Source organism: Hemiscyllium ocellatum, chromosome 1 (genome assembly GCF_020745735.1).
Source record: "Hemiscyllium ocellatum isolate sHemOce1 chromosome 1, sHemOce1.pat.X.cur, whole genome shotgun sequence".
NCBI lineage: Eukaryota > Metazoa > Chordata > Chondrichthyes > Orectolobiformes > Hemiscylliidae > Hemiscyllium > Hemiscyllium ocellatum.
The window spans coordinates 77,747,699-77,891,877 of record NC_083401.1 but is presented as its reverse complement, the minus strand read 5'-3'; positions in this window follow the sequence as shown (position 1 = coordinate 77,891,877).

Genomic DNA, 144,179 nt, shown 5'->3' with positions numbered 1-144,179 from the left:
TCCCACAATTCACATCCCATTTCTGGGTTACCTGACTAACCAGAGTGGCTGGGTGGGAGCAAAAGCCACAACTGATCACAGAAGCTTCAATGTTTAAAGGGACTCCAACAAGAGACAATTTCAAAGCAGGCAAGTGGGAAATGGCAACTTGAGCCAAGGAATTTCAACAACAGAAGAAAGTTCTCTGAGCTATGTGTAGGTATCATGCAACCGGCTATGAAGGCTCACAGAGCATTAAAGTCCCCAGCAGATAGAAGAAAGAAGTCTATCTCTGTTACAAAGCAGGTACTGCTGGAAGCAACTGAGGTGGTGAACAGGAGAACCTGAACCCTCTCAGTCATTCTTTGCAAACATTATTATTCCATTCTCTCCACACAGTCCAATTCTAACACTTGCAGTTCCTCTTTCTCTGCTTCTACAAAGTGTTTGCAATACCAAAGGAACACCAGCAAAACATAAGTGCATGAGCTCTGATCTCCTGTGTATAGTTTCTCTTTTGCAGTTGTGCAAAAGGCTGTTTGTGACAATTGAGGAGGACTGGTTTGCCATAGTCACAGTCACAGTATGTCATATGAACTGAGCTAACCATCCCCCACAGTTTAGAATTCTGGATAATATCTCTGATAAATATTGACCTTCCAAATGTGACAGTAGTGATGGCTGCATTCATGCATGGGGTAGGAATGGTCTCAAATTACTAAGCACCTAAGCTGACATTTTGGATCATAATATATTTGAGAGTGACAGAAATGTTGATTTTTTAAATATAAATTCTGTAAAATACCAAAGCAAATCAAGATATAAGTTGCATAATTTTAAAGAAAACAAACATTTCTATTGATAATGGAAGCTTTCACACTCTGGGTTTCAGCACACTGTCTGATACCTTTGCATGCACAAAAACAAAAGAAATTCTGTTTCAGCATTTATATTCTAATTGGCGTAATTACTCTTGGCTCCCTAGGCTTGATAGAAGATTTGATACTGCATTTGGCTTTTACAAATGAAAGTAATTATATAGTTCAGATTTGGAAAAAAAGTTAAGCAATTTTCTGAAAGAAGCAACTCCCATAATTAGACCACCCTCCATAGACTGCATTTTCACTTATCTTGGTTTGCACCACACTTTAATCACTCAGATGGATTTATTAATGGTACTATGCCTTTAGTAGTATTCCTGCAAGAGTGTATGTATTATGTGAAGAAATAAAGGTGTAAAGGTGAGCAATGAAAATGATCCTGCTAAAATTAAGACATCCAAATGTGACAGTATCTTGTTACATGTTAGAGCAATTACGTAAATAAAGTTACAGTAATCTGAGACATTTGTTTAAATGTGGTTGTTTACTTTATTCAATAACCAACTAGAACTACAGGGAGATGTAATAGAGATTGTTAAGTACAGCCCGAAAATAGCTTTTGGATAATTTCTGAAATTTGTGAACTTCTCTGACATCATTTTTGGCAGAATGAGACCCACGGATGTTCCTTTGCTGATGGGTAGACTGAAACGGATAAACTGCTTGTATAACTGACTCTTAGCTGTATCATTACCACCCCCTATTCAGATGTTCTATACAAAAAAACCTGAATTTAGCAAGCAGGTGCAAATTAATTACATCAATCGCATTGCAAAAAGCAAGATAATCTTTAACATTGCTATTGTGCATTATATTATGTGTTACAAGCATGAGGTTGAGATATTGCAACATTACTCTACTCTCAATCTTAACTCTAGAGATGAGGAGAGAGCAATTGCCCTTGATAATGCCACATTCGAGGAAGTGTGCCATCAAAGAGTCAAAATTAGAGTTAATCAGAGGCAAACTCTCCACTAGTTGCAGTCATCCCAGCACAATGGAAGATAGTTGTGGCTGTTGGAAGTCAGTCATCTCAGATTCCAGGACATGTCTGCAGAAGTTCCTCAAGGTAGTGTTGTAGGCCTAACCATCTTCAGCTGCTTCATCAATGACGTCCCCTCCATCATATTGCCAGAAGTGGGACTGTTTGCTGATGGTTGCACAATGTTCAGCATCATTCACGATTCCGCAGATACTGAAGCAGTCCATTTCTGAATGCAGCAAGATCTGCACAATATCCAGTTTTGTGCTGACAAGTGTCAAGTTACCTTTATGCCAAACAAATGCCAGGCAATTACCATCTCCAACAAAAGAGATTCTAATCATTTCTCCTTGACATTCAATTGTGTTACTATTACTAAATCCCACATGATCAACACTCTGGGTATTACCATCAAACGTAAACTCAACTGGACTAGCTGTATAAGTACTGTGGCTATGAGAGTAGGTGAGAGGTTAGGAATTCTGCAGCGTGTAACTCACCTTCTGTCTCCCCAAAACATGTTTACTCTCTACAAGGTGCAAGTTGGGAATGTGATTGGAATACTCCCCAGTTGCCTGGGTGAGTGCTGCTTCAATAACACTCGAGAAGCTTGACACCATCCAGGGCAAAGCGGCCCATTTGATAGGCACCACATCTACAGGCATTCATTCCCTCTACACTGACACTCAGTGATGGTCATGGGAATTAAGTACAAGCTGAGATGGCACATTTTGTTATAAAACCTGAAGTTATCTTGAGAATGTGACTTAAAGTAAGTTCTGGGATTTACGTATTAAAGAATTGAAACTAGCAAACCCCTTCTGAAAGATGAAAGACTTAACCTAGGTTGGTTCAATATATCATTACAGCTGCATGACACTGTTATCTTTTGCTATATATTCTGTGACTTATGATCCTGCTTCACAACCACCTGATGAAGAAGCAGCATTTTGAAAGCTATTGCCTCCAAATAAACCTGCTGGACTATAACCTTCTGTGGTTAAGAAAATATTGAGAACTACAAAGTTTTTTTTAAAAATGGCCCTCCTCATGCTTAAACTTTGCTTTTAGTCTGGGCTAGGTGAGAAAGTTTTGAGGTCATTAATATATAGCAAGAGTCCCAATACTAACCCCTAAGAAGCTCCACTACAAACCTTCCACCAGCCTGAAAAATATCCAATCACCATTACTCTCTCTTTCCTCATTGACCTATGACTTTCCTCACAAGTTAACTGAAAGACAATATCTATTACATCAACGGTATTACCCTTCTCAATCCTTTCTGTTACCTCCTCAAAAACGCTCCAGCAAGTTAGATAGACATGATTTTTCCCTGAGAAATCCATGCTGACTTTTCCTAATCAACACACTTGTTCCTTGTGACTACTAAGACTATCTTGAATAATTGTTTTTAGAAGCTTGCTGACTGCTCAGGTTACACTGCATCAGTCTTCATGGGGGAAGACATCAATAGCAGTCCAGGCATACTAAATTGTCAAGGGACTAAATTCAGGTATCTGTCATTAGAAAAAAATGTACTAGTCAACTAATGAAGCTAAAGACTAATTAAAGTCCCCTAGACTTGTTGAGTTGTAGTCTAGGATTTTAAAGGAAGTAGCTACAGCAATGGTGGATGTATTGGTCATAGTCTTTCAAGAATTCTTCAATTCTGGAAAAGTCCCAGAGGATTAGAAAACTGCCAATCTAACACCCTTAATCAAAAAGTAGGGAGGCAAAGAAAACATTTAATTATGTGCCAGTCATCTTAAGTCTTTAAGGGAAATTGTTAGAGTCTCTTATAATGGATGTAATAGATGAGTATATAGAAATGCATAATATAATCAAGCAGAGTCAGATGATCAGATTTGCCATGATCTCATTGAGAGGTGAATTGGATACAATGGGCTGAATGGTCTATTTATGTTCCTATATCTTATGGTTTTGTGGGTTTTTAAAATCTTAAATATAACAAGGTCAAATAAATGCTGTATCCCAAGTGCTGTCTGCCATCTACAAGGCACAAGTTAGGACTCTAATTGCATACTGCCCCCTTGCCTGGATGATTGTAGCTCCACCAAAACACAAAAAACCTGACATGACACAAGATAAAGTAGCTTCTCAGTTTGACACCCCATCCACCAGCTTTAACATTCAGATTCCCCCACCACCAATGTACAGCAGCAGCCACAACAGTTCATTGAGGCTTTTTAACCTGCACCTTCCAAACCTGTGACCTTTACAATCTAGAAGGACGACAACACCTAATGCATGGGAACCTCATCAGCTCTAAATTGCCCTCCATGGAATCATAGAGTCATAGAATCATACAGGATGTAAAAGACCCTTCAGTCCATGCCGAACATAATCCTAAACTAAACTAGTCCCATCTGCCTATTCCTGGCTGACATTCCTCCAAACCTTTCCTATTCATGTACTTATTCAAATATCTTTTAAACAGTTCCCATCCATCCTGACTTGGAAGAATGTTACCATTCCTTTCTCTCACTGGGAAAAATCTAGGACCTCCAACTCTAAAAATATTGTGGATGCAGATATAAAAGTTATTTTAAAAAGGCTCGCAACATCCTCCCTGAAGGGCAATTAGGGATGGGGAATAAATGCTGGTCTTGTCTGTAATGCTCTAACTCCAAGAGTAAACACAAAAGGAATTCACACCACAGGAGGCATGAATTGGAAGAGTACAGAGAACCTGGACAGTTGTTAGGTTTGAGGAGGTAACAGGGGAAGGTCAGCACAAATTAGAATGAGAAGCAGCAACAGTGAGTGAGAGATTTCTTGAGCTTGAACCACAGTAATGAAGCTTAACATCTGTGTAATGATATGCTCAAAACAGAAATATCATTTTGTGAAATTTCAGTAAACATTAGACACAATTAAGATGGTAAGATGGCTGCTCTGAGTTATGTGACCTCAGGCATTTGAGTACAGACAGTATCAGTGTCCAGGAAATACCTAATAATATGGATACGGATGAGGTTACCTCATAGCCACTTGTGTTATTCATGCATCTCATTGTTTAAGAAAGAACCAGCTGAAAAGACAGAGGAGGTTCCCTCCAGAATCATAAAATTGTTAGCATTCATACAACCTGTCTCAATTTTTCAAACTGAATAAAAATGATCAAAAGACAATTTGAGACAGATGTATGTGGCCATTCACCTTCCCAATGTGTCATGATGGTATTTCCCATCAAAATTAGACTGGATGATTCTCAGAAGTGTTTAATGGTGCCACTGGTGTGGAGTCTACATAAACACAACATCTTATTTGGAAAAGAGCTGGAACTTCTGAAATGTCACATGGTGAGACAATCGCCAGGAGCAGATTACAAACAAATTCTGCAGAACTATTAGAACCAGCAGTCATCAGTTTGCCTCAGAGTCAGACATGGAAACCAGCTACAATTTATAAGCAGCAAAAGTACTTAACTTGTTCCAGGATTCAAAGTTCCCCTGAAAACTAATCTCCTTGGTGTTTGAGCAGAATTCAAAAACCTTTTGCTTTACAAGGACTTCACTTCAGCTTGCAATGTGGGAGGCCAGAGATCAGAAATCAGAAGCTGAATTAACTGTAATCTATAAAGTGTTCTATCTTAAACTGTATCCAGTTTTTGTCTGTATGCATGTGTGAGACATTTATGTGTAACCTTACATTAATCTGGAATAATACTGTGAGAGTAAATTGACTTCTTTATTTAAACTCATGACATCTTTTCTGCTGAATTGGTTAATCAGAATACAACTCCAAAAGCAATGAAAAGACACACCAATTTCCATACACAACATGCACCTTATGGGCAGGAAGAGAGTGCATATGTTCTATCTGAGATAGAACTGTAAACACCATGAAGCTTTGATGTTCTTCTTAACTCTCTTACACATGTTTTTCTATGTGATGCTCATCCTTCTCTGCCAGCAGTTAGATCAGAGCATAATGTAAATGCTAAGTTACATATTGATGAAATTGAATCTGTACGTAGGGACCGCTGGTGTTACTGGCAGAGGGGCTGTGGAGCCCTTGTCCTCATCAGGAACATCCGGAAATGAGCTTTCAAAAGTAGAAGCCAGCTCCAGGTTTGGGAATTGGTCCTGTTCTGGAGTACACTCACAAGTCGATTTGTATATAATGCAGGATAATGTGAAGGAGCCCCTCATACGTACAGGGAGTATTAATATGTCGGTTCTCTAAAATTACATCCTTGTATGGGATTATGTTTGTAAGCACGAGTGTTTGTAAATCAGACGGTCATAAATTGAGAACCACCTGGAACGTCCTGATAACCTGAGGAGGACGAGGAGCTGACAGAGAGTTCATCCTGTCACCTTGATACAGCTGCATATAACACATGGATAAAGTGATGTTCACGTCACTCAATGTTCAGTATTTCCTATTTAAACAAATGTAAACGACTCGCTGCAACATGTTGAGCAATTCTAAATTTGCAGCCGATTGCCCAGGGTTTGGTTTTGTGTTTTGAAGTGCAATTCAATGGTGTTGCTTCAAAATGTGTGGCCATCTGATGAGACAAGATTGAGCTGTGTAATAACATTCTGGGCTGGAGTGTTATCACTAGGGAAGGAGTTGGCCTGCCCACTTGTTCCAAATTGCAGTGGACTGGCCTTTAAAAGAACAATAACTCATCTGTTTTTCCTTACAGCTTTGATATTTTTCTCCTCAATCAGGCCTAAAGAATGGAAGGATTATCTTGAGAAATGGGAATAAATGTGTTGGCAGTTTCTTAGAGCTTCAAACAGCTAAACTTAAGCTTGAGGAATCCAAATGGCTTGCTCAGTGTGTCATCAACTTCAGACTGCACATAGTTACAAAATTTTAATCTGTGTTGGCTTTGTGATAAGACATTTGTGGAAACCAAATAGCATTGCTGGTCTTGTCCATGTAATGCACAGGGTACAGAAATTAGGACAATGCTGCTGTTTTAACATAATTCATATGTATTTTCCACTGGCAGAACAGAGGGGATAGGCCTCCCAGCACTATTTTATTGGGTATCGTGCTCCAAAATTGGCTGTGACTCAAAGGGAAAGCCAAACCCAAGTCTAATTTCCTTACTTAAGGCAGTTAGAAGACAGATAATTCCCAAGAATGAATTAAAAAGGCAGTCAGAATATCTTCTCAATATAGAGCAGCTAGGATCTGAGGAACTAAAAAGCAGATTCTGTATCCATGCACATGAAATACTAAAAGCTAATGCACTTATGTACACAAACACATTGAAACTGTTTATTATGTGTTTGCACTCAATTATAACGGGATCGAAATTATATTTCAACCGTACAGAGTCTTGGTCAGACCCATCTGATGCTTTCATTTCAATTTTAGATGCTGAAGTTCAGGAAAAGTTAACCTTGTCATCAATACAGCACCAATTCACCAGCCTGATGTCACGGCATAATGGGTTTACTGGTATGTATTCACTTGATAATAAGAGGTGGAGTCATGATCAAATTGTCATGTTTAAAGGGGTTAGATATGAATAATATGTTTCATTTGTTGAGAAAATCCATACATAGGGCAAAAGAACTAAGCCATCTGGAGTGAAATCAGAAAGTACTTTGTTCGCAGAATGTAGAGAAATCTGGAATCCTCTCCCCAAAAGGCTAAACATGCCAAGTCACTTAAAACTTTCAAGACAGATTGATAGATTCTTATTAGGATTGGCTCACAAGGGGCTTGGATCAAAGAAGCTTAGATGGAATTGGGATACAGATGAATTATGACCTAATTAGACAGAAGTAAGAGACTGAATGGTCTGGTCTGTTTCTATGTTCCTGAGTTTTTTTATGGTTGACGGCTGGAAGTCTGTGTTTTGCTAGATAAGAATGCAGCTACAGGTCATGATGCAAATTGAAAAAATCATTCATTAAAAGAGCTGCTTCGACAGATATCATTTCAATGATTTCAAAAATAACAAACGTGAAATTCACAAATCTATCATCCTGGTAATTATATATTTTATTTAGTGGGTACTACAATAAGGGGAAACATTTGAGTGTTAGATTTTCTGAGAATATTGCTGGCAGGAGACTCACTACCACCCACTGAGTGAACAGCCCATAGTGTGTGGTATAAGGTTAGCTGAATCTTACATCTCCACTAGTGCATTACATAAATCTTCAAAACATTAAAGCAACTTATCTGTGATAAGGCTCAAAATCATTATCTTGTTCTTTTTGAACTATTATATAATAATTAGTCAGAGGGACCATTGGCTAATCACACTTTCTTAAATCTTGAGGACTTGCACTTGCATTTACATCTATCTGAAAAGATGTCAGCCTTGTCTGACAGCTGCGAGGAGTCTGTATCAAGTCAAGTCTAATGTGTTTGCATTTTAACCCTCCTTGCCCAGCAGGAACTAAATGGCTGGATTGTTAAAATGTTCCCAGTTACCCTGGAAACCCCATCTGATTTCAACATGTTGTCCTGAGCTGACAGGAAGATTGGTGGTCCAAATTCAGCTGGATCTTTTACAACTGCAGCAGGATCATGGTGACATTGCATGAGGCAATGGAATAGTGTTAATGTCATTGGACTAGTAATCCAGAGACTCTGAGTAATGCTCAGGGAATAGTTCAAATCATCTAAGAAAAATGGAGAAGTTTGAATTTTATTAATAAATCTGGAGTTAAAAATTAGTCTAATGGTGACCACTGCTGATTCTTTAAAAACAACCCATCGATTCACTAATGCCCTTTAGAGAAGGAAAATCTGCACCTCACTTGGTCTGGCCTCCATGTGACTTCACATTTACAGCAAACATGTTTTACTCTTAACTTGTTGTGTTTAAACATGACAAAACCTAATAAAAGAAATTAAACCAGATGGACTACATGCCATCAGCCAAGGAACCAGAAAGATCAATAGTGTACATAACCCTGCTGTCTTTATAAACTCCTCCTTATTAACATCTAGGGCCTTGTGTCAAAATTAGGAGAGCTGTCTCACAGACTAGACAAATGACTTGAAATCATATTATAAAGACAATGTCCAAGACATCACCAACCTTATCCCTGTTCTATCAACGGGATGTGACATACCCGCCATCGGGGATGTCACAGAGGGTATACAATCAGGAGACAGTTGCCCTGAGAGCATTCAGTATTGATTCTGGACTTGATGATTTTTATAGCAACTGATCGAACATGGGCACCAAAGCATTCTGTTGCTTATGACCTACAGTCTCCCCTCAGGTAAGGAATCAATTTTCCTCACATTCAACATCACTTGGCATGGGATGCAGTCCAGGTGGTGGATTTTATTATCATCCCCACTCACATTTTCTTTCTCTTTTTTCCATCCATTCATGGAATGAGAGCATCACTGGCTAAGCCAACATTTATAACCCATCCCTAATTGCCCAGTTAAGAGTCAACCAAATTGCTGTGGGTCTGGAGTTGCATGTAGGCCAGATCAGGTAAGGATGGTAGTTTCCTTCCCAAATAGGCGTTAGTGAAGGGTTTTTCTGAAAACTGGCAATAGATTTGTGGTCATCATTAGATTCTTAATTCCAGATTTTTATTGTACTCAAATTCTACAGTTTGCCATTGTAGGGTTCAAGCCTGGGTCTCGAGAACATTATTTGGGTCTCTGCATTAACAATCCAGTGATAATACCATTAGGCCACCACCTCCCCTTAAGCTGATTGAGAGAACATAGCTGTTAGACTGGGTCAGCAGCAGAGGGTGAAGGAACCAATGAGAGGAAAATCACACTTGACCTCCTCCTAATAAATCTACCTATAATAGATGCAACCTGAAGGTCACCATTGACCAGAAACTGAAATAAACTAGCCATATAAATGCTGTGGCTACAAGGGCAGGTCAGGGACTAGGAATCCTGCAGTGAGTAACTCATCTCCTAACTCCTCAAAGCCTATCCATGGCACAATACTCCCACTTCCCTGGATGAGTCCAACAACACTTGAGAGTGACACCCACCAGAACAAACAACCTGTGCTATTGGCAGCCCATTTAACAGCTTCATTAGTCATTCCTCCATCACCAAAGTACAGTGCAGCAGTACCTACAATGCTCCTTGCCACTTTTCAAATTCACATCTACCATCCAGAAGCTCAAGGAGTTACAGGGGAGGGGATAGGGTGTGTGGGGTGAGGAATATAGTTTAGGGCCTTATCAATGCTCAGCAATCATAACTCATACAGCTGCCTGCATGACAGACACACCACACATTTATTCAACCAAATGTTCATGTCAGAAACTCAGTGGGGCTAGTCCTCAGTCCAGTGACAGTGGGTGAGAGCTGTCTGTCACAGTCCGCAAACAATCCTCAGGCTTGGCCACAGTTAATCATCTACTTATTACACTCAAAACGTTCTGTCCAACCACTGCCTTGCAAGTGAGCAATGGTCAGTTTTGCTGTGCCAGCTTCAGCAGTGAGGGGAATCAGATATTGTCAATGAGGTTAAAGGAGAAATGGCAGCTCTGGATGCATTCCTGGATACAAGATGGAGCCCAGTGCCAATGGTGAGCATCACTGCAGTTCTCTAGATGTGAAATGCAACTGAAAAATTACTGGGACGATGCCCATTGGTGCATGGAAATCTAGCATTGTCATCTCAGTCGATGATAAAGCTGTTGAATGTGAGGTTCCACTGCTTGATCAATCTGAAGTGGGGGCAGGTAGTCCATTACAGACCAGACAGACTCTGCTGCGTCACTTTGACGTGCTGTGCTCTGCACAATTGGAGCAGACATTCACAGACTGAAAATGCCAGATCAAGAAATGAACTGGTCGAAAGATGAACTACTTGAAAGACCACTTTATTTTTGCCGAAAATGGTATCTTCAAAATAAAATTTCAAGTAAAATATTGGAAATAGATAAAAATAAAAGTTATTTCCATAATCAGCATTAAAAATACTATAAAAAATGCAATTAAAAAATTCGTCTGAAAATGAAACGTTTTCTCCACAAAAACTCACCAGAGAAGGGGTTAAAATCAAAGCTTTCCTGTCCTTAGCATCAAACTACCAAAATATCAAGGCGACTTGGAAATTGTCCATCTCTGTCAGGATGACCATACAAATGACTAATCTTGGACAGAAAATATCATATACAAGCATGAGAGTAATTGATATTTTAAATCAAACTGTTCAGACATTGTCAGAGGCAGGTGGGACTTGAATACCTACCTCAATATCCTAGGCTTGAATGAAGGTAATTTGTTTCAGCGGAAAAGAGAAAACTTGCTTCTGATTCTGATTCTGATCAGTGCTGAAACTGACCTCTGCTTAACCTAGTTCTTTGGAAGATAGGAGAGGTACATGAAGTTGAAAATGATGATAGTGGTAATTTTAACCACTCTGATATAAATTATATCTCTCAAATGACCTGGAATCTGAGCCAATAAATGCAATTCTGAGTGTTAGGCAAGTTACTGGAGGTAAATCAGGTGAAAATATACTAACTGAAAATGTGTTGCTGGTTAAAGTACAGCAGGTTAGGCATCATCCAAGGAACAGGAAATTCGACGTTTCGGGCCAGAGCCCTTCATCAGGAAATGAACTGGTCGAAAGATGAACTACTTGAAAGACCACTTTATTTTTGCCGAAAATGGTATCTTCAAAATAAAATTTCAAGTAAAATATTGGAAATAGATAAAAATAAAAGTTATTTCCATAATCAGCATTAAAAATACTCCAGCATCTGCAGACCTCACTTTTTACTCGAAAATATACTAACGTCAAGTTGCCCAAAAAACATATTAAAAGCATAAATCATGCTTAGATGCAATACATTTAAATTTATGATGCTAGAATTATTTGTGACACAATTAAATAAGCAAAAGTAAGATATGTATTGCAATGTTATGAAATAATTTATAAAGGATTGAGGAAGTAAGGGCAAGGAAAAATAAACCTCAGTAGAGGACAAATGGAACAGTTTTAAGGGCTCACTGCTGCGTATGAATCAATACATGTCAAGAACTTATGAATACTGACAAAAATTCTGTCTCTAGATCAATGTATGTGACAAGACAAAATAAAATAAGACAGAAAACTAAACTGTCCAAATGTAGGGAGCCTAGGAGAAATCATTCTGAAGAACACAGGAAAATTACTCCTATGATATTTACTGTAAAGAGGACCAGGTAGCAAGTTCATAAATTGCCTTGAAAAATAGGACATATTCACAATTAAACTATAATTCTCCAATCTGAGAGATTGGAAGTGGGACCCCTGCATGACTTATCATCACCCTAGCCTGCAAAACTGTGTTGCCTCTATCATTCTCTCACTTGAGATCATTTAACTTAGTACTGAGCAGAAGTCAAATATGGGATCTTCATAGTCTTTACAGCTTGGTATCATATTGTAACCAGCATTGATCACCTGAATCATAGAGGCAGTGCCAAGAAAAGCTCTTCACAGGCCACGTAAACTTGGAAGCTCCAAGAACAATGAAAGAGGAGCAGAGAGTGGCAGGTAGGTGTTATCTATCCAATGGGATGATTTGTTTTATTAATATGTACTCCTAGGCATAGCCTATTTTTATTCTTACAGAACAATGTATCACTGAGAAGGTGTTGCTTACAGTATTGCCAGCAGAAAATACCAGGGGCTTTGTTACGATGGTAATAGGCAGCTGATTTTTTCGGGCCAGCTGCCAGACCACCCACATCTACTACAATCCCCAAATCATGAACTGTAAGTCTTGCTTTACGCCTCTATGCCCTTCTTGCATCTCACAAAAATTGCCCACTCAACAGCTGCGTGACTCACAAACTGCACTATTCACACCAATTAAATGGCTGTTGGGTTAATTTAGCAAGACTCTGCAGGTGCTTATTGATTGGCCACTCATTTTTGCATCAGTTTTAGTGCAAATTAATGAACCTGAACTTGCAGGGAGCCCATGAGGCAAAGTTTTATATAATGTACACACAAAAGCAAAACAAACTCTTTTTGAACACAATGTCCATGTGTTAAATGGTATTTCCTCAAGAATGGGTTATAAGAAGTCCAATGAATCATTGGAATATATTTTATCTAGACTTCCAAAAGGCCTTTTCAAAAGGTCAATCTAATAGTCTAATGACTAAGGAGAGAATATGGAGTGTCAGGTGACAGGTAACATAATGGATAGTTAGCTGACTGCAAGACAAAAGGCAGAATGGGCAGATTAAGGATTCAGACTGACAAAAAGTGAACAGAAAGATCAATGTTGGGATTGTTGTTGTTCCCACATTATTTTAATATTTCAGACTTTAGAATAAAAAGCACAATTTCTAAATTTGTTGATGACACCAAATTTGAAGAGCACGTAGTCAATGCTGAGGAAAACTTTCAATAAATAACAGGAAGGTACTATTAGAATGGTAGAATGGGCATTTAATTTGCCACATGATTCTTAATATAAAAGTGTGAGGTAATTCATTTTGCTAAGAAAAGTAGTGACAGTATATTACTTGGATATGATAAATCTAAATACTGTGAAGGATGGGATCTGTGGATACAAATCATTATAAGTAGAAGTACGAATTAACAAGATCAAAAAAAAATGTAGTAGAATTATTTTGAGAGAATTAAGAAGTAGTGAATTTCTGGACTGAATTTTCACAAAATTCAGCTAATTGTCAATTTCAAGGAGTTTCATGGAGTGTTTCCCACCTTGTGCTTGAGCAAATATTTTTCATGTATTTGTACAATGCTCACTTCATTAAGCATGCAATTTACCCCACTGCACTGTGCTTGCACTATTTTGCACTCACCAGGGTTGCGCATGCTTGCTGCTGCTGAGACTATATGCACTCATGCTGCCAGCACCCCACTTTTACTCCAGCTACTCACCAGTTCAAACACTGCAAGCTAGTGCAGAACTATCCCACCAATGCCCAGGTCATCGAGGGGCTGGGAAAATTCCACCTACAGGTTAAACCATGCCAATGGAATATTCTGTTCATAACAAGGATATTGAGTCAATGGAGAAAGTGAAGAAGATTTATAAAGATAATTCCAGAACTGTTTGGTTATACCTTTCAGCAAAGATAATCAAAGATAATCTTTTCTCTTTTGAAGACCAAACAGATGTCTTGAAAATCTTGGGAAATTTTGCAGAGTAGACACAGAATGGATGTCTATATATATGGGCGGCACGGTGGCACAGTGCCAGAGATCCAGGTTCAATTCCTGCCTCAGGCAACTGTCTGTGAAGTTTGCAATTCTCCTCTGCATGGGTTTCCTCCGGGTGCTCTGGTTTCCTCCCACAGTCCAAAACACTACAGGTTAGGTGAATTGGCTATGCTAAATTGCCTGTGTTAGGTGAAGGGGTAAATGTAGGGGAATGGGTCTGGATGGGTTGCTCTTCGGAGGGTCAGTATGGACGTGTTGGGCCGAAGGGCCTGTTTCCACACTGTAAGTAATCTAATCTAATGTGGGGAAAAGCAAATCTAATGGTCATCAGTATAAGCTGATCAAGTAAGATGAGGATATATGGGAACAACAGAAGTGAAGTATCACAAACACTATCACAAACTGGTTGGGCCAGATGGCACCTGTTTGTGTCATTTATCTTTTAATTTCATGTCATGAGATCAAACCATCAGGATACATCAGGAACACCCACCTGCCAAAGGAGCTGAAAAATTCTTTCTGATACAACACCATTCAATGAAAAAGCTTAACTTCACCAGCATAGTACACTGAGTTACACAACATGAGGCTGTTCAAGGATTGAGAGTCGCTGAGGATTCTCAGGGGAGGCTGTGAAGATACTTTCATTTGGCAGATGTGATCATGGGATAAGAATTACAAGGATGCTGAAAAGAAGGGTAACCATTTGGAGATAATCTTGCTATGGTTTGGAAAGGCGAAGGAATTATGCTGCAGTCCATTGACCTCATATGGCAGCAATTTCAAGGAACATTCATCCTCATAACAGACAGTTGAGACTTCGATTGGAGTATGTGACCTTTTACCACCTGCATCAATGTTCCAGGATATTGGTGCTTTCTCCTTAGCAGATAGATTTGAAAGATCCCCACATTAGATGCTTTGTGTACAGAATAGCCATGAACATTTCTGGAGACAACCGGATGAATTGTTTGCCAAGCATGTTTTATGGATGGTGCAGAAGTCTAGGCTCCAACAAAGTTAAGACTAAACCAGCAGCACAGTGGTTAGCACTGCTGCCTCTAAGCATCATGGACCTAGCTTTGACTCTAGCCTTGGGCATATGTCTATGTGGAGTTTACACATTCTCCCTGTGAACATTTTATTCATTCATGAGATGAGGGTATTGCTGGCCAAGCTGGAATTTATTGCCCATCCTTAATTACCCAGAGGGCAGTTAAGAGTCAACCACATTGCTGTGGGTCTGGAGTCACATGTAAGCCAGACCAGGTAAGGATGGTAGATTTCTTCCCTAAGGGACATTAGTGAACCAGATGGATGCTCTGGTTTCCTCCCACAGTCCGAAGATGTGCAGGTTAAGTGGACTGCCATGCTTAAACATTGCTCACAGTGTACAGGGATGTGCTAGCTAGACAGATTTACAGCGATAGTGTGGGATGCCCTTTGGAGAGTTAGTGCAGACTCACATGGCTTCTATCTGCACTGCAAAAATTCTATTTTAAAACTACAAGGTTCATCTGAAAGCCTGACATTGTCTCAGTGCTTTGGGCCAGGATTCCATTCGATGTAGTGTAATCAGGTGGGAAGGGGTGAATCAGAACTCCACTGCTCAATTTCTTTGGTTGGTCATGACAAATGTGCAAATGTACTCAATTCCAGATTTTGGTGAACATGGTGGCAATATCATTGGATGAGAAATCGCGAGGCCTAGTCGAAATGCCTGACGCCATGGCTCGAAATTCTGGCAGATCAGCTGACAAAATCCAGAATTAGAAGCTAATATCAGTAATAGTGAATCTTCTAGGGGTCTGAGTGACACAGGCAATGGTGATATTTATGGCTGAATCATGCGAGAAGTATAGTGAAGCCTGTCTTGATGTTAGGAGCAACTTACTGCATCTTTGAAGTTGTTGCTGAGCAGCAAGAAAAGATTCTCACTACGTAGCAGTGAGTTTTCAATTAATTTGGTAAACACTTTATTAGTGCCATCAGTCACCTCGTTAATATTCAGCCTCTGATCTTTCCACAGGTCCGAACAAGTTAGACATTGAGAAATCTCGAAATGGAACTCCGAGTTGACACTGGGACTTCAGCTCACTACAGGCTGCACATGTTCCAGTGGCGCCAGCTGCACACACCCCTGGTCCACGGTCATTGGGATCTGACATTTGTCAACCCCTCATGACAATCATGATCATCACGCACCTCTCCAATCCACTTGCTAGGCCTGTTAGTGCATTGGCACTAATCCACAGTCAAAGTCTGTCAGTGCTTCTATATTGACGCATTGTTTTGTGCAGACATATATACAGGCCCCTTGTCATTCGCGATTTGGCTGGGTTTGAGGGGGGAGATTTTCATCCATGATCAACAATCAAGACATCAATTTAACAGTAAGTGTTAGTTACACACGCAAACACACTGCATATTTATTTAACCAAATGGCTATGCCAGAAACTCAGTAAGGTCTAGTCCTCAGCCCAATTGAGGCAAGGACAGGGTGCTGTCTGTTGAATCCACACACAGTCCAGGGGTTTGGTGATGGTTAGTTATGCATGTGGAATGTCCAAAGTCATGTGAAATATTCATACTGATGACAGGGTGGGAGTGGAAATGATTAGAGTACATAGAGATGGAGCCCCAAGTGAGACAAATAAAGGATAGCCAACCAGAGAGTTAGCTGTTGATCAAAAGCTTTAGATTAGATTCCATACAACAGCCCAACAAGTCCGCACCAACCGTCTGAAGAGTAACCCACCCAGACCCACCTCCCTCTGACTAATGCACCTAACACTATGGGCAACTTATCATGGCCAATTCACCTAACCTGCACATCTTTGGACTGTGGGAGGAAACCGGAGCACCCGGAGGAAACCTATGCAGACACGCAGAGAAAGTGCAAACTCCACACAGACAGTCGCCCAAGGCAGGAATTGAACCCAGGTCCCTGGCGCTGTGAGGCAGCAGTGCTAACCACCGAGTCACCGTGCCACCCCTGAGCCACTGTGCTGCCCGCTGTTGAGGTTTAGTTCCTCAAGCTTGTGTTGAGCCTTGTTGGAGCACTGTGGCAAGACTGAGACAGAAATGTTGGCCAGGGACCAGGGTGGTGTGTTGGAGTGGCACAAAACTGGAAGCTTGGAGTCATAATTATGGACTGAGCAAGGGGTTCTGCAAAGTGATCACCCAATCTGTGTTTTATCTCTTCAGTGTAGAGGAGACCAGATTGTGAGCAGCAATTACAATAGACTAGATTGAAGGACGTGCAGGCAAATCCCTGCTTTGCCTGGAAGGGTGTGTCTGGGACCTTGGATGCTGAGGATGGAGGAGGTAAATGGGCAAGAGGTGCACCTATTGTTATTGTAAGGGAGGTGCTGTGGGAGTGTGGAGAGATGTTGGGAATGGAGGAGGAGTGAATTAGGCTGTACCAGAGAGAACAATCTCAGCAGAAGACTGACAAAGGAATGTCTTGTAGTGGCATCCCACTGGAGTTGGAAGAATTTGAGGCGTATAATCCTTTGGAGGCTGGTGAGGACCAGGAGAACCCCATTGGTGATGTGGAGGGGAGGGAAGGGGTGAGGGCAGATGTGTGGCAAATGGGTCAGACACAGCTGAGGGCCCTGACAACCACAGTAGCAGGAAATTCTCAGTTGAGGAAAAAGTAGACATTCTTGAGAACTCCTCTAAAAGGTGGCATCATCAGAACAGATGCAACGGCAATAGAGAAACTGGAGGAAAGGATTGGACTGGACAGTGACAGTATGTGGTCCTTCAGAGTGTTTTGGGGACAGAGTTGTGATGACTTAGAGAGGGTGATTCGGTGAAATGCAGCTAAGGATGAGTCAACTGACATGGTGGTTAAACATTGACCAGGGTGACAGATTGAGATATACGTGCAAGGAGGTATCAGTCATGTCAGCTATTTGCTTTGAGTGGCGTAGCTTTGTTGTCTGCATTGCCATTACACTGTTGTTGAGGGGCAATGCCAGACTGCCAATGCTTGTCTGGTGTATAGTGACCTTGTAAAGATGGCATGGGCACAAGGCATGCTGGTCTTTGGTGGATGTCTGGAAAGTGGATTCAGGAATGGCATGTGATAAGATAGAATTGCAGGAGAGGGACACCCAGGCTAGTTATGGAAGAGATGAGCTTAATAAAAATGGCCAAAAGTCTTGTTACATCTTGCGCTGGGAAATCCTTCAAAAATCTCAAAACAACTTGCAATGAGCCAAACCAATATAAGATTCAGCTCCATGAAACTAACATCAATTTTTATAAAAACTTATTTGGTTCATTTGTCTTTTACAGAAAGAAATCTTCCCTGGTCTGGCCCATATGTAACTTCAGATACACAGAATGTAGTTGACTCTGAGCTATGCTTTGAACTGGCCTTGTAAGGCATCTAACTCAATGGCAATTGGGCTTCAGATGGATAGCAATGGTTCAAGAAGATAGCTCACCACTACCTTCTCAAGAGCAACTATGGACAGCCATTGATATCCATCTCCCTTGAATGAATATAGAATAAGAATGGGCAACAATGCTGGTTTGCGCCAACATCCACATCTTACAAAAGTACAAAAAATAAAGTTTAGAGTCCTTCATTGTTTTTGAGGGGTAAGGCTTTAATCTGAGGCCAATGTTCATTTAATTTAATTCTTGGGGAGTTACCAGGCTAGAATGGTGCCCATGTTCAAAAAGAACAATGAAACAGATTCAAGCAAATAATGGACTCATTTAATGTCCCATCCATTCAAAGTAAAATAAATTGTTCATCAAAAAACAATTTGATGATAATCTTTAGAATAATAAATCAATAAACAAAATCTAGCATGGATTTAGAAGGGGAAGTTTCTGCCTAACCAGCCTCCATAACTTTATGCAAGTGACAGGTGGATTATGGGACATGCTATGACATAATGTACTTTTATTTCCAAAGCAGCATTTGACAAAGTTTTGTATGAAAGGCCATTAATTAAAATCAAAGTCATGGAAATTTAGTATTAGCAGTGGGAATAAAGAAACTGGCTGAAAAGGAAAAAGAATTAAAAGAACATATTAAAGTTGTTATGTGAAGCTGAGGGAAATATTGGGTGCCTTAGGTCTCAGTACAGAGTTTGCAACTGTTCCTAATTCATAATTGACTTGCTTTCAGAAACGCAGTGCAAAATAGCCACATTTGCAATTAGGATTAGAGGAGGCAGCTCAAAAATGATAGAATGTGGTGGTCAAAACATGTTTATGGATCCAATGGTACTAATGTATGTGATAATAAAATTAAAAGGGATTCAGGAGTTTTATGAGACACAGAACTAAACATGCCTTTACAATGAAGAGTAGCAATTAACAAAACCAAAGAAATGTTAAACTGTGCAGTCAAAACCATAGAATACAAGTCAGAGAAAATCATGATCAGATTTTAGAATGCTCTGGTGAGACCACAGCTTAAGTACTGTCTATCTCTGATTGCTGAGATACAATCTATACTGGAGACTGTACAGTGAAGGGTTTGGATATGTCAAAGATCTGAAGTATTTACGAAAACTGCTTAATTTGAGATATTCAATCCAGAAAGGAAGAGAAATGAGAAATTATCTTAGAGTTATGTAATGATTCAATACAGAGGAAGCCATTCAGTTCATTTTACCTGCGGTAGCTCTTTGAAAGAGCCATCCAATTAGTCTCACACCCCTGCTCTTGTCCTTATATTTCTGTAAATGTTTCCACTTTGAGTATTAATCCAATTCTCTTTGAAAATCACTCCATATTTTTATAGAGCTTATAATTTTGGGATAGAAAAGTTAAAGTTGTAATAAGTTGAATTGTGAGGAGGCCAAGGAGAGTTGGTTAAAACTTCAAACTAAAAGTCACATTTTAGAATAATAACAGGAGCATATTCTTCATTCAGTCACCAATATGTGAAATATGTTTTCAGAGAGCATTGGATGTTACATCTTTGGATTCACAAGGACATGAAAATGTAAGTGCAGGAGAGAGAGAGAGAACCTGCACAGTTACCACCTTTGCTGTTTGAATTCGTGTATCGCTGGACATCGGAATGCATCTGGGAAAACTAACAAACACTGAATTTCACAACTAATCTTGGAGGAACTGTTGGGTGAAGTTCACAGCACAGAATCAGATAAGTTAATTGTTGTTTTAAGTCTGTCCAAGAGAAAGGCTGCAGTAGTGAGTATGGTGGATTCTTTCTTGATTATATGTTTTTGGAGATAAGTCCCTTAATTAAACTTAAAATATAAGCCATAGCTATTAATTTAACCTGGTACAGTGTTTGTAGAGGAATAAGACGGTGTTATTTTCTGGGTCTGTAGATTGTGAAGGAGCAAAAATGGCCTTTAAAAGAGTGATATGTACTTCTTATCAGATGTGAGAGTTTAAAGAGAGTTTAAGGGTTACTGCGGATTATATCTGCCATAAATGCTGTTGGATGCGAATCTTATCAGATCGAGTGGATCGGTTGGAGAGACAGATAGAAGAAATGAGGAATTTGCAACAGCAACAGTGTGTGATGGATGGCAGTTATAGGAAGGGAGGAAAGTCTCAGATACAGTCACATAGATGGGTTAACTCTAGGAAGGGTAAGAGAGGTAGGTAGCTAGTGCAGGAGTCTTTTGTAGATATACCCATTTCAAACAGGTATGCTGTTTTGGAAAAAGTAGTGGGTGATAGATTCTTAGGGGAACATAGCACGAACCGCCAAGTTTCTGGTATTGAGACTGGCCCTAATACAATGTGGGGTATGTTGGCTTCCAAGAGATCAATTGTGTTAGGGGATTCTGTAGTCAGAGGTACATACAGACATTTCTGTGGCCAGCAGAGAAAAAGCAGAATGGTGTGTTGTTTCCCTGGTGCCAGGATCAAGGATGTCTCAGAGAGGGTGCAGAATGTTCTCACGGGGGAGAGGGGCCAGCAGGAAGTCATTGTCCACATTGGACCCAACGACATTGGAAGGGAAAAGGATGAGACTCTGAAGGGAGATTACAGAGGGTTCAGCAGGAATTTAAAAAGGAGGTCCTCAAGTGTAGTAATATCTGGATTACTCGTGGTGCTACGAGCTATTGAGGGCAGGAATAGGAGGATAGAGCAGATGAATGCATGGCTGAGGAGCTGGTTTATGGGAGAAGGATTCACATTTTTGGACCATTGGAATCTCTTTTGGGGTAGAAGTGACCTATACAAGAAGGATGGATTGCACCTAAATTGGAAGGGGACTAATATACTGGCAGAGAAATGTGCTAGAACTGCTTGGGAGGATTTAAACTAGGAAGGTGGGAGGGGTGGGACCCAGGGAAATAGTGAGGAAAGAGATCGATCTGAGATGGGTACAGCTGAGAACAGAAGTGAGTCAAACAGTCAGGACAGGCAGGGACAAGGTAGGACTAATAAATTAAACTGCATTTATTTCAATGCAAGGGGCCTAACAGGGAAGGCAGATGAACTCTGGGCATGGTTAGCCACATGGGACTCGGATATCATAGTAATTACGGAAACATGGCTCAGGAATCGGCAGGACTGGCAGATTAATGTTCCAGGATACAAATACTACAGGAAGGATAGAAAGGGAGGCAAGAGAGGAGGGGGAGTGGTGTTTTTGATAAGGGATAGCATTACAGCTGTGCTGAGGGAGGATACTCCAGGAAATACATCCAGGGAAGTTATTTGGGTGGAACTGAGAAATAAGAAAGGGATGATCACCTTATTGGGATTGTATTATAGACCCCCAATAGTCAGAGGGAAATTGAGAAACAAAATTGTAAGGAGATCTCAGTTATCTGTAAGAATAATAGGGTAGTTATGGTAGGGGATTTTAACTTTCCAAACATTGACTGGGACTGCCATAGTGTTAAAGGTTTAGATGGAGAGGAAGTGTGTACAAGACAATTTTCTGATTCAGTATGTGGATGTACCTACTAGAGAAGGTGCAAAACTTGACCTACTCTTGGGAAATAAGGCAGGGCAGGTGACTGAGATGTCAGTGGGGGAGCACTTTGGGGCCAGCGACCATAATTCTATTGGTTTTAAAATCATGATGAAAAAGGATAGATCAGATCTAAAAGTTGAAGTTCTAAATTAGAGAAAGGCCAATTTTGATGGTATTAGGCAAGAACTTTCAAAAGTTGACTGGGGGCAGATGTTCGTAGGTAAAGGGATAGCTGGAAAATGGGAACCCTTCAGAAATGAGATAACAAGAATCCAGAGAAAGTATATTCCTGTCAGGGTGAAAGGGAAGGCTGGTAGGTATAGGGAATGCTGGATGACTAAAGAAATTGAGGATTTGGTTAAGAAAAAGAAGGAAGCATATGTCAGGTATAGACAGGATAGATCGAGTGAATACTTAAAAGAGTATAAAGGCAGTAGGAGTATACTTAAGAGGAAGTCAGGAGGGCAAAAGAGGGACATGAGGTAGCTTTGGCAAATAGAATTAAGGAGAATCCAAAGAGATTTTACAAATATATTAAGGACAAAAGAGTAACTAGGGAGAGAATAGGGCCTCTCCAAGATCAGCAAGGCGGCCTTTGTGTGGAGCCACAGAAAATGGGGGAGATACTAAATGAATATTTTGCATCAGTATTTACTGTGGAAAAGGATATGAAAGATATAGACTGTAGTGAAATAGATGGTGAAATCTTGCAAAATGTCCAGATGAGAGAGGAGGAAGTGCTGGATGTCTTGAAATGGTTAAAAGTGGATAAAGCCCCAGGATCTGATCAGGTGTACCCGAGAACTCTGTGGGAATCTCGGCCTATTGCTGAGATATTTGTATCATCAATAGTCACAGGTGAGGTGCGGGAGGACTGAAGGTTGGCAAACGTGGTGCCAATGTTTAAGAAGGGTGGTAAGGACAAGCCAGGAAACTATAAACAAGTGAGCCTGATTCGGTGGTGGGCAAGCTGTTGGAGGGAATCCTGAGGGACAGGATGTACATGTATTTGGAAAGGCAAGACTGATTAGGGATAGTCAACATGGCTTTGCGCGTGGGAAATCTTGTCTCACAAACTTCATTGAGTTTTTTGAAGAAGTAACAAAGAAGATTTATGAGGGCAGAGCAGTAGATGTCATCTATATGGACTTCAGTAAAGCGTTCGACAAGGTTCCCCATGGGAGACTAATTAGCAAGGTTAGATCTCATGGAATACAGGGAGAACTAGCCATTTGGATACTGAACTGGCTCAAAGGTAGAAGACAGAGGGTGGTGGTGGAGGGTTGTTTTTCAGACTGGAGGCCTGTGACGAATGGAGGATCGATGCTGGGTCCATTTTTTTTTCATTTACATAAATGATTTGGATGCGAGCATAAGAGGTACTGTTAGTAAGTTTGCAGATGACACTAAAATTGGAGGTGTATTGGACAGCAAAGAGGGTTACCTCAGATTACCACAGGATCTGGATCAGATGGACCAATAGGCTGAGAAGTGGCAGATGGAGCTTAATTCAGATAAATGCAAGGTGCTGCATTTTGGGAAAGCAAATCTTAGCAGGACTTATACCCTTAATGGTAAGGTCCTAGGGAGTGTTGCTGAACAAAGAGACCTTAGAGTGCAGGTTCATAGCTCCTTGAAAGTGGAGTCGCAGGTTGATAGGAGAGTGAAGAAGGCGTTTGGTATGCTTTCCTTTATTGGTCAGAGTATTGAGTACAGGAGTTGGGAGGTCATGTTGCGGCTGTACAGGACATTGGTTAGGCCACTGTTGGAATATTGCATGCAATTCTGGTCTCCTTCCTATCAGAAAGATGTTGTGAAATGTGAAAGGGTTCAGAAAAGATTTACAAGGACGTTGCCTTGTACAAGGGTTGGAGGATCTGAGCTACAGGGAGAGGCTAAACAGGCTGGGGCTGTTTTCTCTGGAACGTTGGAGGCTGAGGGGTGACCTTATAGAGATTTACAAAATTATGAGGGGCATGGATAGGATAAATGGACAAAGTCTTTTCCCTGGGGTCGGCGAGTCCAGAACTAGAGGGCATAGGTTTAGGGTGAGAAGGGAAAGATATAAAAGGGACCCAAGGTGCAACTTTTTCACGCAGATGGTGGTACATGTATGGAATGAGCTGCCAGAGGATGTGGTGGAGTCTGGTACAATTGCAACATTTAAGAGGCATTTAGATGGGTAAATGAATAGGAGGGGTTTGGAGGGATATGGGCCGGGTGCTGGCAGGTGGGACTAGATTGGGATGGGATATCTGGTCAGCATGGATGGGTTGGACCAAAGGGTCTGTTTCCATGCTGACCATGTATATCTCTATGACTCTATGACTCTATGACATAGAGCATAATATATAGGAGACAATGTAACCCCTTCATTCTACACCATAATTCTATAAGATCATGGATGAGTTGTCCCAGGCCTCAACTTTGCTTTTATGCCACGTCAGCATAGCTGGCAACTTCCAGATATTTCAATATCAATCTACATCTTCTTTAGATACTTTCTTGCCTCCTGGGTGCTCTGGAGTAGAGAATTCTGGAAGTCCACTCATGCTGGGAGTAAAATTCATTGCCACCTCAGTTTTAAATGACCGGTCCCTTATTCTGTAACCATGTCCCCTAGTTTGGGATTAGTGAAAATATCTTTTCAACATCTACCGCATCAAACCTTTTCAACATCTTCTATAGTTAAATAAGATCGCCTCTCATTCTTCTAAACTCTAATGAATAATGAATGGAGTCAATTAAAAAATAATTAGATTCCATAATGGGGAGAGATTAGAATTTTTTTGGGTCGATGAATTTCGCTGGCTTTTTGAGCTCAGTCATGTGTATCTGTCTTGTGATCTTGTGTCATTAGATCAGGCTATCGAACCTAAATTGGCTTCTGAAATTGTGGTGTGCTAAGGCAGAAAATAAAATAAAATGTTCCTGCATTCACTATTGACATAATTGACATTCTGAATTGAAATGGTGGAACTGGATTTTCGAAAATAATTTCATTTTAAATCAATTTAGGATCTGAGCCTGCATTCAGTATGGAATCCATTTTGAGTTTTTCTTTTATACCAATTAGCTTTTGTTCAGAGTCATCAGTTTGATTAATTCGGTGAATCATTACGATTTTCTTAAACACAGCTACAATAAATGATTAATTGAAAATAAATATTAATTCAATTGAGGCACCTTTCATTAGGCCTCACATATTCACTTACCTTTGTAATTAAACACAAACTATTCAAAAACTTCCAGCCTAAAGTGCCAATTAATGCAGTAAGTTGAATAAAATAGAATCATAGGGCCTGCAGAGACTTGCTGACTTGATGTGAGTAAGATCAGGAAAATCGCACAGAGCTCCTCCTCAGCACAGAAACAAAATCACTCTACAGCTCATACAACTGTCTCCATTCTCTGACCTCTTCCCTTCTTTCTCAGCCAAATATATTGAAATAAGTATTTTAGTTGTGAAAGCAACCAACCATTGATATCTGTCAGGCAGCTCAAAATTAATGGCTGTAAACAATGGTGTACTCATGAAAATATGCTTGAGCTAAACATTGAATGTGATTGTTTTCACAATCGCTGTACTGTACATTTGCCATCTCAATCTGCTATTTAGCATTTTATCGGAGCACTATTTAAAATATTAGTTAGGTATTATGATGCACATTTGAATTGTACTATTTGCAGACAATATTTATTTTTGCCAATTTGACGATATAATGTAATTTATAGTTACTTTAATTGATTCAATAAAATATTCTGATCAGTGTAGAGCTATACTCATAAGGATTGCAGATCAAAATTCTTTGATTCTTCAGGGTTGAAGGATTCTAAAATAGCCCAATGCATTGATATTCTGGCTCCTAACCTGCTCTTGTTGTTGTGATATAGAAGAGATCGGGATTGATTCACTTTTTTTGACTACGTTGGAATATATTTATGTATTAAAGGTGCTATATATATGCAAGTTAATGTTAGTGCTCCTAATACTGTCATTCCTGATGGAGTATAAATAGGTTGCCCATTCATCTCCCTCGATACACCTATGCATGTAGGCCAACAGAAGACCATAAGAAATAGTAGTAGTAGGTGACCAGATAGTCCCTCGAGCCTGCTCCATCATTCAATATGATTGCAGCTGATCTTCTGCCTCAACTTATTTTTCCTGCCTATTTCTCTGCATTTCTCGACTTCTTGAGGGTCTGTGGATTTCCTGAGAGTCAAAGTCCTCCACTTGTTGAAAATTTCCGTGATCTTTTCCCAGAAGGAGCTGAGCTAATTATCCTAGTGGGAACAAAAGACTTGGTAGCAATAATCACTTTGGAATCTTAAGCTGTGATATTGGTCTAGGTACCTGCAGAATAAAATAATCCAACATTTCTATTTTTTATTGTTTGAACTCTACAAAGGGGAGAGCTGCAGCGAGCCAATTCTCCATGTTTATGTGGAAGACCCCAGCCCCTGCTTCAGCATCAAATTTTCATAGTGCAGTAAATTTGGGAATAATAAAGTTGTGTCCATAGTGACATGCATCATCTATTGCCCGCATACAGTAACCTCCATACCTCCTGTAAAAATTAACAAGCAATGAATATGATAATTTAACATAAATATGGGTGGGGCGGGGGGTTTCATTCTACAATCACACTCCACTTTAATTCCTGGCTTTCTTAGTGTCCTCATCCTTGGTAGCAAACACACATCAGCATGATCTACTTCCCCCAGCACCAGGCTGGTGAGTTGGAAATAAATGGTGAATGATGTTGTATGAAAGCAGATGGTGGGATTTGGTAGATAGCTATGCCACATTCATCAGCATTTCCTTTAGCAGCATTTCTGTCCCTCCACCATCCCCCACTTCACCTCCAATACAACCCCAAACCTCCCCAATCCAGCAACACTTTCACCTGATTAAGGCAAACATATTACATGAACTTCTACTTTGAGGCACCTCTCCCATTGCAAAGTAATTCATTGAAAACCTGGGTTTTCTCTGCAGTACTCTTCTTAAAAAGAAAATGGTAAAAATTGCACCATTAATGTCAACTGTAAGTAAGGTGTCAATGTTTATAATTATATTCCTTCCAATTCTGCCTTTGCTTGATTTAGTACATAATAGGTTGTGTTTCTGTCATAATGACAACTGGACATACCTCACTTGGTCAGATGTGACCAGGTATGAAAGTAAGTGCAGGTTATTCAACTGTTACAGGCTTCACAGCTGAACTGAATCACATCATCACCCAACATCACAAACTCTTCCAGTTCTGTGTTTCTCCATTGTATAAAGGCGAGATATATAATTATTATCATTATCCAATTAATATTAGCCAATTATGCACAGACTAGGAGTCAAAATGAATTAGTCTGTTGGGTTGGGGCAGCACGTTGGCTCGGTGGTTAGCACTGCTGCCTCACAGCACCAAGGTCCCAGGTTTGATTCCACCCTCGGGTGAATGTCTGTGTGGAGTTTGCACATTCTCCCTGAGTCTGCGTGGGTTTGCTCCAGTGTCCTCCCACAGTCCAAAGATGTGCAGGTCAGGTGAAGTTGGCCATGCTAAATTGCCCATAGTGTTAGGTGCATTAGTCGAAGGGAAATGGGTCTTGGAGGGTCAGTGTGGACTTGTTGGGCTGAAGGGCCTGTTTCCACACTGGAGGGAATCTAATCTAATTTGCTATTTATATTTATACGAAAACACAATTGTGATTAATTCTACTTTTTTCTGTTTCTTCTTGTACTGAATACACAGAGGGCAAATGATGAAGATCCCTGGAATATCATTCACTGTACACTCCATAAATGAACTAAACTAATGGAGAACAGCAGTGTCGCAAGTGTGGCATCACTATACCTAATGGTTCTTCTTGTATTCTGCCTCAACGACATGCAGATAGGCAACTAAAATGTTCAGAAATGGAGACAAATAATTTTATGTCTAAATTGCAATGGTGCATCAAATGAGCAATAACAGGCATATTCAGCACAAAGCACTTCCCTCAGTGTCCCCCACTCTCAGTTTATGTATATATTTTGCAATAATTAAAAACTTCCATAATTGTGACATTTTTGTGCATGATAATATTTCCGTTGGTGCAATATTGTTCACAGGAAGTGATTTTATCAGGGGAAAATTTAAGACTGAAGTAACTGAACAAACATTATCAAGGGGCCAACTAAACTAGCAAACATTGTTGAAACAAACCCAGTACTGAAGAATATAGAATTAATAGTTATATCCATTGATGTTATTTTACACTTTGCATTTTTGGAATCATTAATTCTTAGCTGGCATTTGCTTTAGTGATACCATTGGCATACATCGAATAAGCCAAGATATTTTTATACCCTTTAAAATGGGTAAGGAAAATGAAGGGATGCTAAAATTAATCTTGAAATTTCAAATTAATTTCTGAAAGAAGTAATGCATAATTTTCTTTAGTTTATTACATTAACCACCTGAATCGTGATGTTCCTTAGAAATAAAAGAATCAGAGCAAGTGGTAATCATTAAACAGTCTTTTCAACATGAGTACAGGTTTCTATGGTACTGCATATCAGTCTTGCCATAAACATTTGAACACTGAAGCTCTATTAAACTGTACCTAATGATTAATGTGACCTTCTAATGCATGGATCGGGGGAAACAAAAAGACTGAAGATTGTATCGTCGTGAAGCCCAAGTTCTTAACTAGGAATGTAAATCAGAGAATCAATCTTCCCAGTGATCTAAAATCCTTTTGGACATTTTTTAAAAAAGATTCATTCATGGGATGTGAGCATTACCGACATTTCTTACCTATATGGCAGTTAAGAGTCAACCACGTTACTTTGTCACACACAGGCTAAGCAAGGACGGCAGATTATGGCTCACTATGTCAACTAACATTGTCACCATTGGTCTATCGTTTTATGGAATTCAAATTATACATCTCGCACAGTGCCAGGTCTCCGAACATTAATCTGTGGCTCGGAATTACTAACCCATGTGATAGTGCCAATACACCACCACCTCCACTCTGCAGTGTAGGGTCAACAATTATAATTTAGATTCATGTAGCATATTAAAATTAATAAAACCTTCCAAGGCAATTAACTGGAGAATTAAGAAAATGCAAGACTCAGAGTCACAGAAATCATGTCAGGAAACAAAATATGGTCAAATCTATGGATTTTAAAGAACTAGTAAGTGTCTGTAAAGATCTGTGAGTGATCAAAAATAAGCAGTCAAAGGCTTCAGCATTTACAGCACTGTGCAGAACTTCCTAGCTGACACCACACTGTGTGTCTACATTCTAACACTTTTCCAAAAGATATTCCTCTTAACTAGATAAGAAAGCTAAGGCCTCTTCAGTTCTGAACTGCTCTCCACTCTCTCCCTACTCTATTCAGGAAGCTTCTTCCACATTCCTCCCCTTATAATTTACAGCCAGCGGTCGATCCTGTGAGACACAGGGGGCATCTTTTGACCAGGCCAGCAGCTCTGACATAGAGAAAAATCCATGAACTTTGGATGTTGGAAATCAGAAACAAAAACAGATATTGCTGGAAAAGCTCAGCTGATCTGGCAACATCTGTTGGGAGAAAGGAGATTTAATGTTTTAGGTCCAGTGAACTTTTGTCAGAACTGGTTCTGAAGATCCACAGTGTTCCTCTATCAGACTGGTCTACCTCATGTGAACATGTGCATCATTTCAATCTCCAAAACCAGTCAAACTTTTAGCAATAGGGTCATTAAATTTATTTTTGGTTTGTTTCCCAACTCAAAGGGCATCTTTCAGTACTGAAAGGGAGACTGGCTCTGTAGCTGACTGGTTTTAGCAGTAACTCTGAAAGAATTTTGAAATGTTTGATTGATATAAAGTCCTGCAAAATCAATTATTCTGCGATAGCTTCCAAAGGCCTTCCTGATTTTGGAGATAAATACCTCAATATGCTTTGCTGTAGTGACAATGCATGGAACAGGGACAAGTGTCAGAAATAAATCCCTGTTTATTGCTGTTCATATCAGAATTTGACACGGATAGGACAAAGGATCTGGACTGTAATAACTGTAACTCTCAAGTCCTAATTTGAATTCTGGGTAAGTGGGTTGTGGTGTGAGCTAGGAACTTGCTGACTGCTCTAGAAATGAGGTTAGGGTGATATTTAACTCTCAAAACCCATTAAACTTTGTCAGTCAATTTTCACCCTTTGCATATTGGTGTACCAGTGATCCACATGGAAACAATAGCCTTTGAGTGCTAAAAACAAACTTAATAATAAGGAATTAAGCTCAATAATTAGGAAATTCTGCTGTTAGCCATTGCAAGACCTCATCAATTGCAACAAAAACAGGAACTGTTGGAAGAACTGAGCAGCTCTGGCAGCATCTGTGGAGAGAAAGCAGAGTTCATGTTGCAAGTACAGTTACCCTTTCTCAGCACATGTTGTTCAGAACACCTTCTTCAGAACATCATCAACTGCCTTTCTTTTTTACCCTTGGCCAAAGGAAGCTAGTCTTGCTTGATTCCTGTGAAACACAAGTTGTCTCAATATTGCACCAACATCAGCACTCTCCAAATCAGGCTTGTTGTATCAACTTGTTATGATCTTACTCCATGGTGGCTTAATTAAACATATGGATTTTCTGCATGAGGTCATGATCCAATTTTCTAATCTTTTAGATTCTAACATATTCTTGTAATGCTTGCCATTGGCTTAGTTGGTAGCACACTTATTTCTACAGGAGAAGATTGTGGATTCAAATCTTACTCAAGCCCAAAGCTTTGAACTGGGAGTAAGCTGAACTATTAGAGGGGCTGTCTTTTGGCTGAGATGACTATCCTCTTAACTGACTATAATAGACTCTGTGACACTATTTTGAAGAAGAAAAGAGGGGGAGTTATCTCAGTGTCATGTCCAACTCTCAGCAGCATCACATAAATGGATTTTCTGGTGATTATCACACTTCGTTTTCAGGTGCTTGCTATCTGCAGTTCAGCTACCATGTTCCCTTTCTTGCAACAGTGACCGCACCTTCTAAAATACTTCTGTGGCTGTAAGTTTCTTTGAGAAGTCTGATGGATGTAAATGGGGTATATGCAAAGCAACTTCTTTTGTAGAGTGAAAATAAATGCATTCAGCAGACAGTTTTCATAAAACATAGTTCTAATGAATTAAATGTACTAGATTTTGTTGCAAATAAGAGTAATTCTTCCTTTGAAAATGATAGAAACCTCAGACCCTGGTTTCTTGGAATGCCTCAGGCAATTTTTTTCTCTATATTTAATTGTTGGTCTCATACAATTGTTTGACTTTAATATTGTCATGAGGAATATGAGTACGGATAATTGAATGGATTTCTGAGTATCTTTGATTTACTTTTTCTGTCTCAGCCTGTCAATTGCTAACAGCCCCTTAGGACTTTTCTTTGTTCAAAGGAATAATGCCATTAACATCAGACCTGCTTTTTTCAATGGGATCTGACACTCATAGGATTGTGAATGTGAAGCAAGCTGGATTGTACCACCACTTTATAGAATATAGTTAGCCTGCAAAATTGCACAAACTTTGTCGCCTCTGGTCATATAGGAATACATATAATGTTTCATTTCCCATAAAAGAAAAACACAGAGGTAGAGTCACTGCTTATAAAGAATCACATAAAATATAATCTATTCTAATTTGGAAAATCAAATGAGACCATGTTCTACCTGTCATGTTTATCCTTAGCTAAAGTTTTCAAAGCCAGATGCATGCATCAATATCAGTGAGAAGAACAAACCCAGTTGCAAACAGATAAGCCCAATATTTAAGCTGGGGCATGAGTTGGACATGTGTGCAAGGGAAACAAGTTCCCATGGCACTGTTAGCATAACTCCACCTTCCAACGAAATTTTAACCATTTCTAATACACTAACAATTTGTTCTCCTAAGCCTATTGCAAATCTAAGAGACCCCACATATGATATGTACAAGTTCCAGTGTGACCCAAGAGGATCTACTTAATTGCACATATTACACAAAAGTTGAAAATCACACAACACCAGGTTATAGTCCAACAGATTTATTTGCAAGTACTAGCCTTTGGAGTACTGCTCCTTCACCAGGTGGTTTTGCAATATAAGATCATAGGACACAGAATTTATAGCAAAAGTTTACAGTGTGATAAAACTGAAATTATATATTGATTAAGACCTGGTCTTTTTAAGAAAAAAAAACGCTTAAATCCATGCAAAATTCTGTAAATCGCTTTTTTAGATGACAATCAGTCTGAACACTGGGGCACAGACAGCCTCACAACGGGGCCCTCACACCTTCAGTGCATTATCTGGGCCAACATGACACCTATTGTTAAAGGTTAGCTTGAGAATGTAAATTTAAGAAAGTTGTGGAATGTATATATGAAAGAACTGAAACCAACATGCCCATTCTAAAAGATCATAATTTGGAGATGCTGGTGTTGGACTGGGGTGTACAAAGTTAAAAATCACACAACACCAGGTTATAGTCCAACAGGTTTAATGGGAAGCACTAGCTTTCAGAGCGCTGCTCCTTCATCAGGTGGTTGTGGATTTTTAGCAGAATAAAAGATGAGACACTTAACAAACAATCCAGGTCTTTTTCAATATGTAATTTCAGTTACATCACACTGTGAACTTTAGCTATAAATTCTTTGTCCTACGATCTTAAACTCCACAACCACCTGATGAAGGAGCTGCGCTTCGAAAGCTAGTACTTCCAAATAAACCTGTTGGACTATAACCTGGTGTTGTGTGATTATTAACTTTGTATGCCCCTGTCTAACACTGACTTCTCCAGATCATGTCTAACAAAGTTTTCATAGAGTCATAGAGACATAGATGTACAGCATGGAAACAGATCCTTCGGTCAACCCGTCCATGCTGACCAGATATCCCAACCCAATCTAGCCTCACCTGCCAGCACCCGGCCCATATACCTCTAAACCCTCCCTATTCAAATACCCATCCAAATGCCTCTTAAATGTTGCAATTGTACCAGCCTCCACCACTTCCTCTGGCAGCTCATTTCATACATGTACCACCCACTGTGTGAAAATGTTGCCTCGTAGGTCTCTTTTATATCTTTCCCCTCTCACCCTAAACCTATGTCCTCTAGTTCTTGACTCCTCCACCCAGGGAAAAGACTTTGCCTATTTATCCTATCCATACCCCTCATAATTTGGTAAACCCCTATAAGGTCTCCCCTCAGCCTCTGACACTCCAGGGAAAACAGCCCCAGCTTGTTCAGCCTCTCCCTGTAGCTCAAATCCTCCAACCCTGGCAACATTCTTATAAATCTTTTCTGAACCCTTTCAAGTTTCACAACATCTTTCCAATAGGCAGGAGACCAGAATTGCATGCAATATACCAAAAGTGGCCAACCAATGTCCTGAACAGCCGCAACATGACCTCCCAACCCCTGTACTCAATACTCTGACAGATATAGGAAAGCCTACCAAACACCTTCTTCACTGTCCTATCTAACTGTGACTCCAATTTCAAGGAGCTATGAACCTGCACTCTAAGGTCTCTTTATTCAACAACACTACCTAGAACCTTACCATTAAGTGTATAAGTCCTGCAAAGATTTGCTTTCCCAAAATGCAGCACCTCGCATTTATTGGAATTAAACTCTATCTGCCACTTCTCAGCCCATTGGCCCATCTGGTCCAGATCCTGTGGTAATCTGAGGTAACCCTCTTTGCTGTCCACTACGCCTCCAATTTTGGCGTCACCTGCAAACTTACTAACTGTACCTCTTATGCTCACATCCAAATCATTTATATAAGTGATAAAAAGTAGAGGACCCAGCACCAATCCTTGTGGCACTCCACTGGTCACAGGTCTCCAGTCTGAGAAACAATCCCTCACCACCACCCTCTGTCTTCTACCTTTGAGCCAGTTCTGTATCCAAATGGCTAGTTCTCCCTGTATTTCGTGAGATCTAATCTTGCTAATCAGTCTCCCATGGGGAACCTTGTCGAACACCTTACTGAAGCCCATATAGATCACATCTACTGCTCTGCCCTCATCAATCTTCTTTGTTACTTCTTCAAAAAACTCAGTCAAGTTTGTGAGACATGATTTCCCACGCACAAAGCCATGTTGACGATCCCGAAACAGGCCTTGCCTTTCCAAATACATGTACACCCTGTCCCTCAGGATTCCCTCCAACAACTTGCCCACCACCGAGGTCAGGCTCACTAGTCTATAGTTCCCTGGTTTGTCTTTACCACCCTTCTTAAACAGTGGCACCACGTTTGCCAACCTCCACTCTTGCGGCACCTCACCTGTGACTATCGATGATACAAACATCTCAGCAAGAGGCCCAGAAATCACTTCTCTAGCTTCTCACAGAGTTCTTGGGTACACCTGATCTGGGGATTTATCCACCTCAACCCGTTTCAAAACATCCAGCACTTCCTCCTCTGTAATCTGGCCACTTTGCAAGATGTCACCATTTATTTCCCTACAGTCTATATCTTCCATATCCTTTTCCACAGTAAATACTGATGTAAAATTCTCATTTAGTATCTGCCCCATTTTCTGCGGCTCCACACAAAGGCCGCCTTGCTGATCTTGGAGGGGCCCTATTCTCTCCCTAGTTACTCTTTTGCCCTTAATGTATTTGTAAAAACTCTTTGGATTCTCCTTAACTCTATTTGCCAAAGCTATCTCATGTCCCATTTTTGCCCTCCAGATTTTCCTCTTAAGTATACTCCTTCTTCCTTTATACTCTTCTAAGGATTCACTCAATCTATCCCAGGTAAAAACAATGACTGCAGATGCAGGAAACCAGATTCTGGATTAATGGCGCTGGAAGAGCACAGCAGTTCAGGCAGCACCCGAGGAGGAGTAAAATCGACATTTCGGGCAAAAACCCTTCATCAGGAATAAAAGCAGGGAGCCTGAAGCGTGGAGAGATAAGCAAGAGGAGGGTTGGTGGGGGGGAGGGGAGAAAGTAGCATAGAGTACAATAGGTGAGTGGGGGAGGGAGCATGAAGGTGATAGGTCAGAGAGGAGGGTGGTGTGGATAGGTGGAAAAGAAGATAGGCAGGTAGGACAAGTCATGGGGACAGTGCTGAGCTGGAAGTTTGGAACTAGGGTGAGGTGGGGGATAGGGAAATGAGGAAACTGTTGAAGTTCACATTGATGCCCTGGGGTTGAAGTGTTCCGAGCAGAAGATGAGGCGTTCTTCCTCCAGGCATCTGGTGGTGAGCGAGCGGCGGTGAGGGAGGCCCAGGACCTCCATGTCCTTGGCAGAGTGGGAGGGGGAGTTGAAATCTTGGGCCACAGGGCGGTGTGGTTAATTGGTACGGGTGTCCCAGAGATGTTCCCTAATGCACTCTGCTAGGAGGCATCTAGTCTCCCCAATGTAGAGGAGACTGATTGGGAGCAACGGTTGTAATAAATGATATTAGTGGATGTGCAGGTAAAACTTTGATGGATGTGGAAGGCTCCTTTAGGGCCGTGGATAGAGGTGAGGGAGGAGGTGTGGGCACAGGTTTTACAGTTCCTGCGGTGGCAGGGGAAGGTGCCAGGATGGGAGGGTGGGTTGTAGGGGGCTTGGACCTGACCAGGTAGCCATGGAGAGAACGGTCTTTGCGGAAGGCGGAAAGGGGTGGGGAGGGAATTATATCCCTGGTGGTGGGGACTTTTTGGAGGTGGCAGAAATGTTGGTGGATGACTTGGTTTATGCGAAGGTTGGTGGGGTGGAAGGTGAGCACCAGGGGCGTTCTGTCCTTGTTACGGTTGGAGGGGTGGAGTCTGAGGGCGGAGGTGCGGGATGTGGACGAGATGCGTTGGAGGGCATCTTTAACAACGTGGAAAGGGAAATTGCGGTCTCTAAAGAAGGAGGCCATCTGGTGTGTTCTGTGGTGGAACTGGTCCTCCTGGGAGCAGATACGGTGGAGGCGGAGGAATTGGGAATACGGGATGGCATTTTTGCAAGAGGTAGGGTGGGAAGAGATGTAATTCAGGTAGCTTTGGGAGTCGGTGGGTTTGTAAAAAATGTCAGTGTCAAGTCAATCGTCATTAATGGAGATGGAGAGGTCCAGGAAGGGGAGGGAGGTGTCAGAGATGATCCAGGTAAATTTAAGGTCAGGGTGGAATGTGTTGGTGAAGTTGATGAATTGCTCAACCTCCTCGCGGGAGCACGAGGTGGAGCCAATGCAGTTATCAATGTAGCGGAGGAAGAGATAGGGAGTGGTGTCAGTGTAATTATGGAAGATTGACTGTTCTACGTAGCCAACAAAGAGACAGGCATAGCTGGGGCCCATATGAGTGCCCATGGCTAGCCCTTTGGTCTGGAGGAAAAGTGAGGATTCGAAGGAGAAATTGTTAAGGGTGAGGACCAGTTTGGCCAAATGAATGAGAGTGTCGGTGGAAGGGTACTATTGGGGATGTCGGGAGAGGAAAAAATGGAGGGCTTGGAGGCCCTGGTCATGGCGGATGGAGGTGTAGAGGGATTGGATATCCATGGTGAAGACGAGGCATTGGGGGCCAGGGAAACGGAAGTCTTGGAGGAATTGGAGGGCATGGGTGGTGTCTCGAATGTATGTGGGGAGTTCCTGCACTAGGGGAGATAGGACAGTGACAGGTAGGTAGAGATGAGTTCAGTGGGGCAGGAGCATGCTGAGACAATGGGTCGACCAGGGTGGTCAGGCTTGTGGATCTTGGGAAGGAGGTAGAACCGGGCAGTGCGGGGTTCCCGGACTGAGTTTGAAAGCTGTGGGTGGGAGATCTCCTGTGGTGATGAGGTTTTGTATGGTCTGGGAGATGATGGTTTGGTGATGGGGGGTGGAGTCATAGTCAAGGGGGCGGTAGGAAGAGGTGTCCTTGAGTTGGCATTTGGCTTCAGTTGTGTAGAGGTCAGTGCGTCAGACTACCACTGCACCCCTTTATCTGCTGGCTTGATGGTGAGATTGGGATTGGAGCAGAGGAATTGGAGGGCTGCGCGTTGTGAGGGTGAGAGGTTGGAGTGGGGGAGTGGGTAGACAGGTTGAGGCAGTTCATGTCCCGGCGGCAGTTGGAAATGTAGAGGTCGAGGGCAGGTAATAGGCCAACGCGGGGTGTCCAGGTGGATGCAGTGTGTTGGAGGTGGATGAAGGGGTCCTCGGAAAGTGGGCAGGAATCCTGATTGTGAAAGTAAGCTCAGAGGCGGAGGTGGCAGAAGAAGTGTTCGACATCACGGCATGTATTAAATTCATTGATGCATGGATGGAGGGGGAATGAAGGTGAGTCCTTTGCTGAGGACTGATCGTTCGTCCTCAGTGAGGGGAAAATCTGGAGGGATGGCGAAAACTCGGCAGGGCTGGGAGCTGGGAGTGGGGGTGGAGCCCGAACTGGAGTGGGTGTGGTGGTGGGGAGAATGGGGGTGGAGTCATGAGCAGGGGTGGTGTTCCCCTCAGGGTTCTGGGGGCTGGGAATGGTGACAGTGGGATATGTGGGGGGGGGGGGCGTGTGAGTGACAGGTGAGTGGCATTGGTGGGGGCGGAAGTGGTGGCAGACACAGCAGTAGGTGTGGCGGAAGTCACTGAGCATGTGACATCAGCGATGATATGAGGGGCGGAGGTGATGTCACATGTGATGTATGAGGAATTGTGAGGGGTGGAAGTGGTTGTGGGGGTGGAAGTGACATCATCAATCAGCGTGGGGGTGGCAGCTGCACCAGCTACATGGCTAATGGTGTCTGAGCAGTTCCAGAGGCCAGGGGAATCTTCTGGAATGTTTGAGGAGCGCTGGTTATGGAGGTGGGTAGATAAAAGTTTGTTGTACTTATAGTATTTGATGTTTGAGATGGAGTTGAAATACTGTTTGTTGAGAGTATGAATTCTCATGAGGATGTAGTACAGGAGGAGTCCTTTGCAATTCTGAGAGAGTGTGGCCCTCAGCTGAGGCAGGGCTGACTGTAGAGAGATTAGGTGCTGGCACATTGCTGCAAGCGTGAGGTGGAGGATCTTGAAGGGGAACTGTCTATACCTGACATATGCTTCCTTCTTTTTCTTAACCAAACCCTCAATTTCTTTCGTCATCCAGCATTCCCTATACCAATGAGCCTTCCCTTTCACCCTGACAAGAATATACTTTCCCTGTCACACATACTGACATACACTCAATTTTTCTGTATTTGTTTTACAAACCTTCCCTAAAATTCATACTATAATATCCTAATTACATGACTATTTTACAATGTATTACATTTATATAACTATACCAAAAATGTGAAAGTTGCATTGTCCTTTTGGATAATTGAACAACTTCGGAGCATATGTTTCAAGACAAATGATAGGAAGGGTTGTCCTCGTGACGACTACAATATAAAGGTGAGGGAACATCCTCAGGACTAATGTAACCAAACAGTGTCTGGGGTGATAACATTCAGGGGGAAGGTGTGTGTTGAGTGGTGGGTGCATGAAACATACACCTTCCAGCATAGGAATGAAAGGGCTATTCCTGATGAAGGGTTTTTGCCAGAAACGTCAATTTTCCTACTCCTCAGATGCTGCCTGACCTGCTGTGCTTTTCCAGCAGCACTCTGATCTAAACCCTGGGCCTCTATTGATGTATATCCATCTACAAATACTGACATATACTCAATTTTTCTGTATTCATTTTACAAACCCTCCCAAACATTCATACTATAATATCCTAATTATGTGACTATTTTACAATGTGTTACATTTATATAACTATACCAAAAATGTGAACTGATACATAATATTAAAGAACATAACTTAGTCCAGGTCACTCTACTGTAATAACTATTGATTGGGTAAATTGTACACACAATCTTTTAGTAACTCAGTATTACATCGTTTGAGCCATGTTGCACATTGTAGTGCTGACTTATTTTACATATTAGGAGAAAGTGAGGACTGCAGATGCTGGAGATCAGAGCTGAAAATGTGTTGCTGGAAAAGCACAGCAGGTCAGGCAGCATCCAAGGAGCAGGAGAATCGATGTTTCGGGCATAAGCCCTCTTGAAGAAGCGTCGATTCTCCTTGGATGCTGCCTGACCTGCTGTGCTTTTCCAGCAACACATTTTTCAGCTTATTTTACATATTGTATGAATCGTATCAAATAATGCCATGTACAACCAATATCATTATATTCTCTATTTCCATTTAATTTAAATTTGTAATTATAATTCTTTTTATTCATGTATGGGATGCGAGCATCACTGGCAAGATTAGTAATTGTTTCCCATCATTTGTTGGTTTTGAACTGAATGGCTCACTCATTTCAAAGGGCAGTTAAAAGTCAAACACATTGCTGTGTGTCGAGAGTCACATCAAGTAGGTCAGATCAGGTAAAGATGGCAGATTTCTTTCCCCAAAGGTCATTAGTAAACTTAGTGGGTTTTTCTAACAAGGACTGATTAGGGATGGTCAACATGGCTTTGTGCATGGAAAATCATGTCTCACAAAATTGATTGAGATTTTTGAAGAAGTAACAAAGAGGATTGATGAGGGAAGAGCAGTAGATGTGATCTATATGGACTTCTGTAAGGTGTTCGACAAAGTTTCCCATGGGACACTGAGTGGCAAGGTTAGATCTCATGGAATATAGGGAGAACTAGCCATTTGGATGCAGAACTGGCTCAAAGACAGATGGTGGTGGTGTAGGGTTGCTTTTCAGACTGGAGGCCTGTGACCAGTGGGGTGCCACAAGGATCGGTGCTGGGCCCTCTACTTTTTTTGTCATTTACGTAAATGATTTGGATGCGAGCATAACAGGTACAGTTAATAAGTTTGCAGATGACACCAAACTTGGAGATGTAATGGACAGCGAAGAGGGTTACCTCAGATTACCACAGGATCTGGACCAGATGGGCCAATGGGCTGAGAAGTGGCAGATGGAGCTTAATTCAGATAAATGTGAGGTGCTGCGTTTTGGGAAAGCAAATCTTAGCAGGACTTATACCCTTAATGGTAAGGTCCTAGGGAGTGTTGCTGAACAAAGAGACCTTAGAGTGCAGGTTCATTGCTTCTTGAAAGTGGAGTCGTTGGTAGATAGGATAGTGAAGAAGGTGTTTGGTATGCTTTCCTTTATTGGTCAGAGTATTGAGTACAGGAGTTGGGAGGTCATGTTGCGGCTGTACAGGACAATGGTTAGACCACTGTTGGAATATTGCATGCAATTCTGGTCTCCTTCCTATCAGAAAGATGTTGTGAAACGTGAAAGGGTTCAGAAAAGATTTACAAGGACGTTGCCTTGTACAAGGGTTGGAGGATCTGAACTACAGGGAGAGTCTGAACAGGCTGGGGCTGTTTTCCCTGGAGCGTCGGAGGCTGAGGGGTGACCTTATAGACTTTTACAAAATTATGAGGGGCATGGATAGGATGAATGGACAAAGCCTTTTCCCTGGGGTCGGGGAGTCTAGAACTAGAGGGCATAGATTTAGGGTGAGAAGGGAAAGATATAAAAGGGACCTAAGGTGCAACTTTTTCACGCAGAGGATGGTACATGTATGGAATGAGCTGCTAGAGAATGTGGTGGAGTCTGGTACAATTGCAACATTTAAGAGGCATTTGGATGGGTATATGAATAGGAAGGGTTTGGAGGGATATGGGCCGGGTGCTGGCAGGTGGGACTAGATCTGGTCGGCATGGACGGGTTGGACCGAAGGGTCTGTTTCCATGCTGTATATCTCTGTGACTCTGTGACTCCAATCAACACGGTCACCATTAGACTAGATTTGAATTCCAGGTTAAATTCACCTGCCATTGTAGGATTCAAACTCACCTCCCCAAAACATTAGCTTGAGATCTGGATTACTAGTCCAGTGACATTATCATAACAGATAGCGTTTTTATTTAAACTTAATCAAAACGTTTATTTTAGAAAAGTTAATTGGTGTGGATTATGGGGGAGGGGGTGGGGTGGGAAGTGGGGGATGAGGAAGCGGCCGAGGGTAACAGGGTCCAAGTTTTGGCTTGGTTGCTTAATCCTCTTGCACTGTCCCTGTCAAGACAGCAGTTAAACAGGCCAGGGCAGAGATGAATTTACATACTCAGCATGACACCAAACAGCCATGTTCACTGGTACATAAAAACATAGAAGATAGATGCAGGAGTAGGTCATTCAGCCCTTCAAACCTGCACCACCACTCAATATGATCATGGCCGATCATGCAATCTCAGTATCCCATTCCCGCCTCGCCCCATACTCCTTGATTCCTTTAGTCGCAAGGGCTTCGTCCAGCTCCCTCTTTCCACAGGTTCACAACTCTCGGAGTGAAGGAATTCTTCCTTATCTCAGTCCTGAATGGTTTATACCTTATTCTTAGACTGTGACCACTAGTTAAATGCAGAAAGTGATTCAGTTACCTCAGAAGAGGAGCAAGGGCAAGTCCAGTTCTTCATTTCTATTCCTCTTTACAGTACCCCAGAATACTTTGACCATTCATTTCTCACATACAACCAATAGCACAATTCACTTAATATCCCTTCAATTCATATTTAGATCATAACAACTTTTGTTTATATTGTAACTTTAATAAAGCAGCTTTAAACTTCACAGGGTGTTATCAAACAAAGTTTGACACCACACCACATATGGGGCGATTTAAGGAGATGGTCATGAGGTTGGTTTTAAGGAACACCTGAACTGAGTAAAGGGAATTGGAGATGTGGAGAAGTTCGGAAAAGAAATTCCAGAATTTAGTGCTGAGAGAGCATCAATGTTGAAGCCCAAGGCTAGAACTGGAAGAGTGAAGTATCTTGGAAGTTTATAGGTCGACAGGAAGAAACTGAGATAAGGGAGGGCAAGATCATGATCAGATTTGAAAATAAGGTGGAGCAATTTAAAATTGAGGCTTCATTTAACTATATCAAGTATATGTTGGTGAGAATGGGGTGATGGGTAGATAGTAAAAAGTGAGGTCTGCAGATGCTGGAGATCAGAACTGAAAATGTGTTGCTGGTTAAAGCGCAGCAGGTCAGGCAGCATCCAAGGAATAGGAAATTCAACGTTTTGGGTAGAACTTGATGTCAATGGGTGCAGAGTTTTGAATGGTGTAGTTTTACAGAGTATGGAAGATGGAAGGCCAGCTAGGAATATGTGGTAACAGTTAACCTCAAAGTAATGAAGACGTGCATGAGGGTTTCAGCAGCTGAGGTGTGCGATGTTTCAATGTTAGAAATAGATAGTGTTAGTGAGGCTCTGGATATATGATCAGAAGCATATCTGAGGGTCAAGTATGTCTTCAAATTTGTGAACAGCTCACAGCAGTTATCAGACAGAAGGACCACACAAAATTTCCTTTACATTTCAGAATTTTGTCATCTTGTTTTCATTTTCAATTTTCTCCATCTCCCAGGTAAAGTAAAGTTGGCATGGCCGCACTCTGCCATTAGAGAGACAGAGAAAGAGGCCCACATCTACTGGCGAGTGTAATCTGAGAGTCATCACAATCAGGCAAGGGCTGAGGTCAAGAAGGCAGGACCTTCATCGTAACCTTAACCATGCAGGAATTGACCCATACTGTTGGCATCAGCCAGCTGGTCAACTGGGTTAACCAACTCCCAACTGAATAGAAGTCACCATAGTCCCAGAGGACCATAGGGCTGCTGTCTCCTTAGAGACAATCGGTGGTGGGTTTAACCAGAGGGTCATCACGCCTCAGGTCAAGAAAGTGTTATCTTCAGGGTGACCTCAGCTAATGCTGTTGCCACCACTTTGCATCTCAAGTCATTCCATTAATTGGCTTTCAACATATCCATTGTATGGATGAATTACATATATCTTCACTTAGCTTTCTAACACCCACCCTCTTTTTCTGAAGTAAAGCAACAGATGGGCGGAAAAGTTGCCAGTATCATTGCCTTCACCTACACAGAGCAGAACAGCATGGAATCAATGGCTCAGACACAGCCAGCAGCATCAGAGGTGGTACGATTGGCTAATCAACACAGCGGGATGTCTGCATATGACTTGCAACATTGCATTCAGTCAGCTAATTTCTTGACTCTATTCTAAAAACTGTCCGCCATTCTTGTCCAGACCCTAACTAACCCTTGTCCCCTTGATTAGATTCTCTATAGTGTGGAAACAGGCTCTTCAGCAACAAGTCCACATTGACCCTCCGAAGACCCATTTCCCTCTGACTAATGCACCTAACACTACAGGTAATTTAGCATGGCCAATTCACCTGACCTGCACATCTTTGGACTGTGGGAAGAAACTGGAGCACCCGGAGGAAACCCATGCAGACACGGGGAGAATGTGCAAACCACACAGACAATTGCTCAAGGCTGGAATTGAACCTGGGCCCCTAGTGCTGTGAGGCAGCAGTGCTAACCACTGAGCCACCGTGCTGTTCCTAGATCTTTACTCTAGGTTCTTCTTGTCACATTTAAAAGGGATTTGGGTGGATATGTGAATGGGAAGGGTTTGGAGGGATAATTGTCAAATGCTGGCAAAAAGGATTCAGTTAGATTGGGAAGTTTGGTCAGCATGAACAAGTTGGACTGAAGGGTCTGTTTCTATGCTGTATATCTCCATGACTCTAACCTGAGAGGTCTTATACTGCTGAGGATGCACTTCTGTCAATCTATCCAGGCACCAACTGAAATATTGGCTCAGATAATGAGTTTGAGGGGCATGCATGTGATGAAACTATCAGTGAACAGCAACAGGTAATTGTGGCAATGATAGGACCGAAAATAGCTTGCCACAGTCTGTGCAATGTAAGAGATGTTTATTATTGACATCCATAATCCTCGGGTCATCAGACAGAAAATCTGCAGAACTTTTCCTGAAACAGATAAGCTGGGTGCAGTTAACTTGAAGTAGATTGTCCAGTCTGTTGAAGGTTCCATGTGTAATTGTTCAGTAAAAAATTAAACAAAATCTATGATTCAGGAAATGTAGCACAGACAGAACTGAGGAAACATTACTTCATTGTTTTAGTTTGAGAAATGTTCCCGAGTTTGTTGATTTTGGTCCTAGATTTGAAATCCCTGTAGATAACTTAAGTCACTATCTATTGTGATTGTGGCCATTCAGATCATATGATCTCCCATGAAAGTCTGTCTGATTGATCTATTCCTGATGGCACCTTAACCTTCCACACTGTATCAGTGTTTTGATTGTCAACATTAATCGTGAAGCATAGCTGCTTCCCCTGAATAAAAATGAAAACAAAAAGATCATTCTCATGATAGGTGTCTTGTTGGCAATTGGATCACAGCTACATTCCAATCTTCTGATTTTTCTCCTACTATCATTTTCCCTGATGGCTCTGAACATGTGATTTTATTAACGATTGCATTGTAATTGAGGAAGTTCATTCTGCATGAAACATGACTGTTTTATACAGTCTGAGGATCTTTGGATAACTAAAGACGCTCTAACTTCCAGCGATAAAAATGATTTATTTTAGCAAATAGATATTTTCAATAAGATTTTTTAAAAAATGACACTTTGAAAGTAAAGTCAGTAGGTTTAGAGGGGGATTTAAAGAATGTTTTCACCCAGAGGATGTTGAGGAAAGACTCACAACCTTTAAAAAGTACCTGAATGAGCATTTGAAATGTCATGACATGCAAGATTATGGAACTTGTGCAGGAAAGTGAGACTATTGTTGATATTTGTGTATTTTTGGCAGACTCAATGGGCCAAAGGGTCTCTTCTGTACTGTATGATTCTATGACTCTATATTTTCTTCATATTACGGATTTCCAGAGTAACACCTTCTTGCTTTCCAATGTCCGGAACAGCTCCAGATCCTCTGTAGCACCCTTTAAAAACTATTCTGTCAACTACAACTAATGCTTTAACCACTTTATTATTCAATAGTGGGTTGTGAAAACATCAGCAGATTTTCATCATGTTTGGGGAGATGATGGTGTCGGGGCAATGCCATTGAATTAGTAATTCACAAACCTCAGATTAATATCCTAGGGACAAAGTTCGAATCTCACCATGGCAGGTGGCAAAATTTGAATTCAATATAAATCTGGAGTAACAAAGTTAGCCTAAAGGAGAACAAGTACCCATTATTAATGGTAACAACTTATTTGATTCACTAATGACCTTTAGGTAAAGGAAATCTGCTGTCCCCATCTGGTCTAGTATATATGAAACTCCAGATCCACAGCAATGTGGTTGACTCTTAACTGGCTTAATAGCTAGACAGCAGCTCCCACATCCCATGAATGAATATAAAAACACATCCAAAATCTATCTTCTATTTCATTCAAATTCTAAATATTTTTCAACTAAATTCAAAACATTTAAGCTCACTCATATTCTTTAAGACTTTCTGATCTTAGATTTGTGCTGCAGTGCCTAAGAGTTGGGATTACAGATACAGAAGGAAAATCTTTCCTGTTTTACATGTTGGGAAAACCTTTTGAAGAACAGTCAAGATATTTTTCCGAAGGCATTTGAATTCTTCCTTGGAAAGGCCTTGGGCTGTCGAGCATTAGATAAGGTATGAACGACCGATAATCAGTGGAATGAAAATAGGGCAAGAAATTGACAGATGTAAAATAGGACAAAATGAACTAACAACACTTAAGGGACAACTGAATTGTCACTCTATTTTGATTGATTTACTCTCTTAGTGATTGCTCACAATTTAACTTTGGCAAACAACAGACTCAGTAAACAACACATGCATTATTTCCCTTTTTGATGTTTGTCCCATGATATTGCTACCTCCAAAGACCATGCAATTGAATCTGCACAACAACAAGGTCTTCCAAATACTCTGAGCTGTATAGGAATTTACAGTGCTGCTATAGGAACCCTGAAAATGAGTACATCAAGTTATCTGCTCCAACCACTTGCTTTCAAGTAGGAAACACGATAAAGTGCATTTGAAGGCCAAAACAAATTGTGAGATACTTCACTGGGAACAGACTTAAGTCAGGTGATTTAGGCCATTAATGAATGATTAATGGTTTGTGGTGCATAAACAGAGTACAAGGTCACCTTAGATCTTCTAGGTGCACTGCAACAAAAAATCAAATCCCATGCATGAGAAAAATAATCAAGATTAAACAGGAATTCAATGCCATAGAAACCAATGGGAAATATGTGCACTTGAATCAATTTTGCCTTTAAGTCAGACTTAATCATTATCTAGGCTACTCCACTCAAGGATAAATCTCTATTTTAGAAACAACAGAAAAAATATTTATAAAACAACAATGAATACTTTTAAAAATGTTAAATGATTCTTATGTTCCGTGCAAGTGTACCACAGACTTATTTTCCCTAACAAATTTAGAGATTCAAATGACAGCTCCTCTTAAAAATATAATCAAATTACTTGTGTTACCAAACTACTTTTTAAAAACGTTTTGTAGAACTGTTTCTGCTGAATGTGAAAACTGTGTGATTTTTAATTGATTCAGAAGTTTGGAGTTTTTGGTAAACTAATTTCTTCTTAATACCTATGAACATACTTTTCCCAGATTATTTGACTATTCTTCCCTCTCCTATTTTGAAGGCAATGAAAGGGGAAGTGGGAAAGGGGATCGCAATACATGATGAACCTGCACTAGCTGTTCATTATAAACAGGCAGCATACCAGCAATGTACAGCCTGCTTATTGCTGTACCACCTGTTCATTTGAATGATTGGTGGGTGGGCCCGACTGCTATGCTATATATGCTGCTGCTCGTGGTGAAGTTTGCTCTTTAAGCAAAATAAATTACAGGGCCTGCTCCGTGTAAGATATTAGAGGACAACCACATCTTGGTCAAACTAGAAGAGTTTCTAGTTCTGAAAAGTGGTCACAGGACCCAGAACCTTGCTTTCTCTCCACAGATGTTGACAGACATACTGAGCTTTTCTAGCAACTTCTGATTTTGTTTCTGATTTCCAGCAGCCACATGTCTTTGTTTTGTTTCCAAAGAAAAAGGGTAGGGAAAACAATGCAGATCCCCCTGAATGATAACAGAGATAGAATCAAGACTAAGGTGAAAATATATGCTCATAGAAGGTATCAGATAGAAAATACTATTGAGAACCAAGCCAAATACCGAAGGTTCAGAAAAGAGGTGAAAAAGCTATTAATGGAAACAAAGAGGATTTATGAAAATAAAACTCATAACTAGCATAAAAGTGAAATTCCAAACTCTTCAAGAGATACATCAATAATAAAGTCATCACTGTCTTACTGGATGATAAGGCTGCTCTTTCATTAGACCAAGGTTACTAGTATAGGTCACCATGTCTCAGACAAGAAGAGAGGCTGTGAGGACCCTCCTTCACTGTAACCACAGCAATCGAGCCCACACTATTGGCATTACACTGCATTGCAAACTAGCTATCCAGCCAATTGAGCAACACTGAATTATAGAGGAAATATCTTGCATTTGTCTTTACCAAGGAAGCAGATGCTTTTTAGGCCATGGTGACAGAAGAGGAAACCCAGTCACTTGAAAGGTTCAAAGTTGATAAGGAGGGATTATCACATAAGCTGTCTGTACCTAATCTGAACAAGTCACTGGACCAAATGGGATGCATCCAAGGATACTTGGAAATCTCAGTATATATTGCAAAGGCACTGACCAGAGATTTTTAGCCTTCCTTAAACTCAGAGGTATTGCTAGAAGACTGGAGAATTGGAAATATTAATATTTGAAGCATCCAACTCCAAGTCAGTGTTGGAGACATTTTTTGGAGAATTCCAGATGCTGGATAATGGCCCTTTGGAAGTTTAAATTTTCCAAGCAATTCTCACAATGGTTGATGCACCTGGAATTCCTAGACGTCCTGACACGTAAAATGTTAGGTACAGTCTAGTCTTCAATTTACTGACACCAGAAGATCTGGGCCACAGTTAACTTAATAGAAGTTCAATCCTACTTCTACAGAGTGATATGCACTTCATCAAGTTGGTCAGAATTAGCAACTCAGAGAGATAGAGAAAGTTTATCCTGGAGAACAAAGAATCATAGAGCATAGAATCATAAAAAGGAGAGCCAATGTGTTTTAAAATAAATAAATGAAGATATAATACTGATGCTGTCAAAAATGATATTGTCACAAGAAATTAATCCTTTTTAACAAACTCATAAAGAAATAATACTACGTTCTCTGCTGATGAACCTAAAATGTTCTCAAGGTTCTCTTCATTATTTTGATCTCTTTTGCCATTATAAATCTGAAAAATGATGAGTTTGGCTTTGATTCTTTAGAAAAACAGGCAATAGCTCTCCTCTGTGCTAAGTTGTCTCAATCTGACTGATTATTTTTGACCATGCATCATATTCATTAAGTATTAAAATGACTGAAGTAACAATACAAGTGATGGGACTTTTAACAATGAACAGACCCCTGCTTTGTACAATTTATCTGCTTTTACTTTCAGAGAAACTTTTGCATCATCACTTGAAAAGTGACCTTATGTGGTAATGCAATATAATTACATTTCACCTGGCACAGTTCAAAAATCAGCTTCATAAAGAGCTTTGGAAGTTCAAACGTAATTAATTGGTCTCACACTATAACGCTGGCAGGAAAACCTTGGGATCTTCATACAGAAATTGCAAATAGTTATTTTTAGCTATTTTGTTTTATTGTTTGAGGGTTCACCAGTTTTGTATTAGAGATACAGCAATGAAGTTGTAGAACTAGGTCAACAACTTAACACAACAGCAGCATATAACGTAAAATCATTAAATTGTGCTTGGTATGCACAAATGCAACTTGTGATGAATTGGTTTAATTCATAGCTCACTTCCAAAAATAACAATGCACTTGAGGCAAAAATTTTAAAAATAAACAGAAATTGGATCACATTAAACAAGACTTTATAACAAATGGCATGATCTTTGTAGAATCATCTTTTGTCGGCAATATTTGGAAGGTTGTAAACCTGGTTGTTTTGTAAATGTTTGCCTTGAGTGATAATAATGGTTCAGTAACTCGGGATGATGGCATGATGGATACTACAGTAAAAGTGCCTAGCTTTGTTGACTTGTAAATACCGCATTTTAAAAATTTACTTTATTTTTGAACTGTGGACTAAAAAAGGGAGATATTGTTTCAACCAAGGACACTGTGTAAAAAGATAGCTGCAGTTTTTAAAATCATGTTTACTGGAGGACATTATGCATCACATACAATGGTGCCTGTTCTGGGGAGAACAGCAGAGAAAGTAAATGGAAGGGTACTGGTGGGTCCTGAACTAGGGGACAATTGCTTGACAACAATGATTTGATTGGCCCCTAACCAGGTTTATTTTGAGATGGTGCAACAGGAATATCAAACCTGCAAAATGGAAGCATCAAAAATCTGCATGAGTCTTTCTCTCTCCTGTGTGGAGGTACAGGAAAGTCTCCAGTAACAGCTAGCTGCCTTCCACTCCCTTTATCTGTCAATTCCCTTGTTCAAATGAAAAATGGAAAATCACCTTCAGAAACTCTTTTTAAAAAAAAGGCAAATCCTCAAACAATAAATAAATGATGGCATTGGTGTCAAAGAACCTTGTCTCATTAGCAAAGAACTGAAAGGAAAAGGAACAACTAATCAAGTTTTGATCTCTACTGGTGTAATCAAACTATGTTCCCCTGATTTTTTTTTCTTCCCATCTTTGATATCTATATCTTGCCTTCTTGTTGTCTGTCTGTATGTGAGAGGGGAGTTTAAAGAGGTAGAGTTTAAGATGCAGTGTTATAAGGTAAAAATTCTTACTTCCTATTTGCCATTGATTAAAGATAATTTGCTGGTAATAAATAAATATTTCCTTGTTAAGTACAGAAAACTCGTGATCATTTTATTTTAACCTAAGTTTGTCAGTCAGGTATATTGGAGACTTAGGGTAGTTTGATGAACTCCTTTCACATTTCTGTGCTGTATAAATCTATGATTCTATGATGATGATTCTAGCAATACTTGGGCTTGATATCCAGCGTACTACCCAAATGAGTCATGGAAAAGTTTGGGGACTTGTCTGGAATATTTTGCAAAGGAGCCATTAAAATTGACCAAGAAAAAGTTTTCAAAGTGCAACGTTGAACTCTGTGTTCAGTTTGGTGTCCATGTTTTGGAAAGACTCACAGTAGCATGTAAAGCAGCAGAAGAGCATTTGAAAACTTGGTGCGCAAAAATGAGAGAACGGGCAGGAAAACATGCAATGACTAGAACATTACACACAAGAGATGAAGTATTGGCATTACTGCTTTTCCAGAGTGAACCTCTGAAAGCAAAGGTCAGTGGTCAATACAAGGTAGATAGGAAGGCTAGTAATATAAACACAGAAAATGCCGGAGAAACTCAGCAGGTCTGGTAGCATCTGTGGACAGAGAAACAGGGTTAACATTTCAAGTCCAATATGATTCATTCAGATCTTCAGTTTGTCTCATCACCGAAAAAATAAAAAGAGTTAGATTAAACCAAAAGAGGATAACTCATTAACACCCGTGGTCCAGACTGGTACTATAGATCTGTGTTTCCCTGATTTCTATTTTCTTGCTTTCACCATTAATATCCGTGCTTTGAAAGAAACAAACTAGTGTAGGGCACACTTTAAATCAAGTACATGAGGAAGGCAATGACCTGATGGCATTATTGCTGGACTATTAATCCAGAAAAGCTGCTCATGTTTTGGTGACACAGGTTCAAATCTGACTATGGCAGATCATGGAATTTGAATTCAATAAAATCCTAGAATTAAGAATCTACTGATGACTGTGAAACCTTTGTCGATTGTCATGAAAAAAGCATCTGATTTACTAATGCCCTTCAGGGAAGGAAACTGCCATCCTTACCTGGTCTGGTCTACATGGAATTCCAGACCCACAATATTGTGGTTGACTCTCAACCATCCTCTGAAATGGATGAGCAAAGCACTTGATTCAATGGCAGCTCGGGATAGCCAATAAGTGCTGGCCACCTACAATGCCTATGTTCTATGAGTGGATAAAAATGTGACCTCCTTTGAGATAACAGATTTTTCGAACTAATTAAAACAAGGAGAAGAGTGAAAACAGCCTTGAGACCTAGCAAAGATAGCCATATATATATATGCTAATGACATATTAACAGTTGTCAGGTTGCTGCTCTGAAATCTCAGTACTCGGTGCACTAATGGAAATAATTAGCACAGAAAAACTCATTCCTTCTGACAGCAATAAATCATGAAGTCCTGTTTCTAAACAGAATTAATCACTTTGCTGCCAACTGTGAGACTATACCATTGTTTTATTATCCTGTATATCCTGTGGTGTTCTTCAAACTATTTTCCACAGACCACACGGCAGGTTAGCAACCTTTGCGTCCTCGGATTTTCAGATAATTGTTTCAATATCCTTTAAAACCTGCTTTAAGCTAGGCCAGTTTCCTCTTAAAAAAATGAATATAAAATTTTACTCAAGATGTTGGGCTGCAGATCTGAAAAGGTTATGCTAGTAATCTCTATATAATACATATATATTACTTAAGCATAGCATCAAAATGACAATGTGCATCATAGAAAATAAGAGTACAATTTTATATAATAATCCCCTGGGGTGATGTCCCTCTAATAGCGCTAATTCATGACTTTCTGCCCATCAAAATTATCATTTATAATGCAGTAGTCTTAGTTTACAAGTTAATTATGTTAGTCAAATGCACAAACTAAGTAAATATCATTGACTACTGTCAATGTAGTCATGCATCATGTATACTATATATATATATATTTTAAGGTATTATAGTGACATAATTTTCAATTTGCCATCTTGAAGTGGAATGGTGTTCAGGGAAGATATGCTGGTCTTGTTTTTCATCAAAATCCCCTCCCGAACTTCCACTTTGGTTGTTAATTAGATATGCAAAGCCAGATCCAGAGTGTAGAGCCTCTGAGAACACGTGCACTTGACCATAAGTTCTGAGTACTGCTGATCTCCACATAAACCAGTGAAATGGAAGCAGAACCAGTACTGAAAAATCAACTTGAAAACAAAATGGATTACAATGGCAAAAATAACACAAAATAAAGCTTGCTCAAGTACCTTGACTACCAGAATTAACATATCCAGCAACACAATTACATAAGATGGATGTAAAGATGCTGCATAGTGTTAGGTGAAGGGGTAAATGTAGGGGAATGGGTCTGGGTGGGTTGTGCTTCGGCGGGTCGGTGTGGACTTGTTGGGTCGAAGGGCCTGTTTCCACACTGGAAGTAATCTAATCTAAATTCTGTCAGCTGTCTCCCAAGAGGTGAGCAGCAGAAGATGAGGAGGTCTATAGAGTTCTCTATCTCTAACACTCTAAAGCCTTGAAGCAAATGTGTAACAGGATGGCACATTAATGGTATCTAATAAAAAAGTAACTCCATAGGCTGCTGCTTCTTTAGATAGAGTCGCAACTAGTGACAATTTAACCTGAGGATCAGAGTGTGAGAAGAAGTTGAGAACTAGAGTCCTTCATGATAACCTCAGACAATGTTGGGAGCTGAACCCTTGTGATTGGTATCTCTTAGCAGTCATCCAGCCAACTGAGCTAACCAGCCATTTATCTAACAGCCTGAGACATTGGGTTAATGATTGATAATCCATCACTGCTGCCTGGGAAGCAATCATTGATTTGCAGAAAGTCTTGTTCCTTGTCACAGAAAAGCTATATAATATAATATAGGTATCATCTCTTTGCTTATGAGAATCTTTTTTGTGATGCAGAAGGGCACTAGTGATGTGACATTAATAATGCTACTATTTTTGAGAAGCACAACAGTTAGTTAAAGTTAATCTATGGTGCTTTGATATTACAGTGGGAAAAGTCATGGAGGTGACAGGCATGCTAAAAGTAATGCATCAGTTATCTAAATCCATAAATTTGGCTCAGTTAGCAGATCATCCTTTTGTGAGCTAGGATGAAGGTGGAGCTTTGGAAGTTGAGGGTGGTCATTACCTGGAATTACTCCTGACAGTTTGCGTGTTTGCGAAAGTTTAGGAAATATTCTAATTGCATTGGATGGCACAAAGGTTTCCATGAAATCATCCTTGCAGTCTTTGACCACATTTGTGTCTTGTTTTAAAAAAAACATTTTTGATTGACATCGTGGATTAATTCGAGGAGAAAGTGAGGTCTGCAGATGCTGGAGATCAGAGCTGAAAATGTGTTACTGGAAAAGTGCAGCAGGTCAGGCAGCAGTGGATGCTGCCTGACCTGCTGCGCTTTTCCAGCAGCGTGGATTAATTATCAGCATAACATTTCACCTGTCCTTGCATGCTCAGACTTCAAATGAAAGCTGACAAACTTGGATAGGTATCCAATTTTCTTTCAGTATATGGGATTTGATTTGATTTATTGTTGTCATGAGTACCTAAGTACAGTGAAAAGTTTTGTTTTGCATGCAATACAGACAGATCCTAATGTACAAGGACTTGTTTATTCAGAGAAGGGCATACAAGGTTATGGCTGCACAAGAGGTGCATTAAAGCACCATCAACATTAGATTTGAAATTGGAGAGTTGCATTCAGAATAACATCAAGGAAGAATCTATTCTTGAACCTGTTGATACGTGTGTTTAAGCTTCTGTATCTTCTACCTGATGGAAGAGTTTATATAAAGGGTGGGAGGGGTCTTTGATGATGGTGGCTGCCTTTCCACAGTAACAAGAAGTGTAGATGGAGTCAGTGGATGGGAGGTTGGCTTGCATGATGGTCTGGGCTGTGTTCACATTGCTCGAGTTTAATTTTTACAGACCTGGGGAGAGCAGTTGCCTTTCCAAGCCTTGATACACCCAGATGGAAGGTGTTCTATGTTATAGTATTTGACCATTTTTTATTCCATTGTCTAGTTTCAGACTCCATTAATGTTCAGTCTTACATGAAATTTGCCATTACAGTTATGTGTTCCGGGAGAGTATAATGACAATTTCAGATCTTTACGGTTTTTAATCAACCACTGTACAGTGATGTGATGTTTTATAATCTATTTAAATCCAGTGACTTAGCTTTCCTGTTCAGTAATCCCATTTGTTCATAAACATTTTGAGTTCTAAAAAGTTTTGAGGCACTGAACCTAAAACTTTAACTCTGATTTTCTGTCCACAGCTGCTGTCAAATCTGCTGAGATTTTTCAGCAATTTCTGTTTTTGTTTGTAAACACAGAATTCACTGCCACAGAAGGTTGTGGAGGCCAGGTCATTGAATGTATTTAAGGTGGAGATAGATAGTTTCTTGATTGTCAAAAGTTACAGGGAGAAAGCGGGAGAATGGGGTTGAGAAACATCATCGATGAATGAATGGTGGAACAGTCTCAATGGGCTGAATGGCCTAATTTCTGCTCTTATGTCTTATGGCTTTATGTTTTGATCTATGCTGATTTTTCCAGCAGGCCTACATGGTTTTTTCATCACCTTGCATGTAATTCTAGAAGGACACTTTTAAAGTGTTCCCCATAACTAACCATAAAGAACTCCTGTTTAAAAATGTCATTTCAACACTGAGAACTCTCGTCTGAGGCAATAATAATATTTCTGGCCTTGACCTAAAATTTAAATGAGTGAATTTAATGTTGGGTGTGCACATTACCTTGAGGTATGAGAAATCAGGGATTGCATCAAAAACTGCACTCAGTTGCTTGCCTTTTCAGTGGATAAACAATTTTTAGCAATTCGTCAGATAAGTAAAAAATACCAGTAGGGTAACCAGATGCCCAATCCTGTTTGGTCTCTGTTGTGTGCTAAAGAGCTGGTGAGCTGACCTATTGATGGAATTTCTTGTCTCAGCTTACCCGGTCATTGCTGCTGCAATTATTTCCATCAAGAAGAATTTCTAGACTCATTCAGCTACCTCAAATCTTAAATTCATATGATTTAGAGGGAATCAAAATAGGAACTCTGTCAAAGGAAAAGCGAGGAAGCGTCAATTTTGGTATATGATGGCATGAAAATTAACATTGATTTAACAATATGATCTGTGTTGAACAGAAAGAGACACTCAGTTTATTCATGTTGTGACATTGCTTTTGCATGAGGTTTGTGATTATTGGCCATGAATTGTGAGTAATACTTTGACCTATTACAGCTGTTCTGTTAATTATAATGCTGTTGCTGGTAATTATACCCACTGGTTTTACCCTATTATCATGTGACATTGTGCACATGGTACATGTCAATTGTAACCTTACAAATGGCATAAAAAATACTGCCTTTAGGTTTGAACAACAGAATCACTACAGACAGAATTAACATGAATCCCTCAGAGTGCCGTTATCTTTATATTTTAAATATTAGCATTCCCCAATCATGCAACATCTTTGAATGCAATAAATGTACTTTAAATAGACATAATAAAATCAACATAACTACCAGAGACAAAGCCAAATTCTATTGGGTTACAAGTTCAGTTGAGTAAGTCAGAAACTAGGGCAACGACTTCCAGTTCTCAAAATAACTTTCTTTTATTAAGTCAATCCATTAAAGTAAATGATTTTCTCTCTCAGCTAACTAGAATCTTGTCTGGCTGTGGACAAATAAAATAAACAAATCACACTGGTTTAACTCTCAATGCAAATTGTTCCCTGTCTCCCTAATCATTCTGTAGGGATCAGAAGTTATCAGGGTAGATTTTAACCTTTACAACTTTATTAGTAATCCGACAGAATGGATCTTGTGATAAAGAACTTGCCCTGTTTTAGAGAATATGACAATTCATGGTGCTGCAGTGGTCTCTGAACTTGCTGCCTTTAATTGGAAAGTGAGCAATTAGGAACTGCCTTTGGGAATATATAACTTGCATTTTGGCTCCTGACTAATGTGAGCTCAGGGTCCCTGCATCAGGGATCTGAAACTTGCAAAATGCTTAGTGACTGCAAAATCAGTACATTGTTCAAATTAATACTATTTATGAATTGAAAACAAATGCTAAATAGGTGAAAAATGCAGTTTTCCAAACTGATCCTGTTCCCTCTATAAATGAACCCTTTAACCAGAATCCTGTATATGGTTGTATTAATAGATGGAGATATTGCTGCTGAAACAACAGAAAGGAAAAGTAAAGTCTGGGTAAAATGAAGGATACAATTTCAATTAGCTTCCCATACAAGATGAATTCCATTCAAATCCTGCGAGCAGTTAAACTCAGTCTGGATCTGCCATGCAACGGCAGGTTTTCCACCATTGTGATCTGCATTCATATGCCTTTGTTATAAATGTAAAAATTGGGGAAGCAATGGCCTTAGTGGTATTATCAGTGGACTGTTAATCCAGAGACCCAGTTAATGTCTTGAGGGCCTGGGTTCAAGTCCCATTATGGCAACTGGCAGGACTTGATTTCAATGAAAACCTGAAATTAGAAGCCTGATGATGAAAAAATCTATCTGGTTCACTGATGCCATTTAGGGAAGAAAACTGTCATCCTTGCCTGGCTTGGCTTCCATGTGACTCCAGACCCACAACAATGTGGTTGACTTAACTGGCCTCTTGGCAATAAATGCTGATATAGTTAGCAACACCCTCATTCTGTGAATGAATTTAAGAAAAAGACATCAAATTGTGAATCTGTTCTTGAATGACATAAAATGTACAGCTCAGAAACAGGCAATTCAGCCCAACTGAACCAGTTGGTGGTGTTCATGAGTTGTTTTTTTTTCAGAGAGAATTAGGATATTTGAGTGAATCTTGGATTTGTAGCATAGTAGGTTGATGGGATCGGAAAAGGAAATTAGATAAATTATTTTTCAATGTGTGGACTTCCAAGGCCTGTGCATGGCATTGACTTCAGAAACCAGAGTTCAGATTGATAGACCAATTGGTCTGTAAGGTACCTCAGAGGAACGTTGGAGTGGCTGGGTAACTTAGAGGGAACATCAAATGGGAGTTGATGTCAGTTTGCCTCAGAAAGTTACTTAATCAGACGCAGAAATGTTTGTTATTTTTCCATTTGACCTGACCATTACTGATATAATGTGTGCTATTACCATTTTATTCTGAAGAAGGGTTACACCCGAAACGTTGGCTTCTTCACCTCCTGAAATTGTCTGGCTCGTTGTGTTCTTCCAACATCCTGCTGGTCTACCTTGGATTCCAGCATCTGCAGTTTTTTTGTCTTTATTTTCATTTTATTTGGCATCCCAAATTAAATAGTACCTGATAAAGACTACAATAAACTGACAAATCATTTCAAAACATGAATATTAAGTGGGGACTAAATTATATCACCAGTGTTCATGCTAATTTTCTTTCTTCTATATGTCAGTCATTATGTGCAGCCCCTCAGTACAGCTTCTTACGCATGCAACTTAGATGGAACTTTAATTGTGACCCCACTATCTATATTCAAGCAGTGTAGCAGAACATATTGTACATTCTATGAAATAAATGGTCTTCAAATGTAAAGCAACAAAGCAGGATTTTCATATTGCAATTTTGTGTAATATCAATGGAAAAGTGGTTACCATCCCCAGCACACTTATGCTTGGAAGACAAATGAAAACAACAGTGTCCAACAACCGACTAGCTAACCATTTTGAGACATGGGAAATCCTTCTTTGTGGATGGAGTAAATTGAAAGAGATACATAGGTGAAAGTGAGTACTGCAGATACTGGAGGTTAGAATCAAGAGCGTGGTACTGAAAAGCACAGCCAATCAGGCAGCATCCGAGGAGCAGGAAAATCAACATTTCGGGCAAAAGCCCTTCATCAGGAATGAAAGAGATACATGGTGAGTGAAATGTCGAACAGAGAGTGTGAGGTAGAAGTACAAATGCAAGTGTGTAGGTTCCAGGAAATGAACAACAACTCAAATCAGGCAAAGTCACTGTGGATCATAGTGAGAAGGACCAGAAGCTAGCTCAGGCCAATGTATGGCGCACAATTGTACACAAAGAAAACTCTGATGATGGTGATTATGCAGTAATGTTGAGTGGCAGCAGCCAGAAGCAAATTAACCAACCTGTTTAAATAGGTGCAACAGAGAACAACACAATTGGACTTTTATCTCAACTTTAAGAATCGCGTCTTTCTGATCTCGCCATATTCATTATTATCCAAATCATTCAGGAGCTGGAAAGATTTTGGCCATGGTCATATTGTACGTGCATGCAGCAAAATCATCCTAACATTAAATAATCTTTGCTATTTCAAAGCCTTGCAGAGCTTGACATTGGTTGTAATTTTGAATTGTGCGTTCTACTTCTGAAGCTCAAATTCAGCCACATTGAAGCGTTTATTAGTTGCCTAAATGAATAACCTGATACATTTCTACACAGAACTTTTTCAATATGAAACATATCATTCAGAAAGATCAAAGCAACAGGTTCAAAAGAAAAGGGCAAGTCAAAGCTAAACTATTTATTTACCTAGTTTTCTATTCATTGAGCAGGTTGAAACAATAATTCCCCTTTCACCTTAACTAAATGCTACAAAATTGATTATTTGCAAACTGATAATATTTGTGATCTTCAATCCACAACAATAGCAAATTCCCCTCTCTAGAGGTGGTGAAAGAGATAACAAGAAGGGGAAATAAGTGCATTGGGACTGGAGATACAATCGCCCTCTTCATGTCCAATTAAGTGTTGGGCAAGAAGGTCCAATGTGGATTTTCCTAACTAGCTAGCTAGATCATTAAGTGGCAAAACAAAGGCCATTTAAGAGCCTCAATTCACTGCAGACCACTTCAGAAAACATCTCCGGGACACCTGCACCAACCAACCCCCCCGCCGCATGGCTGAACATTTCAACTCCTCCTCCCACTCTACTGAGAACATGCAGGTCCTGGGCCTCCTCCATCGCCACTCCCTCACCATCCGACGTCTGGAGGAAGAACGCCTCATCATCCGCCTCGAGACCCTTCAACACCACGACATTAATGTGGACTTCACCAGTTTCCTCATTCCTCCTCCCCCCACCTTACCCCAGTTCCAACTTTCCAGCTCGGCACCGTCCTCATGACCTGTCCCACCTGTCAATCTTCCGTCCCACCTAGCTGCTTCCTCCTTCTCTCTGACCTATCACCTTTACCCCCATCTCCATCCACCTATGGTACTCTCAGCTACCTTCTCCCTAGCACCACTTCCCTCCCATTTATCTCTCCACCAACGAGGCTCCCAGCCTCATTCCTGATGAAGGGCTTTTGCCCGAAATGTCGGCTGCCTGACCTGCTGTGCTTTTCCAGCACCACTGTACCTCTTGACTCAACTCACCGCATACCTGATTACTTGCCTTCTTGGTAGGCAAGATGATTAACTGGTGCCCCAACTGGTTAATCAGGGTATCATAACTGCTGCGTTGGGATGAGCTCCATTTCCCCAATCTGGAGGCAAGGAGAGGCATGGATGGGTGGTCAGGAGTTAGCTTCCGAAAACCATCTCCATGCTGCTGCCTTTGATCAACTCTGGAGACCTACCTTCTTGCTATTGGATATTGTGAAGATGAGCATTCAACAGATGTTCTTTCTGATCAAGAAACTGCCAGTCTCTGATTGGCTGGTAGGTTAGATGCTGGCAGCTTCTGGTGATCTGGCACATCGCTGTGATAGGTCCGTGAGCCAAATTGTTTCAGTAATCTCTTAGCCAGTTGATTTGTCCAAGATCCAATGACCTTTCTTGGCAGTGGGGGATGTAATTTAGTTGACATCTAACATTCCCACCCTGACTCTTAATCCCAACAAAAGATAAAATTTCAGCCATTGTAAACTAGTACCTTTAATATAATAAAACATCCCAAAACATCTCATCCACAAAACTTATCACCAAACTAAAGAAAACACTAAAATGGTGGTCAAAGAGGTTTTGTGGCTGATCTTGAAGAATCAGAGAGTGAAAGAAATAGTGGCAAAGACCTGTAATAAAGCTATTTCATGTTGCATCATCCTAAATCCTGTGGTATAATGATCACTATCTCCTCGTGTTTCCTCACTAACACTTGATCTTTATGGCTCACCTCATTGCTCAGAACCCAAGTCTAGAAGTACCTGCTTTCTTGTTGAGCTGTACAGCACATACTACTGTATGAAATTCTCCAAAAAAGAAACGTAAGACAAATGGTCCCTCATTGCCCCAAACACTGCCTCATTCCCAGTCGATATATCCCAGTCCCCCATTCTGATTAGTCTCTAATTTTTTATACTTCTCTATAATTTCCCTGCATAGTTCTCTAAACCTCCCATTTGTGGTGGTCAATATATCACACTAAGCAATGTAATTGCACCCTTCCTATTTCTTAGTTGTAGCCAAATTGATTCTTTCTTTGAATCCTCGAAATCCTTGAAACATCCTCTTTTTCCAGTACTACAATGTTTATCTAACTAAAAAAAACTCACCCTTCCCCCTTTTTCTCCTTTCATTTCTTTTCTGAACACCTTTGTAACCAGGAATATTCAACAGACAAATCTATCCATCCTTTAGCCAAGTCTGCATTATCACCAAAACATCATAGGCTCAGATTGCATTCTGGGATTGTAACTGCCCAATCTTATTATCTAAACTCTATTCATTGGCACATGTGCATTGTAACCCTGATTTAGATTTCATTAATTCTTCCCTACCTCAACTCCAGATATTGAATTACCATTCTCTATTTTAGTGCTATCTGCCTCAGCCAGCAATTTGTGTATCCACATATTACAATATAATATTCTCTCCTGGTTCTCACATCCCTGATGAGTTAATTTGAAGTCTTCCCAATAGCACTTGCAAATTACCTTGCAAGGAACTCAGTTTGCGATCTGTTTAGATGCAATCCATCCAGCTCATATGGAAACTATATCCCTGAGAGCCAGTCCCAACATTCAGAAACATCATTCCTTCATCCTGCACCATCTCTCCAGTCACACATTCACTTGTCTTACTTTCCTATTTCTGTACTCCCTTACATGTGGCACTGGGAGGAATACATGAGACTACTATATTTGAGATCCTTTTTATGAATTTTCCATCTAGTTTCCAAAATTCTGACTCACATCCCCCTTCCCACCTATGACCATTGGAATAATATGACCACAACCTTTGGCTACTTGGCTATCAGTGACATCATCAAGATGGCAGGAGAGCAGGGTTCCTGAGCTGGGGCTGTTCCACTCTGACCACTGATCCTTTCTTTCTTTTCCTTTTTGTTTCTTCTTTCCTTTACTTGCCTTTTGTCTGAGCCCAGACAGCATTGGTGGCAATGAGTGAGCCCAGCACGGCAGCGGGAAGTGAGCCCAGAGTGGTCTTATTGACTTTTCCGTGGTGAGTGTGGGACATGATCTCAGAATCAATCAGCAGAAGCGATGTTGGTGAGGTTTACCCAGCAATAAAAGATGGCACCTGAGGATCGGTGACTTCATCTTATGTTTGGATCTGGTGCTGCTGTTGGTGAAGCGGTGATGAGAGGGCATCATGGGGACATCAGCGGGGTAGGCCCAGCAGTGAGAGATGCAATTCTGACGTTGTAGGGTCCAGCGCAGGCAGTGGTGATGGGCTGCTGGAGGAGAATTGGCCCAGCGATGAAAGATGGTGCCTGAAGGGTGATAACTTCAATGTTGGTTGGGTCTGGTGTAGATGGAGATGCAGGTGTTGTTGATGATGAGCTAGCTCTGCACTGGTGGACTCTAGGCTATATCTAATTCTTAAACTATTCACAATGGGTGCAAGATCATGGTGACAATGGAAAAGCTTTGCTCTGTATTTTACTGTTTTTGTCATGTAATACACATGACAGTAAAATAACTTGTATTCATATTTGCTCTCCCCAGATTTTGCTGCAGTATTCTGCCCAGATGCACTCCCTCTTAGCTCTGTCTCTTTTCACTGCCAGAAGACAATGGTTTGGTGGTGGAGCAAAGGGAATGAGGTCACAGTAAAAGTCAGAGTTGAAGAAACATAGACTTCCTGGAAGATTGTAGAGAGAAGGCTACAGAAGGTGAATGGTGATGTCATGGAGAGATATGGAAACAGGGTTGAACATTTCACAGTGAGGTATTCAAATATAGGGAGTCAATGTAAGGTTAAGGGAACAGGGCTGCCAGGTGTACAGGGCTTGGGTGCAGGTTAGGATGTGGGAAGCAGAGTTTCAGTGACTACTACTTTACAGAGGGTGCAAGATAACAGGCACCTAGCAGAGTATTGGAATAGCCAAATCCAGAGGGAACAAAAACGTGGATGAAGATTGGATAACTTTCATAAACCAAAACAGGGGTGGAGATGAGGCATCAAATTGTGTGTAATGATGCCTTCGTACACAAACTAGAAAAATCTGATCATACTTTCTCATATCACACTATACAGCCAGTTTTGAAAAGTCATGCAGATTTCCTGTTGTGCAATGTTATGAAGAGAACTCCTAGACTAGGTGAGAGCTCTTGTGAAGTGACATGGTTTTACCTCCAGCAGGATATTGCACTTGACAAGACGACTCTTATGTAGCCTCTTGTAACGCAAAAACTGGGAGTGGGCAATGCAGTATTGCAGATTCAAATTACAGCTAATACTGTATAAATATTACATTCACAGGCACACAAGTGACTGGACAAATATTAAAATCATAGGTTACACCGAGCAGCATGTTTTCAATAGCATGGCATTAACCTTACATTGACTCCCTATATTTGAATACCTCACTGTGAAATGTTCAACCCTGTTTCCATATCTCTACATGACATCACCATTCACCTTCTGTAGCCTTCTCTCTACAATCTACCAGGAAGTCTATGTTTCTTCAACTCTGACTTTTACTGTGACCTCATTCTCTTTGCTTCAAGTTTCCCCTCCGGTAAGAAGTATGAGGTTTTTATACCCATAGGTCAAGTGCTATGATACAATGACAATCGAATGAGCAACTTAAAGGTATACTAACATAGTGACCATGATTATATATAACACATCATGAGAAATAGACCTGATTTTGGAGTTAAAAACAATTTGATCTTGGGTATTCATTCTTTTGCATTTAGCTGCGGGTTATTTTTATACTCTCCTTTCCCATTCTCTCCTCCCCTGTGTTTTTTAATTGTCAGCTGTGAAATAAATATCTTGTTGGATGCTACGAAGTGGAGAGGAGCTGCCTGACAGTCAGCTTAGCACATCTTGTTAGGGCTTACTCAGTTGTCAAAGTGAAAGGCACACGACAGTTAGTTTATTAGCAAGTCAGTTGAGGTTAGTTTTGTCATTGAAATAACAACAGAAGGGATTGTGATAGAGGACAGGTAGAGGGAACATTAAGTGTATTCATACTGACAATATATATGCTGGGAGACATGGGGGGGGATCTTGTGGGTGCTGTTATTAGGTCTACTGATCTTTTTAGAATAAATTAATGATCTACATTTGGTATATAGGGCATAATTTCAAAATTTGCAGATGACAAAAAAATCGAGAATGTAGTTAACAGTGAGGAGATAGTAGCAGACTTCAGGACGGCATCGGCAGACTGGTGAAAATAACAGACAAACTTCAGGTAAAACATAATGCAAAGCAATGTGAAGTGATGTATTTTAGAAGGAAGAGTGAGGTGAGACAATAAAAAAGTAAGCTGAAACTATTTGCTGTAGGTGCAGGCAAAGACCTGATGGTTCACAACTGAAAATATTTGGAGGGATGTATGACAAGTTGATTAAAATGTCCAAAAAATTCATTAGATCCTGGGTTTCATTAATAGAGTCATACAGCAAGGAAGCTGTGCTAAACCTTTATAAATGGCTGGTTAGACTTTGGCTTGAGTAATGCATTGAATTCTGAATGCTACATTTTGAGAAGGATGTCAAGCCTTTGATGAAGGTGCAGAAGAGGCTTATAAGAATGATACCAGAAATGGAGCAATTAGAATTGTTTTCCTTAGAATAGAGAAGGTGAAGGACAGGCATGTTCAAAATGATGAGAGGTTTTTAATAGAGTAAATAAAAATAATCTGTTTCATCAGCAGGAAGGTTTATTAATCAGGTAAAAAGTGAGGTCTGCAGATGCTGGAGATCACAGTTGAAAATGTGTTGCTGGTTAAAGCACAGCAGGTTAGGCAGCATCCAAGGAATAGGAAATTCAATGTTTCGGGCATAAGCCCTTCATCAGGAGAGACAGATTTAAGGCAATTGGCCAAATAATCTGAAAGGTGATGAGAAGATTTGTTTTTATGTAGCGAGTTATTATGATTTATTATGTACCTGAAATGGTGGTGAAAGCAGATATCATAGTAGCTTTTGAAAGGAAAGATTTTCAGATTACAGGGAAAAAGCAGAGGCGTACGATTAATTGAGAATTCCTGACAAAAAGCTGGCACAGGCACAATGGGCTGAATATACTGTATGATCTGTGGTTCTATGACATTAACTACAATCATAGACTGAACTGAACTGTGGGTGGCACAGTGGTGGGCGGCATGGTAGCACAGTGGTTAGCACTGCTGCCTCACAGCGCCAGAGACCTGGGTTCAATTCCCGCCTCAGGAACTCTGTGTGGAGTTTGCACGTTCTCCCCGTGTCCATGTGGGTTTCCTCCGGATGCTCTGGTTTCCTCCCACAATCCAAAAATGTGCAGGTTAGGTGAATTGGCCATGCTAAATTGCCTCTAGTATTAGGTGTGGGGGAATGAGTCTGGGTGGGTTGCGGGTCGGTGTGGACTTGTTGGGGTGAAGGGCCTGTTTCCACACTATCAGTAATTTGTGCTAGTTTCGTACTCTCTTAATGCATACTAAAGTCTCTTCATACTAAAGTTTTATTATTGTAAATACTTAGTGTGATATAACTGAAGTCCCATGTGATTTATTAATCTTGGTGTACCATGGTGAGCATACTAGCAGCATTGATATTGCACTGTTTGCTCAGACAAACCAGAGCTTTGTGTGCATATGTATTTTGGTTGTGAAAACAGAATCTTGCACAATATTCAAACATCAATTATTTTTTATGTTAACAAAGAGCCAAGGGAGGCAGGTGCCTCTTAGGTAACACGAGAATGATTTCAAATTATTACTTGAAAAATACCTTGTTTGGACTAGTTGCAGCTACACTGGTGAGTAAAAGTTTATCCCCTCCTGATGCGTACACACCACTGAAAATTTGATGAGCTAGCAGATTATTGCCAACATTCATTTTCTGCTTCAACTGCTGTGCTTCAGTAGATTTTCCAATGTGTTGGCGAGTCAGAACATTACCCATTTTATTTAATATAGCACAAAAACAATACAAAAATACTACAAATCTCTGTTGCTATGCTGAAGAAACTTCAGTATAACTCAGTCACAGTATGCATTTCACATTTCGTTTTATTGCTTGTAAATAAAATGCATTAGTTTTTTTACATCTGAATTATTTAGCATACGAATACAAGCTAAAACAATAGGCAGATTGAAATGGGTGAAGTACAGCTTTATGTTACCCAGACATTGTTTTTGAGATTTAACCAAGGGGTGGGGAATGGATTGGTTTGAAGAGTAATGCTTTTTCAGTTTGTAAAAGCCCTTGTATATAAATGAGAGCTACTCTGTGTCCCATTAGCTTTATGTGATCATAAATCACTATCTGCCATTATATCATTCATAAAAAGATCATTCTCTTTTAAGAATAGAACAAGAAATAAAAAAGAACCAATATACAAAAATTTGGCAGCTTGCTTGTAAAAAGGGAATCTTGCACTAACGATTAGAAGCATGTTCCTACCACTTTCATAAAATTGTGGTAACTTCCCATTTACTTTTGATATCTGAGAAATGATCAGTTCTGACACTTACACTAAGCCATTTCTTTTAAGCCTTGGTTATGCGCTTTCTATTGTGTGAACTAAAGAACCTGTTCGCTTCTGCTTTCTGACCCAGCTCCATGTTTAAACTGGACAAGAAATTTGCCTTTATGTTGTCATCAAACTTTCCTCTAAATGTTTCTAACTTCTGTGTCAAAAGAAATGATGTTCTTCTGTGAAATGAATTTATAACAAATATTGCCACAAATTTCTTCCGCAAAGTATTTATGAACAGGCTTTTTTCTGTCTTCAATGGAAATTTGAGATGTACCATTTGCTTCACAACCACATTATCTATACAACTGAGAAGTTACTTGAGTGACTGGGCAAATCATATATGCTGAATGAGGAGGAAGCTCTTGCCTTGGTGGGACATTCCAGGCTCAAAGGTTCTGCTGCTGTATTTAAAGACGACTGGGCTCAACTTCACACACCAGGAGCAGTGTGGCGGTCACCCCAATTGCAAACAAAATGCCTCCCAAGAAACAGGAGCTCGTCCCTTGTTTCAGTGACTCCTCCTTACAACTGCTATTTGATAGAGTCATAGTCATAGAGATGTACAGTATGGAAACAGTCCTACCCCTCCATACCGACCAGATATCCCAACCCAATCTAATGCCACCTGCCAGTGCCCGGCCCATATCCCTCCAAACCCTTCCTATTCATATACCCATCCAGATGCCTTTTAAATGTTGCAATTGTACCAGCATCCACCACATCCTCTGGCAGCTTGTTCCATACATGTACAACCCTCTGTGTGAAAAAGTTGCCCCTTAGACCCCTTTTATATCTTTCCCCTCTCACCCTAAACCTATGCCCTCTAGTTCTGGACTCCCCCACCCCAGGGAAAAGGCTTTTCTATTTATCCTATCCATGCCCCTCATGATTTTGTGAACCTCTATAAGGTCACCCCTCAACCTCTGACGCTCCAGGGAAAACAGCCCCAGCCTGTTCAGCCTCTCCCCATAGCGCAAATCCTCCAAACCTGGCAACATCCTTGTAAGTCTTTTCTGAACCCTTTCGAGTTTCACAAAATTTTTCTGATAGGAAGGAGACCAGAATTGCACGCAATATTCCAACAGCGGCCAAAACGATGTCCTGTACAACTGCAACATGACCTCCCAATCCCTGTACTCAATACTCTGACCAATAAAAGAAAGCATACTAAACACCTTCTTCACTATCCTATCTACCTGTGACTCCACTTTCAAAGAGCTATGAACCTGCACTCCAAGGTCTCTTTGTTCAGCAACACTGCCTAGGACCTTACCATTAAGTGTATAAGTCCTGCTAAGATTTGCTTTCTCAAAATGCAGCACCTCACATTTATCTGAATTAAACTCCATCTGCCACTTCTCAGCCCATTTGGCCCATCTGGTTAAGATCCTGTTGTAATCTGAGGTAACATTCTTCGCTGTCCACTACACCTCCAACTTTGGTGTCATCTGCAAACTTACTAATTGTACCTTTTATGCTTGCATCCAAATCATTTATATAAATGACAAAAAGTAGAGGGCCGAGCACCGATCCTTTGACACTCCACTGTTCATAGGCCTCCAGTCTGAAAAACAACCCTCAATCACCACCCTCTGTCTTCTACCTTTGAGCCAGTTCCGTATCCAATTGTCTCGTTATCCCTGTATTGCGTGAGCTCTAACCATGCTAACCAGTCTCCCATGGGGAACCTTGTCGAACGCCTTACTGAAGTCCATATAGATCACATCTACTGCTCTGCCCTCATCAATCCTCTTTGTTACTTCTTCAAAAACTCAATCAAGTGTATGAGACATGATTTTCCACACACAAAGCCATGTTGACTATCCCTAATCAATCCTTGCCTTTCCAAATACATGTACATCCAGTCCCTCGGGATTCCCTCCAACAATTTGCCCATCACCAACATTGGGCTCACTGGTCTATAGTTCCTTGGCTTGTCCTTTCTACCCTTCTTAAAGAGTGGTACCACATTAGCCAAACTCCAGTCTTCCAGCACCTCACCTGTGACTGTCAATGATACAAATATCTCAGCAAGAGGCCCAGCAATCGCTTCTCTCGCTTCCCACAGAGTTCTCGGGTATACCTGATCAGGTCCTGGGGATTTATCCACTTTTAACCGTTTCAAGACATCCAGCACTTCCTGCTTTGTAATCTGGATATTTTGCAAGGTGTCACTATCTATTTCCTTGTAGTCACTGAAGAAAAGGAGTACAATTCCCACAGGATGGCATCAGGAGGCTGTCCATCAAACCATCTGGCTCAGATGGAGATAGTAGCAAAAAAGCAGTGCCAGTGCTCCCCGTTAATAGAAATGACAGTAATGCATGGAGAAAATGATTAATGTCCTGCACTCAACCAACTTCTCTCAGCTAGCTTACATTCGCAGGGACATCACCCAGATTAACTCTGCCGCTACAAACATCTGACGAAGCCTCATAGGCTGCAAACCTCAGCATCACAGGCATAATGCACACTCAAGGCCTTATACCCATCCCATGCTTTTGATTACTAAGCCTTCCTGGGCACTGTGCGTCCTGCTCACTTACTAGGAACAGCTTACCACCATTGTATGCTCACAAAGTGCTTGTCACCCATTGCTATCACAGCTCATTGTCTTTATCTCGCTCTTTATGTCATTTCAGAAAATGTTGGCCCACAATCAGGCAGAGAGGATTGAAGTCAGTGTTGGGGTTCAGAATGTTAAGTCTCATACCTTCTTTCAGTAGTGAGCAATACAGCTGGCTGTGCAAGACAGAAAAAAGGGCCAAATGTACAAATATAAGCATTAAGAGCAGAAGTAGGCTATTTGGCCCATCAAACATTCAAGAAGTTAACATTTAATTCCATTACCTAACAAAAATCTATCTACTCCCATATTCAAAATATTTGGTGATCCCACTTTCACTGCTTTCTGAGGCTGAATTCCAAAGTCTTAGAGAGGAAAATATATTCTCCTCTTCTCTGTTCTAAAACGGTGACTCTTTAATGTTTAAACAGTATGCCTTAGTTCTGAACTCACCCATATGACAAAACATTATTTCCACATCCACCTTGCCAAGACCATTCAGGATCTTATAGACTTCAATTAATTCCTCCTCTATCGAAACCCCAGTGGAAACAAGCCCAACCTGTCTAATAAGACCACCTGCTCATTCCAGGCATCAATGTAATAAATCTCTGAAACACCTGCAAAGCAGTTACATCACATCAATTCCTTGCACAGAGAACATCCTTAATTTTATGCTCAATTATACTTTTAAGAAAGGGTGTCATTTCCCATTTGCCTTTAATTACTTGCTGTACCTATGCGCTAACTTTCCGTGACTCCAGTATTAGAACACATAGATCCCTCTACATCTCATCATTTTGCAATCCTTTATCATTTTGTTAACACTGCCTTTTGATTGTACATGCCAAAATGAACAATTTCACATTTTCCCACATTATAGTCCATCTGCTAGATTTTTGTCCACTTACTTCATCTACATGTATTGATATGCAATTTCCTTATATCTTCTTTGCAATATCCTTACCCACTTATCTTTACATCAGCAGCAAATGTCGCTGCTATATCTTCTCTCCCATCATGTAAGTCATGAATATAAATTGTGAAATCTTGAGGCCCTAGCATAGGTAGAGCCCATCGTGCCAGTCAGAAAAGGACCCATTTATGCACACCCCTTGCTTTCTGCCAGCCAATCTTCTATACATTCCCCTGACAAAATGGGAGTATACTTTGCACAATAACCATTTTGGTGGCACCTCGCTAAGTTTTTCTGGAAATCCAAGTACTTCATAGGGCATTCCTTTATCCACAGTATGTTACTCTTTCAGAGAATTTTTAAAAAATTGGTAAAGCATGATTTCCCTTTCACTGTTCCTGATTATTTTGAATGTTTCTAAGTGCCCAACTTATGATGAACAATTCTAACACCTTCCTCACCACAAACATCTATCATTTCCTGTTGACTCTCTTTCTTGAAGAGAGGAGACATGTTTGCTGTTTTGCAGTCTGTTGGAACTTATCCAGAACTGAGTGAACATTGGAAAGTTAGCACCGATACATCCACTACCTCATTAACTAGCTGTTTTAAAATCCTGGGAATGAAGTCCATCAGAATCTGAGACTTGTCAGCTTGTTGTGCTAGCAGTTTGCTCATTACCAATCCCTAATGGTTGCAAATTCATCAATTTCTTCTTCTTTCCACATCCTGATTTATTGAGATGTTGGTTTGTGTCAGAAATGGCCCATGATCCTAGATGCAACGCTGTGGTTTGCTCATCTTAGACGTGAACGATGGCAAACACAGTGCTGTATATCTTCACCAACTAATTCTTTCTCTTCTACAGGCATAAGCAACCCCAGGACAAAAGGCTGCATCCTCAATGCCTCTGCAGCACCTCTGAGGAAAATCCTGACAACCCTCAGAGGATGATCTAACAAAGTGTTCACCTGCCTCTTCCACCAACTCTGATTCTGTCACACGGTGCAGATTATAAACAATGATGTTCATTTGGAAGATTTTCTGTTTTCTCTCTAGATACTGGGCTGGAGATTACCTACTTACTAGTATGTCCTGGTGACTTTGAAGATATTGGAAGGTCTGGATTAGGTGCTCTGGGCCTGAAGGGTCCTAGCTAGCTGAGAGTTTCCTCTTGGGCTGCTGGCCTATTTTCCTCAGCTTGGGCTGCAGAATCAATATGTCCAATGGCAGAGGGGCATTTGATATAGGCTAGACTCATGGAACAAAATCAGAAAAGGAAACACTCAAGCTCTCTGACATTCAGAGGACTCTTGGAGATCAGGCTCCTGCTGAAGATTTGGCCCCACACTTGGCCATAAGTGACATGGTCAACATTCAGAGAGGTGGAACGTCAGTTGGTTGTGCCAGACGCTCTCAGTGGAGTGGAGCAAAAGGAGGAATCTGATCCTGTTCCCATTCTGACTTGTGGCTGTGGCCTGTGATTGCATGGGACAGGGTGGGGATGCCTTAGAGTCAGGCCCAATAGAGCACTCAATGGCTATGGAGTGTGTGTTTCACCCTGCATTCCATCACTTCAGCAATGGGAGTTCAGCATCAATGGTGAGGCAAAATGGGGGCAAGGCACCTCAGTCAGGTGCCCCTTCTTCTTAAAAGAGCACATCCTCACAGGGAAAGGAACAGTAAACTCACTAGCTTATTCTCAGGACATTCCAGTGGGGCCCTGCCCTTACATTTCCCCTCTGCCAATGGACATATTGATTCTGCAGTCTAAGCTGAGGAGGATAGGCCAGCAGCCCAAGAGGAAACTCTCAGCTAGCTAGGGCCCTTCAGGCCTAGAGCTCCTAATCTACACCTTCCACAGTCTTCAAAGTCCCCAGAACATACTAGTAAGTAGGTACTCTCCAGCCCAGCCATAAATGTCAAGACAATGTCTAAACTTGATGGGAGAGAGAGAAAACAGAAAATCTCCTGAATGAACACCATTGTTTATAATCTGCATTTTGTAAAAGTTTATTAATTATTCTGTTGTAGTCTGATTGTACCAATTGAAGATGAGATGATTTGCTGAAATAAAAGTTGTGGACCAAGTTCCACCATTACAAATGTGTGTTGGGTTTCTATCTGCACACTTTGGTACATCTTTCATAGTCAGCAAAATGGGTGACTAGAGATGGCCTCATCCATCAGGGAAACACGCACCTAAAATTGAGTGGGCATTGCAATCAAGGCACCACAGATGAATCCTGGAGACATTAAAGTTAACAATAAGCTCCATAGAAGGAACCAGGCCCAGGGTTGCCCAACTGGTGGAACCTGTTTATGACAATGATGGTAGATTCTGTCATGAATCTACAAATTTGAGGAGGGCCAGGCCAGTCACACATCTAGGGTTCTCAAAACCATCCTACAAAATGTAAGGATATAAGATGGGAAATGGTCATATCACGTGTTAATTTTTCTGTAGATACAAAGCAGAATGGAAGGAACAATACAACTTCATAGCTCAAAGTAAATGGACATTGTCATTGAGGATGCTCAGGCATTACAATCGTACAGTGAAGTTTCATTATATTGTGCAGCGATACAGTGAGGGAAAGACATATGAGGAGTAGTCTCAGATTTGTGGGACAACCCAGGAGTGAGTGAACTCACTGATCTGAATAGTGTGCCCTTGGTTCAACAAGTATTTTAACATCAACATCCAGGAGCACATGGTCATGGAAGTATTCAAAGTCTCATAGCTGTTTTAGCACAAATGTTAGACCAGGCCAAGGTTCAAACATATAGTTTAGCTTTCAAAGAGGTGAAGAAATCAGAAATACAGTTGAAAGAATAAGTCAACATTTCATTGCGAAGATGAATCAAATAGAAAACCAATTCTTGAGGAAAGTTGTATAAAACAAGCAGAGGCTAACTTCCAACTGCACAAGTGAAAATGCACATGAAGAGAAAGTGTGTCTACCCAGCTCAGTCACTCCACCAGCGGGTCACTCCACCAGCGGGTCACTCCACCAGTGGACTGTTTACCATATTATTGCAATTATCCAATTGAGATATTGGAGGAAATTACAAGATGAGAACTATAGAATAACTTTTAACTCATTTGATATAGAGTCATAGAGGCATACAGCACGGAAACAGACTTTCAGTCCAACTCGTCCATGCCGACCACATTTCCCAAATTAAACTAGTCCCACTTGCGTGTGTTTGGCCTATATCCCTCTCAACCTTTCCTATTTGTGTATCTATCCAAATGTTTTTAAATGTTGTAACTGTACCTGCATCTACCACTTCCTCATTCCACATATGAACAACCCTTTATGTAAAATAGCTGCACCTCAGGTCCCACAATGGCTCAGTGGTTAGCACTGCTGCCTCACAGCATCAGGGATTGTGTTCAATTCGAGCCTTAGGTGATTGTGTGTAGTTTGCATATTCTCCTAGTGTCTGTGTGGGTGTCCTCTGGGTGCTCCGATTTCTTCCCACAGTCTAAATACGTTGTGCATGGGGTCTGAGGAGATAGGAGAAACACTAAATGAATATTTTTTGTTAGTATTCACATTGGAAAAAGACAATATTGTCGAAGAAAATACTGAGATACAGGCTATTAGGCTAGACAGGATTAAGGTTCACAAGGAGGAGGTGTTAGCAAATCTGGAAAGTGTGAAAATAGTTAGGTCCCCTGGACTGGATGGGATTTATCCTAGCATTCTCTGGGAAGCCAGAGAGGAGATTGTAGAGCTTTTGGCTTTGATCTTTCTGTCGTCATTGTCTACAAGAATAACGCCAGAAGACTGGAGGATAGCAAATGTTGTCCCTGTTCAAGAAGGGGAGTAGAGACAATCCTAATAATTATAGACCAGTGAGCCTTACTTCGATTGTGGGTAAAGTGCTGGAAAAGGTTATTAGAGATACGATTTATAATCATCCAGAAAGAAATAAGTTGATTAGCGATAGTCAACACGGTTTTGTGAAGGGTAGGGCATGCCTCACAAAACTTATGGAGTTCTTTGAGAAGGTGACCAAACAGGAGATCAGGGTAAAGCGGTTGACGTGGTGTATATGAATTTCAGTAAGGCATTTGATAAGGTTTCCCATGGTGGGCTATTAAACAAAATACAGAGGCATGGGATTGAAGGTGCTTTAGTGGTTTGGATCAGAAATTGGCTAGCTGAAAGAAGACAGAGGGTGATGGTTGATGGGAAATATTCATCCTGGAGTCCAGTTACTAGTGGTGTACTGCAAGGATCTATTTTGGGTCCACTGCTATTTGTCATTTTTATACATGACCTAGAGAAGGGCGTAGAAGGATGGATAAGTAAATTTGCTGGTGACGCTAACGTCAGTGGAGTTGTAGATAGTGCTGAAGGATGTTGCTGGTTAGACAGGGACATAGATAAGTTGCACAGCTGGGCTGAAAGGTGGCAAATGGAGTTTAATGCGGAAAAGTGTGAAGTGATTCACTGTGGAAGGAGCACCAGAAATTCAGAGTACTGGGCTAATGGCAAGATTCTTGGTAGTGTAAATGAGCAGAGAGATCTTGGTGTTCATGTACAATGATCCCTGAAAGTTGCCATCCAAGTTGAGAGGGTTGCTAAGAAAGCGTACAGTGTGTTATCTTTTATTGGTAGAGGGATTGAGTTTCGGAGCCACGAGGTCATGTTGCAGTTACACAAAACTCTGGTGTGGCTGTACTTGGAGTACTGCGTACAGTTCTGGTCACCGCATTATTGGAAGAATGTGGAAGCTTTGGAAAGGGTTCAGGAGCAATTTGCGGGGGTATTGCTTGGTACGGAGGGACATTTCTTTTGGGGAAAGGCTGAGGGACTTGAGGCTGTGTTCATTAGAGAGAAGAAGGTTGAGAGGTGACTTAATTGAGACATAGAAGATAATCAGAGAGTTAGATAGGGTGGACAGGGAGACCCTATTTCCTTGGATGGTGATGGCTAGCACGAGGGGACATGGCTTTAAATTGAGGGATGATATACGATAGAGTCAGAGGTAGTTTCTTTACTCAGAGTGTAGTAGGGGTATGGAATGGCATTCCTGCAACAGTAATAGACTCATCAAGTTTATGGGCATTTAAATGGTCATTGGGTAAACATATGGATGAAAATGGAAAAGTGTGGGATATATAGGCTTCAGGTTGGTTCCAAGGGCGGCGCAACATCAAGGGCCAAAGGGCCTGGACTGTGTTGTAATGTTCTATGTTCTATGATGTGCAGGTTAGGTGAATTGGCCATGCTAAATTGCCTATTGTTCATAGATCTGTAGCTTAGGTCCATTAGTCAGGGTAAAATGTAGGGTAATAGCATAGCAAATGGATCTGGGTGGGTTACTCTTCGGAGGGTCAGTGTGGACTTGGACCAAAGGGTCTACTTCCACATTGCAGGGTTCCTATAAATCTAATTGAATCTTTTTCTCTCACCTTAAAAATATGCCTCTTAGTATTGAACTCCTCCACTTTCTGAAAAAGACCTTTGCTAGTCAACGTATCTATGCCCCTCATGATTTTATAAACCTCTATAAGATCACTCCTCAACCTCCTATGCTCCAGTGAAAAAGATTCAACTATCCAGCCTCTCCGTTTCCTTCAAACCTTCCAATCCCGGCAACATCCTGGTAAATATTTTGTGATCCTTCTCCAATTTAATAATATCCTTCCTAAAGTAGGACAGCCAGAACTGTACATAGTACTCCAAAAATGGCCTCATCAACGTTCTGTACAGTGAACTCAATTAATTGCATGCGCATTATATAGCAGTCACTATTTTCAATGAAATGCTGGGGATGCTATGAGCTGGGAAGGACGTCCAGCTAATTAATCAATTTTACAAGAGTATCTGTCTGCAGGAGCACATGCTTTAGGTCTGTTATGACTCTTATGCTCCCATGACTTTGAGATATCAGGAATTTTCACTCTCTCTGACTTTCTCAGTAGAAAATGGCAGTAAAAAAACATATGTGAGCCTAAAGAGTTGGAAGCATCTGTTATCTACTGCAAATTTTACAATATTTGCTCTCTGTTGTGATTACATTTTTCACTCTAATAGAACTTGCACTGTCTTTAGCTCAATCGCAATACAACCACTTCTGCATGCACTGAGAGCAAAATCTGGATTTACTGCATTCAACTCCAATTGGCATTCTTTACTTGTTCAAAATATACCGCTGCGCAGAGGCAAAATTCTTAATATTTTGGGTATTCGTGTCGTTATTGGCACCAGAAAAGCAAAGTTATATTCAGAGAAAAAAATGTCTCCAAACAATAATGACACCAAGAAAACGCAATGAGAAAGAAATCCCCACAGATATTTTTTTAAAACCAGGGACTGGAGTCTAAACTTTTCTTTTTACACAAACCTATCTTTAATTTCTCCAACACCACGTTGTAGATGGTGTTACTAGCATTGAGCCCTTTGCTGTATGTGGTTGAGATGAGAATGGTGCAGCTTAGAGCGACAAGGGCTGAGCTTCCTATTTCCTTCCTGAATAACAGCAGTCCTTGTATAGATGAAAAGTTGTTAGCTTCACATGGCTGTTCTAGGGGAAGTGAAAGTACTGTTTGCCCTAATGTTGCTGCAAATTCTCTCTCGTTGGCCAAATGTCAGGCTTGGCAGTAGAATTGTGCTGGCATACTGTCATATTATTCCATCTAGAGTGTAATTGAAATCCATTGCTTTTCATGCACAAGCATGTGTTCGAGAAAACGTTACACACAAAATTGGTAGAAAAAGTACAAAAATTAAACTCGGCTCTATTCATGTCTTGTGTAATTCAGATTATTTCAAAAAGCAGAAGTGGATTCTACAGCTAAATATTTTATATTTTCTGAACAGAGATTGTTTTCAGTGGAAACCTGCTACAGAGAAATCAGCTGATAAGGAGAAAAATGGCACAATGCCTAGAATTTTGTTTGTATGGTAGATGCCTCAATGAAGGGTGTGAGAGCTGAAGGGAACCCTGTACTGGTTATTAGTGAGAGCTCTTCAGCAGTCTGAAAATCAGCAATGGAGTGATGGCCACTTTTGCGTGTGTTCCTGGGAGTAGGGGATAGCCTGGGAGCAGTTTGTCCTAGCCAGGCTATGGTGAGGGATAGAATGCTGGTGAAGGCAGAGTAGGAGTAGTGTTGTCTCAAAGGTATGCACATATAACAAACTAAGTAGAAACAGGGGTCGTCAACTGCAATTGACTGTCCACCATTCAGAGGGTTCACGGCTGATCTGATCATGGGACTCAACTCCACATTGATGCACCACCCCTTGCTCTAGTCAGGTATCTAGCTGCCTCTGCCTTAAAATTATTCAGTGACATAGACTGAAATGCTTTTTGTGAAGTTCCGAATGTCCCTCTAAGTGAAAAATATTACAGTTATAGAGACATACAGCATAGAAACAGGCCTTTCGGCCCACCAGGTCTATGCCAACCAACAAACCCCAAACTGCACTAATCCCATTTAACTGCACTTGCTCCAGAGCCTAAGCCCTGGCATTTTAAGTAACAATCCAGATGCGTTTTAAAGTTTGCAAGAACATCTGTCTCCAGGAAGCACATGCTTTATGCCCATACATCCACTTATAAACCTACTGTCCCTTGGTGAAAACATAATTCTCAGGTCTCCTCTAAATTACTTGCTTCTCATCTTAGACTTATTCCCTCTGCTCTTACACATGTCTGCAATGTGGAAGCAATTCTCTTGATCTACTCTGTTGATACCTCCCATAATCTTGCATACCTCAGTCAGATTAACCCCCCTCCAATGTCTCCTCTGCTCCAGGGAAAACAAACCTAGCCTATCCAGGCTCTCCTCATAACTAAGACTTTTCATCCCAGACAACATCCTGGTGATTCTTCTCTGCACCTTCTCTACAGCAATCATATCCTTCCAATAGTGTGGCAACCAGAACAACACACAGCATTTCATCTCCGGCCTAACCAATGTTTTATAATGTTGTAACAAGGCTTCCTTGCTTCAATATGATATATCCATCTAACGTAGGAAAGCATCCTGCATCCCTCTTCACCATTCTATCTGCCTGTTCTTACACCTTCAGGGATCCATGGACCTGTTCATAAGACCTTAAGACCATAAGACATAGGAGTGGAAATAAGGCCATTCGGCCCATCGAGTCCACTCCGCCATTCAATCATGGCTGATGGGCATTTCAACTCCACTTACCAGCATTCTCCCCGTAGCCCTTAATTCCTCGTGACATCAATGCCCTTTGCTCCTTAGTACTCTCTACGTATGTCCTTTCCTTATTAAGCTTCTCAAAATGCATCAACTTACACTTCTCAGGATTAAATTCCATCTCCCATTGTTCTGATCAATTTATCAACTGATCAAAATCAAACTTTAACCTGAGATCATCCTCAATAACAATCCCAATTCTCATGTCATCTGCAAACTCACTCATCAAACGTATTCAAGTCATTGTGAGCATAATAATCAGGACAGGTCCCAGCACCGATCCCTGTGATACACCGCTGGTTACGGGTTTCCACTTACAAAAACAACCCTGCACCATCACTCTTTAATTCCTATCCGTATGCCAATTTTGGATCCAGTTTACCAATTTATCTTGGGATCCCTTAGTCTCTTACCTTTTATACTCGCCTTCAATGTGGGCCTTACTGAAGCCCATATTAGCATCATAAACTACACTACCTTCACCAACATATTTAGTCAGACAGAGTTTTCCTCTAACAAATCCATGCTGACTATCTCTGATCAATCCCTGCCTTTCCAAGTCTTGATTAATCCTGCCCTCAGATTTTTTATGATAATTTCTCTGTACTAACTGGTCTAGGATTATCTGGCCCATTCCTGTTGGCTTTCTTGAACAATGGAACCATATTAGTTCTTCTCCTGGCCAGCAAAATCTCCTCCGTTACCTCCCATAGCAGTCTGTGATACACTGCATCAGTCCCTGGTATTTGTGCACCCGTATACCCCTTAAAATATTTAACACCTTGTCCTTTTAATCTTAACATTCTCTAGATCTTTACCATTCCAACTGATATCCATGGCTACAATGTCTTTCTCTTCTGTGAATACATAAAAGAACCTATGGTTACATGCACAGGTTGCCCCTTTGTATTGTAATAACTCTAATATTTTTGCCTCCTAGACCTTAAATGAGGGAACCCTTATTTTTAAGCTGTGTCCATTGTGGTATGAATTGTTGCTGGCTTTGGCACCTGATCAGTCACAGAGTGCCAGAATGGGAGCTGCCCATAGCCCACAGGCAGACCTCTGCTCTTCCCCAAGTGGATTCCCACATAAATGCTAGCCTAAATGCTAGCAGTGCAAAAAAAAAGGAAATACTGAGTAACTCAGTTGACTTTGGGTGTGAAGACCATCCTCCACCTTCCTCATTGCAGTCAAAATCCCATGGAGGCAGGAAGCTGACAGGTATATCACTGGCCCACCCTTGCCATTCTCACAGGCCCCCTGCCTCATAGCTCACCGCTAGAGGTCTGTAGAATCCAGCCCAATGTTTCAGCATGGGCAGTGGATGGTGGCAAAGTAGCTGGGCTGACCCTGGAGCTTGTCCACTCCTGTCAACTTCCTTTCTCTTTTTTTCTCTTCTTTTTTTTCTTTAGTTCATTTCCTTTACTTTTTCTTTTGTCTTTTTTTCCTTTTTCTCCTAAGTCTGGAGAGTGGCAGTTGAAGGAGGCGTTCTCAGGTGGCAACAAAACCAAGATAAGCCAGACTTGGCTCCACCCCAACCTGGGATCTCCCGCTGAGTACGTAGCATAGTCATAGAGTCGTACAGTATGGAATTGGGCCCTCAGCTCAACTGGTCCATACTGACCAAGTCTCCTAAACTGAACTGGTCCCATCCACCTGCATTTGGCCCATATTCCTCTAAACATTTTCTATCCATTTATCTATCCAAATGTCTTTTAAATATTGTAATTATACCCGCATCTACCACTTCTTCTGGCAACTTGTTCCATATACGCACCACACTTCATGTGAAAAAGTTGCCCCTCAGGTCCCTTTTAGATCTTTCACCTCTCACCTTCAACCTATACCCTCTAGATATAGATTTCTCTACCCTGGGGAAAAGACCTTCGCTCTTCACCTTATCTCTGCCCCTCATGATTTTATTAACCTCTACAAGGTCACCCTTCAGCTTCCCACGCTCCATGGAATACAGTCCCAGACTCTCCTTATAACTCAAACCATCCAGCCTTGGTAACATCCTTTTTTACACCCTTTCCAGTTTACTAATATCCTTCTTATAGCAGGATGACCAGAATTGCGTCCTTACGAATGTCTTATATAGGTCCTAGGCTGACTCACCTGGCCTAGTCTCAAAGGCTAGAGATGGGGGTCCAGGTCCACAGCTGGGCCCGGGCACCTGAAGAAGGTGAACTGGGGGTCTCGGCACAGTGTGGCAGTCTCCCAGCATGGTGGTCTTCTCCCTGCATGGAGATCTTCCTTGCTTTCGGCTTCAGAATATTCCAACCATCTTGCAGACGGTCTCATCCAAAAGTGGCAGTCTCACCCTGATGTGGTGCTATTCTTCGGTGGAGGTTTCAGGCCAGTATTCCAGCCTCCCAGCATCGGGGACTTGTCCCAGCATCGGGGTCTTGATCCAGCTGTGTCTTCAGGGCATTAATTGGTTTTCCACAAGCCCAACTGCCATTAACTGAACTGTGGTGAACTCTGTCATAATTTTTCTTTTTTTATGATTATGTTTGAATTCAATTGTCGATGTAGGTGCCGTGGTGAAGTGACTTATAAAAGTTTTCACTGTATTTTTCATGTAAAAGTACATGTGACAATAAATTTCAATTCTGTTTTATTGGTACTATCACTGGACTGTTAATTGAAAGGTGTAGGCTTATGTTCTGTGTGCACGGATTTGAATTACACCAGTGCAGTCGGTGAAATTTGGACTGAATTAATAAATCAGTAATTTGAACAAAAATGCCAATGCAATGGTGATCAATGAATTGTTGTTAAAAACCAATCTACTTTAACAATGTCCTCTAGGCAAAGGAATCTACCTGGTTTGGCCTGCACAGGAACTGCACTCTGAACTGACTCAGCAAGCCACTCTGTTGTATCAAGCTGCTACAAAGTCGAAAGAAATGAACGAATGTAGACAGACTGTTTGCATTGACCTGGGCCCTGCAAACAGCAATAGCACACACATTGCCCTGTCCCCTTTACTAATGGCTACGGGCTTGGGAGAATATTCCACAGCCTCGTCAAGCAACAGCCAGACATTGTCATTCTCATGAAATCATATCATATAAGCAAGTCATTACCATCATGATCCCATCTCACTGGAAGGAGAATGCATTATGGAATTATCTGAACAAAAGTAATTAATGCATTAAAAAGCACAACTAGTTAGGAATGTTCACCTCATCTTTGCGTTAGAACAGACAGACAGTAGTAGTGGTGGCAAAGAGCAAGATTGAGCTTGGAAAGACAACTGCACAAAAAAGCAATTGAATACTGGGGGATTTGTAATATGAGGTCAACTGGATACTCTGGAATTTACATGATTAACTGGAAAATGGTGTGCAATTTCTTGTAATTCAATTAAATTGGTGGTCATGTCAACAAAAGAATGAATAGAGCATGCTTTGTCGAAACAACCTGCTCAATTGGGCTAATGGCATTTTGTTGTTCTGGTTACTCTGCAATCATATATCTTTCATTGTAGATTCTGCCTGGCTGTGCTTGAAAGTGCATCATTGTGTGGACATTCATTTGTTCTGAACTAAATGCATAACATTCAATAATTTTCCCAAGAATTACATTCCTGTCAACAACAATTATTTTAAAGTTTAACACAGGAACAGTAGTGTCATGTTAACACCATTGGGTAAGTAATGCAGACCCAGGCTAATAAGTGCTCCCTCCGTTTCCCATTGACTCCAGTTTTGTTAGAGCTCCTCGATGTTCAGTATAGTTTTGATGTCAAGGGCTGTCACTCTCACCTCATTTCTGGAATTCAGCTCTTTTGTCCATGTTTGAACCAAGGTTGTGATAAGGTCAGGATTGAGTCACAAACTGGGCATCAGTGAGCAGTTTATTCTTTTGAAAGTGCCACTTAGTAGTACAGCTGCTGACAGCTTCCATCCCTTCAGTGATGTTTGAGAGTAGATTGATGGGGAGTAATTAGCAGGGATTTTGTTTTGTGCTGCTTTTAGTATACAGGACATTGTATAGATGCCAATGTTGTAACTGTACTGGAACAACTTGAGTGGAGCGTAAGTCTTTAGTACTGTTGCTGCATATTGTCAGAACACGTAGCCTTTGCAGTAACCAGTGCCTTTAGCTTTTATTTGATATCACGTGGAGTGAAACTGGTTGAAGACTGACATCTGTGATTCTGGGGACATCTGAAGAGGCCAACTCAATCATCCACTTTGCAATTGTGCTGAAGATCCTAGCAAAACGTTTCAACTTTACCTTTTGCACTCTGAAACACTGGGCTCTCCAAGCATTAAGGTTGTGGTATTTGGATAGTGGCACTACTAAGTCAAGCTTGGTGATAGCTCCAACTAGAGTACATTCAGCACACTTGTCACCCTCTGCTCGTGGGGTTGGGGCAGGCAGGGCTAATCAGCACAAGGTTTCCTTTGGGAATGCTTGATCTAATGCCAGAGACTTCATGAGGTCCAGAGTCAATGCTGAAAATTCTCAGCACAGCTTCCACGCAACTATATACTTCTGTGACCTCTGCTGGGTTTATCAACTCTATGAAGAAAAAAACATTCTGTGAATCTCAAATATTACATAAGTTTGCAATGTAATAGTAGCATCCTCCATTCCACTAACATACAATTTAAGTTATATTCACAAAATATGCTTTTTTTGAAATTATTCACTGGTTGTGGGCACAAATAGTGAGGCCAGAATTTATTGTATATGCCTAACTGTCCTGGTGAAGCTTGGCAATGAATTGCTTGCTTGAACCAATGTGGTGCTTGGATAGTGGTTAGGATGCTATAAAGGGAAGTCCATGATGTTGACGCAATGGTGCAGTGGTGATGTTCCCATGTATCTGCAGTTCTTGTCCTCTTAGATGATACTCAGTTGGAAAAATGTTGTTGAATGAGCGTTGGTGAATTGTTGCAGTACATCTTGTAGATGGTCCATACCGCCAAAATTATGTGTCAGTGCTGGAGGGATTGAAAGTTCGATGGGGAGAATGGGACATGAATCAATTAGCTGCTTTGCCCAGGATAATGTTGCACCCATCCAGACAAGCAGAGAGTATTCCCCCCCCCCCCCCACCCCTCCCCACCCCATAGATGTGCAAGTTTGGTGGATTGGCCATGCTAAATTACCCATAGCATTCAGGGATGTGTAGGTTAGGTTGGCCATAGAAAATGCATGGTTACAGGGATAAGGTGGGTCTGGGTGGAATGCTGTTCAAAGGGTCGGTGTGGACTCGTTGAAATGAATGGCCTATTGCCATACTGTAGGGATTCTACTCTATACATATCTTAAAAACAATGTCCAGGACACTGCCATCTCTACATCTTGATGTGTCCTGTCCCACCATTGGGACAGACCCACCAGCAGTGGCAGCACAGTAGTATATAGTTAGGAAGGATTTGACCTGTGAGTCCTCAACACTTATTCTAGACTTCATGAAATTTTATGCCATCAGGTCAGACATGGATAAGGAAATTTCCTGCTGGTTACCAGCTACAGCTCCCCTCTGAGCAGATGAAACAGTACTCCTCCATGTTGAACACCACTTGGTGGAAACATTGAGGATAACAAGGGCACTGAAGGAACTCTTGGTCAGGAACTTCAATGTCAATCACAAAGAGTGCCTTGACTGCTAATTTACAAATTCAGCCTAAGTCCAAACAAGAATAAAAGAAATGAATCTAAAATAGTGGAAGTGAGAGTAATTGCCCTTGACTTCAAGGCATCATTTAACTGAGTATGGCATCAAAGACCCTTAGCAAGACTGGAGTCAATGGGAATCAAAAGCTTTCGAATTTCTGGAGTCGTATCTAGTGAAGGAAGATTATTGTGGTTGTTGGAGGGCAATCTCCTCAGCAGGAGACATCACTGCAGAATTCCTCAGAACAGTGTCCTAGGCCCTACCATGTTCAGTTGTTTCATCAATGACTTTCCCTTTATCATGAGGTCTGAAGTGGAGATGTTCACTAGTGGTTCACAATGTTCAGCACCATCTGTCAATCGTCACATACTGAAGTTGCCTGTGTCCATATGCAGCAAGGCCTGGACAGCACTCAGGATTGGGCTGATGTGCCAATTAATATTTGGGTCCCATAAGTGCCAGGCAATGACCATCTCCAACAAAAGATAAAGTAACTCTCTGTTCTGCAGACAGGGTTTTTTTTGTGCAGACAGGGATATAAAACATGGAGGTGAAGGTTATAGATTTTAAATTTTTTGTCTAGGTTGTGTACATCACTGGTAGTATTTGTTGTTCATCCCTAATTGTCTTTCAACTGAGTGGCTCACCAGATCATTTCAGAGAGTAGTTAACAATTATATGTTGGCTAAAGCCAAGTAAGCGTATCAGAAATTCTTTCCTAAAGGACTTGAGTGATCTATATTGATTTTGTTTACAACAATTAACAGTGGATACATAGTTGATTAGACTCTTTTAATTCCACATTCTTGGCTCAATTAAAAATTTCACCATCAGCCATGTTGGGATTGAAACCCATGTCCCCAGAACATTAGTGTGGGCCATTGGATTGCCCCTAGTCCAGTGACAGTACCACTATGTCAATGCCTTCCCCATAAGCAAACCAACAGCTGCGTAATAATACAGATATTGTAAAAATGAAGAACTAATGGCTATGCAGTAGGAAGTTTGGAAGTATAATTGTAAATGATTTGGGCAAGTATTGCTTCATAAACAGATGGAAAAGGAAGTGCAGATGTAGGGGACATTAAGTGAATTCTGTGAGATCCACTTCTCCATTAATGCATGTACAGTGACAGGAAACATCAAGAGGATTAAGCACCACACATCAGTGACAGGTTACAGATCATTCTCATTTTTTGCTGACGTTTTGTTTTTGACTGTGAGACACCTACGTGTCTGGTGGATTTCCTAGAAACGGATGTGCTAAGTTCACTTTAACTCAGCCATGCTACATTCCCTAGTGCGCTGCCTATTTTGAACCACACCCTGCGTAGAAAGAAAGACTTGAGTTGCTGGTGAGCTGTCATATTTCAAAACATAGATTGCTGACAATAAAGTCTCCTATTTTTATACATTCCTATTGTTCACATCCCACATATTAATAATATTGCGGCTGCTTGATTCAGATGTTTGATACAGGTTTCGACTTGCTGAACACAAACATGTCTGAGTGTTCAAAGCCTTTAGGGTGTAGTTTGATAGAATTGTTGTTGGCACGACTTGGCCAGGTTACTGTGTTTAGGATCAATAATTTTCTGTTTTTTTTCGTTTCCCAAGAGGGACAACTTTCGAAACGCTCTGCCACTGAAAGGTGCTATCGCAGATTATCTAACTAAAATAATGGAGCAAAGATGTTTCCCGGCTTCAATGTATATTGCTATCAGAATGGAAATCTTTAGAGAGCTGTTTGTTCCTGCACTGCTCTGCACCACTGCTGGAAATGCATAATATAGTTTCACAAATATGGGCAAATATACTATCATTGGATGCAAATGCCTGAAAAGCACAACTCAAAGAATTTCCTGTCATTTGCAAATGACAAACTAGATTGTTGGAAATTGAAATCCAATTATTTATATTTATTTTGCATAACTGGCTGGCTGATTAATTTGTTATGCTGCATTGATGCTACATGAGAAAAGCCCTTTGTTTAATTGGTGTAATCATAATTGTAATCCCACTATAGAAAAGGGTAGATCTCTTTCCATTGCGATCCTTTTAAATCATCTTTGCATATATATTACACCTTCCTAAGCTTATCCTGAATACACCAGATAACACTTATAAAAAGTTTAAAAGAAAGAAGTAAGCACGATTTATGTTAGTTGGAGCACACATTAAATGTCAGATTTGGTTATATAGTCATGTTGCTCAGTGAGAATGCTGCATTTTCAAGCTCCACCTCCCCAGACATTTTTTTATATCCCTCTTATGGTCGAGACTAGGGCTAGGAGATACTGTTTAAAAATAAGGCGTCATTGACTTAGAACACAGATGAGGAGAATTTTTTTCTCTTAGATAATAATTATAAAATTGCTGGAAAAGTTCAGTAGGTCTGGCATCATCTGTGGAGAGAAATCAGAGTTAACATTTCATGTACAGTGACCCTTCCAATTAATCTGTGGAATTCTCTTCCCTAAGAAGCGGTGGAGACTAGGTCATTTCATATTTTTAAGACCGAGTTAGTTAAAGGGAGTCAAAGGGTAGGACAGACAGAAAAATAAAAACCATAAACAGATCAGCCATAACCTTATCAAATAGTGGTGCAAGCTTGAGGGACTTACTCCTGTTCCTAATTCTTGTGTTCATATGTTCATTTAAGTCAATACATCTACATTGTACTAGGGGAAAGCTGCATTGGTGAGGTTGCCATCTTTTGAATGAGTTGTCCAAGTCAAAATCTCATCTTCTCTCTTTGGTGTCATTGGAGTTTTTCAAAATGGACCAGCAGAGCTCTGGTACCTAGCACGTGGAAATTGAATGAGATTGAATAATCCAAGAATATTAAAACAGTCTGTAAGAGGTTTTATAAGTACATAAAAAAAGAGTGAGTAGCTAGGACCCTACAATTAACTAGGAAAAAGTGAGAACTGCAGATGCTAGAGATCAGAGTTAAGAGTGTGGTGCTAGAAAAGCACAGGAGGTCAGGCAGCATCTGAGGAGCAGGCTATACCTGATAAGTCAATTCTTCTGCTCCTCAGATGCTGCCTGACCTGCTGTGCTTTTCCAGCACTATACTCTTGACCCTACAATTAACTGTAATAAGTCCTATCCTTGATCACTTTGCCAAAATGCAATACCTCACACTTATCCAAATTAAACTCCATTTGCCAGTCCTCTGCCCATTGGTCCAATTAATCAAGATCCCTTTGTAATCTTAGATAACCGTCTTCATTGTCCTACATGTCACCAATTTTGGTGTCATCTGCAAACTTACTAACCATACCACCTAAATTCTCATTCAAGTCATTTACATAAATGACAAACAACAGTGGACCCAGCACCTATCCCTGTGGTCACTGCTCGTCACAGAGCTCCAGTCCAAAAACAACACTCTCCACCAGCACCTGCTCTCTCTTATTATCAAGCCAATTATGTTTCCAATTCACAAGCTCTCCCTACATCCCACGTGAACTAACTTTACTAGTCAGTCAACCATGAGGAAACTTGTCAAAGGCTTTAATAAATCCCATGTCAACAACGTCTACTGCTCTGCCCTCATCAATCTTTTGATTATATCCTCAAAAAACTCAGTAACGGTTGTGAGACACGATTTTCCATGCACAAAAGAAAAGCCATGCTGAATATCCCTAATTAGTCCTTGCCTCTCTAAATGAATGTAAGTCCTATCTCTCAGAATCCCCTACAAGAAAAAACGTGTGTATGGGAAGCAGCTATTGAATGAAATTACATATGGGCTTTATTGCAAGTATGTTCAGTACAAGAATAAGGAAGTCTTGCTACAGTTATATCGGGATTTGATGAGAACATACTTGAAGTACAGTGACAAAAAAACTGAAGAACTGCGGGTGTTGGAAATCTGAAACAAATCCAAAATTGCTGGAAAATCTCAGCAGGTCTGGCAGTATTTGTATGGGAGAAATCAGAGTTAACATTTCAGGTCCAGTGACCCTGCTTCAGAATGTTAATTTGATTTCTCTCCACAGATGTTTCCAGATCTGCTGAGATTTTCCAGCAATTTCTGTTTCTGTTGTTAAAGTACAGTGTGCAATTTTAGTCTCAATATGTAAGGAAGCAAATACTTGAGGACCTTATAGTCTATTCCTGCTAGTATTTATGTTTGTGTGTTCCCAGCCACTATTCATCCTGCAACTAACGTCATCTGGTCATTCATCTCATTGTTATTTGTGGAACTTTACTGTGCACAATTAGTTCTTGAGCTTCCCTATGTTGCAACAGTAACTACACTTCAAAAGAAAACTACATAGTGTGTGAATTGCTTTGAAATATCAGAAGGCCCTATACACATGCAGCTTTCTTCCTTTTAACTGCATGCCCTGCAGTTAACCATTTTGTACACAAGGTGTTCCTCAGATCATCTCAACAAAGCACATTTTGTTTTAAGACAACACAAGTAACCCTGTGATTGCCTAACCACTGCCCTACAAATCATAATTTTCTACTTCAACATCTACTTTACTTTATTTACACATAGGAAGTAGTGAATCCACTCTCAGTCCATGCTATGTAATCTTTCATCTATCATGTTAATGCAGGTTCTCCACCATTTAAAATTAAAATCTCACGAAAATATTGGGGGGAGGTGGGAGAGGAGGGTGATTTGATGGTGTCTGCATCAATTTTACAATAACAAATTTGATTTTACTTGCTACTCCCTTGGGGTCTATTACAGAAAAGTAAAGATGCTTTCTTACTGGTCTTCTGGCCACTGGTTTTAACCTGCGGCAGCCATGTTTTAAGGCCTGAACAGCACTAAGTAATGATCCAAGCAATGTATGTGCATCTATAAATATTCCAGAGAGATTTTCACCTCCAACACAAAGCACAGTGTTGGAGTGACAGGATAGGCATTTCACTAATCTGGCTGACCCATAGCTGACCTGAATAAGGTTCCAGGGTCAACATCACTTAGGCTCGTGATTCCCCAATTGCACGTGGAAAATCAGTGCAGTACTTCTGGAGGTCAGGTAGGGGTGGGGAAGGTGATAACGCGACTGGAAACAGAGAGAGTGGGAAATTATAGTTAAATGCTTGAAACAGCTTAAAGAGTCAGTAATAAACACAGAAAAGAGAATGTTTAAGTACCTGATGACATGATTATTGGCCTTACCTTCATTGTACTCACATCTGTTAATCTACTAAGCCCTATTGCAATGTGGAATAGGAGTGAGCATACAATTAGCATGGAAAGTGTGAACTCAAATTAGCTTTATGACAGTGATCCTGCGCAGATTTAACTCCCAAGCATCATTACAAGAGACCAGGCTTCAGATGTACATTTGCCAGGAGGCTGAAGCAGAGACAAATCTGGAATGGTCAATGTTATTCAGGTAAGAATGTGGTGGGTGCAGAATGTGACAGGGATTGTGTTCAGGAAAGGAAAGCTTGTTTACCTACTCTTCCTGGCCTTCAATCTAATACTTCAATGATGACCTTCCTTTTCAGCCTTCATCGAGGCCTTTGCTGTTTTATATCTGGTGCTCCTGGATTTACTAAGCTCTGGAATTAACATTCCTCCTTGATACTTACTGGAATTATGATCACTGAATCCCCCAGTATCAACATCTTAGGGATTACCATTGACTGGAAACTGAACTGGACTAGCCATATAAGTACAGCAGCTACAAGAGCAGGTCATAGGCAATGGAATACTGCAATGAATAACTCACCTCCTGACTCCCTAAACCTGTCCACCATCTACAAGTTACCAGTCAGGAGTGTGTCGGAATGTTTTACAGAGTGCAGCTCCAACATCACTGAAGAAGCCCGGCACCAACACGGACAAAGCAGCTGCTTTATTAGCATCATTTGTGAAAACATCCACTCCCTCTACCACTTAGGAGCACCAGGGTGTACCATCTACAAGATGCAATGTAGAAATTACCAAGGCTCCTTATGCAGGACCTTCCAAACCACGAGCACTATCTTACAGAAGGACAGGTGTAGCTGATACATAATCACATCATCACTTACAAATTCCCTCCAAGCCACTCACCATTCTGATTTGGAAATATATCACCATTTCCATATATCACCATATATCACCACTATCAAAATCCTGGAATTTCTTCTCGAATGGCATTGTGGGTGTATTTACCCCAAATGGACATCTGCAATCGAAGAAGGCAAATCACCACTATTATCTCAAGGGTAATTCAAGATGAGTAATAAATGCAGGCCAGCCAGCGAAGACCATATCCCCTGAGAAATTCTTTTTAAAGAGGCTCCATGTTGTCCTTGATTCATTGTGATTGTTCCAATCAAATTGTTGCAGTCCCAGCAAATTACAAGTTATTAAAAGTTGCATTATTGTCCATGACCATTTGCATTCATGACTAAATGCTTGGACTGTCAAGTTTTGATCTGACATATTGACTATAGGATCACTTAGGTCTGGCCACAACAGGGTGTGTCCATTGCTTAGCATCATTTTATTTATGCTGCAGCTTCATCAGTTTGGCATCTTATGTTCAGGCATCTTTGCGGCAAGTTTTTTCATATTCCTCATTGAACCAGGGTTTGGTGGTGATACATTTGTGAGGGATACATTGATTCTTGAGGTTATAGATTGTTGCAGAATAGAACTCTGTCACTACTGATGGTCGATTTGTTCATCATAGGTGTTTTAGTTTGCACTGCTGGGTCTTGTCTTAGAGTCATAGAGTCATAGAGATGTACAGCACAGAAAGAGACCCTTTGGTTCAACTCATCCTTGCCAACCAGATATCCCAACCTAATCTAGTCCCACCTGCCAGCAACTGGCCTATATCCCTCCAAACCCTTCCTATTCATATACCCATCCAGATGCCTTTTAAATTTTTCAATTGTAGCAGCCTCCACCACGTCCTCTGGCAGCTTATTCCATACATGTACCACCCTCTGTGTGAAAAAGTTGTCCCTCAGGTCTCTTTCATATCTTTCCCTCCTCATCCTATATTGGTGCCCTCTAGTTCTGGACTCCCCCCACCCTAGGGAAAAGATCTTGTCTATTTATCCTATCCATGCCCCTCATGATTTTGTAAACCTCTACAAGGTCACCCTTCAGCCTCCGACGCTCCAGGGAAAACAGCCCCAACCTTATTAGATTAGATTACTTACAGTGTGGAAACAGGCCCTTCGGCCCAACAAGTCCACACCAACCCGCCGAAGCGCAACCCACCCATACCCCTACATATACCCCTTACCTAACACTACGGGCAATTTAGCACGGCCAATTCACCTGACCCGCACATCTTTGGACTGTGGGAGGAAACCGGAGCACCCGGAGGAAACCCACGCAGACACGGGGAGAATGTGCAAACTCCACACAGTCAGTCACCTGAGGCGGGAATTGAACCCAGGTCCCTGGCGCTGTGAGGCAGCAGTGCTAACCACTGTGCCACCGTGCCGTTCAGCATCTCCCTATATCTCAAATCCTCAAACACTGGCAACATTCTTGTAAATCTTTTCTGAACACTTTCAAGTTTCACAACATCCTTCCAATAAGAAGGAGACCAGAATTGCATGCAATATTCTAAAAGTGGCCTAACCAATGTCCTGTACAGCCGCAACATGACCTCCCAACTCCTGTAATCAATACTCTGACCAATAAAGGAAAGCATACCAAACGCCTTCTTCACTATCCTATCCACCTGCGACTCCACTTTCAAGGAGCTATGAACCTGCACTCCAAGGTCCCTTTGTTCAGCAACACTCCCTAGGACCTTACCATTAAGTGTATAAGTCCTGCTAAGATTTGCTTTCCCAAAATGCAGCACCTTGCATTTAACTGAATTAAACTCCATCTGCCACTTCTCAGCCCACTGGCCTATCTGATCAAGATCCAGTTGTAATCTGAGGTAACCTTCTTTGCTACACCTCTAATTTTGGTGTTGTCTGCAAACTTACTAACTGTACCTCTCATGCTCACATACATATAAATGACGAAAGGTAGTGGATCCAGCACCGATCCTTGTGGCACTCCACTGGTCACAGGCCTCCAGTCTGAAAAACAGCCCTCCACCACCACCCTCTGTCTTCTACCTTTGAGCCAGTTCTGCATTCAAATGCCTAGTTATCCCTGTATTCAATGAGATCTAACCTTGCTCACCAGTCTCCCATGGGGAACTTGTTGAACGCCTTACTGAAGTCCATATAGATCACGTCTACCACTCTGTCCTCATCAATCCTCTTTGTTACTTCTTTAAGAAACTCAATCAAGTTTGTGAGACATGATTTCCCACACACAAAACCATGTTGACTATCCCTAATCAGTCCTTGCCTTTCCAAATATATGTACATCCTGTCCCTCAGGATTCCCTTCAACAACTTGCCCACCACTGAGGCCAGGCTCACCAGTCTATAGTTCCCTAGCTTTTCCTTACCAACCTTCTTAAACAGTGGCACCACATTAGTCAACCTCCAGTCTTCCAGCACCTCACCTGTGACTATCGATGATACATGTATCTCAGCAAGGGGCCTTTTCTATCCTGTAGTGATAATGTCACAAAACAAAATAGAGGCTATCTTTAATGTGAAGGTGGGTCTTGGGCTCCATGAGGACTGTGCAACTGCTTCTGTTACCAGTGCCTTGATGAGTCTGCAATGGTTATTTAAGTGAGGGATGAAATCTAGGTTATTCATTTGTGTTGGTTTTCTCATCAGCTGATAGATTTGAGCACATGAAATCTAATCTTCCAAAGGAAGAAAGCCCTCCAACTCTTTCCAACCCCAATGACATAGTTGAAAACAGACCAAATATTAGATATATTAAAAGTGCAACTATGTGGTTAAAGCTTATTACCCTTAGGAAAATTCAGGTTGGTCAATAAACATGGACTTACCAATGTCGTTAACAGAAAAGAAGTAACGCAAGTAAGAAATGCATTTGAAATACTTAAGATGTTACTTCAGTATTAATTGTATGACTGTTACTTAAGTTGTTAGCTTTGAATATTGCAAAGGGCACTATAATATGTAACTGCCTCTTTCCTACCAAGGTGTGACAGTTCCAACACTCATTAGAGTGGAATGCACTCTTTACATGATAAAGTGATAACACAACAGTGAGGATTAATGTGTTGTAGCAGTTTCCATGGAACTGAAATAAAATCAGTACTTTGGCATGGTACAAAATATTCCCTCTGAGCATGGAAATTCTTTATTATTGTTTTCATACAAGACTTGCAACTTACTGATAACGACAAAGCTACTATTTATTAATACATCTGAAACTGCAAGCACAGAGCAATGTGTTAGCCAATTGTTCTTTTTTATTATTATTTATTGCAAGTGCATACTTGATTCTAATTAATAGTTTGATCAAAGTTTCATGTTTCTTGAAAAACATCAAAATTAATTTTTTTTATTAAGCAGACTGTTCCCCTCAGCATGATAATATCTTTCCTTTCTAAAGACACCCCACAAAACAGCTTGGTTAAACATTGATCCACAGACATTACTCACATTTGAGTGATAGAACAATCTGGGGTTACTTTAACCTAGAAAAAGATAAACTTGTTTGGAACTGACAGTCTTATTTGGAACCTACAACCTTATTTGGAGAACAAATGCCGTATTTTACTAAGGCTGAACAGTCTGGGGTTATTTTGCCTGGAGCGTCAGAGGCTGAGGGGTGACCTTACGGAGGTTTATAAGATCATGAGGGGTATGGAAAGGATAAATAGACAAGGTCTTTTCCCTGGGCTGGAGGAGTCCAAAACTAGACAATAGAGGTTCAAGATGAGAGGGGCAAGATTTAAAAGGGACCAAAGGGACAACTTTTTTGCACAGCGAGTGGTGCATGTACAGAATGAGCTACCAGAGGTAATGGTGGAGGCTGGTTCAATTGTAACATTTAAAAGGTATCTGGATGGCTATATGAATAGGAAGGGTTTAGAGGGATATGGGCCAAATGCTGGCAAATGGAACTAGATTTATTTAGGATACCTGGTCAGCATGCATGAGTTGGAATGAAGGGTCTGTTTCCATGCTGTACATCTCTATAACTGGAACAAGAGGGCATAGCCTCAAATGTTTGGGGAGCACATTTAGGACTGAATTATGAAATAACATTTTCACTCAGCAGGTTGTGAATGTGTGAAATTCCCTGTTCAGTGAAACAGTTGAGGCTAGATTAGATTAGATTCCCTACAGCGTGGAAACAGGCCCTTCAGCCCAACCAGTCCACACCGACCCTCTGTTGAACAACCCACCCAGACCCATTCCCCTACATTTACCCCTTCACCTAACACTACGGGCAATTTAGCATGGCCAATTCACCTAACCTGCGCATTTTTGGACTGTGGGAGGAAACCGGAGCACCTGGAGGAAACCCACGCAGACACGGGGAGAATGTGCAAACTCCACACATTGAATTGAACCCGGGTCCCTGGCGCTATGAGGCAGCTGTGCTAACCACTGAGTCACCGTGCCACCCCATTGAATGGGGCTAAGTCATTGAATGTTTTTAAAAGCAACATAGATAACTTTTTGAACAGTAACGGAATTAATGGTTAAGGTGAGAGGACGGGTAAATGGAGCTGAGTCCACGAAAAGTTGAAAAGTGTGACACTGGCAAAGCACAGATGGTCAGGCAACATTCGAGGAGCAGGAACTATGTTTTCTGTCAGGAGCCCTTCATCTGGAACTCCTGATAAAAGGTTTGTGCCTGAAATGTCGATTCTCCTGCTCCTCAGATGCTGCCTGACCATCTGTGCTTTGCCAGTGGCACACTCTTCCACTCTGATCTCCAGTATCTGCAGTCCTGACTTTCTCCGAGGCCACAAAAAGATCAGCCATGATCTTATTGAATGGTGGAGCGGGCTCAAAAGGCCAGGTGGCCTACTCCTGCTCCTGGTTCTTATGTTCTAATGACTATGACTATAGCAAGAAATAAGAGCAGTTATGTTCAATAGGTCTGACAGCATCTATGGAGACAGAACTATCTCAATTCTCAGATTTGAAACTTCTGGCGGTCAAGTCCTCTGTTTCCTGAGGCCATCCATGAATGCGTTCAACTAGCTACCCAGGAAACATTAGATTAAACCTAGGCCAATATCTGAGTAACTACACAACTGACCTCCTCTAATCACACCATTTTGATGCCTAATCATCTAACTACTCTTACCCAGCCTATTATCCAATTCAACTGACATCATCCACCTACACATGGGCACACCTATTCAGTCACCCATCTCGCCAGACAACCCATTCACCAATTACCATTCTTTAATCCATCTACCATATCCTTTAAACATAGCAAATACCAAGGAGTGCTATAGTACGCAGGCATGTCCTGTCTGTCCCCAGGTCTACACCAATGGAGTTACTCATGAGATGCTGCATCTGATCCTGTGGAAGCTGTGATCAGAAAAAGAAATCTGCATCAGCATCGAATTGAGAGGATTGACAAGAGCAGCCACAATCTATTCATCACTGCCATTGCTCAGAAACTTTGGGCATGCAAACCTGATTAAGTTACATCCATGTGAGAGATGTATAGCCTCTTCAGACATCCCAAGTAATTGTAATTGCTAAGCATTGCCTATCTCTCACAAGCAACCAAGCACATACAATCAAATAGCCTCAGATAACAGGAATCCACAAACCATCACATTCAGGATTCCAGCCACAGTAATCTCCATGGGCTATCTGTGAACTAATAAGTTGTGGGGAAAGTCAGAAAAGTGACACAAGTTTATTGAGGGAATTCCTCAGCCTTCACGTCCATCACAATGAAGACTTGTGTTAGGCCTTGACACAGTATGGCATGTAGACCTCTCAAAAAGACTATTATCATACCTTCATAAGGAGCTATAAGGGATGTTACTTCATCCAATTATTATTACCACAAACAAAGTTTTAATGCTGCATTGAGGGTAAAATTCTTTTTGTGAGTCACCTTCACCCTAAACTCCCAATCCAAAACTACAACAAAGGAAAGCTCCCTGCCACATTAAATGAACATGTCCTTGCATGCTTACATTTCAGCATGAGAGTCTGCAAGGCATTGTCTTCCAGTGACTAGAGAAACTGAGCCTCTAATCAAGAAATAAAAGGAAGCATATGGCAGGTATAGACAACTGGGATCAAATGACTCCTTAATGGAGTATAAGGGCAGTAGGAGTATACTCAAGAGGGAAATCAAGAGAGCAAAAAGGGGACATGAGGTAGCTATGATAAATAGGATTAAGGAGAATCCAAAGAGTTTCTACAAATACATTAACTGCAAAGGAGTAACTAGAAAGAAAATAGGTCCCCTTAAATATCAACAAAGCTGTCTAAGTGTGAAATGGCAGGAGATAGGTGAGATACTAAATGAGCATTTCACATCAGTATTTATTGTGGAGAAAGATATGGAAGCTAGGGAACTTGAAGAAATAAACAGTGGTATCTTGAGAAGTGTTCATATTACAGAGGAGGAAGTGCTGGATGTCTTAAATCTCATTAAGGTAGATGGGTCCCTTGGACCTCATCCGGTGTTTCCCAAAACATTCTGAGAAGCTAGGGAAGAAATTGCTTGGCCCCTTACTGAAATATTTGTATCAGCGATAACCATGGGTAAGGTGCCAGAAGACTAGAGGTAAGCTAATTTGGAACCTTTATCTAACAAAGCCCATAAGGAAAAGCCAGGAAACTATATTCTGGATTAGTGGTGCTGGAAGAGCACAGCAGTTCAGGCAGCATTCAAGGAGCAGCGAAATCGACGTTTCGGGCAAAAACCCTTCATCAGGAATAAAAGATAGACCAGTGAGCCTTATGTCAGTGGTGGGTTGGAGGGCATCCTGATGGATAGGATTTACATGCATTTGGAAAGGCAAGCACTGATTAGGGATAGTCAGCATAAACTTGTGCATGGGAACTTGTCTCACTAACTTGAAGAGATGACAAAAAAAAGAGTAGTACACTGCTATTTGGACTTCAGCAAAGAGTTCAACAAGGTACCGTAAGAAGACTGGTTAGTAGGATTAGAGCACATGGGATCCAATGGGAGCTAGCCAACTGTATACAAAATTGGCTTGAAGATGGGAGAAAGAGGTGGTGGAGGGTTGCTTTTCGGCTGGAAGCCTGTGACCAGTGGAGTGCCACAAGGATCAGTGCTGGGTCCACTGCTTTTTTGTCATGTATATGAACGAATTGGGTGTGAATGTAGAAAGTATGGTTGGTAAGTTTGCAGATGACACCAAAATAGATGGGGTAGTGGACAGTGAAGGAGATTGTCTCAGAATATCTCAGATTGTCTCAGACCTTGATCAGATGGGCAATGGGCCGAGGAGTGACAAATGGAATTTAATTAAATGTAAGGTTTTGCATTTTGGTAAGGCAAATGGGGTAGAATGCATACAGTTAATGGTAAGGCTTTGGGATTGTTGCTGAACAAAGGGACCCAGGAGTGCAGGCTCATAGTTCCTTGAAATTGGTGTCACAGGTAGACAGGGTGGTGAGGAAAGTGTTTGGCACGTTTGCCTTCATTGGTCTGAACATTGAGTATACAACTTAGGATGCCATGTAGCAGCTGTACAGGACATTGGTGAGGCTACTTTTTAGAATCCTGTGTACAATTCTGCTTGGTCTTCTTTGCAAAAGGATTTTGTTAAACTTGAGAGGGTGCAGAAAAGATTTACAAGGATGTTGCCAGGATTGGAAAGTTTGAGCTATAGAGAGAGGCTGAATAGGCTGTTTTTTATCCCTGGAGTGTTGGAGGTGGGGTAGGGGGAAGCATTATAGAGTTATATAAAATCATGGGTATGCTGAATAGCCAAGCTCTTTTTTTCTAGCTGCGGGGAGTCCAAAACTAGAGGGCATAGGTTTCAGGTGAGAGGGGAAAGATTTGAAAGGGACCCGAGGGGCAACTTTTTCACCCAGAGGGTAGTGTATGTCTAGAACAGAGGAAGTGGTGGAGGTGGATACAATTACAACATTTAAAAGACATCTGGTTTGGTACTTGAATAGGAACAGCTTAGAGGGATATGGTCCAAATGGGACGTGGTCAGATTAGGATGTGTGGTCTTTGCATATTTTTCAGGCAAAGGTAGATCAATTGCTGTAGCAAGGAGGAAAAGGTTGTCAGAGGTTGGCAGGAATGTGGATTTGAGATTACAATCAGATTCAACCTTGATCTTATTGAATGACAGAAAAGGCTGAAGGAAATGAGTGAAATCTTCCTGCTTGTAATTTGTTTGTTTAAGTGTCAATCTTATCACTGAGACTGTGGAATTGTGACTGTGGAGGAGGATTTCAGATATAAACTGGTGAAATAATATGGGGAACTACATGAATAATGACCATATTTAGGGTGTAGGCTTGCTCGCTGAGCTGTAGTTTTGATATCCAGATGTTTCATTACCTGGCTAGGTAACACCATCAGTGGCAACCTTCAAGTGAAGCAAAGCTGTTGGCTCCTACTTTCTATTTATATGTTTGTCCTGGATGGGGTTCCTGAGGTTTGTGATGATGTCATTTCCTGTTTGTTTTCTGAGGGGTTGATAGATGATATCTAGATCTATGTATTTGTTTATGGCATTGTGGTTGGAGTGCCAGACCTCTAGGAATTCTATGGCAGGTCTTTGCTTAGCCTGTCCCAGGATAGATGTGTAGTCCCAGTCAAAATGGTGGGTTTTTTTCATCCATGTGTAGGGCTACAAGGGAGAGAGGGTCGTGTCTTTTTGTGGCTAGCTGGTGTTCATGTATCCTGGTGGCTAAATTTCTTTGCGTTTGTCCTACGTAAGGTTTGTGGCAGTCCTTGCATGGAATTTTGTAGATGACGTTGGTTTTGTCCATGGGTTGTACTGGGTCTTTTAAGTTTATTAGTTTTTGTTTGAGAGTGTTGGTGGCTTTGTGTGCTACTAGGATTCTGAGGGGTCTTAGTAGCCTGGCTGTCATTTCTGAAACTTTTTTGATGTATGGTAAGGTGGTTAGGGGTTTCTGGCTGTGTTTGGTCTGCTTGTCATGGTTTGTTCTTGAGGAATCTGCGGACTGTATTTTTTGAGTATCCGTTCTTCTTGAATACGTAGTATAGGTGGTTCTCCTCTGTTTTCCGAAGTTCGTCTGTGCTGCAGTGTGTGGTGGCTCGTTGCAATAGTGTTCTGATACAGCTTTGTTTGAGTGTGTTGGGATGGTTGTTGGTGTAGTTAAGTATTTGGTCTGCCTAGAGGCCTGGCACTCCAACCACAATGCCATAAACAAATACATAGATCTAGATACCATCTATCAACCCCTCAGAAAACGAACAGGAAATGACATCATCACAAACCTCAGGAACCCCATCCAGGGCAAACATATAAATAGAAAGCTTCACTTGGAGGTCACCACTGATGATGTAACCTAGCCAGGTAATGAAATGTCTGGATATCAAACCTACAGCTCAGCGAGCAAGCCTACACCCTAAACCTCAACCTGAGCTACAAACCTTCACAAACCTTGCAATAATGACCATGTGTGAATCTCTGCCTGTCTGTCATGTGAAAGGCTCACTCATTGTATGTTTAAGCATCTGCTTTCTATGTGTAAGTGGTCAAGCAGCTGAGATGCTGATAAGAGAAGACCCAAGTGAAGTACATTTTCCTTCCTGTCTCTTCAACCCATCTTGTAAGCCTCAAAAACAAAACAGAAATTGCTGGGAAAAGCTTGGCACGTCTGGCAGCATCTGTGGAGAGAAATCAGAAATAACATTTCGGGTCGAGTGACCCTTTTTCAAATCTGGTGGAATTCTGAGGATCTGCAGTTCTGAAGGTTTTTATTTTTAAGCTTCAAACCCAGTTTTCTGACCATAAGCTCCCAGTGACTCCCTGCTGCAGGCAGTGAAATCAACCTCACACCACTATCATGTGTGAAATAAACTTCCTGAGGAAGTGGTGGGTGTGGTTGCAATTATGATATTTAAAAGACATTTGGATAAGTGCACGAGTAGGAAAGGTTTGGAGAGATATGGGCCAGGAGCAAGCAGGTGGGACGCCTTTAGTTTGGGATTATGTTTAGTATGGACTAGTTGAGCCGAAGAGTCTGTTTTGAGCACTATGATTCTATTACTGTAATGAGACGATGGATCTGTTATCCATCACTAATTGCTTTGGAGAAGGTCATGATGAGACCTCTAGAACTGATGTGGTTCATCTTATGTAGGGACACTCTTGTACTGTTAGGATGGGAGCTTCAGGACTTTGATCATGCAACAGAGAAAAATATTATGATATACTTCCAATTCAGGATGAGGTGTTGTTTGGTGTTGTATGAAAGTTGCCCTTATTTTTCTTAATGTAGAGGTTATGAGCTCTAAAGTACTGCCAAAGGAGTCTTCATTGGTTGCGAAAGTGAATCTTGTAGGTAGTACATATTGGTGTCGCTGGTATTGAAAGGAGTGAATGTTGAAGGGGGAGTGACAATAAAATATCCTGGATAGTGCCAAGCTTCATGAATGTTGTAGAAGCTGTACTTCCCCATGTGAAAAAGGAGTATTCCATGACAGTCCTGAGTTGTGCCGAGGTGAAAAGGTTTTCGGAGTTAGGAGATGAGTTACTTGCTGCAGAACTTACAGCCTTTCACCAGGAGATAGAAAGGATGTGATCATGGGGGATTTCAATATGGGCCAGGAGAATCGTGTTGGTCATGGATTACAAGGAAAGGAATTTGTGGAATGTCTATGAGATGGCTTTTTGGAGCAGCTTGTGGTGGAGCCCACTGGAAAGAGACAATACTGGATTTAGTGTTGTGCAGTGAGGCAGACTTGATAAATGAGCTTAAGGTGAAGGAACCCTTAGGAGACAGTGATCATAATATGATTGAATTTACTCTGCAATTTGAGAGGGAGAAGATAGAATCACAGGTAACAGTATTACAGCTGAATAAAGGCAACTACAGAGGCATGAGGGAGGAGCTGGACGGATTTGACTGGGAGAGGAGCCTAGCAGGAAAGATAGTGGAACAGCAATGGCACAAGTGTCTGGGAGTAATTCAGGAGATACAACAGAGATACATCCCAAGGAAAATGAAGCATGGTACAGGGAGGATGAAGCAACCATGGCTAACCAGGAAAGTCAGGGATAGCATAAAAGCAAAAGAGAAAGTTTTTAAAGTAGCGAAGAAGAGAGGGAAACCAGAGAATTGGGAAGTTACAAAGACCAACAGAGGGCAACAAAACAGAATTAGGGAAGGAAAAGATTAAATATGAGGGTAAGCTAGTCAGAAATATAAAAGTAGACTGTAAGAGTTTCTTTGGATATATAAAGGGCAAAAAGAGAGGCAAAAGTGAACATTGGAATGTTGGAAAATGACACTGGAGAGATAGTAGTGGGGAACAAGGAAATGGCTGAACAATTACTTCTGGTCAGTCTTCACAGTGGAAGACATGAGTAATATCCCAAAAATTCAAGAGAGTGAGGGGGCAGAGCTGAGTACGGTGGTCATCACCAAGGAGAAGGTGCTAGAAAAACTGAAAGGTCAGAAGGTGGATAAATCACCTGTACTATATTGACCAAACCCCATTAAAGGAGATAACTGAAGAGAGAGTGGGGGTGTTAGTGGTGATCTTTCAAGAAGCACTAGAGTCAGGAAAGGTCCCAGAGGACTGGAAAATCACTAACATGATAGCTCTGTTTAAAAAGGGAGTAAGGCAAAAGACAGAAAATTACAGTCCAATTAGCCTAACCTTGGTAGTGTGTAAGATTCTGGAATCCATTGAGAAAGATGAGATTTCTGAATACTTGGAAGTGTATGGTAAAATAGGGCAAAGTCAGCATGGTTTCATCAAGGGGAGGTCATGTCTGACAAATCTGCCTGAATGTTTTGAGGAAGTAACAATCAGGTTAGATCAAGGAGCTCCAATGGATGTTACCAACCTGGACTTCAAGAAGGCCTTTGACAAGGTGCCGCACAGGAGGCTACTGAGTAAGATAAGGGCCCATTGTGTTAGAGGCAAGGCGCTAGCTTGGATAGAAGATTGGCTGTCTGGTACAAAGCAGAGAGCGAGGATAAAAGGGTCTTTCTCAGGATGGCGACCAGTGACATGTGGCATTCCACAAGGCTCAGTAATGGGACCACAACTTTTCACTTCATACATTAACGATCTCAATGAAGGAATTGAGGGTATTCTGGCTAAGTTTGCAGACAACACAAAGATAGGTAGAGGGTCAGATAGTATTGAGGAGGTGAGGAAGCTGCAGAAGGATTTGGACAGGTTAGGAGATTGGGCAAAAAAGTGGTATAAGTAGTACAATGTGGGAAAGTATAAGGTCATGCACTTTGGTAAGAAGAATGGAGGGATGGACTATTTTCTAAATGTGGAGAGAATTCAGAAGTCTGAGGTGCAAAGAGGCTTGAAAGTTCTAGTCCAGGATTCTCTCAAGGCAAACTTGCAGGTTGAGTCAGTAGTTAGAAAGGCTAATGCAATGTTGGCATTTATTTTGTGAGGACTTGAATATAAAAGCAGAAATGTACTTCTGAGGGTCTATAGAGCTCTGATCAAACCACTTTTAGAATATTGTGCACAGTTTGGGCCACATATCTCAGAAAGGATGTATTGGGCTTGAAGGGCTTATGCCTGAAATGTCGACTCTCCTGCTCCTTGGATGCTGTCTGACTAGCTGTGCTTTTCCAACGCCATACTCTCAACTCTGATCTCCAGCACCTGCAGTCATCACTTTCTCCTAGAATGGTCCCAGGAATGAGCTGCTTAACATATGAGGAACACTTGAGGACTTAGGTAACTTGATGGAGTTTAGAAGGTTTGGGGGGGACTCTAATTGAAACTTACAGAATACTGAATGGCCTGGGCAGAGTGGATGGTGAGAAGATGTTTCCATTGGTAGCAGAGGCTAGGTCCTAAGGGAACAGCCTTAGAGTAAAGGGAAGACCTATTAGAATGGAAATAAGGAGAAACTTCGTCAATCAGAGAGTGGCAAATCTAGGGAATTCACAGCTGCAGAAGGCTGTGGAGGCCAAGTCATTGCGTATATTTAAGGCGGAGAAAGATAGGTTCTTGATTGTTAAGGAGATCAAGGGTTACAGGGAGAAAGTCGGAGAATGGGGTTGAGAGACTTATCAGCCATGATTGAATAGCAGAGCAGACTTGTTGGGCTGAATGTCCTAATTTCTGCTCCTATGTCTTATGGTCTTATGGTCTTGTAGCCTCAATATTTATACGGCAATTCCAGGTCAATTTCTCACAAACAGTAACTCCCAGGGTGATTTTGCTGGGTGATTCATCAGTGGTAATGCCATTAAACACGCATAGGTGGCTAGGTGGTCTGAGGTTGAATTTAGTCATTGCCTGGCACTTGGTGGTGTGAATGTCACTTGCCACTGAACAGTTCAAATCTAAATATTGTACAGGTTTGACTACACATAGACTTCTTCAGTTTTGGAGACTTACAGATGGAACTGAAAATTATACAATTGTTAATAAATATCCCCACCATTTTCTGATTTTCCACATTGAAGCATAAATGGTTATGTTTTCTGGGAACAATTTAGCGAAGGGTTTATTTTGGAGCACAAGATTATTGCCTTGAGCTGATTCTTACTAACATAGCCTAATGGTAATATCATTCAACTGTTAGTCTGGAGACTTGGGTTCAAATCCTGCCTTGGCAGATTGTGGTATTTGAATTCCATAAAAACCTGGAATTAAGAGTCTAATGATGACCATGAATCCATTGCTGATTGCTGGAAAACCTCATCTGGCTCACAATGCCCTGCAGGGAAGGAAAATGCCATCCTTACCCATTCCAGAACCTCAGCAATGTGGTTGAACCTTAACTGCCCCTGAGGATGGACAGCATGGTAGCTCAGTGGTTAGCACTGCTGCCTCACAGTGCCAGGATTCCAAGTTGATTCCAGCCTTGCATGGCTGTCTGAGTGGAGCATGCACATTCTCCCCATGTCTTGAGTGTGTTTCCTCTGGATGCTCTGGTTTTCTCCCACAGTTCAGATGTGCAGGTTAGGTGGATTGGCCATGGGAAATGCAGGATTAGAGGGATAGGGTGGGAGGAGGGTGTCTGGGTAGAATGCTCTTTGGAGGGTCAGTGTGGACTTGATGGGCCAAATGGCCTCTTTTTACACTGTAGAAATTCAATGATTCTATGATGGGCGATAAATGCTGCCCTCATCCCGTGAATGAATGATAAAGAAATCTGGTGAAGTGAATCATTTTGGCTGAAGGTCTAAAAATACTTCATTAAATATTGAACTGCAGATGGTAGAACATTTGCTACATTATGAGATATCCAGACAGCATGTTGTATCTCTCCAATAACATCCTTGATTAACCAATAATGGATCTTCAATAATTACTACGGACTCTGCTAAACTACTGTCAACCAATTATCACACGCACAGAAATATTTTAAGGCATTTTAGAGAGGTGTAATTGTTCATTTGGTAAATCAAATAACCAAATATGAGGTGTGCTTTATAGTAGAAAGTACAATAATTATAATTTATGACTGCCTAGCATCAGCCTCTCAGACAAAAGTTCATCAGTTTATATCCACAGCTTGGCCTTTCATTTGAACTCTTATGCTTACTGAGTGAGTTTCATTTGTGAAGCTAACTGGGAAACATAATGGAAATTATTTATTCCATGTTAGTGAAAAAATACACTGGAAATGTCAGTTACGGCCTGCAGAAAGGACATGTTATATCAGCCAATCAGAGCAGAATACAGATGCAAACTTGGCTTTCAGTTGGAGGCCAATGGTTCCTTAAGGGTAGTAAAAGTAAATAAAGAGAAACTGCATGTTTCATTGAATAAATCCAAATAAATCTCAAAAGGTTTTAATGCAGGCTAGTACAGCACATTACAACAGATTGATATTTCCATCTGGATTTAGAAACCTATGTATTTTGTAACCTCATATTGTGTCTGATTTTAAAACTGCCCACCCAGAGGGAACAGAGCAATGAGGTCAGTAAAATTCTGGTCAATGTTAGCCTTTGACTGAGTTTCCCATGTGTTTGTGTCCATTACTATAATTATTCTGCTGATACCAATTATAAGGATGAAGGTCTGCTTCAGGCAGCTACATATCTATTAATGTTTAAAAGTGATCTTTTATATGCATCTTGTCATGATTTGTACATCTCTTGTGAGTAGTGAATCTAAATTGTGAAAACTGGCAAGACAGGCAGACTTTAATATCAAGAGATGCTCAGGTAAGTTTCACAATGGGCAAGGAGGAATAAGAATTGTTAGCCTTGCTATAAAACCTTGAAGGAGCTCTATCTTGTTGAATGAGACACAACTGGGTTTTTAAATGGTGCATTATATTTACAATGACTGTTAAACATCTTCACTCTCTAAAAAGATAACATTTGTGGAATTTAGGTTTAACCATTATTTTGAACACAAACTACATTTAAAAAAAATAGCTGATTTTGTTACTTTATGTTCACTTTATCTTAATACAATCAATTTGCTATATAATTTAAATTGGGAGTAAAGAGTTTGAATGCTTTCTAATGCTGCCTGTGAGCATACTTCAGCATGATAGGGTAAGCAGCCAAACTCCATTGTTTGTTTACTTCATTGCTGCTGCACATCAGGAGATCAATTTGACATGATACCAGATTTAAGCTGCCACTGGGAAATGGGCATACACTCCACAGAGATCATTATATTTTTTTGGGCAATATTTCTTGAGGTCAGTGATGAACATTGTAATTTCAATGTTGACGCACAATGTGGGGAATTGACATAACACATTTTGGAAATGCACATTCCACTTATGAGTATAGAAAATTTAGTTTAAACTGGCACTTCATGAACCAGCACTCACAATAAACTGGTAAAAATTATATACCTCAAAAACCAGTAGTATACGGTATTATCGCGATCTCCACAATGTCCGAGTAGTCAGTTAAGGGTGCGAGTAAGAAGGTTCTGTGCTGGTAAGTTTTATCTAAAGCAAAGATGCATTATTATTTCAGTGATTAATGCTGTAAAAAATGCATAACTGTGATATGTACAACCCCTGCATTATGTTTGTACTACTTAGTGTGTGCTTTTATACTGATTATATGGACCTTTTGATCAACAGGAATAATTGATCAACTTCTGGTTCCATGGCTGCTGTACCTAAAAAGTTTATTCTATTTAGTTTCACGGCCCAACTTAATGTAACGTTTTTTAAAAAAAATATGCTTTAAACTGATTGAAGTATTATTTAGTTACCAACACCATACAATGTACTTGAATTATTTTTTGATTCACTGTGAAACCTAAAAATGCACATACAGACTTTTCAAGCACTTATATGAGAGACTACTGTAAATCATTGTGGCAGTTTGATTATAATAGTATACTTCAAAAGCAAAATACTTCTTTTTCTGTAAAAGAAGCGGAAACTGCGTTACCATAAAAAACTGCAAGTAACAGTGTAATACAGAAAGTTGCCTTTAACTCAAACATTGAACAGTGGCCAAGTTTTGTAACCTTCAAAACTTAAAATTCTCAGGACTGAACTGCTGCCAGCTCCACGCTAACAAAAAATTGTTTCCATGAGAGAGAAGAAAGGCTATCCTATTAAAGCTTTCTAGTTGCTATGGGAGTTTGAAATATTCTGAAAACGCTCCTTTTATGTTCTTGACTCTGTTTATTCTGTCGCACAGTGCCAAGGGAGGGATGAGAAAAGTTGCAATGTGTTGTGGGGTTGTAAGGCTGTGTGTACTTAAAAGACTAGCACAAATGGATCCATTTCCTTTTGCCCTCCACACAAAGCAAGAGGGGAGGTCAGTTTAGAACAGGAAATAAAGGAGGGGGGGGGGGGCTGGTGGTGGCGAGCAAGAAAACAAGAGATTGGATGCCCCACTCAATTAAGTCCCAGGAGCAGCATCTGCTGCTATGATCAGAAGAGCCTAAATGATGTTTTCTAGAAAGCAATTTTTTTTAAAAGACAGCAGCAGACTACCTGTGCACTCAAACTGTGCACTAATGTCCCTTCAGCATGCAAAATTTTAATAGCTTCTCATGACATATTCTGACAGATGTTTCCTTTTCTCAACCGTAATATATTTACACAGCAGCTAATGACTGGAAATCAGAGGCCAAATTATAACCTACACTGGAAAATATTAAAGCACTAAAATTACACAGGTGTTGAATTTAACAAAAACAATATTTCGGAATATACCAGGAAATCTCCTGCAGTTGCCCACAGAATTTCAGTAAATTTTGCAAACACTGGAGTATTAAACCGTGTAACAGAAATGTAATATTTTGCTGTTCAAGTTGAATTCAGCCACACTTTTAATTATTCTGTTTTCCTGAGATCAACCAAACGTACTTAATAAATTTCAATTCACTAAATGTTAGACTAGCATTTTCGTATTCTATAGCGATAGAGATCTCAAACCAGTATGCCATGAACTCAAATGTGCATCTCGCCCAATTGTGGAAGGTAGGTCAAATTAAAAGTTAGAAGCCCACTCACTCTTCATTAAAGACTAATTATAATTTTGTAATTACTAATAATTATTAATTATAAATTATTAGCATGTCATATACCAAATTAATTAACTTTTGCATATTTGAGTGATTTTATGGTTGGCACTTGGGCTGAACATACCTCTTCCTGTTGATTAAGGATGAGATGATAGCTCATGGTAGAGAGTGGAGTTAGAAGTTTGCAGTTAAGTTTGCAGCATTAAGAAACCTTTTTACTTACTATATTTATCAATTATGTTGTTATTTTCCAATTCCTCTGAGGCTCATAGCTTGAAGGGCATTGTGTCAAAGTGTGCTGTGAAACAGTCAGGCTACAACTCAAAAGTCTTCATTGAGCTAAATGTGGTTTGTGATTTCTCATGAACTCTTCTCAGCTGAGGAAGAGATTTAAAAAAAGGCGAGGATGTAAGCTGGTCAGTGGCAACAGCAACATGTCTACAAGAAAATGTGACTGGAAGAAGTTGAAAGTGTTGGAGGCCATCGAGGGACATCTGGGAGATCAGCCAAGTAGAAATGCTATGAAAACTCTCCAAAATAATACACCTCCAACTTAGCAAAATGAACACAATTTTCATCCCTGTGTAATCATCAGTGAACATCCCCACATTTTTGTATTTCTGATAAAGGGAATGCCAAGAATGAAGCAACCAACATAGTTTGGCCTTGGACCCAGTTCTGGTGAAGTCCTGTAGAGTTGCCTGTGGCTTAGTTGATGGATTTCCATCAACTCAACCAAGATCCTTTAATCCGTAGAGAGTTTTCTCCTTGATCCTCACTGACTTTAATGTTAGTTTCCTTTAGGCACTTTGATGCCACCTTGGGGAAGTAGTGCCTTGCTGTCAATTCTCTTCTGAAAGTTACAATTGAATCTGCTCCCACCACACTCTCAAGCCATACCTTCTAGATCTTGACAGATCCATCACAATTTTGAATATCTTTATCAAAGATCTCTTCAACACTCTCTAAGAAGAGTGTTGACAAATTATCCATATAGCTGAAGTGACTTATCTTCAGAATATTCTTGCAGTCTTTTCTGCACCTTTCCAGTTTTCCCTTAAGTATGGTGTCCATTTGAGGCTGAATGTGGTTCTGTAAAGGTTCACCATAACTTCTTTGCTTCTCTACCTTGTGCCTCTATTTATACAGCCCAAGTTCCTGGTTGCTGCGGTAATTGCTTTCTTAGTCTGCTCCAACACTCTCCTCAATGTATGCATATAAATCTTCTTCTAATTTCTGTAAGCTGTTTGAATTCAGCTGATCAAATTTGAAAACACATTTTAAAAGTCTGATTGTTCTGGGGAGATGAGTTACAAACTTCAAAGTAAGATGAATGAAATCCTCACGGATGATAGATGAAACTAAACACAGGTGGGTGCAAATATCTGTACATGTAGGATTGAAATTATATGTAGATACCAATCATAGGTACTCTGGAAATGATTTTGTAACAGCTAAAGATGAAATTGGAAAAAATGTGGGAGATTTAATAGTTGCAGTGCTCATAGGCCTAACAAGTTCAGAGTAGCAATCAACAACTATAAAACTGAACTACTTGTCAAATTAGTAGCATAGAAATCAGAGGAACAAAGGCTGCAATTTGACATTGATCTGTCACACCACATCTTAGATACTGAACCCAATTTTGTTCCCAAAATACAAGTGATGGTTTAGTTGCTGTGTGTGTGTGTGTGTGTGTGTGTGTGTGTGGTTGAAAAGAGGCTTCTTCCTAATGGATGAAATTACTCTTGCAATATAATACAAAGCAGGTAAGTGGTAATTTGTAAGGCTCTGTGCACACCACCCATGTGGTCAAAGTCAATGGAAAATAAAAGTGTGCTGTATGTAAAAGGACTACTGACTTGCTATGACCTGTTTTGCACCAGTACCCAAGAATAATTTCACCCATGAATCAAAGAACTGAAATATGAGGGAAGACTGAAGTAACCTAACATAGTATCTTGAGTTTTGTAGATAAGTGAGAGAAATAGACACAGAGAGAAAGGTCTGGAGGTCACAATGCTGCAAACTCCATGTATGTGGTTAAAAAAGGAGCAGAAAATAAATTGGAAGAAGGTGAATTGCCTTTATGTATATAATTTAAAAATGAAGAAAAAGTGAAAAGATTTTAAAAAGTTTAGAGATAAAGAAAATGAAACTTAAAAATAAGGGCTAGTATTCTACAAGTTTAGGAAAGAGAAAGTGACATATCTAAGATAGGTTACATTCAGCTCACAGGGAATACATGGAATGTAACCTGAATAGTTAACAAATTTTTAGCTTAAATATTTTTAGCTTAAAAGAGTGTCTGGGAGGAGGTAAATCTTCAAGACATTAAAAAATGATGAGATAATATAAGAAAAAGGGAAGTGGAGGAAAAGCTAAGTTAAACTAAACGGAGAGATAGGGCACTAGATATAGTTGAAGCAGGCTGATGAATGGCAGCTACCAGTCATTACAATTCAGTCTGCAAGGTATTTGCCCTGCTAGGCGTTTGAAATTAGACATGGGAATGGTGCGATGGTGTCAACAGGGCACTGGGAACTCAGTAAACAGGAGAAATTACTGTATCCCCTTAATTAACCAGATGGAAGAACTATGAAATAATCAGTGTAAGATTTGAACAATGAAGGATATGTTAAAAGATGAATTTAAAGGAAAGCACCAGAGGAAAAGAAAGCAAAAGAAGGAGTAAAAACAGAAAATTCTGGAAATGCTTAGCTGGTCAGGTAGCATTTGAGGAGGGAGAAGCATTTCAAGTTAATAACATTCCATTAGAACTCTTTCATTCAATTTTATATACCGTCCCTGCTCCTGAAATCTGAGCTAATAAAGGAAAACTTCTCATATGCCTTTTAACCACCATGACTAAATTCTGGAACCTGAAGTCATGAAATATCAAGGCCTAGTACTAAACTAGACTGGCAGGGGAACAGGAACTAAGGGTAGGCTTAGATGGATCAGATTCAGAGCTGGAAACAGGAGGGAGAACATGAGTTAATGATATAATCAGTAACTCGAAAAGACAAAAGAAATGAGATTCAAAAGCATCCGGTAAAGGAAATTGATGGGGTTGAGTGTTTATACTTCAATGCAAGGAATATAACAACAAGGCAGATGAACTAAGGGCATAGATAGAAACATGGCAGCACGATGTGGTTCCTATAATGGAAACCTGACTGAAAGAGGTCAAAATTGACAGCTCTATCGCTGGCAGTATCGAGTGAGTGACAAAAATGGAGTGGGGTGGGTACCAGTATTGATTATAGAATCAATTACAGTGTGAGAAGGGATGATATACTAAACAGGTTAACAAATGAGGCTTTATGTGTTGAATTTAGGAATAAAAAAAGGGCAGTCACACTACTAGGGATTTACTACAGACCCCAAACAATGGGAGGGAGATAGAAGAACGTGTATGTATACAAATTTCTGCCTGTAGGAATAAGAGGGCAATGATAGTAGGAGACATTATCCCAATATTAACTCAGTTTTAAAAAATACAAGGGGTATTGAGGGTGAAAAATTCATGTACTGTGTCCAGGAATTTTTCTAAACAATACATGACATGTCTAATGAGAGGAGACACAGTTCTGGATTTTGTCCTGGGCAATGAAGATGGGCAAGTGGGTGAAGTGAAAATGGGTGACAACATAAGCGATAGTGACCACAATTCAATTAGATTTAGTGTTATTATGGAAAAAGAGATAGATCAGGAGTAAAACCTTTATCCTTTAACCGTCCTATCCACTTCACCTCATAGAACATAGAACAATATACGCAAAACAAGTCCACACTGACCGTCCAAAGAGTAATCCATCCAGACCCATTCCCCTACCTTATATTTTCCCCTAACTAACGCACCTAACACAATGGGCAATTTAGCATGACCAATTGACCCAACCAGCACAAATCATTTCTCAGTTTTGTAATATTTTCCTTCCCTCCGTTTAAAACCAGTAAACCAAAGGGAAGCACTTTAAAAGTGAGATCCTTCGGGCACAAAGCAGGCATGTCCCCTGTAAAAAATGAATGGTACAGCCAAGCCTACCCATGGTTGTCTCGCAAAACACAGGAGAAGATTTAACAGAAAAAGAAAGCTTATGGTTGCATAAAAAACTCAGCACTGCAGAAAGCCAAGAGGAGTATAGAAAGTACAGGGATCAAGTTAAATAAAAAGGACTTTATGGAGGGCATGAAAAAAAATAGCAAGCAAGATAAAGGAAAACCTGAAGATGTTTCACCAGAACATAACAGCAAAAAGATAGTCAAGGAAAATGTGGGACCTATCAGAGGTGACGAAGGGAACTTGTGTGAAGATGCAGAAGATATGGGAAGATGTAGATATAGCAATCCAAGGGGAGCAGTGGGAAATATTGGTCAAATTAATCATAACAAGAGGGGAGTTGGAATTCTTGAAAGTGGATAAGTCACTAGGTCTGGGTGGATTGTTCTGTAGGATGCTGAAGGAGGTCGGGGACGAAATAGCAGATGCTCTGAGGATTATTTTCCAATCTTCACGAGACACAGATGAGATGCTGGAGGACTGGAGGAATGCAAATCTGGTTCTGTTGTTTAAAAAGGATACAAAGAAAATGCCAAACAATTATAGGTACTTCAATATTGGGCAAATTGATAGAATCAATCCTGAGAGATCAAGTGAACAGTCAATTAGAAAGGCATGGACTAGTCAGGGATAGTCAGCATGGCTTTGTTAAGGGAAGGTCATGCTGTATAAATTTGATTGAATTCTTTGAAGATATGACAAGGAGGATCAAAGAGAGTAATACAGCGGATGTTGTCACATGAATTTTCATATGACATTTGACAAGGTCCCACATGGCAGCCTGGTTAAAAAGAAATCCCATGGGATACAGGGTAATATGTTAAATTGGACCCAAAGTTGGCTTCGTGACAGGAAACAAAGGATAATGGTTGAAAGCGGCTCTTGCAAACAGCTGTTTCAATTGGTGTTCCACAGGGCTCAGTGTTGGGACTCCTGCTGCTTGTTTTATACATTAACAATTTGGAATTGTATGTGGGGATACAATTGGGAAATTTGCAGACAGCAGAGAAATTGGCTATATAATGGATAGTTTCAAGAGTGTAGTGCTGGAAAAGCGCAGATGGCATTGGAGGAGCATGAGAACCGATGTTTCGGGCATAAGCCCTTCATCAGGAACTCCTGATGAAGAGCTCTCGCCCGAAACGTTGATTCTCCTGCTCATTGGATGCTGTCTGATCTGTTGTGCTATTCCAGCACAAAACTCACGACTCTGATCTCCAGCATCTGCAGTCCTCACTTTCTCCATGTAATGAATAGCGTAGAATATAGCTGTAACTCCAAAATGATATAAATGGGTTGGCAGAATGGACAGGAAAGTGGCAGATGGAGTTCAACTCTGATAAATGTGAGATAATGTATTTAGGGTGATCAAATAGCAAAAGGGCATACACAATAAACAGGAATATACTGAGAAGGGTTGGCGAAGTCGGTGATCTTTACATGTAAATGTGGCACACATTTGGGGCAGCATGGTTGCTCAGTGGTTATCACTGCTACCTCACAGCACCAGGGACTCGAGTTCAATTCCCGCATTGGATAACTATCTGTGTGGTGTTTGCACATTCTCTCTGTGTCTGTGTGGGTTTCCTCCAGGTGCTCCCGTTTCCTCCCACAGTCCAAAGATGTGCTGGTCAGGTGAATTGGCCATGCTAAATTGTCCACAGTGATTGGTGCATTAGTCAGGGGTAACTATAGAGTAGGGGAATGGGTCTAGGTGGATTACCCTTTGGGCAGTCGGTGTGGACTTACTGGGCTGAAGGGCCTGTTTCCATACTGTATGGAATCTAATCAAATGCATAGGTCTCTAAAGGTAGCAGTACAGTAAATAAGGTTGTAAAGAAGGCATACAGAATTCTTTCCTTCATTGGCAGAAGTATAGAATCCAATAATAGGGACAGAATGATGAAACTTTATAAGACAGTGGTGAGGCCACAACTTGAGTATTGTGTGTAGTTCTGGTCACCTCATTACAGAAAGGACATTATTATTCTGGAGAGGGTGCAGAGAAGATTTACTCGAATGTTCCCAGGGCTGGAGAATTATAGGTATGTGGAGAGATTGGACAGGTTGAGTTTGTTTTCCTTGGAACTGAAAAGGCTGAGGGCTGACATGAATAAAGTACACAAAATTGTGAGGAGTAGGTAGACAGGAGGAACTTGCTTTCCTTGACAGAGAGTTCAAAAACTAGGAGTCATAGATTCAAGCTAAGAGGCAGAAGGATTCAAGGGTACGTGAGGAAAAATAGTTTTATGCAGAGGGTTGTGGCTGTCAGGAATTCACTGCCTAAGTTGGTGGTGGAGGCAGAGACCCTAAAGTCTTTTAAAAACCACCTGGGTCTGCAGTTTAAGTGCTGTAAGCTGCAAGACTGTGGGCTATGTGCAGGAAGATGGGATCAGGAAGGGCATCCGTTTATGTTGAAATGGACAAGATGGACCCTTTTGTGCTGTATCATTTGGCCCCACAATTTTTCTAGATTTTTCAGAATCCTACCATTTATTGTGTGCGTCCGTGATTTGTGTGACTCCCGCCCCCCCCAAATACATTATTTCACATCACTCTCCAATTGGCTGTTGTGGCACAGTGAGAATATCTTCACTTCTGAGGCAGGAGACTTGAATGAAAGTTTCACTTATCTTAAACATATGTAAAACATTGCTGAATGAGTCGATGAGAAAATAGCTTTTTTTTGATTAATTGATACTTTTCCATTCACCAGAAAATTGGTATTTTCTAGCAGTGTATAGTTCTCTTCCTCACTATCAATCACATGGTTAATTTTCACAACTTTGGCAATGTTTTATTATATTCCTTGCATGTAAATCTAAACTATTTCTACACCAAGAAAAGTGTATCCCTCAGTTTTGAGACCTGTGGACCACCATTGGCAACCACCTCCTAGCCCCAAAAACCCCATCAGCTATGAACGTTTGATTCCAACAACAGACCTAATTTTGGATCCAATGTAACATTTACCCCTGGACTCCATTGGTTTTTCATTTTCTGACTAGTCTTCTAAAACCTAGCAGATTGACCAGACATGGGATATAAAACAAAAATACTCTGAGCACCGGAAATATTGACCCTAAAGCACAGATTTATCATAAATTTTAGCTTCCTGTCAGTGTAATTTTATAGTAAAAAATGAGGTCTGCAGATGCTGGAGATCACAGCTGCAAATGTGTTGCTGGTCAAAGCACAGCAGGCCAGGCAGCATCTCAGGAATAGAGAATTCGACGTTTCGAGCATAAGCCCTTCATCAGGAATAAGAGAGAGAGAGCCAAGCAGGCTGAGATAAAAGGTAGGGAGGAGGGACTAGGGGGAGGGGCGATGGAGGTGGGATAGGTGGAAGGAGGTCAAGGTGAGGGTGATAGGCCGGAGTGGGGTGGGGGCGGAGAGGTCAGGAAGAGGATTGCAGGTTAGGAGGGCGGTGCTGAGTTGAGGTAACCTCCTAACCTGCAATCCTCTTCCTGACCTCTCCGCCCCCACCCCACTCCGGCCTATCACCCTCACCTTGACCTCCTTCCACCTATCCCACCTCCATCGCCCCTCCCCCTAGTCCCTCCTCCCTACCTTTTATCTCAGTGTAATTTTTTTTTTAGATTAGATTACTTACAGTGTGGAAACAGGCCCTTCGGCCCAACAAGTCCACACCGACCCGCCGAAGCGCAACCCACCATACCCCTACATATACCCCTTACCTAACACTACGGGCAATTTAGCACGGCCAATTCACCTGACCCGCACATCTTTGGACTGTGGGAGGAAACCGGAGCACCCGGAGGAAACCCACGCAGACACGGGGAGAATGTGCAAACTCCACACAGTCAGTCACCTGAGGCGGGAATTGAACCCAGGTCCCTGGCGCTGTGAGGCAGCAGTGCTAACCACTGTGCCACCGTGCCGCCCCGTGATGCCACCGTGCCGCCCCGTTATTATGAAATCAACTTCCATTTCATTCCCAGTGAGAATAATGGGGCATTGCACACATGTTAATTTGAGAACTGATAATAATTATTTCAGATTCATAATTGTTTTCAATAACAGCTTCATTCATTTATATTAGGACAATGAATTGCAGATGTGCTTGGTGGAGAACAAGTAATTAGATTGTCTGCTCCATTTCTGTGCCTCAACCCCCAGCAATGATAATTGAATAGCAAAGCCTCTGGATTCTATGATATTCTGTAGTTACCTCTTCCGGGGAATGCGTTTATGCCTACATCAAATAGTTTTCCTTTCAACATTTTACAAAAACCAGGAAAGCATTTATGTTGCCTTGAATTTCTTATAGAAAGCTATCATTAGCTAAGTTTTAACTCTCAGTGATTATACTCAGGCATTAAAAAAAAGATTCCCAAGCTTTTGTTTTCACTTATTCAGAGAATATTGTGGATCCAGATCTAAAGTAATGAACAATATTAATTTTAGTCTACAATATTCATAGCAAAGTTGATGGGCTATAAGACAATGTCTGATACACATGGTAGATGAATTTATATTTGGAAAGGAAAGAAAAGACAAGATTATATTTTGCATTTTCAGATTTTCACTTCCAATTTCTATCATTCACATTTAATTTTCTTACAAAACCTTTTTCTGTTTTGTAACTGTTGGAGATAAGTATTTTGGCAATTGATAATGAAACTCAGAGGGCTGAAATTAAGCTTTTCTCAATTATACCTTGGGATGGAAATAATCCAGTTATTTTGTTAATTTTATTAGATTTAGTCTTTATACTTAAATCTGCTAATATTGTAAAGGGCAATCTTAGGCTACAATCTCTGTCTCTCCCGTTTTCTTTCTAGCTAGATTATTAATAATTAAATCTCTCTATTTTTATAGATCCCCATGAGAGAACTGATAGAATCAGGTAAGACTTGAACTGTGGAAACCAGCACCAGTAGAGTTGTAGGATTTATGACCATTCAGACATGAAAGGACACATGAATAATTTCAAATGCAATGTGAGAGCAAAATAAATGAGTCATAACTATAAAACACATTTACTCCCACTCTTAGTGTTTGCTTAAGCTCTTGTATTACATCCAATGTATTACAAGTGTGGGGGCCTTAGAAAAGCAAATCAATTAAATGCCAGCAATAAAAGTAACTTCAATCACTTTGAGGTGCTCCTGTACTACTTATAAGAATGTAGCTTAAGCACAACAAAATAGTTTACATAGTTTTACATGCTATTTATGTCAAGTGGTCTACATTGGTATTAATACTCCTCTCACCTTTCTCCATCTAACCTGACCCATGTAACTAACTGTTCTTTTCTCCTTTGTATACTTCACCATCTCCTCCTTAAGCCTGTCCATGACATTCAAATCATGTACTCCATGTGCTAAGGAGTTTCACATTCTAATTGCTTTCTGATTAAAGTATTTTCTCCTTAATTCCTTACTGGATTTATTAGTGGCAACCATACTTTGCAGCTTGCAAGAATGCAAATTGGGCCTTGAATCAATGCAGACATTGTGTACCATATTTTAAAGGGTAAAAAATGTTACCCAAGTCAAATTCAGCCTGCCCTAAGGATGTAGTTTTACTCTGTGCCAGATTCTCACTGGCACCAGTGACTACTGGGCCAACTTAGATGTTGTCAATAATCTGTTCTGATGTAAGAAGAACTCAGACTTCCCATGCCAGAGAGACAATGGAATAATTCAATCACAAATTGATATTACATCCTGTTGGAACTACATTAACGCAGAAACACTGAGTAACACTTCCAACAAGAATATGAACATGTTGAATTCTTCTTCAAACTATACAACCAAGGTAACACTTTCTTTCAGTTTACCTGTAGAATATACTCTTGCTACTTTAGTATCAATCTAATATAAATTACTCTAAAAACTGACTTAAGTCCAGAGTGGCAGGATTTGATTCACATTAGATTTTTTTTTAAATGAGCCTTTTAGTGGTCATGACGTGAGCCCAAAATACCGACTTAATTGGGGAAAATGGTAGAAGGCATTTCTAGATGCTGGTCAGACAGAATGGCACCTACTGATGCCATTCAATGCCTCCTAGAGAAATAAGCTGTAAATTAGGATATGATTTTAAAACTAAGCTACTGTTCTGTGCTTCAGCCAATACAGATACTGTGCTAGTTTTTGCTCTTCTGGACACCCCAATCTGAAGTATAGGTCAAAATCTGCAAGCCTTGTAAAATTAATGAATAAACTCATAAAGTTTGAGTAATTTACGGCGTTTGAAGATGGTGGTGATCTAGGAAGATGGTGTTGCAGAGCTCTGCACCGCAGCACAAGCAGGACAAACTTTTAACCTGCCCTACTCGAAACACTGCGATATTCTGGGACTCTGGGAAGGTCGTGGAGTCCCAGGAAACTGTTAAAAATAAACTTATCTTTGTTCTCACTGTCCAGAGATGCCGAAGAAGGGAGGAGGAGCATCCGAGGCCGGGCCGGCAGTCCAACCTGTGGGATACTCAGACTCGATTTGTTACCAGGCCCTGGTGAAGAACCTTGCGAAATCTCATGAGATGGTGGGCAAACAGATAGAGGAGAAGCTGGCCCTGATCTCTCTCATGCTGCAGAAGCACGAACAGCAGTTGGGAGACCTGGAAAAAAGGACGGATGAGGTAGAACACAGAGTCACAGTGGTCGCAGATGATACCAGTTTCTCCAAGGGAAGGATCCGAGCCCTGGAGATGCAGGTCCGTAAGTTGTGTGACCAAGTTGATGACCTTGAGAACAGGGGCAGGAGAAAAAGTATTCGGATCATCCATCTGTCGGAGGTAAGGAAAGTGAGCAGCCGGCGGAATTTATGGAGGACTGGTTGCCAAAATTCCTTAACTTGGAGGCTGGAATAGAGGCTTGAAGATCGAGGGGGCTCATCGGGTCACAGTGCGGAGGTCAGGTCTGGGTCGACATCCTCGTCCTCTCTTGGTGCGGTTTCATCATTACAGAGATAAGGAGAGAATCGTGGAAGCTTCCAGCATTGAGGGAAGGCCCTAATTTACGAGGGCTCTAAGATCATGTTCTTCCAAGACTTCTCAGCGGCACTGATCTAGAAAAGAAAATCCTATGAGGTGTCAAGAGAAGACTGAGGGAGCTTGGGATCCAGTACTCTCTGAAGTATCCAACGGTGCTGTGGTTCACCTTAGATGGATCTGTACATCTCTTTGACACATCGGAGAAGGCAAGAGACTTTATGGACAAATTAATTTAATCTGAACAATTTAATATGTACAAATAGTAGTGTTGTTTGGATATTTATCTGTTTTTCTTTCAAAGAAAAGAGGAAATCCGGTCAGGGCTTTCTTTTACCATTTTATTGAAAGGTAATAATCTGATCTAAAATATGTTTGGCAGCACTTGAAATGTGTATTTTCAATTTCTAAGTTAAGTTATACCAAAGGATGGGTAGGGTACTTACCCTTTTTTTTCAAGATTTCTTTATTTACATTGTTTTTACATGGTTTATTTTCCTTGTGTTTGCGGTGTGGCTCTAGCTAGGAGGGGGGAAATGGTTGGGCTGGCTAGATGCCTAATTAGGGGCAGTTTATGCCCAGTTTAGGTATTTAAAAGCCCAGGCTGCAGTATTGGCAGTGGAATGGAAGGTTGGGTTTTGGGATGGGTAGTTGCCCCCTTTAGGCCGGGGGTGAGTTTCCCTATACAGCATTGTTGGTGCTTTATATGGTGGGTTTTGTTTTTGTTGTGTATAATTTTTGATAGCTTTGTAGGTTTGTTAACTGTAGTGGTTTTAGTTTTTGTAGGTTTTATGTTCACCGGATCTTGTGACACTAAGGCTCGATGATTTGTGGTTCAAGTTCCTCCTCTCTTGAATCTAAGTGTTACTGCAGAAGGTTATGGCTAATGACTTGATTAAATAGAGTACCTGGAACATCAAGGTGAGTCATTCACCAATTAAGAGGAAGAAGGTACTTTTGAGTCTTAGAAAGGAGAAAACGGATATTGCTTTGTTACAGGAGACACATTTGATGATACAGAGCATTTGAAACTACAGCAGAATGGATTTGATTGGGTTTACTTTTCATCTTTTAATATCAAAAGTAGGGGAGTGGCTATATTGGTTAGGAAGACTCTCCCATTTAAATTACTAGAGTGTGTTAAAGACATACACGGGGGATTTGTAATTCTTAGAGCCCTGATAAATGGGGAAGAATATGATGTTTTAAATGTTTATCGCCCTCTGGCCCATCCCCTCAATTTCTGGTAGATGCGTTCTCTAAATTGATCAGTCTCGGGTCCTGGCATATCATTATATAGGGAGATTTTAATCGTCTCATGGATCCCACAGTAGACAGGTTGCTCTAAGATACCCTCTGTACAAACTGAAAAATTAGTTGATCTGTGTGTGTGGAGTTAGAGTTGGTGGATGTCTGGAGGCGTCTCCACCCTACAAGCAGGGATTTTGCATTTTTTTTCCAATCCACACAGATGTCACACCAGGATTGATTTTTTTTCCTGAACCCCTGGCAACCCTGGACTTGGTGGTATCTTAAATGATTGGTAGTATTACCATCTCCGATCATGGTCCAGTGTACCTGTTGGTTAAGATTAAGGATGTTACAGTGGGTTCCAAGCACTGGCGAATGGATCCTTTATTCTTAAGGATAATAAGTTTGTAAAGTATTTCTTTAGGGAATTTAGGGCGTTCCTGGGCATTAATTCAGGTTTGGTTAGTAGCCCGTCCGTCCTTTGGGAAGCTGCCAAAGCCTATGAGAGAGGGTTTGTTATTTCCTACTCTGCCAGTAGGAAGTGGCAGAAGGGCGAGCAGCAACATCTCCTCAAAGCACGGTTGAAGGCAGCTGAGAAGGCTAACTCTGATAGGCCCTCATTGGTCAAGCTACAGAGGATTATGGTGCTGTGTCAGCATTGAATTCCGTGCTCACGCAGACAGCAAAGTAGGAGATTACTTTTCAAAAACAAAGGTTATATGAGCATGGTGACAAACTGGGCAAGAACTTAGCATATCTTGCCAGGAAAAGGAGTGGACTCAAGCCATTACGTCAATTAGGGAAGGGTCTGGGAACCTAATGTGTGACTCCAAAATGGTTAATGTGGCATTCCAGAGATTTTACTCTGAATTATACCAATCTGGGAGTTGTGAGGCGGGGCAGGCCAAAATGGGATTTTTTTTAAGGATCTGAAAGACCCAGGCGTGACCCCCGAACATGAGTCTTTTCTCAATCCCCCGTATCAGAGCAAAAGGTACAGGAGGCTGTGAAGCAGCTTCAGAGTGGAAAGGCGTCTGATCCTGATGGACTTCCCAGCGAATTCTATAAGGAATTTATAAACATATTGTCAGGCCCGATGTTCAACGTGTTCAATGACTCGTACAATCATGATCGTCTCCTGCCTTCTCTAAGAGAGGCCAATATTTTGCTTATTCGTTAAAGAAGAGAAGGTCCTAGAGGACTGTGCTCCATATAGGCCCATTTAGCTCTTAAGTATGGACTTTGAAATCCTCTCTAAGACTCTTGTATTAAGGCTGGATACTGTGTTACCTTCTATTGTTAAAGAGGAACAGAAGGGCTTTATAAAGGGCCACAGATCTTCCAATAATGTAGGAGGCTGCTTAGTGTAATCCAGGCATGTCAACAACAGTCAATCCAGGGATTGGTGATTTCTCTAGATGCAGAGAAGGCAATTGACTGAGTTGAATGGCCATACCTTTTTTACACTCTGGAGCTGTTTGGCATGGGTAAAACCTTTGTAAGATGAGTAAAGGTTCTCTGCAGTGATCCTCTCACTGCGATCATTACCAATGGGATACGATCAAGCAATTTTAATAGTTTTAGGGGTAGCTAGCAGAGTTGTCCCCTTTCACCATTGTGTTTTACATTGGTGATTGAACCATTGGTGGAGGCCATTCGTAGAGAGCCTAATATACCAGCTCCAGAAATGGAGTCAAAATAAGATTTTATTGTATGAGGATGATGTCCTCATTGTTTTGTCAAATCCAGCAGTTTCGGTGCCTCACCTGATACATTGGATCAGCACATTTGACATATTTTCACGGTACAAGATTAATTTTGCAAAATCAGAGGCTATGCCTATGGATGGTCTTACGAAGGTGCTCATCTTGAGGGCGATATCGATTCCCATTTAAGTGGTTGCAGGGAGGGTTTTGTGTATTTGAGCATATTCATCACTCCAGTTCTAGACTGGTTGTTTAATGCTAATTTTGTTCAATTATTTGACAAAATCAAACAAGACCTTCCAAGATGGCAGGTGCTTCCTGTCTCATGGTTGGATTGGATAGCACTTGATGAATATTCTCCCCCATTTATTGTACCCTATACGGATGCTCCGCCTGATCTTCGAGAAGCAAAGGCGGGTGGCACGGTGGCACAGTGGTTAGCACTGCTGCCTCACAGCGCCAGAGACCCAGGTTCAATTCCCGCCTCAGGCGACAGACTGTGTGGAGTTTGCACGTTCTCCCCGTGTCTGCGTGGGTTTCCTGCGGGTGCTCCGGTTTCCTCCCACAGTCACAAAGATGTGCAGGTCAGGTGAATTGGCCATGCTAAATTGCCCGTAGTGTTAGATAAGTGGTAAATGTATGGGTGAGTTGCGCTTCGGCGGGTCGGTGTGGACTTGTTGGGCCGAAGGGCCTGTTTCTGCACTGTAAGTAATCTAAAAAGGAGACTGAACGGCTGGTTCAACTCTTTTATTTGGCATCGCAAATGACCCCTTATTCTCAGACTGGGGGGAGTAGATCTCTCGGACATTGAAAGCTATCAACCAAGTTTGCTTTTATCTTACTTGAGTGATTAGGCTTGTGGGGACCCTCTTCTCAGGAAGGGTGCCCCCTTACTAGCTTGCTGTTTTTGGACAAAATTAAGACATTTAGGGCATATTGCCATAACCCAGTAGTTATCAATACTGTTAAAGCATGGAAGGTAATTCGGCAGAGGGAAGGTGATATTGGCAAAACATCTTCTCTTACACATATAGTGAGTATGCCGGGTTTTCAACCGGGGATGATAGATACAGGATTCAAATATTGGGCAGCTAGGCATGTGTCTTGCATGACGATTTATTTGAGGGAGACACAGTGATGTCCTTTGAACAGTTAGCACTGAAAAATGAGCTAACAGGCACCTCTTTCAATTTTTTTTAAGTTAGGAATTTTATTCAAAAAAAAGCTACACTTTTGACTGATTCCTCCAAATCTGACATACAAGGGAGGATGCTCAGTGCTAAGAGTGCACTTTCTGACAGGACTTTGATGAGTTTGATTGACTGCAGGGTGTGGTAGAGAGAGCTGAGCATTGAGGTCTCCTCAGAGGTTTGGGGAGATATTTGGGAAAATGCAAGAAAGATATCAATTTGCAATAGGAACCATGCTTTGCAGTTGAAGATTCTCCATTGGGTCCATTTGGCTCTGGAACGTTTGTCAAAATTTAAAGCGGGGGTATCTTCAACATATCCCAAGTGCAAGGTTTGTACGGGCACTCTCATCCGTTGTCTCAGTTCCTACCTCAGTGGTAGGCTTCAAACATACTGGAGTGCTGTGGCGGGTGCAATGGAGGGGATTTTGGGTGTAAGGGTGGAGAAGTACCTGATCTCTTTTCTTCTTAGCCTGCCCAGTGTGTTCCTTGTAGATGCGCATAAGAAAAAAACGTTTCAACATCCTCACTTTCTGTGCAATAAAGAATACCTTGTTAGGTTGGGTATCCGAAAACCCCGGACCTATCAGGTTGGTGGAAGATTGTTGAGGAGCAAATCCCCTTGGACTTTCTTACAAATGTGGTACACCACAAAACTGAAAATTTCTATAAGACGCGGTAACCCTTTCTGGAATACTTGGACACAAATTTATCTGCCGCACTAACAAGGCATAATGATTGTGTTTTACAACTTCTATGTCCGGAGAGGAGGAATCTGTGAATGTATGAATATGTGAAAACTAATGCTCTCGATATTCGAGTGAATGTTTTGTTTGGTTGAGCTGTGTTATCATTATTTATTAGTTTGTTGTTACTTATTATTTATTGAGTTAAGTAGTTAATTGAAGTTTTTTTAATATACATTTTTCTATATATACTTATACATTTGTACATGAGGGCAATATGGGTTTTTAACTTTTTTTTGGTGTTCTTTCTTTGTATTGTTTTGAATTATATTGTTTTGTATTTGTTGTAATATTAAAAAAATCTATTTTTCAATAAAATATATTTTAAAAGTTTGAATAATTTATATGAGGAATGTTTACAACAGATTATATTTTGTTCAGAGCATATTGATCTTTGTTCAGGTACAATATTGCATAAGATGTGGTTATAAGTAAGTGTATAAGAACAGACATTAAGTTGGGAGCTGACTATTATAGAGTCCAGGCTTGAGATGCTTTAGAACAATTATAAAACTCTAAGCAAACATTTAAGGAAAAGACTCCAGAGCTGTGGTACTTGTTCAGGTTCGCTTCCATAAATTGGATATTGGCTGGGCAAATTGTCCCTAAAACCATGTGCAGCAATAAAAGATAAAAGTAAAATATTGCAGATGCTGAAAATCTCTCATAAGAACAAAATATGCTGGAGAACCTCAGCAGGTCTTGCAGCATCTTAGGAAAGAGAAATAAAACTGAAGAGGAGTTATATTGGACTTGAAGCATTTACTATTTTTCTGTTTTTCTAATGATTTCCAGCATTTTCTGTTGTTAATGACTTATACATGCCACTTGTGTTAATATATTAAATGAGCAATTGTTTTTAGTTGCAAGGAATGCTTACACAAATGCCTCGTCTCATGCAGTAGCTGTAATAACAACAAAATAATTTGTTTTGTCAGACCTAACAATGCATCTTTACACAAACCTCTACACTTAGAGTGATAGAGATGTACAACCCCTTCGGAAACAGACCCTTCGGTCCAACCAATGCATGCCAACTACATATCCTAACCCAATCTTGTCCCACTTGCCAGCACCCGGTCCATATCGTTCTAAACCCTTCCTATTCATACACCCTTACAGATGTCCTAAATGTTGCAATTGTACCAGCCTCCAGCACTTCCTCTGGCAGCCTATTCCAGACATGCACCACCCTCTGCATGAAAAAGTTGCCCCCTCAAGTCTCTTTTATATCTTTCCACTCTCACCTTAAACCTATGCCCTCTAGTTCTGGACTCCCCCACCCCAGGGAAAAGACCTTGTCTATTTACCCTATCATGCCCCTCATGATTTTGTGAACTTCTATAAGGTCACCCCTCTGCCTCTGATGCTCCAGGGAAAACAGCCTTAGCCTATTCAACCTCTCCCTATAGCTCAAATCCTCCAACCCAGGCAACATCGTTGTAAGCCTTTTCTGAACCCTTTCAAGTTTCACAATAGCTTTCCATAGGAAGGAGACCAGAATAGCATATATTATTAACCAATAATTACTGTAAATAATTAGTACATTGCTAGATCCATGTAACAACAGAATTCACCTTCTTTGGGTTTTCAACTTTGAAATTAAACATAGAAGATAGAATATAGAACATTACAGCTCAGTACAAGCCCTTCGGCCCTTGATGTTGCGCTGACATGTGGAACCAATCAGAAGCCCATCTGTCCTACACTATTTCATTTTCATCCGCATGTTAATCCAATGACATTTAAATGCCCTTATACTTGATGAGTCTACTACTGTTGCAAGCAGTGCATTCCACACCCCTACTACTCTCTGAATAAAGAAACTACCTCTGACACCTCCCCCACCCATCCAACGAAAAGGCCTCTCACTGTCCACCCGATCTAACCCTCTGATTATCTTAATTTTCTCAATTAAATCACCTCTCAACCTACTCTTTAATTAATACAGCCTCAAGTCCTTCAGTTTTTCCTCATAAGACTTTCCCTCCATACCAGGCAACATCCTGCTAAATCTCCTCTAAACCTTTTCCAAAGCTTTCACATCCTTCCTATAATGTGGCAACCAGAACTGCACGCAACACTCCAAGTGCAGCCACACCAGAGTTTTGTACAGTTGCAACATGACCTCGTGGCTCCAAAACTCAATCTCTCTACAAATAAAAGCTAACCACACCGTCTGCCTTCTAAACAACTCTATCAACTTTCAAGGATCTATCTACATGGACACTGAAATCTCTCTCCATCTAAACTATCAAGAATCTTACCATTAGTGTAGAAGAGCAGAGAAATCTCGGTGGTTCTTTCCTTATGGAAAGATGGTTCTTTCCTTAACTTTAATAATAAGTCTGCTGCATTGCACATTGTTAATGAAAGGCATGTACTCTAAAATTTTCAGTTAGTTTTGCATTCATGCTTGTTTCCATTTAATGCAATAATGGTCTCTGAAAATTACTTAATTAAGGTTATTTTGAAATGCCTAAGTTAATAGCTTTGCTATCAGTTGGCTGAGAAAGTCCAATTTAATGGGCTTATTCTATTTTAAGCATTAATAGAAAACTTCAGAAGGGAAACCATTGTTTACTAATTTAAGAGTGAAATGATGCATTACTTTCTCAACCGTAAGTTATACAATTTCTGTTCTGTGTATGCTGTATTCTTCAGTTGTTATTAAAAATACCAACTTGACACTAATTCCTACTTCCAACAAGGTGAAGTCAGCCGACCCAGTTATATCACTGGCTGTATATACCCTGAGACCAGAGAACAGGGGGTTATTTGCATACATCATTACACACATGAACAGTGTCTCACTCACTTTTACGTAAAGGCCATTAAAGTTTTTATTTCAGAAATCAACCTGTTTGGCTGAGGCATGACCTAAACCTAGATCATTTGGACTAGAAGCATGGACATTATCACTTGCCACAAGACAAATTCAGCAAATTTAAATTCTACCAACTAGCATGATGGGATTTGCTCATGTTGCCAGAACATTAACATGGGCCTCTGGTGTATGAGGGAAGCGATATTATCATTATGCAACAATCTGTCCTTCATTCAATTTTAATGGTAACAATGACCCAACAGATAAATTAGCTAACTCTGAGATGATTGTAAATTAAATTTCTAAGCACTATCGTGCATTTGTGTTTCACATCTGTTGTAATTATTTCACAAGTGTCTCAAACCAGTGAGAGAATAAATTTTGGAAGTCCTCTTATTTTCTCTTGCTGAAATTAGGCTTGGGCATCTCTACAGCAGAACTGAAATGATTGGGTTATGAATGTGGAACAAATGAATTTCCATTAACTGTTTTGCAGAAGAGTCGTATAGGACTCAAAATGTAAACTGCTTCTCCACAGATGCTGCCAGACTGCTGAGCTTTGCCAGTCTCATGGTCTCTATATTTGTTTCATTATATGGGGGGATTGCAGTCAATCCAACTGCATGTTGGAATTGTCCACATTTCACTTTTACTATTATTAACACTTTATTATAAGTAACTAATATAAACGTGATATATTTACAACATTGCAACAGTTACAAATGATTTTTTCTGTTATGCAGCATTATTTGATGCTTTGATTCTGTACTGTATTATCTGTTGTGTGCCCAGTACAGACTGGCACACTGAACCATTATATCTGACAGGATTTTGTTTTGTATTTAGGAATCACATGACTACATTCCATTTCAGTCTGAGGAGTTGTGTTGTGACAGAGATTAGTTTATCCATAAAAGTATTGACATTGTGTGTTGGGAGGGAAAGGTAGCAGCATATGTCATGTTCATCTGGGAATAATATAGCAGCGCTCCATTCCAAAGCGATGTGTTGTGTACTTTGATAATTAAGATTAAACCAAAACTATAATGAACATGTTAAATTAAGCTAACCTGTTTAATCAGACTAACTAGGTAACAATAAGTGAAAAATACTCGAGGGAGGTTGGAAGCTCAATATATATCACAAACAATCAGACTATATTTACAGATATTTTTAAATCCTTTGAATACCAAAAATACAATACAGAATTGTTTTATTAAAATGGTAGTCCCTCCCTTGTATAGCTCAGTGTTAAGGCCTGCATTATAACTAGCCATGCTTGCAATAAATTGATAGTGTCATAACTTTGACCCTTTTATTTTTACATGTTTCTATGAGCAGTTGTGCCAAAATCTCTGACATTGCTTCTTTGAGGCTTGGTTAGAAAGTGTGACCTAAATCCAGATATATACATTGCACTGGACATGATTCTCTGAAAGTAAAGAAGCAATGCTGCACGTACAAACATTTCTACTATTCAAGCTTTACAAATTTGTACAACACTTCTGTGGCACATGTCAGGCAAAAAGACTATTTGGGGAGCTGAAGGATATTTCTTGTAAAAAAAACATAGTTGTAAGCAAAATAAAAGCCGTCCTTTGCTAAAGAACCTTCAGAATTTCTTGAAAATATATCAAGGATATTAATAACATCTAAAATAGTTATCAAGCAATTCTTATTTTACAGCTTGGCATATCAAGAGTTAGATAGTCTCCCGATATTGGGCGGCTACAGAGACTCCATCAGGGAGGGGACTTGTTTATCCTGGATGTGTTCCAGACAGTGAAGCCAATTCTAGATGGCTGTTGTTGACAAGAGAACAATGTGTGTCTGACCATGGGAGATTATCCAGTCCACCAAAAGTCTATGACTTATTTGCCTATATCATATCAGATTATCAACAACATAAAATACATTTGCCATTATGTACTTATATATTTAGGCATTTTTTTTCAGAACCAGCACCACACTCATAACAGTAACAATAATCAGAAAATCTATTTTCCTTTGCTGCAATGCTGCCACAAGTTGCATGTATGTGATGCTAACCTTGGCATAGTCCCGTGATTGACCCTGTCATCTACGTTGACCTCCCTCTAAATGGACCCTAATGATCTGCCAATCTCATACCAGTGGCTTTTGTGCTGGTTCTTTCTGTAGCTTTTGTGCTGAAACTACTTGATGGCTGAAAATCATGGCTCAGCTAGCTGCTTTCTGTCCAAGAGCAGCACAGAAAGGAATTTCCCCATTCAGAATGTTTTTGCCCTTCCTTTCTTTCTTTTCTTCACTCTTTCCTGACTCAAAAACCCACAAAAATGGCAGCCTGAGGTCAGGTCATGTAAAACGAGTGAAGACACCAGTTTTTTTTCTTTGTTTTGGCAGAGAGCGTGGAAGGAAAAAGGGACAGCTGTATCAGCCAGATAATTGTGATTTAAAAATTGTGTTTTCTTTCTTTATTTGAGAACTAGTTAGTCCTGTGGTTTTCCAAACTCAGGGCCAGCTCGTAGAAAGAGGTTGGTCTCATCTGTTAAAAGCTGGTTAGTTAGCAGTTGATCAAAGGACAGTAAGGTTGAATTCCTGCAGTTACTCATGGCTTGTGACTTCAGCAGAGGATATGCAGAAATCCGAAACAAGTGACATATTCTGTGTCCTTGGAATTTGCAGGAATCTTAACAGAGTAGGACTTAGCAAAAGAAATAGTTGGCTCTTCAAATTTGCCCCACCATCCAATAAGATCATGGCTCTCCTGATTGTGGTCTCAGCTTCAATTTTCCTGTCACCCTTCCTTAAGTCTAGACTCCCTTATCTATCAAATATTTGCTAACTCTGATTAGAATAAATTCAAAGACACAGCCTCCACTGTTTTCTAGATAAGAGAATTCCACAAAGTAACAACTCTCTCTGAGAGAAAAATAATTCTCATTTCTATTTTAAAAGGGCAACCTGGAGTCTTAGAGTCATAGATTTGCATAGCATGGAAATAGACCTTCAGTTCAACTTGTCCATGCCGACCAGACATTCCAATTTGACCTAGTCCCATTTGCCAGCATTTGGTATATATCCTTTTAAATCCTTCCTATTCATATACCCATTCAGATGCCTTTTAAATGTTGTAATGGTACCAGCCTCCACCACTTCCTCTGGCAGCTCATTCCATACATGTGTCACCCTCTGCCTGCAATAGTTACCACTCAGGTTCCTTTTAGATCTTTCCCCTCTCACCTTAAACCCATGCCTCCGACACCCAAGAAGGAGACCGTGGCTATTCACTATCTATGCCCTTCATGATTTTATAAATCTCTATCAGGCCACCCCTCAACCTCCAAACCTCCAGGGAAAACAGCCCCAGCCTATACAGCCTCTCCCTCTATATCTGATGCTCCAGTCTTGGCAACGTCCTTGTAATTTTTTTCAGCACCTTCTCAAGTTAACAACATTCTTCCTGCAGAAGGGTGACCAGAATTCTATACAGTATTCGAAAAGTGGCCTCACCAATGTCCAGTATTGATACAATATGACATCCCAATTTCTATGCTCAATGTTCTGACCAGTGAAGGCCAGAGTGCCAAATGCCTCCTTCACCATCCTGTCTAACCGTGACTCCACTTTCAAGGAACAGTGCTTCCCTGTTCTTCCCCAGAGTAAATACTGACGTGAAATATTTGTCTTGTATCTCACCCTCCTCCTGCGGTTCCATACATAGATGATCTTGAAGGGGTCCTGTTCTCTCCCTAGTTAGTTATTTTTTCCGTTAATGTATTTATACTATTTCACTGGATTCTCCTTAACTCTATTTTCCAAACCTACCTCATGTCTTCTTTTTGCTCTCCTGGTTTCCCTCTTAAGTATACTCCTACTGTCCTTTTACTGTCCTGGGGATTCACTTGTTCCCAGTTGTCTATACCTGACATATGCCTCCATCTATTTCTTGACCAAAGCCTCAACTTCTCTAGTCATCCAGTGTTCCCTACATGTAGGGGGGGCTTGCCGTACATGCCAATAGGAACATACTGTCTCTGAACTCTCGGTATCTCATTAACCACTTATTCTTAAATTATAATCCTAATCTGCAAGAAAAAGTATCAGGATATTTAATGTTTCAATATGAGCACATTTCTCATTCTTTGGCAGTCCAGTGGGTATAGACACAACCTGATCACCTTTTCTTCAAAAGATCAGGCCTTCTTACCAGGAATGAGTTGAGCTCTGAACAACTTCTTATACACTTGCAAATTTTCAGAAATAAGGAGACCAAAACTGTACATTCTATTCCAGATATGATTTCACCTGAACACTGAACAGCTGCTGCAATATTTTTCTATTTTTGTATTCCATTCCTTTTGCAATAAATCCTAACATTCCCCTCTCATTTGAAACATGTGCTCTACCCAGGTAATAGCTTCTGAAATCTCTCCCTATTGAAATAGCATTTTCACCATGTCAAAGTGGTCAAATTCACGTTTCACGAATTCTTTATTGCCGATTTGTGGAGTTGAGAATTGACAGATCAGCCATGATCTCGTTGAATGGAAGAACAGACTCAATTGGCTGAATGGCCCCCCTTCTGCTCCTATATCTTCTAATCTTATGGAAAGCACATTGGATGCAAGAGGTGACACTTCATTGGAAACGGGATCTCATAATCAGAAAAGTATTCCTGCTTTATATTGTCAACCCTCTGATCGAGAGCCGTGATAACTTCAGTTACAGAAATGAAGCTAAACAGGTTATCTGTGCTTAGCATCATATTATGTTAGATCACGTCTGAAGGAGTGCTACTCTTTCCTAATACCAAAAAAGTGCAGTATAACATTTTGTCATTGTTCCATGTGGGAGCACTACATGTTGGAAAGCTTTCAAACAGCTGGTAACTTTAACTTTTTCCTACATTATACACCGTGTGCAAAATTTCCGCATGCTCAGTTAATCAATCGACTCCCATCACAGATGTTCTATCTCTTGTTGGCAACTTAGTGTCTACTTATCTTGGTGTCAGTGGCAAATTTAGCAACCATACATTTAGCAATCATTTCACCCAAGTCATTGATATAGATTGTAAAGAGTTGAGGCGGCTTGCCAACCCAACAACCCATTTATCCCAATCGTTACTTCCAATTAACCAACCAACCCTTTATCAGTGCCAATATATTATTCCATATATATTGTGCTTAAAGTTTTACATAGTAACCTTTAATGTGGCATCCAAACCACTGTCTTTTGCCAACCCAGGTACCCATCTACAAGGTCTCCTTCAACCACCTTGCTTGTAACATCCTTAAAAAAATCCAGTAAATTAGTTAAACACAATGTCCCTTTCACAAAGCCATGGTAACTGCTTGGTCACATTTTATAAGTAACCTGCTCTACCTTCTTTAATAATGAGTACGAGAATTTCACCGTGATAGATTTTAAACCAATTGTCCTAGTTTCCAGCTTTCTGTCTCCCTCCTTTCTTAAATAGCGTTAAATTTTACCAAAGGTCAACCGTCCAATTTTAGGTAATTTCACAGTGAATGTCTCTCTGCAATCTCTAATGGGATTTTTCACACAATTGTTATACATGCAACATGCTCCTACAGCATCACGCTTATGCTATTGTGTCCTCACCTGCAGCTTCCACTGATGCCATATTTAAAGCCTAGCTGTGTGTCAGGGCAGCCTTGCACAGCATATATGCTGGGAGGAACTGAAAAGGAAAAGCTTCTGAAAAGCTTCTAATATTCTTATAGTGTTTAATTAACTAGATGTAGAGAATTTTTTGCCCCTTGTGGGACGGAGGGGCATCATCTCAGAGTATGTCGTCGTCAAGTTAGGACAGAAACGAGTAGGAATTTCTTCCCCTAGAGGACAGTGATTCTGTGGAATTCTTTATTGCAAAGGTCTGTGGAGACTGTGTTAATAAGCAATGTTCCCTCTATTTTTCTTTTGTGCCTATGCAGATTTCTGAGTATATTTTAACTGGAGCAGAAATCATATGGTGGATGATGATGGAGTGGGCAGAGGGTTTTTTTAGATACTGCACAGTCAGACAGTTTATTGTTTATTTATTTGAGGGATGTTGGGGTAGGATGCTTACAGAGAACATTGTCAATGAGTGTTTTCAATGCTGAGATAGATAGATTTTTAATCGGGAAAGGAATTAGGGTTATAGGGAAAAGGCCGATTTGTGGAGTTCAGAATTGACAGATCAGCCATGATCTCGTTGAATGGAAGAACAGACTCAATTGGCTGAATGGCCCCCCTTCTGCTCCTATATCTTCTAATCTTATGGAAAGCACATTGGATGCAAGAGGTGACACTTCATTGGAAACGGGATCTCATAATCGGAAAAGTATTCCTGCTTTATATTGTCAACCCTCTGATCGAGAGTCATGGTAACTTCAGTTACAGAAATGAAGCTAAACAGGTTATCTGTGCTTAGCATCATATCATGTTAGATCATGTCTGAAGGAGTGCTACTCTTTCCTAATACCAAAAAAGTGCAGTATAACATTTTGTCATTGTTCCATGTGGGACCACCACATGTTGGTAAGCTTTCAAACAGCTGGTAACTTTAACATTTTTGAACAACAGGAAAAATAAAGAGAAAACAAACTAACAGCAAAGCTTATTTATTTCTTGAAATAACCAGGGGCTGCTTGCCTTTCAAATAATAACAAATTTGCAGTCAATAAATGATGACCTCATCCAGCTCACATATATTATTGTCTGAATAAAGACTGAAAGAACTGCAGATGCTGAAAATCAAAATCAAAAACAGAAATTGCTGGAAAAGTGTAGCAGGTCTTCCTCAGTCAGAACTGAGGAGGAGTCATTGGATCTGAAACGTTAACTCTGATTTCTCTCCACAGATACTCCCAGAACTGCTGAGCTTTTTGAGCAATTTCTGGCTTTGTTTCTATTATGTCTGGCTTGTTGCACCTCACACTGCTGTGCTCCAAGATGCTGAAGGTGATGTCTCTCTTGCTCAGTATCCTCATGTTCCTTCTCGGAGGTCTGCTGCCAGTTTCCCACATCATCAGTGTTCATCACAAACCCTGCCCCAGGTGTGCACCATGTAAGCATAGTATTGCTGTCTGTGTGGAGGGAACTGCAAAGCCTCCCAGACCGATCCAAGAAGTGCAATCTCATCTTCAGGACGGCTATCATTTGCTCCTGGTAAAAGAATGGCCCTGTTGGGAGAATGAGCTGCTCTGATTCCACACTTGGCCTCAGACCATGGTTACCTGACAGAGTCACTAACCATGGTTTCATTCTGCAGCCCTTGTCTCCCAGCGACCATCCTCATTAGAACTGCATCTCTTGAAATAAGTAGGAACTTTACAGTTATCAAAGATATTGACATCATGCCAGTCTCCATGTGCAAACCTCTCACAGACAGTGAGAGTCTTTTCTTCGATGTCATCTTAGTTAAAGCAGAATTTCCTTCTCAAATTTGATGTTCTTTATCCCCACCTGGATTGCTGTTTCAGACTTAGCACAATAGGCCCAAAGCACTCTTCCTGTATTGTGCAATTCAATGGTTTCTGGTTCTCTCCAAGCACCTATATGGGAGCAGACATTTTATTTTTGCCCATGGGTCTGTATGAAATTCATGAAGGAAGCTGGAGATCTGAGGAAGATGTCTTCACTTAGAGACTGGTAGAAATGTGCTGCCTGACAGGGTAGTGCAGGCAGGTCTCTCACAACATTTAAGAAGCATCTGGACAAGCATTTAAAATGTCAGGGCATAGTAAGCTATGGGCCAAATGCAGGTAAATAGCATTAATGCAGTTTGGTATTTATTGGTCAACAAACACATGATGGGCCAAAGAACCTGTTCTTACGTTGTATGACTATGAAAATTGAGGAAGAAAGTTGTAAATGCGCCTATTAGATTTTCTTCCATTAAAAAATCATGAAGTTTCAGATACCCCATTGTCAAGTTGGGTAAGCTTACGATATGTGATCTTCATCCAGTTCATCTCTGTGTGCTGTGTACAAGGTGGACCTAAAAAGAAAAGCATGAAAGAATAATGGCAGGTAAAATAAAGGAAAATCCTAAGTTAAGGGTAAAACGATAATTAGGGAAAGAGTAGGGCCCACTATGGACCATAGTGGTACTTTGTGCCTGGAGCTTAAGGATGTAGGTAGGGTTCTAAATGGATATTTGGTGTCAGTGATCACTAGTGAGAGGGACGATGTTGGTACAAAAATCAGGGAGAATGACTGTGATATAAATAAAGAAATTAGCATAGAAAGAGAGCAGCTTCTGAGTGGTCTGGCAGTCTTAAATCTTAACTAAATCTCCAGGTTGCTGAGTGAGGCCAGGGTGGAAGTAATAATTTTCAATTCCTGTCTTGCTACAGGAGAGGTTCAGGGGACTGGATGTCAGCCAATGTGGTCACTGCTGTTCAAGAAGGTAGCAAAGGATGAACAACGAAACTGCAGACCAGCTAGTGTAACCTCAGTGGTGGGAAACTATTGGAAGTAACTGTGAGGGATAGAATTAATTTGTGTTTGGAGAGGCAAGGATTAGTCAAGAACAGTCAACATGGTTTTGCTAGGGAGAGATTATATCTGTCCAATTTGATAGAATTTTTTGAAGAAGTGATTAGGTGTGCTGATGAGGGCAACGCATTTGGCGTAATCTACTTGGACTTCAGCAAGCATTCTCATAACGTCCTACATAGAAGGCTGATAGCAAAGGTAACAACCCTTGGGATCCAAAGAAATTTAGTTAATTGGATCCAGAATTGGCTGAGTGGCGGGAAGCAGAGGGTGATGTCGAGGAGTGTTTTTGTGACTGGAAGGATCAGTGTTGGGGCCCTTACTCTTTGTGATTTATGTAAATGATTTATACTGAATGTAGGATTGTTGATCAGTAAGTTCATGAAGGATGTGACAATCAGTAGGGTTACAAATAGTGATGAAGGCAGCCATAGATTACAGGAGGATTATAGATGGCCTGGTCAGATGGGCTGATCAGTGGCAAATGGAATTCCATCCAGATAAACATGAAGTGATGCACTTGGGCAGAACAAACAAGGTAAGGGAGGAAGAGGCAGTGGCGGAGGCCCAGGACTTGTATTCCTTGGTGGAGTGGGAGGGGGAGTTGAAGTAGTCAGCCACAGAGGAGTGGCGTTGTTTAGTATGTGTGTCCCAGAGATGTTCCCTGAAATGCCCTGTCTCCCCAAGGTAGAGGAGTCAACATCGAGAGCAGTGGACACAGTAGATGGGGTGCTTGGATGTGCAGGAAAGTCTCTGTCAGATGTGGAAAGATCCTTTGGGGCTTTGGCTGGAGGTGAGAGGGGAGATGTGGGCACAGGTCTTACATCTCTTGTGGTGGCAGGGGAAGGTGCTGGGAGTGGAGGTGGGTTGGTGGGGGCGGGGACCTAACGAGGGAGTCACAGAAGGAATGGTCTCTGTGGAATGCTGGTAGGGATGGGAGGGAAATGTATCTCTGGTGGTGGGGTTTGATTGTAGGCGGCAGAAATGGTGGAGGATAATGCACTGTATCCACCGCCAGATCCAAGCCACCCGCGCCTAGAGGAAGAACACCTCATCTTCCGCCTTGGGACCCTCCAACTACATGTTGTCAACATCGACTTCACCAGTTTCCCATCTCCCCTCTCCCCCACCTCATCCCACATCCAACCTTCCAGCTCGACTCCACCCTCTTGAAATGTCCTGACTGTCATCTTCCTTCCCACCTATCCACTCAACCCTCCCCTCGACCTTTCACCATCACCCCCCCACCACCATCTGCCTATCATCTTCCCAGCTACCTTCCCCACAGCCCCAACTCCACCCTCCTATTTATCTCTCAACCCCCTTCCCCCTCCCCACATTCCTGATGAAGGGCCCGAAACGTCAACTGTCCTGCTCCTCGGATGCTGCCTGACCTGCTGTGCTTTTCCAGTGCCACACTTTTTGACTCCAATCTCCAGCATCTGCAGTCCCCACTTACTCCTACTTACCTTTATTTGTTGGGGTATACAGTTTAAGAGCAGGAAGGTTCTGCTGAAACCATGTAAAAAGTTAGTCAGGCCATAGCTGAAATACTGTGCAGTTCTGGATTCCACATCGTATTTGCATTGGAGAGGGTGCAAAGGAGAGTCCGAAGGATGTTGCCTGGGCTGGAGAGCTTTTGTTATGACGAGTGATTGGATAGACTGGGATTGCTTTCCTTGGAGCAGAGAAAACTGGGAAGGGACATAATTTATACGTATAAAACAACGAGAGACACAGATAGGGTGGAGAGGAAGGATTTTTCTCCATGGTGAAGTGATCAATGACCAAGCGGCATAGATTTAAGGTAAAGTGCAGAAGATTTTAGAGGGAATGTTAGGAATAATGTTCCCATTCAGACAGTGAAAGGAATTGGGCACTCAGCTTCTGTAAGGTTGGTAGAGGCAGAAACCCTCATAACATATATGTTTTGAGATGGGCACTTGCAATGCTAAGACATACAAGTGCTGTTGACCAAGTGCTGAAAAGTAGGATAGAATAGTTGTAGTAGTTTTTCGCTGGCACAGATTCGATGGGATGAAGGGCCTTTTGCTGTATTATTGACCTCTGACTCAAGTGTTATTTGAGAGGAAAATCTAATCAGTCATGGGACTGAATGAATTACAATCTCACTGAAATGAATTTTCTTTAATCAATAAAGACAGCAGATTATGCAAATATGCACGCGTTTCTCCACACGCACTCACATAAATAATTCTCAATTCATTCTGAACAGATAGCCTTGCTCCACTTTTGCTCTTCTAAATTAAAGATTGATTTTTGGCTTTACTTGTGATTAAATTGCAGGCACCTCTGTTAGAACAATGTTTTTGTGCTCTTAGATATACTGAATATGGAACATCTTCCCACTTTCTTTAATATTTTCCCAACCAGTGAACAGAGGAAAGATCCCCTCTGAGATAATGCCCAAATGTTTTATTTCTACAAGTTCAGTTCTTCACTAACTTATTTAACAAGAATTAATTATTCAATCTGTCAACTGCGTAAATCACAAAAAAATTATTAAAAGATTGCAGTCCTAAATGCATAAGCCAATGTCAGAAAATATATGTTGTACTGCACATATTCAGTTACATAAGCCCAGTTGTTGCCTCTCTCGTAAGTTTATAAAACATAGGAGCAGAATTAGGCCATTTGGCCCATCAAGTCTGCTCCGCCATTCAATCATGGCTGATATGATCCTCACCCTCACTTTTTTGCCTTCCCCCCTTATCCCTTCAACCCATTACCAATTAAAAATCTGTCTAACTCCTCCTTATATTTTCAGGTAGCACAACAAGTTCTAGCTAAAATGCAACAGAAGTAGAAGTTGCTGGAAACTGAAAAAGGGTCACTGGACCCAAAATGTTAACTCTTGATTTCTCTCCACAGATGCTGCCAGACCTGCTGAGATTTTCCACTATTTTCTGTTTTTGCTTCAGATTTGCCACATCCACAGTTCTTTCTGGTTTTTTGTACAGCTAAAGTACAATTTGAATAATCATTTCTCACTTTTCATTTCAGGAAGAATTTTTATACCTGCAACTGCCTTATATGCAACATAACAAAACTTACCAAACAAATTCTAATTTGATAGTGGCGGTAAATAGTCACATGTTTCTGTTTGCTTTTTTCTTCACCATAAATATATGGGAAAGCCCTTTTATGTTTTCTGAAATGATCTGTATTAATAAGATTGTGAACAATACTGCATAAATAAAAGCAGATTTGCTTAGAGCTGGGATGCAGTTCTGCACAAGAGTTGGTCGAGGGATTGAAAAGAAGATATATGCTCTTCTGTGTTGTGTTATGTCTCAATGTACCTTTAAGACAGTGTTGTAAACTAAATTAGCCCAGACACTTATGTGGCTGAGCAATATGATGTTTCTATGTAATAGCTAGTTGCAATAAATTCAACATCATAATAATCACTCCCAGTTTCTTACGTTACAGAAGATAACATAAGCATTGACAGGAGAGATAAAATATCCTATTGGTACATAAGCACATAAGAATTAAAAGCAGACATTAGGCCATTCAATCCCTCAAATCTTTCTCACCATTCAATAAGATAGTGGCTGACGCCATAAGGCACTCCTCCTTTCTCATTTCACCTCAAAGTAACCCTCAAGTTGTTAATATTTCAAAGTCTAACTATCTCCAGACATTCACTACCCGGCTGAAGCAGAAATTTCTTTGTATCACAGATTTTAAAAAGTGTGTCCATTTTATTTTGTGACTATACACAGAATCTTACATTTTCTGTGGCAGTGTCAGTTTTGTCGAGTCTCATGAAGTGTCTCTCTCTGTGAGGTCCAATGGTTTTTTTTTTGTCCTATCTTACCAGGCTCAATTCATAAGCCCTGTTGTTGCCTCTCTCATAAGTTTATAAGATATAGGAGCAGAATTAGACCATTTGGCCCATCGAGTCTGCTCTGCCATTCAATCATGGCTGATATGCTCCTCACTCCCACTTTTCTAGCTTCTCCCATATCCTTTCAACTCATTACCAATTAAAAATCTGTCTAAGTCCTCCTTAAGTTTACTCACTGTCCCAGCATCCACTGCACTTTGATGTAGTGAAATTCACAGATTCACAACCCTTTGGAGAAGTAGAGTCTCCTCAACTCCGCTTTAAATTTGCTACACCTTATTCCAAGACTATGACCTCTCATCCGAGAATGCTCCACAAAAGGAAGCATCTGCTCCATGTCTATTTTATCCATGCCTTTTATCATTTTAAAAATGTCAATTTTATCTCCCCTCATTCATCTAAATTCCAAAGAGTATAGGCCTAAAATGTTCGATCTCTCTTCATGTGACAAACCCCTCATCTCTGGGAGCTCTCACGCAATTTTCATCCCATTCTACCATCTGCCATTACCAGAACAATGCTCCACTGCCAAGATATCCTAAGATTGATTAGCAACTCTGGCACTGGTAGCATCTTTAAAACTTTATTGTGCACTTGGACAAACGCTGTCAGCCTGGAGCTGCCCTGCATAGTTCCTGAAATTTTCCCCAGACATGGCAGACAAAATTGGTGCCCTGCTTTCTGAACAGGGTCCTGGAAGTCCTGCTGGATGGGATGATGCAGATGCAAGATGCCCTCTTCCTCAGGGCCAGCAGTGGTGGTCATGACATCAGGCTTTGCCACTCTGGTCAGAGTTTGACACCCAAGTCAGTGCAGACTGAGCCATCTGGTGGGATGCCCAGCAGTGTAGAAAGAAGGTCAATTACCTTCTTCATTCCACCAACATATGTGTTACCATTCCCTGTCTGAGACCTCTCATGCATTCTATCATTGCTATCATGTGCACCTCCCACCAAAACTCATGCTATACCATTCTCAGTATTGCGTGTAACATCTTCCCTCACTTACTGTCACTTACCCCAGCATCACTGACCTTATACTCTCCCTACACTGCCTGATCATCCAGGCAGGACCCCTCCCACCTCACCAAAAGTAAGTCATGTCACCTACTTTAATTCTTCCCTCTCTCTCTCAATCTTGGGTGGCTCAACCTGGGTTTGAATCACTTCAGGTGACTCTCTATGTTGAATTTACATATTCTCCCCACATCTGCATGCATTTCCCCTGAGCGCTCTGGTTTCCTCCACAGTCCAAAGATGTGCAGGCTAGGTGGATTGGTCATGCTAAATTGCCCATATTGTCCAGGGATATGTAGGGATGCAGGATTAGCGATGGTAAATGTGGTTTTTTTTTAAAGATTACATTAGATTCCCTGGAAACAGGCCCTTTGGCCCAACAAGTCCACACCGACCTTCCGAAGAGTAACCTACCCTCCGGCTAATGCACCTAACAACTATGGACAATTTAGCATGGCCAGATAACCTGACCTGCACATCTTTGAAATGTGGGAGGAAACCGGAGTACCCGGAGGAAACCCATGCAGACACGGGGAATATGTGCAAGCTCCACACAGCCAATCGGCCAAGGCTGGAATCAAACCTGGGACCCTGGCGCTGTGAGGCAGCAGTGCTAACCACTGAGCCACCGTGCCGCAGGGATACAGGAGAGGGGTGGGTCTCAGTGGGATGCTCTTCAGCGAGTCAGTGTGGACTATATGGGCCAAATGGCCTGTTTCCACACAGTAGGGATTCTATGAATCCAAGAGTAACACAGCGCACAATAGGGCAGAAAGAATCAAGACAGATGGTGGCTGTCCATCATTTGATTCTTTACCCCTTATGTGGACAGGACCCGGACTGTGACCACATTGGGTGGCGATATGATCATATCCAAGCCACTGCAATGGTAGAGAGGTCTTGACTTATTATGATAGGATCTTTATCGAAGTGTATCATCCTTGATTGACTGGTTACTGCTGATGGCCATGACAAGCTTTGTAGCTTTATGCCTGTGTTAAATGATACGGTGCAACAGCAGTCATGTGAACCAGGTATCTCTGGCTGACAGTCAAGGCATGAAAAGGCAAGACAAGGCAAGGCCCAGGTGAGCATCCAGATAGGCCCAATGCGAGGGAGCACTAACAGAGCAAGTGAACAGCGTGGAGAGACTCAGCAGGTCTGGCAGCATATGTGGTGAGAAAGCAGAGTTACCGTTTCAAATCCAGTGATCCTCCTTCAAAACTAGATTCAAAGTGTTAATCCTTTTTTCTCTCCATAGATGCTGCCAATCCTGCTGAGTTTCACCAGCAATTTTTGCTTTTGTTTCAGATTTCTAGCATCCGCAGTTGTTTATTATATTTTAGCCTGGAGATACAGTCTGGTCCAGTCTATGAGTGGGTGCATAGCTGAATGGATTGTGTCCTTGCTGCAGGATTGCAATGGTAGTTGCTGTGGTGTGTTTAGTAACATTTAATAACTGATTCCATAATAAATAATTCTGCTCACCATCTCACCTCTTTGTGCTTTTAGCTATTCTTAGTTCCATTGCTAGATCTAATTCTCAATTTAGCTTTATTTCTAATTTGCTTGAATTTTAAAAGCATTCAAAATCTGCTTAAGCAATTTTTAATTGCTGTATTTGAACATTCACAAGTAAAGTTAACTTCTCCATATTATCATTAATGAAAGCAGAAACCAGAAAGGTGCACAGTGGTGAGGGAGTGGGAGGACTGTATTTGAACTTTCATGAAACTGTGAGAGTTCAACATAGATGAATCGTCTTACTGCATTAACTATATTTACACATAAAGATGGCAAGTGAAAAACATGGAGAAGAAAACAGTGATACAAAATAAACCACAATCACTTAAAAGTTAAAAATCAGTTTTGAAAGAAAAGGTATACTGATTGCTATGAACATTAGGCACATGGACAACAATATTTTAAATTATAAAAACATAGGAGTATTATTGAAACGGGAATGCTATAATTTTGTTCAAAATGATTGTTTCTTTTGTCCTATTTACAGAAATTGCAAAGATCTGTTTGACAATGTTTGGGAGGATAGATCATAGAAATATTCTTTCACAGAATCACAGACTGAATAAAATAATTTATCAGCCACAGTGCAGCTGGATTTTGCCTCCAAACCACCCACACAATGGCCTTCAGGGGCTCAAGGGAGTTCTGAATACCAACATTTTAGAATGTAAGGGATGATTGGTTTTTGAGCTCTTTGGCATGGAAATTAATTGTAAAGCCAACCAGCTCTGTCAATTGTAGCTCAGCAAATTGATTATACAGTGTGATCACATTATTGCCTATCTAGCTAAAACCAGATTAGACAGTTTCCTTCAACATTTTGCCAAGCTTGTTTCAAAACATTGTTTTCCTTTCAATGCACATACTTGCAGTGATTCGCTTTCTGCATTCCCTGATACAGAGATGTTCATAAAAAACAACATCAGAGGCATAAAGCTTGACAACTTTTTGTCAAATGCTACGTTGGCAAAGACCATTGGCCGGACTGTAGCACTGACCTTAACATGGCAAAACAAGATGAAGCCATGTAGTTTGGCACAAACTGCATCTGTAACAGGCTCAATACATTTGTGAGTGGAGGTTTGAGAGATCCCACACAGGTGTCCCATGCATCCTTGGAAGCAGCTAATTGCATAAAAAGTTCAGCACAGTTATGACCTTAACAGCAACTGAAACAGGCTAACCACCCATCCATTAGGGTTGCAAGTCTGCCTTAGGTAGCATTGTTCCCTGATAATGTCTCAGGACACTGCACCTTGTTCATCTGGAGGAATTGGATCAACCATGAGTGACTCTGGGCATAATGAGTGGACCTTCAGATTTTAGCTCTTCATGTGGAAGCTATTTGGCAGCTGCTTGAGGTAATTGCCAGCTCCAGGTTTGCTGATTCTTCTGTTCCTCTCCCATTTCTCTGTGCCATCAAGACACCACAGCCACAGCAACCCCTATTCTAGCCATAGCAAGCTTTGTGTTTACAATAAATGGCAAGACAACACAGGAGTGTTGTGAACCTGTAACTTCTGAATAACATGAAGCTCAAAAAGGCAAGGCAGAGATGCTGTGAGTCTCCAAGTAAGTGCAAAGTAACTAAGAGAGCAAGCAAACAGCCCTGAGATGCAGCTGGCCTAACCCATGAGATGGGTCTTTCGCTGTAGGTGTAAGGCAGCCTGGCTGCAGCATTTCAATGATAGGTCAACAAGCATCAGGAAAATGATGGAAGATGTTACCAACGGAGCTATCAAGCCACACCTATTCAGTAATAAGCTGCTCAGTGATGCCCAGTTTGGGTTCCACCAGAGCTATTCAGCTCCTGACCTTATTATCGCCTGGATTGAAACATGGGAAAGGTGAGGTCAGAGTGATTGTCCTTGGCATCAAGGCTGCATTTGGCCATGTGGCATCAAGGAGTCCTAGTAAAACTAGAATTAATGGGTATCAGGGGAAAACTCTCTACTGGTTGGAGACATACCTAGCATATAGGTCATGGTTGTCAGTCACCTCAGCTTCAGGACATTTCTGCAGGAGCTTCTCAGCGTGTCCTAGAACTGACGATCTTCAGCTGCTTCATCAATAAGCTTCTCTCTTTCATAAGGTCAGAAGTGGGGATGTTCGCCAATGATTGTACAATGTTCAGCATCATTTGTGACTCCTCAGATACTGAAGCAGTCCAAGTTCAAATGAAGCAAGACCTGGACAATATCCAGAATTGGATTAATAATTAGCAAGTACCATACACATTGTGTGTCTCTGGTAGAACACACACTGGAAATCAGTGAGCAGATTATTGTTGACTAAGTGCTGCTTGACAGCACTGTTGATGACATCTTCCATTGCTTTACTGAAAGAGCTTAGCTCAAGGCACAACTAGTTTTAGAGCACAAGCCTTCTGTATTATTGTATAAATGTTGTCAGGACCCTTAATCTTTTCAGTTTCCAGTATCTTCAGTAACTTCTTGATATCATGGGGATTAACTTATTTAAAGGCAGGGACCTCAGGATGAATTTTTCAGTATCTTAGGATGAAGATAGGTGCAAATACTTCAATCTTCTGATTTGCATTTGTTTACTGAGCTTGGGGATATTTGTGGAGACCCCACTTCCTGCTATTTATTTCCTTGTCCACCACCAATTACAACTGAATATGGACCGCAGAGTTTAGATCTGATGGGTGTGGAATTATTTATTTCTCTCTATCGATCGCTGGTTCCACTGCTTGGTATGCAAGTAGTTTAGTGTTTTAGCTTCACCAGTTTGATACCTCATTTTAGGCATGCCTGGTCCTGACTCCAATACTCATACCATATGTATTTTGGTATCCTCAGCTGTCAGTCTTCAATGATTAATTGGAATAATTCTTCATCTTCCATATAACTTGCTCAGCTTTGGATTTTTCAACACATAAACTGACAGTCTTAGCCCAGAAATTGTATAAGGCTGCTCATGAGGGATACAGAAATGTTCCAATAATGCAATGAATGCTGACTTTCTGACTTTGAGATAGAAGTACCTTGACAGGACATTGCAAAGGTTTGTAAGTCACCTGGAATCTCTCGAACCTGGAAGGTTTTGATGCTGATCCTTGATGTCAAAGCAGAAGATGCTGAAATCAACGTTGTCTGCAATAAGCATGGAAATATAAGTTATGCATTTTGTTTCACACAAACAGACTATTACTACGTGACCTCAAGATGAACTTATGAGTTATATATTCCAGGAATGCCAGATAATAGATGGAAAAGAAACCATTAACCATGTAATGAACAAAAATGTTCCAAGCTATTTCTATTTCAACCAAGTACTTTTGGTTGAAAAATGAAAACCGTTTTTGGAAAATTTGTATTAGAATCTTTTATTTTTCCATCAGTTATGTTAGCTTACCATCTTTATTATTTTTAGCTTGTTTATATCAATTTTATAAAAGCATGAAAAAATTTATTAAAATCTATGAATTACTAGCTTACGTTTAAATAATTCTGAAAGTTCTGATTAGTTGTGACCAGTCTCAGCCTATGCAAAGCAGTATTAGTTAAGTAAGGATTATGTTAAATCTGCTTCCAACACCTTTTCAGGCAGTGTATTCTAGGTTGTAATGATTCACAGCATAAAAAGCTTCAACTTAGAGACTGGCAAAAGGGTTCAGGAGCAGGGAAAAGCCCACCAGATCATCTTACATGGGCTGTGAGTGTAAGAGGAAACAGCAATAGTTCTATAAGGTTGTAAGGAACTAGAAGCATTAATACTGAAACATGCCTTAAGCATCAGACAATATGCTGATGTCATATGGGCTGGAGAAAAGGGGATGGCAAGCAGGAGGAGGTGGGGATACAGGATAGAGAACGGCTTAGGATTTTGAAGGACTAAGACCCTACCATACTGGAATAATGTCATTTGTATTAATGTAACTTACACACAATTGCTATCATTCAATAAACTACTTATTGTTTAAGACAAGACCCTCTACTTGTTTGATTACCAAGCGGTTTTATTTCTCTACAACACTAGACCAAGCAGCTTTTGTCGGTTCTTATCAGGAAAGACAATGTGACTAGGCAGGTCATACTATACAATGTGGTAAAGATTCATTTTATAATTCTTACTTCAAGTGCCCTCTTTCTACTTTTGTACCATTTTCCAAAGTCGGCCTTCTGAGAAAAAGCTTCCTCCCACCTTGATTTCCATCTGTTCCCCTACCCCATCCCAGTCTCACCACCCTTCCCACTGTGAGACCTC